Source organism: Hermetia illucens, chromosome 4 (assembly GCF_905115235.1).
Source record: "Hermetia illucens chromosome 4, iHerIll2.2.curated.20191125, whole genome shotgun sequence".
Taxonomy (NCBI): Eukaryota; Metazoa; Arthropoda; class Insecta; order Diptera; family Stratiomyidae; genus Hermetia; species Hermetia illucens.
In genome coordinates this window covers 18,592,629-18,736,807 of record NC_051852.1, presented here as the reverse complement: position 1 = coordinate 18,736,807, position 144,179 = coordinate 18,592,629, and the positions used below count along the sequence as shown (strand labels likewise).

The following is a 144,179-nucleotide window of genomic DNA, read 5'->3' as shown; positions in this document are numbered from 1 at the left end:
GGGTCGTTTTCTTTGAACCCTGTGTATTAAGGGCGATGTTGTCTTTCATCTGATTTTTTCTTGAGCGCGATGTGTACTGACAGTGTTTAATCCTTAAAGTCACCTGTTGTACGTAGTGAAAATGTGAACCATTAATAAGATAATTTAATATTGCAGTCATTAAATAAGCATATATTGGATCTGAAACCCATGACAGTGTGCTTAAGTCTGTGCTCTTTTACTAATTATATTACTTGTGAAATAGCGGAAAACCATATCGTGATGCGATGGTTGACGTGATGTGCTCCTTAAAATTTGATACACCTACTACAACAGGCCTGGTCCCGACATCGAAAACATCAAGCATTGGTGCTCGTTTGAGGTTTAGATGGCTCCATCGGCATCGTCTACAATTGCATACTGTACTACCAGAGCCAAAATGAGGAAAACAGCCAAAGCTCTATCCCGATTTTTGTCGTTTAAACTGCTCCGATTGGTGGTAAACACCTCATACTCGTCGATCCCTCATTGTTCCAGTGTAGTCTTGAAAGTTGATGCCAAACCGTCGGCCCCAACCACTCCGTTTTTATCTGAACTTCGTGTCCCATTAGAAGGAATTATACAGCTTCGTCGGTCAACCGTTTTGCCAGGACATCGGTTTCTTACGTTGTACCATCGTAGATCATCCCTGCCCTAACTTCAGGTATTCCTGATTGCTGTAGTGTTTGGTTGACTGTGTATAATATCGCAGGCTACTCTTGGTCTCAATTCAGATATTGCTCCGGTGCACTCCAGTGGCCCTTGGTTCAAAGTGGTCTTCCTGTCAAAATCATTCCGCGTCCTCAGACATGGAAGAAGTTCTGGAAAATCTCACGGGTAGAGGCACCTTCGCCCGTTTCTTGGGTGAACTTAGTTAAGATTGTAACCCAAAGCTCGTGACAGTTTTCTTTAAAGTGCCGCACCTCAACGAGTTAAATGCGTTCGACAATCTTTCCTGATTGCCGTAAGGTTTATTCACCAAGCCTTAAAAAAACCCTAATTCAAGGATATACAGTAGTTCAGAGCATCCCACCTCCACCATTGAAAAATGTAGCTAGTTCTCTTTACACTGTAAGAATTATTCGATCAAGATGTTAGGGACTTAAGAGTCAAGCTGTCGGTCTTTATCTTATCTGTTATGCCAAGGCGCTTCAGGTCGCCATTTCGAACAATTTTTTGGGATCTTGGCATACACAGAGACCTGACTGCATTATGTAAGTTCACTGACGGAGGGAACCCATATTTTTTTTTCTCTCTATCTATTTAGGACTGCATTCCTTTCTATGTTTCCTCGTCCAGCGCGTCATTCCTCTTAGTCTCTTATACTGACTCCTCTTATACCTATCCATTTCATCGGTCCGATGATAGTTTAATTGGAACGCCCACCTTCCCTTCTTCCTCTGAGGATAAATGCTAGCTCACCACAAGTTTGTACTTATTGTTCTTTCCCTCCTTTAGTTTGTAACAACTTGAAAAGATACTGATGGATCATTAGATACCCTACATGGCTGCATTTAGAAAAACGTCGCCTATTCTATTTAATCGCCTCCATCCCTGTCTGTATAAAGACTCCCCCCCCCCTAAATTCAACATCAAATTATGCCATTATGGTTTGTGTAGGATTTGCGCCCTGTGAGTTGGGACTTAAGAGTATACTCAAAGTCTGTCCTGTTTGGCTTAAGGGGCGAGTAACCGGGATAGAAATTTCTGAGCTAGCAACCTGCAAATTTTGAAATTTTATTGCTACCGAAACGTCGGATAGGGACTGACCTCACAGTTGCGATCTTTGTCTAGCGAAAGCAGATTATGATTGGTTTCTGGAATGTGTGTACACTAATAGACAACGGGAGCAAGGGTTCTCGGAATGCCCGTTTTCTCCAACTCGAAGGGGTATTCCGACGATATAAGTTAGACCTTTTGGACCTAGGCGAAGTAAGTTGGAGAGTACTCCCCTCCCTCTTGCGGCAAGGTGCTTTTGTATTCTAGAAAGCTGAGTAGTAGCAGACGCGAATCCGCTGTCGTGTTTTTTTCTTGCTGTGGATGGTGGGAGTTTTGTGAATTTCTGCCGCTTCCACCGCCTCGTAATTGGTGGTATATTGTTCGGGCACAGAGCCCGTCATAAGGCCAGTTGGGCTTCAATTGACCAATATCCCCTTTGTGGTCAGTATTAAATTTAGTAGTTGTCTCATGGATGTGCATAACAGAATCGGCACTGACATCGGCCTCGAAAAGGATCAACATTTGACGGTCGCTTATGTTCACTTGTGTGCTGCGTTTGCCACTTTTCGCGGGTTAGAGAGCTGCGACCCACCAAGTTCAACATCGACCGCTTGAATGATTCAGCTATCGCTCGACAATGAAGAGCTTGAACGGCAAATACACTGAGTAACTCGCTGAAAATATCGATGAGCATTGGGTCACCATTGAAAAAGCTCTTTTCTGGGGACCACGCAGGTCGTCGGACACGTCTCGAAGGGGTGTCATAAGATCTGGATGACTGTGGAATCGTCGAAGTGGAACGCGGAATGAAAGGGTTTGGAAACTTTATTGATCGCTTCGAGTGATGGTGGGCATGATGCGCTCGAACTTCGATACCGAGTGAAATTTCGGGAAGATCAATGTAGTGTTTGCGGGAAGCGGAAGATGCCGCAGAACGAAATGATTGCAGAAATGCATACGGCATCACGAAAGAGCTTGCATGTGATCGGAAATTTTTCGATGGTCCTGCGAAGGACGCTATCCATCCACGAGAACGAGCAACTGAAGAGATAGAAAACATACTTCACCACGGTTCTTAATCGTACCACTTTCGGTGAGGTTCTTCCTTTTGTGGATGAAATGGCCAATGATCGTAATATGCGGATACGGACTGTTCCATCAAGCAGAAGAAAATTCACTTCGCCCATCAATGCACTCAAACGCAGTAAATCTGTTATCCTTGATGGTCTCCCTGTCTCCCTGGAACACATCAAAGAATATCTCGAAAGCTTGATCGGCAGACAGGAGATTGGTTTCCACTTCGGATCCTTTCATATTGACCACGTTAACATCCTACGCATCATTTTAGAGCAATGCGCGGAGTTTAGATCTTCGCTTCACCGGCTCTTCATCGCTTTCGAGAAAGTTTTCGATAGTGCAAACAGGGAGTGTATCTGGTGTGCTCTACGCAGGAGGGGCATTCCGGAGAAACTAATAGCTATTATCAGAATGACATGACGGCGCAACATATTATATGTTGCAGTGAGATAAAATTTCAAAGGAATTCGAGGTTTAAACCGGGGTCCGCCAGGGTTGCATCATGTCACCGACGTTATTACTTTCTGCTATCGACGACGTTCTTCATGCAGCCTGGTCACTGGAAAGAGTTCAATGGATCATGACATCTATCCTCAAAGATCCCGACTGCGCTGATAATATCTTGACTAAATGGCTTTGGATTTGGAAAGCGAGGCAAGTAGAAGATATCCACCAACAAAACAATGGTTTTCAGTCTGACGGCTCATTGCACTCTCCTCATCTGCGTTAATGTGCAGAGCATCGGAGGCGTCGATTAATTTGTATATCTAGGAGGCGTAGTTCCGCTTTCTCTGCCCTGTTTAAAATCTGGGTATACAGTTATCTCAACATCAGGATCAATTAGAGGCTGATCTGTGCTAGTGTTGTTTTAGTGCTGCTATATCCCCAAGCCTTCATCAACGCCTGTGTGTGTTGTATTATCGGATTATGCTGGTCTGATACTATCACAAACGAAAAACTTCGCCGTCGTACAGGCCTGTCACCCGTGGGTGGAAGTGCTTGGAAAGCGGAAGAGGCAGGCAGTGAGTAAGCGGCAATTGCGTTGCAATTCACTTTCCCAAGATGGCCGACGAGCGGGTCGCTCCATAGGCACTTCACGCCGAACAGTAGAGAAGGAGTGCATGGATCGCTGGAAATCGTAAAGAAGGGGGAGGGTTGCCAAAGTGTATGTCAGTTAAGTTCCAATGAAAGGTTAATAGATGATCTTAAGCTGATAGGTCGAAGGGCTCTGACAGCATAATTAACAGATCATCGGTAATGAAGTATGCCGGCCTTAAGACGTTGCAGCAGTTGCACGGTTAGAGTTTATGGATGGTAAGGTCACTAGTGTAGTAGTGTTTTGTCGAAAATAATTGGTGCATTGGCCTTTTTTTAAGATTCAAAAGTGGTTCAGACGTCCGCATATGTGTATCAAGTCCATGCGTGGCAACGAATGGGGAGAGTCGCTGAGAAGCGTTGACTGTTTGCAACCTATAACGAACTGAGGTTTAATAAAGCAACTTTTTTTCGTCTGAGTTCGCCGAACACTATGAATTGCCAAGTTTTTTGGAAAGCATCAATGTTCATCTGATATCCAAATCGAAAATAAAATCTCTGTATTGTTCATAGGAGATGGTAATGCCAATTTTATTATGAATCACACTCTGAGAAACCAAGTCTCCCGGCAGTGATTCAAGTTCAGCTATATCAACTTCATTTACGCCTTGTTGAAGTCGATTGTGGAGTTACCACCAGTCCTTGGCAATATGGTCTTCACCCCTGCTTTCTGGTACAGTTCCTCGCAAAAAATAATCAAAAATAGCTCCTTGGCGACATCTGTTCTCGCATTCAATAGCTGACCCAGTTGACGTTTTTTGCAAGGGTTATCGTCACAGTCTCTGTACTACCGTATGCATTCCATGGACTTATCTCAGTTGACTTATGCACCAATTATAATCCAATTCGTGGTTTCCTCCTCCTCTATCATCTTCGCGTTGTAGAGGTTCCATCTAAGCCTTTGCATTCAGTCACCATTCATCACTGCTATTTTATCTAGCGTTGATTCGATCCTTTTATGAAGGTCTAAACTCAATCAATAGGAAGCCTTTTAATGTGACTCCATTTTCTCCTAGTTCCAACAAGGAGCCAATACCAAACAACCTTCTGAACGATCTCTGGACATGTGAGTCCTCCTTTTGCTGTAATAATCAGTATATTTGATGAGGATCTCTTTTGCTGGCTTTTCTTTTTTTCGACTCTAGCATAGAAGGAATCTTCAGTGCATTCACCGTGCTTCTCTGGATGGACTGCTCAACATCCTATCCTTATTGCTGCTGGTGGTGTCTTTAGGGTCCATTGTCAGTTCAGATTTTCTGTCTTTTCGCTACTATCATAGTAATTACGGACTGATATTAGTTTTTCGCGTCATTGGTTGACTTGGCCGAAGAAAACGTTGGTGTTCGGCGAAAGAAGGAGACGAGAAGCTTTGGAAAATAAATGTCAACAATAGCATGGTTTCCTGTATAGCGGGTGGCCACGCCCTCGCGATCTATATTAATGCACAGAGCTTCAAAGGTGTTTAACAATTTGCGTTGTTGATGCCAACGACAGTGGCAAAGAGCTGGAAGTTGCATTAACCACTCTAGGCTCGTTTATGCTGCTTTGTATAAAATGTCAACATCAACATCAATTTGAGGTCGTCCTCTCTGCACTCTACAGCCATCACCTAGCCTGCCTCTGTTGTGCTATGAGCGAACTCCTTTCCGACTTAGTCTCAAAGGATGGACTATATTGCAGATACATTGATTAGAGAATGGACTTGGCAGTGAATAGGTCACATATTAAGGAAGAGCGACAACTCTAGTGCTGGCTATTCGATGCAATGCAGGAATGGAATCTCAGGACATCCAAAGAGGGGTTGACTCCAGAAACTCATGGGACAAAACAGTGGAGAAAGAGTGTAGGCTTCCCGGGAAATTTTGAAGGGATTCAAAACAGGGAAGGCGTTTTACCCCCACATGCAGTGCAATGGTGGAATATACCAGGGATTTTCCGAAAAGAATTCGCGATAAAAATAATTGTGATGAAATTTAAATTTCAAAACTTTCTCCCCTTATGTCTTTAAATATACTCATTATTCTGGTCACAAATAACATCCTACTTACATTCTATTTCCACCGAAAGCTTTGCAAATTCAGATGTCCTTAAACTTCCTTGCCAAAGTGTATTGAATTCTATTTTTGTTTACTATTGAAAGTTTACAGAAAAGTTTTAATAGATGCAAGTAAATAGTCTGCACATAATAGAGTACTTTCAACCCCCTTTCTTGCTTTCATAGAAGTGTGAGAACCCTTCACGTATGATATATAAAGCGAGTCACTCCGGCAGGAACCTCATTCGAAAAGTTGACAGTGAAGTGATTTTCAGAGTGAAATAAGTCCAAGAGCAAGAACAAAAGTTCAATCTGGAAAATGCAAACTTCGGAAAGGATGCATTCATATGATGCATTTCGCAGTTTGTGGATTGCATGGACGCTCCAAGGAGTTTACGCCGTGGATACCTACCGATTCCATCAAACCATCCATACGGCCACGATTATTATCACCATCAATATTACAACCTCTATAATGTTTCTTGGGCAGCTATTCTACGTGGAGAGCTTTAAAGAATTGCTCAGCAATCTAACCATGGGATTATGCCTGATCATTTGTGGATACAAATATGTCATCATTTTGTTGATGCGTCGTCATTTGGTTAGGATCCGTGACGTCTTGGAGAAGTTGGATGTGCGTCCAACCACTGAGTCTCAACGGGATTACATGGAAAGAATCTGTAAAAGATGTAATACTCTCGCCTGGATAGTTTTCATATGCTATATCGTGGTGAATACTCTGTTTGAGCTAAATGCGGCCTTATCTCATCGTCAGAATTTGGTTTTCCCAGTATGGGTGCCTTATGATTGGACGAAGAGTGCAACTCTTTACTGGATAACTTGGTTGTACCAGGTGATCGCCCAGTTTGTCTTCTGTGTTCAGCAAGCTGCGAATGATTCGACTGGACCGGTCTATTTGTATATCCTGAACACACATCTTCGTATTATCATGGGAAGAATTGAGAATCTCAAGCCTGATCCGAACAAATCTGATTTAGAGAACTGCAAGGAATTCACCGACTGTGTTGAGGATCATCGTCTTATTATGAAGTAAATTCTTAATATTTTATAAGATAGGAGGTCATTCTATTCTAATAAGTTGATCCTTACTGGGTTGCTAGAGCCCAGACTTCCGGAATAACTTAACTATAAAATTCTTTCATATTACAGTATATTTGACATTCTCCAAGGGACGGTATCCTACACAATATTCCTTCAATTCATCGGGACGGCTCTTGTATTTTGCATGAATATTTTACTATACTTTCTTTATTCATTGTCTCTGACAGAGGTTTTAACAATTATGTTATTCCTCGTTGCGGAAATACTTCAGATATTACCCTGTTGTTATTTTTCCAACAAATTCATGTCGTCAACAGACGATTTTGTGAATGCTATTTATTCATCTGATTGGACGGGTCAAGGACCAAAATTTAAAAGCCTTCTGATCACCTTTATGGAGATGACGCAACAAACTAAGGTGATTGTCGCTGGAAAAATTATACCAGTTACATTGGCTACGTTTGTTTCGGTGAGTAGGATAGTTGTGGACTTGTTCCATTTCAAAATAGCTCGCTTTAAGGACTTAAGAACTAATGATACATTTTTTGGAAAACCCACTTGCTTAGTGGACCTACCATTAGATTTGATTAGCAGGATTTAGAAAAGTAGTATTTTGTGTTTTTTGTTGGCTGTACTTTGCTTTCTTCAAGCCAGGTATGTGCCAGGTAGTGACACTTTTAATGCAATAGACGCCGCACAGTTTCTCATAGAGAATTCTCGTCCTCTCGGCATTGGTTTCCACGACCTAGCGAAACGCCTGCCATGCACTATGACACATTTCATACTAAAGGTTTTCATTCATTGAATTTATCTGTTCTACTGAGATTTAAGGAGCCTAGTTCGAAGTATGACAGGTACATCAAAACCTCTCTCTTTCTTTGTCGGTGTTCACTAAAGAAGTCAGTTGCGATGCAATCCTCACTGTGGTCAGACCGATTCACTGCCCTATAATCACCACGGGCAAAAACGGATAGTGGGACATCAGTGTTCTTGATAATTACGTGCTCTCAATATATAATTTAACCTATAGATTTCAAAATAACGACCTTTGGCCCTAAGTATCGCTAAAATCGTTCTCAGTTGGCGTCTTGTCACACTTGGGTGACGGACGAGTAACACAAGCGCTTGTTCAACGCAAGGAGTTGTCGTTTATAGAACAAATACGCTGGTCATTGGTCCAGCTGGGGTCTTGTCAGACCTAAGGGAACAAGGAGAGCAAGGTGAGCGAAGTACTGTTCGGTAACTGGCGTTCTTTACAATCGAAAATCTTCGGGAGAGTCGTTCATCTTGGTGCTCTCTATAGTTCCCAAAGTTGAAAAGATACCAAAGGCAACGAACGCCGTTCTGTTGGTGGCATAACTCGGTATTATCATGTCGAAAATGAGGCGCTTTGTAGGATCACGTCATCGATATTGAGGTTAAATCGCTAGCGAATATCAAGTCAAAAATTCAAGAGGAAAATGACCCAAAGGCTGTTTGAAACTGCTATCGCTTGACATTTTAGAGGATGATCTCCAAACATCTTCACTTTGTGTAGTCCAAGCTTACGACCTGACTACGTGAAGAATCCAGTTCAGACGAGGTGACTCAGCTACGAAACAGGACAGAGACCAAAGAGAAGGAGAGAATTATTTTTAACCAAAAGTGCAAGAGTCCAGATCTCGGAGAATCACCCCAATCAAATTGACCATAAGTGAGATGAGGTGTCTAAAGACCTCTACTTCTTGTGAATATTAAAATGTGTAGAATTAAAAAAAATGTATACGGTGTCGAAGAAGCGAAATCCCGCTGAAAATCCATGGTCAAAAAAAGATGTAACCCAAATTCAGAAAGTGCAAGAATTTCGATAATAACGCGAAAAATAGTGAAATTTACAAATTTTTCCTACGTCCATAGAAAAGTTGAATTTGTTACTTTTGTTTTAATGAAAAGTCAAGTGCATCCGTGCTAATAAAAGGTCCAAGTTGTCACATCTTCCGCTGAATTACGAAGGATTATCAGTTTTGTCATGCTAGTAAAGGATTACCATTTCATCAGCCTTCATCAGCCATTATAAAGTTATCCCCTCTTCAAGAAATTGTTGAAATTTTTCGTAGGTGTCATCTCTGTCTGACACAATAATGGCGAAGTTGGGAACAAAATGTTAACAACGGTCAACGTCTTTTTTTTTAAAGATTCGGTCTTTGACCGTATAAAAGTGATAAATCGGTGAATCCGATGGATCTGAGAAAAACTAACAAATCCCACAAAATAGAGTCCTTGGCCGGTTTTAAGTGAAACATCTATGAATCCTCCAATAAAGCTTCTTTTCGTCAATTTTCACAACCTTTCGACCGTCTCGACACCTATATCATTTTATGGTGCGTTTTTTCCCTAAAACGAATGACCACAAATTTAGTTCCATTTGTTCGTATCCTGCGAATCAACAGAGACGTAAGAGTTGAAGGTTAGTGATTGAAAATTACTTTAGTTTTGAAATTTCCTTGAAAACTCCGCATAAGTTCGTTCTGGAAGTACCATAGTTTTACAACAGCATAAACCATAATGTACTTATCGAAAGTTTGGTGAAAATCGCACCATAATTAGCAACATTATAATTAGTTCAAAATAGGGGTTTTCAGGTGAGTTTTTGACACTATAGGATATAGAATGTAGTACGCAAAAATGGTGCACAAATGAACTTCGAGTTAAGTACAAATAGAGCAGATATAACACTCAGATTTTCGTACATGAAAGATACCTGAAGCGTTCGGCGTCCGGTTTTTAGCTAGTTTCGATTTCACTCGACCTCTACTTTTGTTATGTCTTTCTTCACGTTCATTTTCGAAGGCCTAAAACAAGAAAGCAACAACTGATTCCCGAAATACGGTATTTATTACTTGGTGCATTGAATGTTAGCTATTGGAATGGAAGATCCTGGCGGCAGAGGGATCGTTGACTGGATGTCCGTCACCAGCCGGCTCAGCTATGAACGACTATCTGATCTGCGTTGAGCGCAATGCAAGTTAAAATTAGTAGTGAGGGAAAATATTTCGCGCAAAGTATCTGGGTATTCCTGCAGTGTTTTTATAGATTCAAGTCACTCAGAGAGCTGTTGGCACTTCTTTAGTTAAATCGCAGCCGATTGAAAACATTTAACCTGTGGTTTCACTTGCTCCCGCCATCTGGGAGTTAAAAACTCGATTGACGTCATAGTAAGATAGTCGACTATTTGTTGATTGTAGTAAACCTACCCTCTGTCGCGTTCATTATCTTATAACTCCTGTTGAGTCTTCAGTTCAATAGGCTTTGCAGGGAGAGCAGTCTATGGACGGTTTCATCCATAGGTTCGTGCAAGAGAGTGATATGACATTTTCTGTTTAAATCAGTTGACTCTGTGCCATCGAATCGCTCAACTTTACAGGAAGATTTATCGATAGATATCACTCCATCTTTGTGACTACGGCATTTCGTTAAATACCTCCATCAATGAGATTTTGAGGTACGGCAAAAGAAGACAAGTATTTGGAATCTCCTCTTGTTTATATAAATCTGACCAAGTATAATAGTCCTGGCCAAATTATAGCCTCGTTCAAAACCACATGACTTCAAATGTCGGAATCTTCCGTTGTTTCTGATCACCTGGCACCACCATTAAACATTCTAATCGTCTTATTTGCTTCGAAATTTTTCGACAGGATCCCAACTCTTGGCGACGCATTTGTAGCCGTTCATCTTATTTAATCAAAATCTTAGGTATCTCAGGACTAAACCAACACAGAAAGCAGTCTTTTCTTTTGGAAAACCACCCCTACTTGCTCGCCCATATCCCCGCGCGATCAACGTGAAGTATTATGTTGCGAAGAGGCCTTTGCTCTGTATCACCACCATTAAATCCCGCTTTCCAGAGATCGATCCAGTTCCTGGAGCTTTTCTTCTATCACGGTTATAGTTGTCTTTATAGCGCTCCAATTTGTTTTCAAATTTAACATTTCATGAACGTTGAAGGCATCACTTAACCTCCCCTTTTTACCCACAAATTTCAGACAATGGAACATAACATGATCCTCCGATATAGCGACGTATTTAGGACAATCGGGAGACTCGTCCAGTCCAAAGCGATGCAAAAACTTCATATAACCACCTTATTCTGTAAGGAACTCTATTAGGTGGTAATTCAATTCTCCGTGTTTTCGCTAGACCCACTTCTCATTGCACGTGGTAAGTGTATAGGTTCAGCGGTTTTTCCGGAACTACTCGGCCGATGCTGCTATCTCTTTTCTAGTGTCCTTTCGGAAGTAAGCAGTCACCTCTGGTGGTCCCCTTGTCTAGAGACAATGCCAGTGATTTGCTAAAAGATCCAACGGAATTATTTCACCGCGATGGCATATAGTGCCTTACCCGATGCTGTTCTATACGCCCTGCACAATCTCAACGTGCTTATGCAGTATGGTAAACGCGTCTTCTAATATTAGCCCTCATCCTTGCTAGGGACTGACTGACTTTTGTTATCTGTTCCCGCACATAGTCCAAATACTCCTTCAGACTCAACATTCTCTCCAGGTATCTAATGATCGATTTTGAAATGAGCTCGTAATTTTCAACTCGGATTTGGACTGTATGATTCTTTCTTTAATTGGTGATAAGGGCCATCTTTTCGTCCACTAAGTCGTGATGGTCGCCCCAATTCATACTGCCACTTCGATAGACCACCAACTAGCCATAGCAATTGTTGTATAAGAGACGGGAAACACTCTGTTCACCATGCCCAATTCAAAGATGTTTTTGGGCTTTAGGGCTTTGTTCAGAATCCTGTCCAGTCCCGGAGCCATATTATTTCCAATTGGTTCAGGCATTGCTCGTAGGTTCTCCTCGTTAGCGTCGGCGATCAAGGAGACATCCAAGCTGAAGATAACTGAAATCCACTTTTTCATTCATTCCCGGAAAAAGAATTGCAATTATTTTGAGCAGGGGTTGTGTCACTTCAGGTGATTTCTGCCCATGAACAGTGGAGGGCAGTGGCTCACTTCTCCCCTGCCCTTTAATAAAGTTTCCTGGCTCGGTTCCACCAATAATTTGGTTTGCTGCTGTGGTGGAAACGCTATCGTATCATTGTAATGTCACACCCCTCAAACGCTGATATAAATGACTCACCTTTTCCAACGCCTTTCCCTTCAGATAGTAATTTCCTTCTAGAGCCACCAGGAATGTCTCCTCTTCGAATGCCGCAGTGGACCAGTCAGTTATCCCAGTTTCTTTATTTCTGTTCTGTTTTCGACTATCCTCCTCCATTTCCAAAGTTGGGGGAAGATGGTGGTGGCTATAGCGAACATCCCCACTGGAGTAAGTCAGATTGACAAGCGAGCCTAAGTTTCTATCTCGGAAGGTGGGGACACATCCAACGTTGGAAAGTACACTGTTAAGCATAGCAAAAGGTCGTGGAATTTAGTCCCTTGTAAATTGCTCAGGGCCAGATTCGGAGAATGTTGGATTACGTTGAACAAGATGATTGAGGTGTCAGTTTTGAGATCTTACCATCGTGCCGCGGATCCGAATACCAACTACTAATTGGAACATTCTTCCTACCCTCCTTTTCCGAGTCGATGTGATTGATAAACAGGAACAAATAGAGCGTTGCCCTCTTCGTACCGAAATTGGGCGCACTTACCCAAGGAAGACAAGAAAATTCCATCTCATTCCCCCGCGTGATGATGAAACTGGATTTGATCCACCGATTCTGTTGCTCAGCATACTCAGCGCATCCCTAACAATGTGTGTCTCCTCTCTAGTTGGTCGAAGGGGGTGTAAGTTTAAGTCCCTTAGAAAGCAACTTAAATTTATTTATTTATTTAACGGACAGCAAACAGAATAAAATCCAATTACTTATTGTCCTCAGGAGGAGGAGGAAGCGATAATCTTATCCTGTGCTTAAAACAACTTAAAGAAGAGAAGTTAAAAGGACCAAGTTGTTGTGGCGTTGTAACTTCGTCAAAGCCTAGAAATCGGGGAATGAAAGTAGACTCCGAGCTCTGCGAAGGGGACGTTGAAAATGTCTGCGTTACGTGTGTTATAAGACGCAGGACGGCAGGTGATGTCTTTAGTGGCGGAGAAGTCCATCAGACCAGAGGAACGTTAAGAAAATGTGCATGAATCCTGTTAGGATCTACGCTGTTCAGGAAGAGCAGTTTCAAAAAACGGAGGCAGGAGGGGTAGTCCACACAATGGAAGCATTTCTTAAAGAAGAGGGAATGGGTGAATTTACATTACACATTTTCAAGGGTAAGATAATCACAGTTACGGGAAGGTAACCAAATTACGGAGCTATACTCGAAGGTATTCCTCACTAGGGAGTGCTAAGGAAGGTTGGCTGGAGTCAAAATCAGAGGAGGAGCGAAGTATAAAACCTAACAATTTTGCTGCTCGCTTCATGACCTCGAGGCAATGGGTGTCAAAGCCGAGCTTATTGTCGAGAGTGACTCCTAGGTCTTGAGTGGAATTTAGGTATGACAAGGAATGTCCCTAAAGAGAGCAGGAGAAGGAAGTGAGTGATGATTTAAGCGAGTCACATATAGAGTGCCACTTTCTGACGTTTAGCGCGAAACCATTAGCCGAGCACCAACGAACCAGAGTATCTAGATTACGTTGATTACGTTGAAGGGAAACACAGTCGATAGGCGACTATATAGCGGAAAGTAGCTTAAGGTCGTCAGCATAGAGCAAACAGGGACAAGTCAGGAGGGAGGAAGGTTGTTGATAAAAAATAAAAATAATAAAGTACCCAGAATAGATCCTTGTGGAACGCCCGAGGAGGGGAGAAGGGGGATGTGCAGCCACCAAAAGAGACGCGGCAAGATCGATTGGAAAGGCAAGAGGCAAGCCATAAAACAGTTGGTATTTGAACGCTTAGAGCCGAAAGTTTGGATAGAAGTATCTTGTGATTTACGGTATCGAAGGCCTTAGCGAAGTCAGTGTAAATGGTATGCACTTCTTGCCGTGAATTTAGACACTTGGCGACAAAGTTGGTAAAGTCGAGCAAGTTGGAGGCAGTAGACCTACGCTTAACAAAGCCGCGTTGCTTTTTCACTACGTGGTGGCCAAAGTGGGCGGATAACCAGTTGCTGACATATCTTTCCAAGATTTTGGAACAGAAGGAGAGGAGGGAAAGGGGACGGAAATTCTCGGCACTTTTGTAAATGGGGATGATTATAGCCTCTTTCCGCAAGTCGGAAAAGGATTTTGTTGAAGACCATCGTAGCCAGAGCCGACATTGGCATCAAGTTTGCTAATGAGGTACTCAATAATGAGAGGGGTAAGAAGGGGAATGGTAGGCGATGCGGGGTAGACTATATCCATTAGTGGGTGGGATGAGGACGAAGGAGCGGGAACATAGACTGCAGAAAAGTAGCGGCAGAGTACATCACAAAAAAATTTTGGGGAGTTAGCTGAGGAGGCAGAGAATTTAATGGACGGAGGGGATAGCTAGACAGAACAACGGGGGTTGCGAATGTGGGACTACAAGAAGGTTTGAGATTTCTGCGCTTTAGTGAGTCACTGTTGACCGAGGAACGCAGAGTTTTGAAAAAAAGTAAGTCAGCATAGGTTCTAGAAGACTGAAATTTCTTCCCGCAGTGCGTTTTTGACGAAGTTCTTTGTGGACTTCAGTGGTGAACCAGACGGGGTAAGAGCGTAAATACTTAGGAAATGAGGAAATGTAACAGGGAAGCAGATCAAATTAAATGATATAGAAGGTGTTGAGTGCTTGATCATACATTAATGGAAAGAGGAGGGGAACCCAGTTGATTGCTGTCGGGACTGAGTTCAGACGTTCGAAGTTCGCTTTACGAAAGTTGAATTTGGTACGTTTGCGCGCGACAGGAGGGTGGAGACGGGATATCTGAGCACTGAACTCAAAGCAGGATAATGGGCGTCAAGGGCAACGTAAGGCAGGTTATGAGGGGATTGGGAAAGGTAACGCAAAGGAAAGTTAGAGAGGATAAGGTCAAGAGTGCGATCTCAATGGTTTCTAGAAAGTTTAAATAGGAGGGTGGCGCAGGTGCACACGAAAGTGGATAAAGGAAGGGAAGGCTGGGTGGGGTTATTGGGGGGGAGGGAAAGCCAGGAGAACATAGGAAGATTAAAGTCGCCACAGGGGATGAAAGGAAGCGAGGGGAACAAAACGAATAGGATAATTTGTCGAAGAAATGGGAGATTAATAGCTCAGAGACGAAATAAGGTTCGGCAATTCGTAGAGATTACGTAGGATTTCATAGATTATGTCCTACATCGAGTTCAAAAGTTGGTTATAATGATTAGGAATGGTGAACGGCATAACACTATTTTTGTAGAGAAAATAAACGGTGCCCAGGATGGAATTATTCGGGTTTTCGAAAAAATGTCAGTCCCATTCCCAAAGCTGTAAAAATTACACATTTTCACGCCCTATGTCATCTGCTGATTGACAGGTACGTTGATTAACGTTACAATGAAGCATAGCTGTCAATATAATTAATTTACAATGCCGTTTAGTAGTAAATCAGCTTCTCATATCAATGGCGCCCTCCGCTCTGTGGCGGAGCGAGCAATTTGCGTATTGTCCTAATATCCTAATAAAATTAAAATTAAAAAAAAAAAAAATTTAAAAAGCTTGTAGTATCTTGTATCCTACTTTCAGTCTCTATTACAAACAAAAGTTAAATGAATTTACACTTCCTTGGCAAACTGTAATAATTTCTATTTTTGTTTGCGGTTGAAATTGAATAAGAAAGTTGCATTTTATGTAACTCAATGGGCTGCACATATGGCATTATTGCAATTCCACCCCCTTTTCTGCTTTGATAGAAGTGTGAGCCTCCTTCATCTATGTTATATAAAGCGAGCCATTGCGGCATGAGCCTCATTCGAAGAGTTGCAAGTGAAGTGATTCTCAGAGCGAAATTGAGCCAAGACTTGGAAGACAAACCAACAAAGTCCAATCTGGAAAATGGAATCTTGGAAAAGGATGAACTCATATGACGCATTCAGCAGTTTGTGGGTTGCATGGAAGTTTCAAGGACTTTATACTGTGGAAAGCTACCGATTTTATCATACTATCCACATGGCCATGATTTTTATCGTTATCAATATTACCAGCTCAGTCATGTTTATTGGGCAATTATTCTTCGTTGAGAGCTTGAAGGATTTGCTCAGCAATCTAATCATGGGAATATGCGTGATCATTTGTGGATACAAGTACTTCGTGATTTTGATGATGCGTCCTCATCTGATTAGGATCCGGGGTGTCTTGGAGCAATTGGATGCACGTCCAACAACCGAGACACAGCGAAGTTACATGAAAATAATTTGTAAAAGATGCAACAATATGACCTGGATTGTGCTCTTATGCTATCTGGCTGTGAATGCCCTATTTGAGATCAGCGCGGCTTTGTCTCATCGTGAATATTTGGCTTTCCCGGTTTGGGTGCCTTATGATTGGACCAAGAGTGCAACTCTTTACTGGATGACTTGGTTGTACCAAGTAATCGCTCAGTTCACCCTTTGCGTTCAGCAAGCTGCGAATGACATAACTGGGCCCGCTTATTTGTACGTCTTGAATACACATCTTCGAATTACCATGGAACGAATTGAGAGTATCAAGCCTGATCCCAAGAAATCTGATTCGGAAAACTGTAAAGAACTCATTGATTGTATTGAGGATCATCGCCTTATTATGAAGTAAGTTCTGAATATTTCCTTCACCAACTATTCCCCATAGGGTTGCTACAGCCTAGATTACTTGAATAACTTAAATATAAAATCCTTTGACTTTTACAGTGTATTCGACATTCTCCAAGGAACGGTATCCTATACAATATTCCTCCAATTCATCGGAACGGCTCTTGTGTTTTGCATGAATACCTTACTATACTTTCTTTACCCATTGTCCCTTACAGAGGTTCTAACAGTTATGTTATTCCTTGTTGCGGAAATACTTCAGATATTACCGTGTTGCTATTTTTCCAACAAATTCATGTCGTCAACAGATGAATTCGTGAATGGTATCTATTCAACCGATTGGACAGGCCAAAGCCCTAAATTCAAAAAAATGATGATCATCTTCATGCAGATGACTCAACAAACTAAGGTGATTATCGCTGGAAAAATCATACCAGTTACACTGGCTACTTTTGTTTCGGTGAGTAGGATAGTTTTTTGATTTGATTCATCTCAAAATAGGTAGTTTTAAGGACATCACTACTAATGACGTGATTTTAAGCTATGAGTTTGGTGATACCTAGTAATTCAATGGACTCTACTGTTGGATCTAATCTGCAGGATTCAGAAAATTTCGATTACCTTTTGTTAGGTATGGTCCATTTTCTTTAAACCTAGGTTATTCCGAACTGTGTCATTACTAACGTGGCAATCGTCGTTTGGTTGCTCATCTTGAAATATTGTGAGAGGCAGCTCCTTATTGCCTTTATCCTCTCTATACTGGTTTCCTTGATTTCGAGAAGATGTTTGACGGGATGCAACAAAAGCTCACCCGGATGGCACTGCAACAACATCTAATGGCAAAGGATTTCATCCGATAAGTTTAACTGGTCTATGGTGACCAAAACATTGGAGCTCTGAGTGAGCATTGTTCGCGAAGTAAGCATCGTTTGGCCTATCTCAATCGTTTTCTTCGTCTATGCTGTCAAGCTGGATATTCAACACTTAGCGCCATACACTTTACTCTTTATAGACGTTGTTTTGCTAGCCCCTCACAACAGAGTTCATATCGAGCAACTATTCTAGGTTTGGAATGATCACCTCAAGGCCGCCTAAGGATTAATCGGAAGAAAGCAGAGCTTTCGATAGTCGAACTAATGCGATTAGCGATTATGGAAAGGAAGCTGTTCTGTCAGATTAGTTGCATATCACGTCCGAAATGAGACCAATCAGGATCGATTAGGCGTTGGCATGCCACTCGACTCAAAAGTCACTTGGAACAGTGTTCTCTTCAAGTACTAGACAATGACTTCAAGGTCTATTGATTCGGACCAGACCAAGCTTACTACTAAGAAAATTGATGAATCGGACCAAGACTAAACAAGATTATCAGATTTAGATGACATTTGCATGCTCGCGATTGATGATGATTATTCTTTGGCTGCAATATTGGAAGACATTTTCCCAGTTTCATATTACGAAATTTTCAAAACATTCCAATGCGCATTGCAGCCTCCAATAAGCTTGAATGGTTTTTGAGCAAAAAAAAAGGAACACCATCTCCTTCGCAATTAAAATTTTAGCTCTGCGCAAACACGTTCGTCATTTCCTTTGTGCCGGGCGGAATAGGTTGTTGCTTGAATTCAACTAAAACATAGTCATCTCATCTAATATATTAGACGTCTTCATCGTTATCTTCTGATCAATAAACGTCCCTTCTCCTTGGAAAATGCAACCGGCCTTTTCTGTTCCGCAATGGCTTTCACCTTTGGAGTGTTCGTAGCTATCATACTCTTGCCTTTCTTCCTCGACTTTCAATCAGTTTTTCGTCCTTCCTGCTCTTGAGTAACCACGAACAATTTCAGGAAAGAGGAAAGCTTGATTTGGACCAGCTCCTGGATGAAGGGTATTGATTTCTGTATGATTTGAAGTTGGTCCTTGTTTTACTTTAGGGAGGGGACCACTGGGCGACTCACTTGGCACAGTTTAACCATGTATCCTGGGTGGTTGACCATCAGACAGTCACGAAGGATGCTGAATCATACATTGATACATTTTTCTAGGATTTTGCATTATCCAATAGTCAAGTGTTGTATCCAACTGGTATGCAGTTGTGGCTTAGCCAAGTAAGCCTGGGAATTGTTGGCGTTTTCGTACAGTTCATGTGGCCAGATTCCATCTAAATTAAAAACTCTTGCCCCATCACCAAATTCTGGATGCTATTTGTACACTATTTCCTAATTATTGATGTACAGGTCTATATTCCATTTGGCGAAGTAAGCGTGAGACAATCTGCAAATTTCTGGACATCCGACCAGATGCGATTCATTATCGTTTGAGTCATTTCAAAGGTCCGGACAAGGGATAGATTCCTGAGCTGCCACCGATTTGACCTTCATTCTGCGCTATCTTTCCAGATCGCGTAGAGTAGGGCATGGCCTTTAAATAGTCCCTGAATATCTTCGAAAGGTAACCTAGAATATGGAAACAATTTTCCAGTGCCTTGATCATGTCGCATTATCACGCAGAATAGAAGACTCGACGCTTGGACTACTCCCTCAAACCCATTAATTGTGGATGGCGCCGCTCTAAAACCATATTGTTTTGGCGAATAGTATTACCTAGACCAGATTGCGTCAGCCAGTCTTTGCATGATCAGCTTCATAAGCAGTTCCCCCGTTTTGTCCAACATACTTGGAGGAAGGTATAATGACGGCGCTTCGGGGTCGCCTTTGCCCTGGATTATTGGTACGAACCTCACAACTTTCTAGCTGGAGGAAAAAACACTTGCTTTCAAACATGTTCTGAACAACAAATCGTGCTTATACTGGTACATAAGTTTCAACACTTCGCTAGGAATACCATCCGATCCTGGTGCTTTTTTGTCCTTCATGGATAAGGCCCCTTCTTCCAGTTCCTTTACAGTATAGAACTTTGTTAGGGATATTTCTCAGCACTTCGTCTCTCATTGGCAGCGTCAGTTCAGATGGGGTGGATAGGAAAAAGTGCCGGCACGATTTCTTTCAACTCCATTGCTTCTGTAGAACATGGTGATTGCTGGGCACCGACTTTTATGGTAACCAACATATACCCGAGGTACCATGGGTTAACGACGCTGATTAACTTCTACTAGCAGCGTACTTTTTGCCAGTTGATTTCATGAAGAAGTTTCTTTTTTGCTCATTTATGTTCTACAGATCCAAGGGCTCTTTCGCCTTTTGAGAATTCTGCTGCAGCTTAAGGTAGTTCATTTATAAACTTGCAATTTCTACCATCGACTAATACGCAGGTGACTTTAATAGAGTCTTCTTTTGGACGTCGATGGTTCCCAAGCTGCAGTGATGAGGCGCATTGATCTGTCTGCGTTCTGTCCGCCTTCGGGTCTTGTGGCTCATTTATTCCGCTTCGGCAAATTTGCGGAAGTCGATTTTCCCGATGAGCTGGATGTCAGAACATCGGGAGGAGCCGTATGTCACTTATACGTCCTTATACCTCCTCGTTAACACTAATATTGAAATCATCCAGTATCCTCGATTGTTGTATAGCTGACATCACGGGCCCCGTAGCAAAAGTCAAGTCGGGATAGTGCCCTCGAAATCGGGGCGCCGGAATCTCGGAATACTACGAATATTTAGGACAATAAGTTCTGTGCTAGGGGATATCTGCAAAATCGGGTTAAGGCATGTCTCCTTCAAGGGCTCTGGCATTAAAGTCTCCTTCAACTAGAACCCTCCCTTTCAAATCTCGTTATCTAAAGCGCCGAGCTAATTCTGAAAAGCGGATATAGATTCGTTTGGTGTGCGGTAAACGCTGGGAAAAGTTACTTCCGGACAACAAAACCAAACGAAGCATCTTCTCCATCGTGGGCCCGCACCCACATGTTGACCGTATCTTTTGCAGTAATGCCCGCTATGTTACTATGGTGAGCTTCTACATATCTCGGTACTGCTCGCTGAGGACCAACAAATCAGCTTTTCTTCCCTGCACCATTTGCCCCATTAGGTCATGAGCAGCTTCACATGAAGGATGTGGATTATGACGCTTGACTTTTGACGCTTGACTCTCTCAACCGGGAACGTGTACTACATCTTTATTCTGCAGACCGAGGTCGTTTTAAAGAACACTGTATTTTTCCGACTCGCAAGTCTTCAGGTTCAGATCTGTAACAAAAGTGCTTCTGCCCTGTCCTTTATGGTAGTTCGGATGGGTCGAATAAATTTAACATCTAACCTAGGATCTTCTGGTTCGGCGTTGTTGCGTTTTGACGAGACAGACCTCTAACTATGGTGTGTTCCCTCCCGTTTTCTTTGACGCTAATGCTGTCGCCATAGTAGTCAATCATTTCGTTACAAAGGTTCTAGTTTGGTCGTTGATGTCGACTACATTACTGAGGGGAGAACTTGATTCTTGCAATTTGTGTTGCATACAGTTTGCATTTTTTACTAGATATGAATATGAATTTGCTGCGTTTTGGTTAATGGTTAAATTGTCCACTCTTTGGTTTTCAAAATATCCTAAATATGGAATTCCAGAGAATTTGCATCAGAATAATTCCAGAGCACTTCGATCCCTCACATGTCATTATATAAAAATTCAAGTGTCCCCCTTGTGGGTCCGCACCGGATCCTAAAATATCATCAAATATAGGGATTCGGTCGAGCCTAGCGACAGATCACCACGCGAACCAAAACGGAATGATGAAAATAAAAAGAAAAAATAACTGTTTGACGGTGCGCGTGGAGTCGTAAAACTTCGGACCGGGCTGCGACCCAAAGGAAAGATTCACGACGGATTAAATTTTCAATTGATGCCGCGCAGCTTCTAATGAGCGATGAGGGGTAGCCTTTAAAGTTCCCTCTCTGCTTTATTATCTTTAGGTCATCATTGAAAGATGCCCTTATAAGTGGCCGGAGACGACCAAGAGTGGAGAGCTATCCCAAAAACTTGAAAAGATGGCGAAACGACACGTGAAGGATAGACATGTTCAAAGGATCCCCCTCCCCCACCATATTCCTTAGCCTAGCAGAGAAGCATGCAGCCACGTGTCGACAGGACACTTCGATGGAGCTTCACTGTTTCTGGGCGGTCACTTTCGCCATCTTTTTAAGTTTTTACCCCACTTGGTCATCTCCGGCTACTTAGAAGGGTGCTTCACCATTGCAAATTCTATTTATGGTTGGTTTAAGAGGGTTCTTAATGACTTTTATTAAGGTTAATATGATGGCTTTTCCGCTAATTGTCGGTAGTTTCTCTTCTTACTATATGCTCATCATTTGGAGAAGTAAGGTGTGAATGCGAGGAGGTCAATAGTGGCCCACCTTTTTTCGGAAGCTCTACTGGTATGCCGTCAATTCCGGGGACTTTTCGTGAGTGTTGTTGCGCTCAAGGTCTGGCTACTTCCACCATTGGGGATGCATGCTTTTTCAAGAGCTAATACGCGAGCGGTAAGCAGTTCGAACGGACTCTTTTCGATCATTTAAGACTTCATTCAGAAAGTTTTGCACGTCCTCACATCCAAGATACTAGAGCGACTTAAACGTCAAGCCTGCTGAGCGCAATCCGTCGTTGACATCACCATATAGTCAGTGAATAAGGGAAGGTCGCTGAAACGTTATTCACTCATCCACGATAGTAGCGACGTTCAGCATCCCGGTGACGATCCACTTACTAACGGACCAAGAATTTCTAGTTAAATTTGCTAATTTAATTAGTTTAATTTTGAATTATTTAAAACTTTTGTTAGCGTATTTAAAAACAAACATAAATGAAAGTAATACACGTTAGGCCCCAAGGGCCGGCGCGAAGTTTCTAAGAGTAAAGTTAGGCAGGCTGTGGCCTGTGGCGCTTCGTTGGTTCTCGTGGTTTCTCCTCTTGCTATTGACATTGGTGTGGTTCCGTACACGGTTCAAAGCGCGCTACATTTTCGGTTAAGTTCGCTCAATGTCATACAAAGACCACAAAAACGCTGCAGGCGCCTTCCACACCTCCGCACCCCGTGTGCCACCGTTTTGGCGACCTAACCCGGAGGCCTGGTTCCGCTAGTTGGAGGCGGAGTTCGCCCTCGCGGCCACCGCTACAGGCGCCACGCTATTTAATCACGCACTCGCCGGTTTGGACCGACTCCGTGAACTCGTCCCCGACGTGCTCGAAAAGTGTTCCTACACGAAGTTAAAGGGCACCCTCATCAAGCTGCTATTCGTAAGTGAGTCACAAAAGCTGAATCAGCTCACTTTAGGTGACCGCTCTCCGAGCCAACTGCTGAGTGAGATGCAGCAGTTGGGGGGGGGGGGGGGGGGGGGACACGGTCGGGTTGAACTTCTGAGGTTGGTGTGATTGCAGCTACTCCCAGAGAGCACTCAGGCTATCTTGGCCTGTGCGGACTCCTGGTCTTTGGAAGTGAAAGCGAACACCGCTGATAAGATCCACGAGTTACACGCGCGCCCCGTGGTCAGTGAAGTGTCGTGGGAGGCCAACGGCCAGATTACCGAACTTCAGTAGATGGTGATAACCCTCTCGGCTACCGTCTCCATGTCGAGAGTGTTATAGACCCTGTTCTTAACAACTTCATTCTTTTTTCGGTTAAGACGTGGTAGCGCATCACACAGATTCTGTTATTAACTGGTTACATGAGATGTCAAATGCTTCCCCTTCATTTTCTGGTAGAGAAAGATATGTCTGCTTCCATTTGGATTCCTTGGATTGCCAAGGTATAGATTTAATATTTTCAAACTTCTCGAATAAGCTCGTTTTCGTTTTCTTGTTCTTTTGATCCACCATTCATCGTCGGAAGCTGAGTTTGATTTACAATTGTGAGTTGTCAGTAGATCGCCCAACCCATAATTTGGGTAGCCAGAGTCTGCTCTATTGAGTTGGATTTATAGTGTGTTCAGTAAGAAAGTGTACAGCAGAATTTGGGTTAAAAAAGGAATTAAGTTTTAAGTTTTACATTTTATTAAAGTACTATATAAAGGCTTTTTCGCCATTACAACAAAATGGTGTCCAGTCTCCCTCGTTACGAATAGTGGTTTCACACCTTTTCTCTATTATTTGTACTAAATTGTCTTCATAGTCGTGACTAAACTGCTTCTATGTTCGTTTCAACTTTACTTCCAGATGTCAAGTGCTTTTTACGACAGTACGAAGTGTATTGAATCCTTGCTGTGAGAAATATTCGTAAACATGGACTTTTGCTGGCTGTTTAAACGTCCGCTGCAAAATCGTTTCTCCTTTTTTTGATCGAGTTCGCTTCCAGCAATTACTAATTGTAAAAGTCGATTCGTCTGCAAATATTACATTTAATCATACAATCCAATCACGGTTGATGTTTTCCTTGGCCCAATTTAGACGTTTTTCGATATGCTTCGCTGACAACGCAGGCTTTCTCGTCGTAGTCTTGTGAAAAATATTGGAGTTTCGACGTCTTTGCTTGATTGTGTTTGATTTTTTCCGTAATTTTTCCTTGCACAAAGATAATTTTGGAAAGTTCGTGAACAAAGCGATGATGGCCTTGCTCTGTGCTTTAGTGATAGCCATATTTGACTCCCTCTCAGGTTGATAATCGACATTGCCATCAGTTTTGAAGTCTTCTGACCCATTTCGCTGTGAATGTCCTCGAATCTTTTAGGTATTCAGCTACCTAGACAAGGCTCACTTCTTGGCCCTTTTTATGACCGACTAGAAATACCGCTTCGCAGTGTTTCTTGTACTTGGCACTCATTTTCTCTAAAGAGATGACCACTTCTGAATTTAGCAAGAACTGAAATGGAAATGCAATTGCGGCCTTGCTTTTTTATTGGAGGACTTAAATTTTGATTACCTACTCTCTATCTTTATGATATAAGGAGATTATTGTGTAAACGTTCTTAATGAAGACGCTGTAATATCTGCCCCGATAATTGAGTGGTTAGAGCACTAGGCTGTCGTATGGAAGGTCACGGTTCATATCTCATTGGTTGCACATCCATATCTTGAATGTAGCATGCCGTTTGCTGTACAATTATCTGCTATCTGTCCTTCGTCTTTTTCGGAAAACGCTACCTCACCTCGCGGAGAACTGTCAAAATTGGTTATGTCAGGGGTGCCATAGTTTATACTTTAGTGTTACCAACTGTGTGCCATGGAAGCTGCAGACGAAGGATCGATTTGATCTGTCAAGCCATTAATAAAGAAAATACTATGCAGTATTTTGTGATACTGAACTCATACTATGTAAGGAGAATCCGTCGCGATGAAAAGTATGCTCGTCAGTGGTATGTCCTGTCAGTTGGCAACTTATACTGTAGGTCACAGTGCAGAATAGTCGAGGAAATGTGGAACCTCTTGAGGCAACCTTGACAAAAGGTTGAATATAGTCAAGGACTAATAGCGACGGTGCTATTATTACCACTTCACTATGTTCCCTTTTTTCCAATAGCGGGTTAGAATATTCGAAAAATCTTCTGGTCACCGATAAGTCTGAACTTCTTATTATAAATTTACGTATATATATATATATGACTATTCTATTCATTCAATTAATAAATTAAATTTTCTGCTAGATATATATCTTCTCCTTTGTATCTTTTCTTTCTTCCAGATCATGAAGATATCTTATTCAATGTTTACAGTTGCTAGTCAGTTCCAGTAAATTGATTCAAAGTTATACAATAAATGGAGCTCGTTCTACTTAGCGACATCTAGTTGTCGATTTTCAAACTTCACAGTTTAAACACAGTTAATTGCACAGAATAAATCAATATTTGTTATGTTCAACGGCACTCGCAATAAAATCATTGCTACGAGCTATGGAAGTATGTTGTATTGATCCGTAACAGGTTTTAAAAATTCAAATGTGTTGCAAATTAGTTTTCTGTAGTTGATGACACAGGACAGAAATGTTGGCAATGGATATCAATAAATAATATTTTCATTGTTCCATGAATCTTTTATTGTGTGGAAATAGCGAAGGCGGTAAACACTTTATTTGTAGACATTGAATTTTATCGTATCTGTTGGAGTCACGAATAAATTGGTTTCATTAAATTTGATCCGGGAAAATGCACCATACGTTGCTGGTAGGAAGGTCAATCACTTGATTAGAAGACTTTCTACATTGGAATAGGTCATCCTTAGACATTATAATGCACTTGCTCTCTTGTAGTTTGATACACAATCATCTCAGGATTGATAGAGATGAGAGAGAGGAAGTTCAAATTTTTAGGCATTGGTGGATCAGAATATCTCAAAATGCTAACTTTCGTCAATCCGTGGAGGATTTAGTCCTACTGGAAACAGTTCGGACGTTGGGGTTTATAGTTATTAGGTGACGCACAATTATAGTAGGAGACTCACTCAACAGTCTACGTCGAACGTTCTACTTGGCCGGCGTTGCGTCATACTAAATCGGTCCATAAAGGGGTATCACCAGACTGTGGACTTCTTGAAATATATTGCATGCTTACCTCTTTTGTATTCTCAGAAGAAAAGTCAAAAGTTGTAGGCATTCCAAATTAAAGGACAGTGATTGAAAGGACATAGGTTTGAGCAATAGTCGGAAGTCGTCCCAGTGGGTTCAAGGTAGTAAGGTCTTTCTCTCGGAATAGAAACTATCTAGCTATCAGAGGGGTCTGTTCTAGGTATGAATAATCGCCTAAACCCAACTTGTTTGGTTGGTAATAGACTCCTCTTTCATAATAGGTAGTCGTCGTTGTGATGATTGCCAAGTGCCTATCGAATTGAGGCAGATGGCTGTTGCCGAGTGTTTCTGGATTCGAGCTCCCCCAATTCTCGTGAAGATGTAGGCGTTTATCGCCACTATATTCTGAATGAAAGGAGTACCTGCAGTGGAGAGTAATCACTCACGACATAGAGGAAACAGTAGATCGTTGAAAGAAGAATACTGACCGCTATAAAAAGACTGATCATATTGTGATAGTTGGATGTTTCGGATATTAGTCGTTTTGTGGTCCTTTTATGTGAAGAACTTTAGCTGCATATTTGTTCCACTTCTGTTCATCTAAAAATTAAATTGTAAACTAGTTGTCAAGGCCCAAGTTCATTTTGGAAAGTACTGTATCGGAAGTAGTCCACTGTAATTATGTCAGATCAAAATTATCACATGCAACAGATGAAGATGGAAACAAAGAATTGTATAATAACACTCCAAGTGGTAAGAAGTCACCGATTTCGAATCAGCCAAAAAGGATAGTACAGCAACTCCCTTAATGAGAGGAATTGAAAACCTGACTACAGCCGGCCTAACGGTGACATTGTTGCCTAATTCTTATAAAATACGGGAGATGAAGGGTCGGCGGAAGGAAACTCTAGCCACAAAGGAGAAGGAACTACAGGCTCGCCTGTCAGAATCTTCTCCTCCACTTGGACCAGGGAAAACGGAAGAAAGGGAAGCTGGTAATGTGGACGCAACTGGTCTAACTCCGGCATGTGAAAGCAGATCCATGCAGTCCGGACACCGTGAACCTGGGAGGGCTCCCAGCAGACGACAACGGAAGGCAATGCAAAAGAAGGCAAAGTGTTGCGATATCCAGAGAAATCAGACGCAAGAAAGCGGAACTTCAGAAGATGAGGGCAAGTTGGTACCCCGGTTAGATCCACACTGAACGCAGAAGATTTTTCAGTTAGCGGCGGTTTTCATATTAGACTGCACTTATGGATACAAATATAAGAGTAACTCAAATTAACTTGCAGCATGCCAAAGCTTCTTCCTATCTGCTGGCGGCAAAGCTGCAGGACTGTCCTTGTATATTTCTGGTTCAAGAACCATGGGTTCGTTTTAACAGAATCTATGGTATTGGATCAGTCGATGGGACTAGGATGTTCTTCGATGAAGGATCTTCTAGACCGAGGGCTTGCGTTCTGATGTCAAAATTGTTAGAGGCAACCATGCTGATTCGCCCTCAATCTTATAGAACCAATATCCTAATCTTTGCTTCATGCTCCACTCTTAGCACTTTGGCGCCTGTTTGTGACTTTCGACTCTCCGTTCGGATTTGAGTCTTCCTCACGTTCCTCCCCTTAAGCTCAAAGCGAAACTACTAAGTTTTATTACCCGGTGAAGGCAAAGTCTCGACTTATACTCACGTACAAGTTTCTGCAAAACTGCTTAGATGAAATCGAGCAATCTCAATTTCGATCAATCGACCAGCATGCGGTATACCAAACCAGAATTTGGTCACAATTTTTTTCACTCTACAGTGCCGAGTCCAGCTGCTCACTAGCACTCCTTGTTCAGCTGGTCCAAGCCCCTTTAATTTTCCTTTCGTTGTTGCCCTGGTTGGAAAGTTAACAGCAAAGTTTCTCGTGAAGTTCAGCTTGCGTGTGGCATAGTCGTACTTCGTCGAGGACGTTGCTGTGGCTGTAGGACTTCGCTGTCCAGCATCCGGTCTCACGTAGTCTAACGACACTGCACGCTGCAACATATTTAATGTGGAGGACTAGGGGGAGGACGTTAGGATTGCATATAATAATATGCAGCATGGGCAAGCAAAAGGTCAACGTTCATTTTGGAGTATTAGGAAACCACTACCTTGAAATTTAAAGTGGAAATAGGTTTTGAAAATTTCGGGAAAGGTACAAGGTGGTCGAGTTTTATAAACAAAATTATAAAAATAAAATGTTGCACATGCCCAAAAACCGCGGAAACTAAGATAGTTTCTTATTCTTTGCTCCTGGGGTATAATAAAAGTTATGAGGAAATTGGTTTGAACATCTTAAGTGGAGCTTGTTAGATGTGCCCCGAAAAACCGGCCTTGGCCTCTAGGTGCGGGAAGAATAGCTGTCAGGAATTGTGATTTTTTATAGGCATGCCTCGTCCTTGTTGGGAGGAAGAGGGCGGTTCCCTGTTAGAATTATGTTGAGAATAGAGGAGGTTGATGAGTGAGCAGTATTCAATCAAACATAGGAAATCTCAGCTTGAGACTATGTGCGATCGTTTTCAAAAGTTTCTTTCAGATTATCTTTTGGAATCCAGACAGGGAAAGTTAGATTTAGGGGGACTTTGTTTTGTTTGTTATTATCCCCCGCTTCCTTGTAGCGAAGAAGGAGTAGATCAGCCTGCAACATTTGATTGGATAACGAAGGTAGGTTATGGATTTGGCCATTCCCAATGTTTTATCCTCATCGTGTGACCATTAACGCACGAATCTAAGTAATGCTTGAAGAATTTGTGAGTAGCCCATTATTTATTGCTATAATGTTCCTTTATACATCAAATTTTGTTTGCTTTGCACGGGATGGTTTCGATAGGGCCCTACTAACGTCAGGTTCTTTGGTATTTCTCCGTGAAACCAACGAAATAATATCCCTTTTTCTTTGTGGTTTGTAGCGTTGAACTTTTTGGTTGTCCTCAGTGTTTCAATGATCCGAAAAAATGTTTTTTGACTAGAGACAACTCAATTGTATTTATTTGCAGATATCGATATTTCGGGAGACTATTGCTCCCTTATTCAGTACAATTCAGTGCAATTTGTCCCTAATCAAAAACAATCTTTTTGGTTCATCCCTTTTTCTTTTAGCAGGTGAATGGTTACATTCTTAGTTACACTTCCTATTTCAATATTTGCCTTCCTCCTCGATCATCTTCATCAACAATAACGCAGCAAATGGTATCCGGTCTAGACCTGCCTTAATAAGGAACTCAAGACCCCCGTTTTGCGCCGAAGTCCACGAATTCGATATCCCTAAAAGCTGTCTGGCGTGCTGACCTACGCCATCAAATCTCAGGCAGGGTCTGCCTCGTTTTCTTTCTCAACCGTAGATATTATTGACTTTCCGGAGTGGATCATCCTCATCCATACAGATTAAGTGGCCCGCCCACCGCAACCTTTTGGGCCGGATTTTACCACAACCAGACGATCGTGGAATCGCTCATAGATTTCGTCCTTATATAAGCTACGGAATCGTCGTTTTTTCCCTTATGCATCTGCTAATTCCGTAGAGGACCACAATTTTTCTCCCACATCTTTTGGTTGGTGGCAGATCAATGGCAATAGGTTAGGTGTCAGTTGGGTTGGCTGTGATACTCTTCAGACGGTAGGTGTCGGTTTTTCGTTGAGAGCTCTTTCCTCCTGCTGCGACCTGTTATAAAGAACTCTAATAGTTTTCACCATATTTTTAATAGGTTAGTGCACATTGTGCTTGCCTTTAATAAGCTAGAACATTTTTTGCTCCAAGCTGCACGAAAAGTAGTTTCTCCGTGTCAGGCCTCTGTTCTTTCGGAACCTTGGCCAGAATACTCCTTTTAAACATCCCTTCACCTTTATCGTTTAATGTGCTTCCCTGCGTTTTATTTTTGCCACCTTTAGGGTTGGTAGAGATGGAAGGATTGTAGAACTTCTCCTAAATTGGTCAATTTCTTATTCTCCGATCCTGCCGGTTGCACAAATGAAGTGTATGTCGAAAACTCCTTATTCCGCCGAGACCTCTTTCAATCCATCATTTTTCACCTTGGTTATTGGTCTTCTTGGTAAGGTCTTGCTCTTTTTAAACACTTCCTTCTTTCTCAATAATTTATAGATGCCAGGGTTTCGAAGTTATCTACCACCGAGGAACTGCGACCGAGGGATATTGACAGCCTACTTCCCCACTTCCAAAAGTCGCCGGTACTGGGGTTTCCAGTTCCTGCACCGTTCTTTCATCTTCCATTGTGGTATCCTACCCATAATCGCTTTGGTCCACGCACCAGAGATGAACAAACACGTGCCGACGCACAGTCTCAAAAGAAGGTGCACATCAATAGGTATGCCTCTATCCGCCAACAGGGGTGATCCACTTGACAGGTCTGTCTGTGTGTCTATATATCTGTCACACGCACTTTTCTAGATTGACAATTTTCCGATTGACACGGAATTCGGTGAAAAGGTCGCGGACATAAGTTCAAGGGGGGTCTCCAAGCTTGCAAAAGATGAGCAGGTTTATATTTTTTTTTTACAGAAGATAGTCATGTGGGGCATCAAATGAAAGATATTGATTGGTAATTGGTAAATACACTAGTATGTTTCAGGTGGAAATATATGCCGTAGATAGATGTGTCTCCTTCAACCTCCAAAAAAACTATACAGGGCAGAATATTGTCATTCTGACCACAGCCAGTCGGCTATTGAGGTACTTAGGTCCAATCAGATGAACTTTAAATTGGTATGGGAATGCCTTAATAAATTGAATACAGTTTCGTGGAATCCGAAAGAGATTCATGACTATAACCCTGAGGAACCAACGGGAATGGTTGAGGGAACAGTTCTATGCGAACTTCCCAGGAATGGAACAGTCAAAGGTATTCATGGGGGATTAGAGTCCAGCGGGCGTAGGGCTGTTTAGCCTTAGAATCATAGTAGGGAGCTTGAAACAAGAAGCCCAATAGTTCTTCTAGGATGCTGTCAAACTTCCTTGGGCCCCCCTTGTCGAACCTGTCGATGAATTCGCTCCTCTTTCTTAATGCACGTTTTCTTTTTTAGACCCAACATCTTACTTCTTCCAGAGGAGACTACGTAATTTTGTCAGTTAGTGAATTTGTTTCCGGGTGAGGATTTTGAGGAGACAAGTATTGATCATTTTGCATTCAAAGGCTTTCGTAATAATTGGTTTTTATTAGACGAAATCCTTTTTCGCTAGATTAACCGAGTTCGGAAGAAAAGCGTTTCTTATTCCTTATCCACTCCAGTTTCCATTATGATATCTTCGTTAGAGGAAGTTGGATGTTTGATGGCTTAGTTTAGTTCCTTGTTGAGTAGTGATAGTCGTTCCTGGATAAAGTGTTCATCATAATTAACAAATTAAAAATTCTCCTCAACGTGTTTAATTTGTTTGAACATGTTAGGGCAAGCTTCGTACGTTCACTAAAACACAATCCAAAGCTGAACCCAATCGCCTTGCTCTGATCCTACGCTCAAAATCTCATAATAATTTGTGTTAACCGATAAGTAACCTTCCAATTCACGTAGATAATAATGGGGATCATCTAGGTCAACTACATATTATACACAGGCTTGTGTAGAGAAAGTAACTCTACATCAGCCATCGCTTTTTGCAACTAAGGGAACGTTCGGCGGAAAGGTTCCCGGACGTTGATATCCAACGGTGTCCCGGAAGTAGGAAACTGGACTACTGTGGTATCTAATGCTACAAGAGATAATAGTGGTCTTCAGTTCCAGCCCTCAGCAATGCGACGACCAAGAGGAGGATAAAAAGTTAGCAACCGGCTAGGACGGTAGGAGCTGTGTCTGGTTTAGGAGCACACCATCCATCCTCATGTAGGGGGCCGAAAATTCTTCGGAGAATTTTTCTCTTGAACGCGACCAAAAGTTCGCAATTTATTAATATTTACACAAAATTAAACTAGAAACTTTTATATTGTGAGTCATAAATTAATGCATTTATCATAAATTGGATTGAAATGGTTCTTAGCAATTATGTTTGATGGAAATTCTAGTAGAAACCATTTAAAAGATTCAAACAAACTTTATGCACTTTTTTGAATAAATAATAAACGAAAGTGAGGCGTGCGTGAACTAATTAGCAAGTGTAAAGTCTTATGACTATTCTACAAAGTCCAATAAATTTGGTATCTGACTTTAAAAGATACATTGGTATGGTTTCTCCAATTCGTGATTTTCATAGTCCAAGTTGGGGCTGGCTGTTGCGAAGGAATAGTTTTTATTTTTTGCTGAAATTGCTGGCAACCGTAAATAACGAATATGAAATCTTCATAATCTGCAATAAAATATTCAAATATTTAGTTTAAACCTTAATAGGCTTGTGAGTAAATTAATTAAAATCAATAATATGAGGGAAATTAGCGACTTAAGAAACTTACTTATCTAAGGACTATGGACTCCCTTTTTGGCAAAATCAAGGAGAGAACCACATCCGTCTACCGTTTGCTTTGAAAATATAAGCAAGTTTCAGTCCTATATTCAGAAGCATCCTTACTGTTCGCTGCTAAAGCCTCCCTGAATTTCCCAATTCATTTTGGAAGAGGAATATTGTCGGATCCGCCATACTATTAACATAGTATGCTGGTCCCAAGCCCAGGTAAAGGAGGAGGGTTTGAGGCAACGTACTCTGTACTATCCTCAGTAAAACAAAAATAAAATGCTGAGATCAGGGAAAGAGATAAATAGAGTATAGTTGGAGTTATTCTACTATGCTAAATCCTACCTGATCTCTCTTGGTGACAGGCCCCGCGACAGGTCGACCAAGAAAATGCATAGAATGTCGTTACAAACATGATCGGATTGAGTCACAAGCCTCGGAGAAATGCTAGGGCGTCCACCTCAGTCGACGCGGCAGGACGGGCCCCGGTCCTGTCGAGAAATGGGCAAGGGTTCTTGACGCATGGACGGCGTCAGGACGTAAGCAAGTTAGTCCGCACACAACGAACAAAACAAATACGTGTCTAACCTAACCTATGAGACCATCGCACCTCAACATCGGCCGTTGATTGCCGTCCTGCGAATTAAGCCACCGATAAAACAGCGTGAGGAATGCACTGGCCCGCCGCGCATTAAATGGTGGCGATTTGGTGAGAAGAAAGAAGAAACGGTCTCACTGATACGATTGCCAACCATTACGAATGTGGAAGAATCCTGGAACCAAATGAAAGACACGATCCACAAAGCGGCCTCTGCAACCCTCGGGGTCACCAAGCCGGGTAAGCGGTACATCAACCGAGATACTTGACTTTGGAATGATGATGTTGAAATGAAGGTCCGTGAAAAGAAACGCCTCTACCACAAATTTCTCGACGATAAAACACCTGCTAATTGGCAAATTTATAAGAATGCCAACCGGGAAGCAAAGAAAGCGGTCGCTGTCACCCGAGCGAACCATTTCAAAAATCTTTACGATAAACTGGACACTCGGGATGGCGAGAGAGATCTTTATCGACTTGCTAAAAGCCGTGATGAACGCACACAGGATATCGAAAATTTCTGTTGTGTTAATGACAAGAACGGTACTTTGCTTACCAACCGTCGAGCCGCAACGGATAGATGGCGAGAATACTTCGAGCAGATTTCAACTGAAGAATTTGCTCATCCTCCACTTCCGCAATCATTGCCGACATTTGGAGCAGTTCCATCAGTCAGCGCAACAGGACCTGATGACATCGCATCTGAGCTCTGGAAAGCGAAGAGCTGGGACCCAACACTGTGGCTCAGTGAATTCTTTAACCGGGTTATTCAGGAAGGAAGAACACCATCTGACTCGCAAGAAAGTACCACAGTTTCAATATGGAAAAAGAAAGGCAGTCCAGCAGAATGTTCAAATTACCGTCCGGTCCGGTTACTTTCCCATACCATGAAGATTTTTGAACGCATTCTTAACAACCGTATTCGCGAAATCGTTGAAATAACCGTGAATCAAGCCGGATTTGACAAGAACTGCGGAACTACTGACGCAATACACGCTGCACGGTTACTCATGGAAAAACCGTGAGAAGCATCGCCCTCTTTACATTGCCTTTCTGGATCTAGAGAAAGCGTTTGACCGTGTACCACACGAACTCATCTGGTATGCTTTACGACAACACTTCGTGCCAGAAGAACTCGTGCGCTGGGTTCAATTGCTCTACCACGATCCGAAAAGTAAAGTTCGAAGTGTGGCGGGTGTATCAAAACCGCTTCGTGTCTCTGTTGGTGTTCATCAAGGAAGTGCCCTCTCACCACTCCTCTTTGTCCTTGTTATGGTCACCGTCACACGGGATATCCAACGTCCAGCGCCCTACACACTGCTTTATGCAGATGATGTCTTCTAGCATCTAATAGCAAAAATGGTCTCGAGAAATTTGTCCAAAAATGGAATGATCGCCTCATGCAACACGGCCTCAGATTAAATTTAAACAAAACTGAATTTTTGACGACCGATCCCCATGAAACAGGCACAATCACTGTCAGTGGCAGTGATCTGCCCAGAACTGAGCGATTTAAATACCTCGGGTCAACGCTATCAGCCAATGGAGAACTGCGTTATGAAATTGCTTCACGCATTAACGCAACCTGGATGAAGTGGCGTTCCACAACTGGTGTCCTTTGTGATCGACGTATCAACGAACGTCTCAAATCTAAAATTTTCCGCAATGTCGTCCGTCCAGTCGCTCTCTATGGCTCTGAGTGTTGGCCGACCATAAAAGACAATGAACGGCGTCTTGCGGTAATGGAGACGAAGATGCTACGTTGGACTAGTGGCGTCACACGTTTAGATCACATCCGAAATGAGGATATCCGCGATCGTTATGGGGTTGCACCGATCGTGGAAAAGTTGCGAGAGAGGCGTCTTCGATGGTATGGTCACGCAGTTCGTGCAAACGAGAATTCACTTGCCAAGATTGGTCTGAACATCGAAGTCGATGGTAAACGACCAAAAGGCAGACCTAAGCAACGGTGGCTTGATACGCTGGATGGGGATTTGAAAGCCTCGAGATTGCACCCAGATCAGGCATTCGATAGAGCCAAATGGCGAAGCCGATCACGACGAGCCGACCCCGCTTGTGAACGGGACAAAGGCTGAAGAAAAAGAAGAAGAAGAAGAATATTGTCGGATCCAAGGGCCTCGCTCCCTTCGTTATTAGCTTCCAGTAAACATGCAATTCCAACTATGGAACTCACAGGACTTCCATAAATGGTAGTTATGGTAAATGAGAATAATTTCCAAACTGTGAGAGTTGGCGGCTTCATGTTGATTCATGGTCAGGATAAAAGGTTATATATGTGGTTATGTGTTTCTATGTAGGACAAATTTCTGCCTTTAAGGCTGCCATTGCTGAATGTTACTGTTGGATTCCCGGGGGTTGAAAACGCCAGAGATGTGTTGAAGGTTGGTTTTATTAAGGTGATTGATTTATTTACCTAAACTACCTCCTGTTTCGGCTGGAGCCATGGAAATGTTGTTTTAAACACTTACCTAGGAACGATATATATGACAAGAGGAGTTTTCGTAAAAGAAGGTACGACAGCAGTGAATTTTAGCCTTTTCGTTGGCGATACTGATTTTAGGACATAGGCAGGGTATTCCCAACACCCGATGAAGCGGATACGGGCAGCAGATAGTGTAGAAGCAGGTAGGATGGAAAAGAAGTACATGTACTTGCAAGGACGCTACTAAACTGTTCTCGTTCATCAGAATAAATGTAGGAGCTCCCCACCAACCTTAATGAGCCACTGGGGGATCAACCGAAACGGGAGATAAAGCTTTACGCAAAGATGTTCCTAACAATCTTATTAAGCTCTGTTTAGAGTTGTTTATTCCTACTTTTGCACCTTTCCAGAAGTTTAACGCATTCTTCAAGTTGCACCTAGTATTTACCCAATCTTGGTAATTTGTGCTTCTTTGTATAAAGATTGTGTTTGACCACCACCGTGGTTGACAGATTTGAGGTGTTGGATACCTGAGCGGATTCGTCATGGAACATTCTATGGTTGGTAGCTACTTTTTCTCCTCCTTGAGCCTTTCTCCCGTTCACAAGCGAGGTCGGCTCATCGTGATTTGTTATGCCATTTGGTTCTATCAAATGCCTGATCTGGATGCAATCGCGAGCCTTTTAAATTCATATCCAGCGTATCAAGCCACCGTGTTTCGGCCGACCTTTTAGTCAACCCTAGCTACTGGAGAGGGGCCACCAACGTTTCTGTTTCCATTCAAACCCATGCTGCCAAATATTTGTCCGATGCAATGAGAGCAGTTGTTGGGTTGGTGCCGCGAATTTTGGCCTCCATGCACGTCCAAAAACTGACGAAGAAGTCTCACTAGGAAAACACCATTTTTCTGCTTGCTCTGAAAAAGAAGCTTAGGGAAAGTAGTTGGTCGCAAGTGGCCAAAATTGTTAGTTAATATAGTGTTAAACTTTTTTTTTCATTCACGTATTTTGTTAGATAGTATTGTTACTTTCATTTTGACTCTAAAAAAGTTGATTAACATCGGGGTGCGCAGTCGCATGCACTTAGTAAATTTTTGTGCAAACTTTGGTTGGAAGCTGGGGCACGAAAATGCAGTGTAAATGCAACATCCAGTTCGGCGCCAACGACGGCAGAAACCACGTTTCCTAGCTATATAAGTTCACCAAAGCTTTCGATTCTCAGCCCATTAATGCAGATACCGAGAATAGTGGCCGGTCAGATCGAGAACCTCGGTTTTCTTGGTGTTTACCATCACTGGATTCTACCTGCCTCTCTTTCTAAATGCAGGGGCATTTTTTCGTAAAGTCCCATGACTCGGTGAGAGGGCAAACAGATGCTGTCAGCGTAGTCGATGTATTTGAAGACATTTCTCATAGTTCATTGAACTCGTCCACATCCTGTTGACAAGGCAACATGAAGAACGTAGCCAATAACAAGAAGAAATAATATCGATGACAAGATGCTGCCCTGGCGGACGCCACTTCGGACCTCAAATTCCTCTGAGATTTTACTTCAGCACAGCCTCCCACCCCCATTTTATGTCACTCTGAAAATAGCTGTTAATTTCTTCGGAATTCTCTTCTCTCATTTGTAATCGATGAAGAGCAGGTACAGCGAATATCTAACCTCTGCGTACTGTTCCAAAATGATCTGTAGGGTGTTGGTGTAGTCAATGCAGGAGGATCCAGAGCTGGAGTTAGCCTGCGTTCTGTTGGTCAAGCTTTCGAGAAATTCTCTGATGCTTTCCAGGATTATTTAAACTATTATCTTTGGGATGGAACGGGTGCCTTTTTTGAAATCTTCACGATCATCTTCTTCTTTCACTCTCTGGGAAACGTCTCGGATTCGTAAGATTTCTGCAGAAACTGCAGGTACAGCGATAAGTAACTCTGCGAGGAGGCCTAGTAGTTTTATTTTATTTGAGGGTATTGAAGCCCAAAGTGATATCTTTTCTGTTTGAGGGAGTGTGCCATACCTGTATGTCACATATTACATCCACAAGAGGTGGAGATTACATGTTTCATCTACAACAGCAGAAGTTCCATCGGAACCGTGGTGAAGTGTTCTTTCCATTTCTTTAGTTGCGCGTCAACGTGGATGAGAAGTCGATCGTTAACCCCTTCCACATGACCATTGAAATATTTGCGACCACATGCAAGCTCTTTCGTGATGCGGTATACACTTTTGAAATCATTGTGTTCTGCGGCATCTTCCACTTCTCTGACTAGCTCAATATCAGATTCGTTGAACTTTCTGAGATTTCATTCGGTATCGCTGTTTGAGTGCTTTACACTCATTATCATAGGCAGTGCTCAAAAGGGTCGTCAAGCCCTTCCATTCATCCATCTGCTTGCACGGTTACGCAGTTAATCAGATCGATACCATGTCCCATCGAGACGTGGCCGATGATCTGTGTAGCACCCGAGAAAAGAGCTTTTTTTATGTTGGCCCAATTCTCATCGATATTTTCAGGCGGGTTAACCAGTGTATCTGCGTCCGATCAGCAAGATAGCTCTTCCAAAAGCGAGAGGCTGACGCGTCACACAACAAGCAGTCAATGTTGAACATACCCTCGTCCTGATTGGGGGTGGGGTTGAGCAACCATACTTTTTTTTTTTGGGAGTAGGGTAGGTGAATGCGTTTACGCACAGAGTGTGCGACTCCCGCAACAGCACGCTGGCGGACTACCAACTAAACACCTACCTGCCATCAGAGAACTAGCCTGGAACCGTTTGACACATTACTTCGGGCTAGCCCTCCCGCTCTCCCGGCTTTGGGAGCCTTCAAGTCAGGGAATTCCTTTCACCAACGGGAGAGGAGGGGAGGAAGGGAGTTGTTAGTTCAGGGAACCCCTTACCGTCCGATCCCTCTGCCAGTTGAGTTCAATCTTCTTCGTAGTAAGAAGAGCCCGAACATAATGCGCAATACGATTCCAGCTGCCAGCGCTCTTCAGCATCTCTCTGACAATGTTGTCTGGAGAGAGTTCCCTGTGTCTGCATAAAGCTGCTGGTGGAGGCCGCCCCTCTCGCAAGAGAAAAAGGTGTGTTCAGCGTCATCCGCCACTCTATTGCAGAACACACAATCAGGAGATCGCGCCTTCCCAACCTTGTGCAGGTAAGACTGAAAACCCCCATGCCCACTTAGAAATTGGGTAAGGAAGTAATCAATCTCACCGTGCTTTCTGTTCAACCATGGGTCTAATTTGTCGATGAGCCGCGCAGTTCACTTGCCCCTTGCCAAGAAAGTTGCCACTCGTTAAGGGTGCGTTGATGTTCTTCACGGGCAACCACCTCTCTTAAGTTTTCGCCCTTACGGCGATAGATAGCTTTGCGCTCCTTGGCAAGGAGGACAACGGGGATCACTCCCGCAATCACCATCACAGCCGGTTCGGAGACGGTGCGATAAGCAGACGCCACTCGCAAAGCTCCCCGCCTCTGCACTTGAGCGAGGCGTTTACGATGCACCTCCTTGTCAAGGGCGTCAGCCCATACCTCCGCACTATAGAGAAGGACGGACTGCGTTGCTCCCATGAGGAGACGTCTCCTAGTTGATATAGGGCCGCCGACATTCGCCATTAGCTGACTCAAGGCCGCGACTCCTGCTGTAGCCCTGTCCGCGGCTGTTTTGATTTGCTCGAAGAAGCTCATCTTCGAGTCGAGCATTAAACCAAGGTATTTAATCGCTGGTTTTGACTCTATAGTCAACTCGCCGATCGATTTGGGACGCAAGGTCGGGATTCTCCTTCTGGTCAGGATGACTACTTCGGTTTTTTCCAGCGCAAGATTGAAACTGTGAGCAGTCATCCATCCGCTTACCCGTCGCATCAATATGCCAAGTCTGCTTTGCGCCTGTTCAACAGTGCGTCCGGCAACAAGTGCCGCAACGTCGTCTGCATAACCGACCAGGCGCGACTCTTCGGGCATATCGAGTCTCAGCAGACTATCGTAGGAAGCGTTCCAGAGGTTCGGCCCTAGGAAGAATCCCTGCGCTACTCCCGACGTGATTTCCATCCTCCTCTGGCCCTCTAGCGTCTCATAGAAAAGGGAGCGGTCTTTCAGATAATCCCTCAATATCCGCAAGAGCTAGCTTGGCATGTGAAAGGAGTTCTCTAGTGTGCCTAGCATATCTGTCCATCTTACGGAGTTGAAGGCATTTCTGACATCAAGCGTTATGAGGAGCACTATCCGTCGAGATCGGCGGCTCTGTGCCCCGGCTCGATTAAACGCATCTACGACCTCCATAACAGCATCCACTGTAGATTTGCCTGTTCTAAACCCGAAGTGCCTTGCGGATAAGTCCCCGGCAGCACGGATCGCTTCAGCGAGTCTATCCTTGATGAGCTCCGATTTTCCGAGTAACAAGCGTATAGCCAAGTCCCCACGAGTCCTCATTCACCTCATTAACAAGATTTTGCCAGCCGCGAGCTTTGCTTTTATTTATAGCGAGACTCCTTTTTGCTGATCTATATTGTGCCTTTATGGCACATGCTTCCTCGTTGGCGTACAAGCGTTGTGCCAAACGACGGAGCTTATGACACTCCTTCCGTAGGTCGGCAATTTCTGCCGCCCACCAGTACATAGAAGGCTTGTCGCGCCTGGGGCCTCTCCAGGGCATGGAAGCCTCACACGCCGTCGGTATCAGATTCATCACTGAATTTACGACGGTGTCAGCTGCGACACCACCACCCCCCGGAGTGCCCCCCAGCGCAGCCCTACCTGCTCCAAGAGCTTCGACGAACCTTCCGATGTTCACCCTCGCGACATTCCACACGCAAGGGGAACGTCGTGTTGGTGCTCGCCGGCAAGTAGCGTCAAACACTTCGAACGCAATGTACTGATGATCACTTGCCGAGAAGTCTTCTAGGACTCGCCACCCGTCCACCGGTGATGCCAGAGATTCCGAGGCAAAAGTGATGTCTGGAATGCTTCCTTCACAACCTGGGCGCCGAAACGTTGGCTTGGATCCGGTGTTTAAAATTACGAGCCCGGTTCTCGCCGCCATTTTCAGAATCCGTTTCCCTCTGGAGTCTGATTGAGGCATACCCCATTCAAGAGCCGTGGCATTAAAATCACCGCCAACCAGGATTCGTCCCTCCGTGCTCGAAACGGCGTCCTCCAGAGCATCAAGCCGGCGCTGAAAGTCCGGAATCGACTCATTCGGCGTCAGGTAAACGCTAAAAAACGTTATCCCTAAACATCGGATCCAGACAAATCCGTCTCCCCGGCCTTCGGCAAGAACACGAAGTCGAACGTCGTCCCGAACCCAGATGGCAGCGGTGCCTGATAAGTCGAGATACCATGAGGACGGGTCCTTGTTTCGGTATTGCTCGCTAATCAGCACTAGATCAGCATTTACTTCCACAGCGAACTGTGCTAGCAACTGGTGAGCGGTTGCACTCCGGTGCGTGTTAATTTGCAAAATGCGGATCATGGCGTTCGCACCCTAGCCCTCTCCAATTCCGCCCTGAAGATCGGACACCGTCCCGAGTCCGCAGTGTGTGCCACGCTTTCGCCAGACGAGCCACGATCCCTGCAGAGAACACAACTCTCGCTTTCCTTGCAAGTCTTGGCCGCATCTCCGGCATACTGTCCTCCTGACCGGACCCTTGCAAGCTGCTGACGTGTGTCCATAGTCCAGACACCTGTAGCACTTGGTGGGGACTATCCGCATTCGTACCCTGCATACTACCCATCCGATTTTGATTCTCCCGCTGTTAAGGAGTTTCCTCGCATATTGCTCGGGGACTTCCACCACGGCGAGCTTTTGGCCTTGAGCATTTACAGAGGTAATACCTACCCGGGCATTGGTCACCTCTGGACATTCACGCTTTAGCGCCTCCTCTACTTCGGCCTTTTCTGTGAGGCAGTCAAGATCCCGTATTTCTAGAGAGCACATGGGTTCTAGGCTGGAAACAAGAGCCTTCTCCCCCAATAGCCCCTTGATCGCTTCGCAGAACGTGCTCTTGTTGGTCGTCTTTGGGTACAGTTCGACGAGAACTCCACCACTCCTCGTTTTCCGTAGCGAAGACACCTCTGCTCCGTTCTCTTCGGGTTTCATCCTGTAGCGGATTTCACTAAGGACTTCCGCAAATGTCTTGCCTTCCGTCAGCTTAATAAGCAGAGCCGACGGTCTAGTCCTTCTTCGTTTCGTCGTTTTTTCCGCTACTGGCTTTGGGTTGGCAGCCTCCTTGTTTTTGGACAGACGTGTCTCTGGCGACGGAGTCCGTTGTTTCTTTTTATCCTTTTTCGCCTTCTTTTTTAGGGCCTTGGAGACTACTTCGATAAAGTCTCCTTCAGGCACGTCGTCCTCTTTTCGCTTTTTCCCCAGTTCACTTTGCAGAGGGCTATCTGCGGTCCGTTTGACGCAAGCAGCATTCTCAGCGGGGAGTGCGACTGTTTCTGCTCTACAATCGTCTTCCGCTGCTTTCCACGTTCGTCTATAAAAGGAAATGCAGTCCAGTAGTTCCTCCAGTTCCATCAGCCCGTTTTTGACGCCTTTGCAGACGTTCCTCTGAAGGAACGTTGCCGACCGCATACGTTTCACCACTGCTGCGCACTTTCTGATGAGCCTTTCCTCTTCGGCTCTAGCGAGGACGGTCCAATGCACTTCCACTCGATTTGTGTCCAAATCCATCTGCTCAGGACTAGCGTTTCTCACTGAGCTTACTTCCAAAACAGGAGCACTGCAAGGTAATGGAGTTGCCATCTCCTCACGGTCAGTCACGCCACTTGATGAGGCTTCCTCTTTATTTTGGGCGCCCCGGTGTCTCATCGGGTATATCAGCCCTCGTTGCCTTTTTCACTGATCGCTGCGGTGAACGACGCATTTTTGTGCTCCGCCCAAACGCACCCAGCTCTTCCGCTTTGTCTGTTGCTTCGTCGTTTTTTTTATAATTTTCTGAATATTCTCCATGAAAAAGGTACCAGCGCATCGTGTGCAAGGGAGCGGGCCGCAAAAGTCAAGAACGGGTATACCCTCGGGGACACAGCCCCTACCCCAGTTCCCTAAGGCCTGACCTACGCTTAGCTGATCCCGGAATTCACGGACGGATCAACGCTCGCTCGGGGCAACGCGGTCTACTAACACCGGTTCAGTGCACACTTCCCGACCAGGGTCCCGAAGGGGCTGGCTCCTGATACACGTCGCAACTACCACCTTGGCAGAGCTACGCTCACATCACCCCGTCGACGCCGACAGAGAGTTGTCGACGCCTCATATCATGGTAAGTGTGGTCCCAGCAACCATACTTACCATGATATGAAAATACCCGTCGTTTGAACCACCGTAACTTTTCAAGCGTGCTGACTTCCGCGATTTTTCAACGAGTTTTGAGAGAGAGAAAGGCTCTCGTCTCTCCCTCTCTTTGTACTTTGCTTTACCCCTGCGGGGATAGGGTTCAAAATTAGACCTTAACGGTTTGACATGTAAATGGCTTTGCATTGAGAAGCCATGACTTTTTTGAGGTGAACCGGGGGAGGGGGTTACCGCCGCAACGGAAATTCGATTCAAAATTTAGGTGGGTGCAGTCGATTTTCATCAAAGCTAATAAAATATGTATTCTTGTTGAATTCGTTGCCGGTTACTTGGAAACCCTACGTACTACCCTGGGCGGTTCCCTCTCTTTGGGTTCTAACGCTGTAACTGTGGACCGTTTTTAGATGACGCACAACCGTTTAATCGTTCGGGCATAAGTGAGTACCCCCCACCTTAGAGGACCGACACGTACAACGTTCAGGAAGAGCAAGGACTGCTATCGCAGAAAACACCGCATGATTGTAGTACTCGTGCGGTTCGGCTCACTGTTCCAGGCCCTTTTATAAGTAAAGTTGGTTAAGCTAAACTGTTCGGTCAACTAACTGACGGTTGATTTCACTAAGCAGCAGTAGACATCAGCTGCTGCACCAGTTTCGTTGCAGAACAATCTTCTCTGTGGACCGGTTAGCAAATTCCAATTGACTTGGCAACTGGATTCCTGTTGAATAGTTCCTATTTAAAGTAGATGTGCTTGTCCGCATCATTCTGTACTCTGTCTAGGACTCTGTGGAGGGTAACCTTATGTTATACCTTGTTTGCTGCGAAATGGTACTGGCTGTTTTTCGTACCACGAGAACCCGGGACCACATATGTAATATCGATTTGAAGGACCTGATACCCCTGGGTGTCTAGGGTTCCTTCAATGCTTTTGCAGAAGTTTATGACAATATTCAACAAGTAACAAGAGAACGTTCCTTAAGAGATTTTTGCATTTCCTAAATCTGGGCCATCTCTTCATTCGAATGTGGTAGCGCATCTGAACATTTTGTATTTTTGGCAATTTTTCTGTATCTTGGACAGATTCTCGGAAGTGGGAGAATTTCTTGAATGTGAGGCACTTCTCTTTTCGAGCGAGGTGTGGCTCTAACAATTTTGCATTTTCGGCCTTTTTTGAGACCCGCTGTTTTGGATTTCGGTCAGTCCCTCCGACAGATTTTCAGTGATATCTCGTATTTCCCGTGCTTTTCCGACGGAGACTGTCTGTTTCAAACGAGTTATCGTCAGCAGGGTTTTAACGATTTTATCTTCTTGACCATGTTTGCTACCCTGACCTTGTGCAAATCGTCAATTTTACTGGATTTTGGCCAGGCTCTTGGCCGGTGGATATCTCGAGTTCTCAGTTGTGGTAGTGTAGTAAACGTTTTTTCATATCCTGAATTTGGGTCTCCAACTTTTTCAAGCGTGTGCGCGTCTAGCACCGAAAGTGTCAGACACATTATTCCATACATTTATTATGAGAGTAGCACATCGCAGAACCACATGGCGCAGAATTTTCTTTCAACATTTTCATATCACTGAAAAGAGAACTGTCAAATCGACAGCAATGACCACGGCCAATCAACTACAGACATGGGTCCTCATGAGCTTAGTCCAGTCGTCTCTTGGAACGCGCCTGATGAATACTTTCGTCTGTGCTGTGCTGGAGTAGGTGGAGTGGAGTAGGATTATTGGCTAGTCTTGTCGAGTAAACATACCATAGTTTTCGAGATACTGTCAGAAATCTTACTAAGGTACCTTAGATGCTATGCAAACAGAAAATGAATGGTCTTCAATGAGTTCTTATTTTCCACATGTTCTTAAAAAGGATTCGTCTTAAAGAACTGGTAGCGATTCGTTTCAATGACCATACTATCGATTGATTTTAAGCTGGACTGCCGGACTTTGTAAAATGTTAAATTTTTTTTAGTGGAATCCCCTAGGCCTAAATAGAAGTTCTGATACTCACCGATGCAAAAGTGGCCAATGTCACGGGTACCACCTTTCCAGCAATAATTACTTTACTTTTCTGTGTCAAGATCATGAAAATGATCATGAGTTTCTTGAACTTGATCGACTCAGTTGTCCAATCGGCGGAGTAGATTGAATTCACAAACTCATCCGTTGATGACATAAATTCATTTGAGTAGTAGCAACAAGGAGCAATCTCGATCATTTCCGCCACTATGAAGAACAGTCCAGTAAATATCTCAGTTAGTGTTAAATTGTAGAGAAAGTAATCCAAGATGATCATGCAGATTACAAGACAAGATCCGACAAATTGGAGCAATATTGTGTACGATACAGTTCCTTGAAGGATGTCGAAGATCCTGTTAAGATAAATGAGATATTTTTCTGTTAATGTTTTCTATGTTTAAAGATATTAAAAAGAGGTTCGTGCGCTGGTAGTTCAAAAGAAATATTGAGATAGATTAAGATACCAAAAGCTAGCTAATTCTATCCAGGTCAGGTTGGCCAGTATCGGATGTGAGAGTCAATCAGACGGAAGCAAGCTATACGATTGTTGAACGCGGTACCTTACTCCTGTGCTATCGGTTTTTTTTAAAAACCTTATTGAAATCGAATCCATGACTTTATTTCCGGGGATGGAAATCTTCAAAGGAGATTGATACATATGTTCTAGTGTGTGGTATTTGCACTAGAACTATCCCCTAAATTTTGTCTTCTTCCTCGGGGAACCGCAGCGAAGTGTTACGTCGTGGACATGGCTATAGTCTCTCCTTTCGCCCTTAATCTGCCTCTCTCAACTTGCATTGAGTCCACCCCACCATGTGCATAAATGCAGTTCTCCTGGTACGCAAGCATTTTTTTAATTATACTTTCCGCTGCTAATGGTTTTTTCAATGGCTTCTCTAAGGTCCTCTTTCCCCAGGGATATCTAGGGCACTTTAAAGGCAAATGCTCAGGGTCCAGATTAAACCTATATAGGTATTTATACCTATTATTGATGTTGAGAATCAATCCATGGGGACATCAATCTTTTTCCGTCCGTTCCTCTTGGTTGTTGTCACCTGCTCAATAATGGCCGATCAGAGGAAGAACTGGGCCTATCTAAGATGCGATTCATAGATTACCAAAATGTCAATAGGAATCGTCCCGGCTGCCGCGTAGGGGACGGTTCTAAAACCACAGCACGCTCTTAAGTTGGTCATTCTATAAATCGATCTCATTTGAGCAATGTATATGGTATGTAATGTAGGCCTCCAGACTGCCACTGCATTGAAAAGTATAGAGTCCACCACTCTAGCTACAAGCAGTCTACGAGTGCATTGCATCATCCTTGCCAGGGTTATGTTGATATTGGGTCCACTAACAAATCTGCAGGCCATCCAACCCTTCCTGTCATTTTTAAATGACTCCTGCCATATCAGCCTTTGGTATTCTGTATTCTTTTCAGGTAGATTCATATGCCAGGACATTCATCGGGGCCCATTTCAGCAATAGCATATGCTGCCTCGCTTGAGGTTGTCCTGAAAACGCTGGACCACTAGCATCACCAAGCGGTAAGTCATGTTTTAGCATTTTATTTATTTAATTGCAAAAGATATTTGAGAATTCAGTCTGCTGAGGACCGTCAAAGTAGAGCCCAGAATTTGGAAGATCTAAGTTCAAGGCATACTTCCATGAAAAACATCAACGGGGCAACGAATGGTATAGACCTGCCGTAGTAGGAAACTCCACACCACTCGGTTTTGTGGGGAGGTTCAATACCTCCAACTGTTGTCTGGTGTCCTGGCATTTGACACAGCTTCTCTTCGGGGGATTTTTCTCTCGAACGGGGCTAACCGTTTGCAATTTTTCTTGCTAAGAACCCAACGTCTCCGAGGAATACATCAGAATTGTCAAAATGGGAGGCGAGTTGTTTGATTCCTGGTAACCAGTGTTATTTGATGTTGTTGTTACTTTCGTTACTGGTCCCGATGTGGCCATTGCTGCCTGCTCAAGACCACCTGCCGTCTGGTCGACCTGGATGAAGCCACTTTGTATATCTTGCGTTTTTATTGCCATGTTAATATAATCAGCATAACCAGCAGTTCGGTGGGCCTGAAGTGTCTTTCTTATTTATATTGGTGTCGCGGATCACTTTTTCCGAGCGCAGGTTAAAAAGGATGCATGACCGAGCATCCACTTCTCTTAGACCGTTGTGGACAGTGCAAAGTCAGGAGGGTGAACCTGCTGCCTTTATGCCTTTATCTGGCTTCACACTTTGGTCGGGGTCAGCCTTTTTGATTGGGTCCGATCCATTCAAATCGATTCAATGTTTGTCCGTCTGTCTGGGTGTAACAACACCTGATTTACTCGAAAACGGCTGAACTGATTACCACAAAATTTGGTGAGAACATGTGGTCTGTAGAGTGGCGCAACTGTGTGTTGAGTTTCAAGGGGGGCTCCCCATTCAAAAGTGGGGTGTTGAAAGGGGTTATTTTTTTAGTCCATGCATGGTTGGAAATTATTTGGATGGTTCGCTGCGTATGGGGGGTTCTTCCGTAGATGTTAAACTCCACCTTCCCATCCTGGTTCATTGTGTTAACGGTCAAGAAATGGAGGCTGTGATCCATTTCCGTCTCCATTGTGAAGGCCATTTTCTTGTAATGATTGTTAAGATCTGCCATTTAGTTCTGTTTATTAGCCAGCCTGTTGCGGCGATTATTACTCGCATTTCGTTTCCAGGTTTATGGATTTTTGGGAGGCATCCGGTTTTTGGAAGGGTTGGATTAGGAATTCTCACCATTGATAGGTTTTCAATGATATCTTCGCATTCCTTGATTGTTTTTTTAAACCACTTTAAGGACTCCGAGAGGGAAGTTTTCGTCAATTTATGGAAGTTTCCGTTGTTCAACTTGTCTATGATTACCTGGTCGTACTCTTCCCTGACCCTGATGACAATCGCATGGCCCTTATCCGTATTTACGTAACTAACCGGTTCGCAATCCAGTACACATTTCCACAGTTGGTGCGCTCTTGCGATCAGCTCTTGCTATAGTCATTTCAAATCTTCCTTGACTTGGCACAGGTGTTAAGTCTTCGCCATGTGCAGCGACTGTCCACCCTTGACAGCTGCTAAAGGAACCACCAAGGAACTGGCAAGAACAGAGCCTTTCTTAGCCATTACGTTGACCCGCTTATTCCCCTCAAGGTTCCTATGACCGGGACTCTTGAGAAGGGTGGCTTTGAACGTGTAGGCCTGACTGTTCCGATCATCTCCCCTCTGCCCCAGTAGCCTGAGGGATGTCACCGCTACAACACCTTAATGGCCAGCTGGCTGTCGATCTGACGCGCTGGGGCTGGGGTTCGGATCATGCCTTAACCATCTACAAACTTCCAATATTGCCTGCACCTCCGGCTGGAATACACTGGTGAATCCTGGAAGGCACCTTGGGTTGAAGCAGTCCGTTAAGAATGCCCAGAGTTTTTGAAATACTTTGTCTAGGATGTTGCTATGGCTTTGCTGTCATATGTAGTCTAAGAACACTGTATGCTATTTTATATTTAATGTGGAGGTTCAGGGGGAGTAGGTGTAACAGTTGCATTGAGGCTACTTCCCGGCTCCATTTTATTTTACTTCTCGCTCAGCGCCTCAGACAATAGAACGGTACATTGGTATGGGAAGAACCAGAACTATGTACTTCCAGAGAACCATTCTCGGCCAAAGGATCGACCTGAAGACAAACGAAGTTGTTTATATTCTCGACCTTGTTGCCCCTCTTCTTTGTGTTGTACTTATTGATCAGGTTTATTGCTTGTGGTTTCTTTGTGATACAGTTTTCTTCCTTTTCTTCTCGCATTGGATGGCTCTGTTTACCTTGGCTCTGCTTTCCTCAGCGGCGCCTTTTCGCCTTCCTGTAGCGTAGACTGGAGCACAGTTTCATCAGAGGTTGTATGGATGCCAGGGGTGAGTTGGAAACATTAAAGTCTGCCGAGGGCATGGTAGATCAACTCAGGTTGGTCTGATCTTCCTTCAACGATGTCTGGGAGAGAACGTGACTAACTTTGAACTGGGTGACTGTGCTACTATTGCTCAATAAGTGTGTTTTCTAGCTGGAGGAGGGGACATGATGGCGTTGAGACTCTGGAACAGTTTGGTGTTTAGAACCACCTCCACAACTACTCCACTCGCTAATTCTTTGGTGATGCGACATATGGTAGTGAAATAAATATTTCGGCTTCTTTGACCTCTTTTTCGATGGGCATGTTACCTTTGTACTTGCACGATTTTGCACGAGATCAAAGCTTCACTCGCACCAGTAATAAGTGGCTTCATTTGTGTTCGCTCTTCGTTTTGCTTCCAGTTTTCCAAGTCAACAGTGTGACGTTTCGAGACGTGGAAGATACACTGGAGAAGTTTACCCTATTTTACTTCTTGAAATATCTAAGGTGTCACTTAGCCGTTCAAACGGTACTAACTCTTTCCTCTGCTTATTTCGAACGTTGTTGTAACCGTCTGTGATAGGATGTGTGAAATGGATGATGACATCTTTATTCAAACACCTCGAGTAGCTGATGGCATCTGCTTGCTCTCGCACCGGGGCATGGACCTAGGCTAAATGGCTCTGGATTTGGAAAGACAGGCAAGTAGAGTTGTACAGAAGATAAACACCAACAAAACCATGGTTCGCAGTCTGACAGATCATCGCACCATCAAACCCTGTCTGCTTTATTAGGCTAGTGTTTTTTCTATGTTGCTATATGGGAGTAGTACAGGAAAGTCAATTCTACTGTCATCCACACGCTCCAAGTTATCGTCAATACCTGTTTGCGTCGTATCATTGGAGTACGTTGGGCTGACACTATCTCCAAAGGGGAACTTGGTCGGCGTACAGGCCTGCCGATTGTGCGCACTGTGATTGGAGGGCGGAAATGGCAGTGGATAGGTCACCCATCAAGGTGGAGCAACAATTGCATTGCTGGTTACGCCGTGCAAGATGGTCGACGAGTGGGTCGCCCCCGTCGTTTTACGCGGAACAGTGGGGGATGAGTGTGTGCACTTCGGGAAGTCGTGGGGGGAGCTGAGGGGTATTCCAGACAACGGGACGGGAGCGATTGCGCGTAGGTGTGGTTGTCGCGCTATTCCCCAGGAAGAGGTAAAAGGTAACCATATATATTATTCACATTATATTTGAATGGCATCTCACAATTGGACTTACTTCGTAATTAGTCGATGATCCTCAATAGCTTCAATCAACTCCTTTTGTTTTTGTAAATCAGATTTCTCCGGATCATTGCACAAACTTTCAATACGATACATGAGAATTCGTAAATGAGTGTTCAAAATATTTAGATAAACCGGTCCGGTGGCATCATTTGCTGCTTGCTGAACACAGAAAAAAAACTGGGCTACATTCTGGTATAACCAAGTGATCCAAAATCGAAAAGCGCTGACACGCCAATCATACGGTAGCCAAACTGGGAAAACTAAATGTTGACGTCCTGAGAGCGCAGCCATCAATCCAAACAATCCGTTAACGAGCAAATAGGAAAAGCAAATGATCAAGGTCAAGCGATTGCAAGTTGTGCAAACATTAGCCATTTCAGAACGTTGGGCTTCCGTTGACGGGCGAATATCCAGTTGGTCCAAAATTGGCCGAATCTGGATTATCTGAAGACGAGTCCTTAAAATAATGATAGTTTTATAGCCGCAGATAAGCAGGCACAAACTCATGCTCAGGTTATCAAGCAACTCCTTGAAACTGTGAACGATGAACAGCTCTCCGACGAATAATATCGAACAAATCCCATTGATGCTGGAAAGGACGATAGCTGCATGAATATATTGATAAAAACGATACTTTTCCACTGAATAAACTCCTTGAAGTTTCCAGAATGACCATAGAACTTCCAGGGCTTTATATGACTGTAAATTGGGGATAGCTCCCATTTTCTTTAACGAGTATTGCTGACCTTCTCCGAGGAAAACTTGAAGACAGACTAAATGATTTTCAATTGTTGAAGTCCTGAAGTCCTTGTCATGTGACAACTGCAGATGTTAACTATTTAAATCCTTAACAAATAAGGCTAAGAATGCGCTGACCTCGAGATTTTTTTCTACATATTTTTGGGTACCATTAATAAGAAACTTTTACATAATGTTCGTCATTGGTGAACCCACATTAGCAGTTAAGTAATTAGAAGTCAAATTATAACGAATTTTTATGAATAATTAAAGAGCCAAGTTAAATACTTTTCAATCTACTCGATTTTAAAGTTTGGGGAATCCTACCCGGTGCTGAGAAAAAGTTAGAAGATTAGGGCGGAAAGGAGCGCTGGATTTTTTTCAGGAGTTTTCGAAATAAAATATGCAAGACGGCACTTATCTTCGATGTTGAAATTTAACTTCCGAATATTATGAACGCACGTTTTGAGTGCATCCTTAATCTAAGATGGTGTTTAGTCAATGTGGGAAGAGGTACAGATATTAATATAGAGAAATCATCATATTTTCGTTGTAGATTTTCCGGTTAGGTAGGTTTTGAAGGTGAGTCCTATTTAACTTGACCTTTTGACTCCCTTCCCTACTTCGAAGTCAATGCAAAAAAGGGGCTCTATTCAGAGAAAAAAATGTTGATAGCTCCAACCTAACTTGTCCGCACCCTGCACCCTTTTTGAAAAAGACGCCCCAGTTTCAGCTTAAATCACCATAGATTACCCTTGGGCTAAAGAGTGTGTAAAGCAAGACTCACAGCCTCGAGAAGGATCTCCTTTTTTGACCTTTTTTCATGGACATTATTGTCAGAAGTTAAGACGTGGACTGCAGAATAGACTAACGTGAAATATAGCCCCCTGGAAAGCAAACTTGTCTCCTCTTAGGGTGATATGTGGCTGGTAACTAACCTCTCTTCAACCGTGGAATGTGGCTCTGTAGGAGCCAAGCCTCTTGTCTACAAAGAACGTTGGTGACTGGTGATGGCCGCACCCTGTAGGAGGTGGTCCTACTAGTAACAAATCTAGACTGGGTAGTCTACAAACACTTCCCCCAATCCAGGGTGTCATACGAATCGTGGCCATTTGATAGTTTGCAGTATCAGGGAGGAGACAGTGGAGCAAGCGCTAAATAGTACCTGTGTTATCTGAAGGAAGGCCTAAAACCAAAAGAGACCCTTGGGAAGGCTGATGACAGACGTAATCCTTCACTATTGGAGCCAAAAAAGCAGGGAGCAGCGGAGATTAGCCCACATGAGGGGAATGCTTCCAAGAACCTAAACCCGGACTCAAGACGGGGGGAATCTCGGGTAGGCCAGGAATAATGACAGGAGTTAGGAGCCTCACTATTAGCTATGCTATTGCGGTCAATGGTTTTCGACGGGTCATACTTCCGGAAAAGCTTCTGGAGCAAATACTCAGTCCTTAGATGCAGTAAATTATCGTAGTTCTTGTCGTTAGGCAGATGTGCAAGCGATGGACTGCGGACCTCGTATTTGCCGGCATACGCGTTTTACCAGGTCATATACAGGTAGACGGCGCCGCGGAGCACACTGCGGAATGGCTTAGGACTATACTCCCTCAATGTGCTGCGATAAGATACCAGTGGCACACATGATGACAGTGTATTTTCCTAAAGCCGTAACGGTGAAGACGGAAAATTAATGGGACTCCTAATTACTCAGAACAATGATCTCCATACACGATTATGGAGAGTCTTCAGAAGCATGGTGGAGCGCAAAGACAAAATCTCTGGAAGCAATCAAACCATAAAGTGCCCATACCAACTGTAGATTTGAGAACGAGTCTGTGGCGGACCCGATTTTACCGCATGAGGCACTGTGAAAGCTGAAATGAAAGTTCCCCGCCGATTCCGCAGTTTAACTTGCTGTCCCTTCCCATAGCAAAGCGCTCCATAGCTTTGCATGTATGCAGAGAGAACCCGAGGAAAGATGCTTCGGAGGAGACATCGTGTGGTAAACCTACTAGAGTTTCTAAAGGAATCACGGAGACCATAGAGACTGAAAGGGCAGGGGTAAGTTAGAAAGAAGAACTGCTGCTCACTGAAGAGGAGAAGCTGGACGAGCTAGGCCTAGATCTTCCTGGGGCTCAGGGTGCACAGCGACATGCATGAAAATGCCATATCCATGTATGAAGGTGATACGCGGGGGGGGGGGGTGATACGTAGCAAATAGCGAGCTCTAAGATAACTCAGGCAAACCTCCACCATACAAGAGCTGCATCTGCAAGGACAACATTCGTATTGTACTAGCTCGAGAGCCCTGGGCGTACCGGGGAGAGGACTACTCTTGCGAACCAATAAGAGCGTAATTTAAAATATAGACGAACTCTGAAAGTTCTTGACTAGAGACATTGTGGCTGTCCACTCTTTCACTGGGAGAACTCAGGAGACATTTGTGGCATCGGGCTACATCCCAGAAGAGACATCCGGATGCTGCCAGAGCAAGCTCCTAGACTGGTGAAGTTCTCCTAAGCTGCGATATCAGCGCCTATAGCGAAGTCTGAATTTATTCTTAATAAGTTAGAAATATATAACATAGCGAACTCTCCAAAATTCGTAACCAGACAAGAGGTACTAAGCATAATTCTAGGGAAGACTCTGATGAACGGGCTGGTCATGAATTGAAGGATGTCGGATGAGCCATCTATGTAGGATCACAGAGTAATCAGATTAGACATTGAGGGCAACTCCAAAATAAAATTTTATTTCATTATGTATATTTTCTAAGTGTATGAAAAAGAGTAAGCTAACATGTTCCTCCTAAATTGAAAATTATATTTTTCTTTGAACTACAGTTGCTTCCATTCGAGTCTCATTGCTTTCCTTTAAAAGAAGTCCTTATTAAGCATTACTGTGATGGGTTCAAAAGCATTAACATTGTGTACATAGCCTTCATTACCTGTGGAATAATAAAAAAATATATTAAAGATATATTAGCTGAATCTAAAAAAATCATTAGGGAAAGGGTATCGATGGTCCTGTGCAGAACATTAACGTTCCACTCCTCCCCATCCACGATAAAGAGCACCGGAAGACGTCGAAAGAACACTCAAATGCGCGGTGTAGTCGGAAGGCGGAAGTGGCAGTGTGTGTATGGTGGGGAGAAGCTACAGCTTCCGAGCACTCAGGCCGTGTTGGCCCATTGTACTCGAGGTGGCAGTGAATAATTCACATATTAAGGAAGGATGACAACTGCATTACTGGCTATGCGGTGCAGTAGTTTCACCTCTTTCAAGATGCTCGGCGAGTGGGTCGCCACAAAGGATACACGCAGAACAGTCGAAAAGAAGTGCTGGCGTCTCGGGAATTCCTGGAGGAACTGGAGCGTATTTCGGGTAGCCCCGAGTGATTGCGCGTAGATGTGATTGCTATGCGCTACACCCCACTAGGGACAAAAAAGATAAATGGCCTTGCAAACCACTTCTTTCAACCACATCACTGCAGCCTCAGTTTCCACATTTTTAACAACGAGGTAAACGGAAAATCCCCACACATCTTTCGCTCCCTTTGTTCCACATCTCCCAGCCTACCCAAAATCCCTTCAGTCAAACAATGGCCGACCCAAGTCAGGGTGAAAGTACCTTCCCTATCTGTGGACTCGACAAAATTTCGCTCCTAGCATTGCTCTCATCAAGTCTGCTATGAACAAACACTGCCCAATCAATGCTGATTTCCCAGCAGATTGAAAGAGTGCTCGGATAATTCCCATCCCAAAAAAAAAACCCCATTCCCTGAATCCTGATAGCTACAGGTTTATCTCGATCCTATCATCCTCCGCCAAGATGTTCAAGCGGATCATAAAAGCAATCATTTACGAGCACTCCCCGACTTTCAATTCGCCAACTGATCCAAACACTCGGTTGAGCATGCACTGCTCGTGCTCAAATCGACGTTCTCCTGGGCCTCAACCGGAAGGCGCCGACCATAGCCTGTCTCCTCGACATAAAGAAGGCTTCCGATTCCGTATGGCAATACGGACGCGTTTATAAGTTTTCCAAAGTCCTCTATTTCCATTCGAACCTCTGCAGCTAATTCTTAGCTTTCTTGACCCAACTTCAACTCCAACAATACGTTTCTTCTCCTGAGTCAAGTTCGGCTGGCATCTCACAAGGATCAGTCCTCTTTGCTACCTCCTTTTCCTTGTTCACGGCAAACTTGCCCAAAACCAACCCTACACCCAAACCCAATCCGAATCTGCGAATACGCGGATGACCCCATCCTTTGCACCTTTACCAAAAACATCCCGGTCGGTGAGGCCTATCTGATTTTATATTTGGACGAGTTTTACCCGTACTTGACTCGTTGGAAACTTTCCCTAAATCCACAGAAATGCGAAACTATTGTATTCTGCGGTAGCACAAGGCTGACGACGAAAATAAGGAGTGACATATCAACCCCAAAATTCACCATGCCACAATAATAATAATAATCGTTGGCGCAACAATCCATATTGGATCAGAGCCTTGAAGTGTGTTAGAGCACTTCATTCAAGACCGTAACGGTACACTACAGGATTATAGTACCCTATAGGAGGCAATGTGGTCAGCATTGTGCTCAGCCGGGATTATTACCCTGATTTGACTCAGGTACTTATTCACAGCTGAGTCGGCTGGTATCCAACGGCAAGCCTCGATACAAATCCTACTGCCACCAGTGAGATTTGTACCGCGACCTTCCGTGCGACAGCCTTCTGCTCTCACCACTCAGCTATTCAGACACCACGCTCCAATCCCAACCGTAAATAAAGTCACCTACTTTGGGGTGACTATGAATTTCCGCCTATCCCACCTCCCACATATCACGAAGGCACTAAGTAGTGCAACTGATGCTTTCAAATTCCTTTATCCAATCCTGAAACACAACATCCCAACACCTCTGAAAGTCAAGCTATTTTAATACAAATAGCTTACCCGTCTCCTTCTCATTTTTGGCTTCATTTTCTGGTCTCGTAGTTCCCCTACCCAAATCGAACGATTCCGACTCAAAGAGCACAGAATCCTATGCCACTGATCCAACACCTACAAAAACGAAGACCACTCCAAATACATCTTTAAGCGGATCCTTTACGACATCTGCCAAACGTCCCGCATCGATGCCGTCGTAGCCTGTCATGCCCTCAACTTCCTCACTAAATCTCAAACCCATTCTAATCCCCTTATCTCTCAGGGCATGCACATCGAGATCGTCGAAGAGAATGTTCTACGAACTCATCTGTTCCCTCAAATCCTTTTATCTCTCCAGACCCGAAACTTCCTTTTTGACCCCGACGGCAGAGTAGTCTAGATGACTACTATTGGTAACTACTCATCATCACAATTTTCAAAACCCACCCATCCCCCGTGCCAATCATTTCCCAAACCTCTCCCGCGTGCACCCCATCCCAACCTACATCCTAGTTCTTCCACTCTCTCTGCGATTATCAGAGAGCAGCACATAGAAAGTATAACTACCGTCACCTAAAGGGTCTAAGCCCCCGTCAGTATTGGTCTACATCGTGGCATCAGGGTACTCTGGTCGGATACAACTTTGAACGAGAAACTCTTTCAGCGTAAGGACCAGATACCCATGGACCTACTCACCAGAAGTCGGTGGTAGATGTGAATAAAAAATGTCAAGCGATGACGACTTTACGGTTTCTTATCAGGGCAGAGGCAAATCGTTAGACGCTGCCTCACCTCTGCCCTGGGAGCATCTGTGAGCCGCTACGGCCACGCTGCTCCCAGGGCAGAGGTGAGGCAGCGTCTGACGATTTGCCTCTGCCTTGGTAAGAAACCGTAAAGCCGTCATCGCTTGACATTTTTGAAAAGTTTGGGTGCAAGCCCTAAGCGAGGGGTTTGTGGATCAGGAAAGAGGGAGTAAGTTGCTCCCCATTTGGTCCGGTCCAGCATTAAGTTGATGCGGACTTAGGAACCCATCATTCTCAAAAAAATATAGATGTGAATAAGTCCCAAGAAGGAGCGACGATTTCATTACTGGCTACGGCATGCAATGGAATCCACTATATTAGGATGGTTGACCAGTAGATCCTACCAGAAGCATATTGCGCAGAACTGTTTAAGAAGGTCGCAAACTTCTTGGGAAGTTTGAACCCTTAGGGCTGCACGAATTCTGGGAAACTAGTCCGGACATAGTTTGGTTAATTTGATTTGTCTGCGGAGAACGCGGTATACCACGATACTCTTACGATTTAAACTAATTTGGAAATGTCAAAATTTGTGGGGCTGATTATAGAATTTCAACTCTATCTAAAATGTTACATACCGACATGAAAGTAGTCAATGTTATCGGTATCTGTTTTCCAGCCAATATAATTTTCTTCTCCTGTGTCATTTGCATGAATATAATGAGATGTTTCCGGAATCTTGGTGATAAGTCCATCCAGTTTGACGAGTAGAGCATGAAGACCATCTTGTCCGTTTTCTCCATAAACTTATCTGAATAATAGCACGATGGAAAGATTTCTGTTATCTCCGCTCCCATGGATATAAATACCGCCGTAGTCTCGGTGAACGTTGGAGAGAATTCGAAATATATTAGACCCGACAACGAGAATACGATAATTGATGAGAATAATTGGAAGAAAATTATAACAGAAAGACTGTTTTGAATTATTTCGAAGATACTGTCAGGAGAAATGGAGGAAAATCGCTATATACAGTCTCAGTACAGTCTCGGTTAGAGCCAACTTACTCCATTATGATCCGGTGATCTTCCAAACACTCTATGAAGTCCTGGAAGCTTTCCGGCTCCGTTTTCTTAGGATCATGATGAATATTCGCGAATCGCTCCATAACTATCTGCAAATGCGCACTCAGTATACAAAGATACAAAGCCACAAGAACATCATTTGCTACTTCTTCCAGTGACAATTGGAGCTGAAACATGGTCTGTATGAACAAGGAAACCCAAAATCGAAATGCGTTGTCCTTCCAATCATAGGGGAACCACGAATCGAATCCAAGTTTGGTGCCATGCGAAAGAGCCCCTGCGAGAGCATAAGTTAAGTTCACTCCCATGTAAAACACGCTAACACATAGGGAAATGAACCTGCAGAAGTTGATTACATTTCTCAGTTGATCCTTTTGTTTGTCTGTCATGGGTTGACTGTCTAGACGTTCCAGCTTCTTATTGATTTGGATGAAGCTGGGTCTCAGTTTCAGGATTACCAAGAATTTGATACCGCAAGTTGCCAGACAAATGTTCATGGGAATATTTTCAAGTAATTGCCTCAAATTGTTCACATAAAATAGTTCGATGCTGTACGACGAATAGTAACAGATATTAGTAAGGATATAATTCAGGATAGCGTGTATTTTATGTCTCAGGTGATAGTCCTCTGTTATATACATTCCTTGCAGCTTTAACGTAGAATAAATGAATTCGAACGCGCGGATAGTGTTAATCTTCTTTTCCGAAGGATTTTTTGAAGGAAATACTTTTAGAGTTTTTAAGGACATTTCGATTTATATTATACTTCGGAGCTTTCACTAATAAGCAAATATACACCGGCAAGGATTCACCTTAACTGTTCAAGGCACAATAACTGCCTTTTACATGTAAAACTAAAAAGTAGTTCTTAAGCTTAGTGACAGGATAAATATCAGTTTCCTTCGTTACAAAAATGACAGCGTGGAAAATATACATTTATGATATCAGTGGTATTGTCATATCCTTTTTCTTACATTTTTTTTTATGAGGTCAAATATAATTTCATATCTGATATGACATTTTTGAAGTGACCTGTTTTATACTCAAGGATAACTCGCCAGATCCTTCCATTTATTGATTGTTTTTTCCATGCGTTATTCATTGAATATATCTGGAGTCCTACCTACGTTAGGTTGGGCTTAGGAAGCGGAGGGAACTGCAGTTACATGTACTGTGATAATATATTTGCCCGAAAAGATAGGTCGAAGTTGTCGCTTCAGTGCAAACTCTAAGAATTAAAATGTCAAAAACGCGTGGATATTCTATGCGGAATATATCTCTCCTATCGTATTCGTCTCACTCCTTCTTGCTCCATTTATAATGAACCACCTCCGAATTTTATAGTTGCTGGAGTTGAGGACTAACTTCCTCAAACGTCGTTGTCCAATTCATTACGATACTCCGAGGAAGTTCGATTATATTAAATGCGAATATGACCAGGATGCAGAAGACAAATTCTCCATAGTAACAGGGAACTGAGCATTGTTGCACACTACGGAGACCCTCTAGGACTAACACTTAAAAACAACCCCAGATAAGTTTTAATCCGGACCACATAAGCCTCCTCAAATGGCACCAGTTCGCGGATTTTCCATGCCTTTTGCAAATCCTGCACAAGCTGGTGCAGAGCGGGTAGGATCTCGATAGCATCTTCGTTTAAGAAGGACTTATCCTTCCCAAGGCTGAAGAATCTTCCTCAAAAAGGTACGCTTGTTCCCAAGTCTCAGATGAAATTCCTCGAAACTGGAATGGTGGTCATCATGACATGGGATCGGTCAAAGGGTAGTATAGGTCCGAGGGCGAAATGTGGATCGGTACTCACGATGGAGCATAAAACCTGGGAAACGCCTGCTGAACCAACACCAGCAGCTCTACTACCAAACCCTATCTCCACCTCCATGTGGTGATCGCTGGGAGTTCTTTCTTCATGAAAAACTGCAGACAGAGAAGGATGAAGGCGAATCTCCTACGCCTAAAAACGGGACAAAATGTACCAAATGGTCCTCTTGGTTGTGGATTGGGTAGGGCTGACAACCCTACACGGAAAACAACTTGTTACGAAGCCACAACAGGAGCCTCGGACAGGATGGATTTTACATCGATGAACCCGGCAACAACAAAGGATTAACGATTTGCGCATTTTTCCATGGAACGTGCGCTCCCTGTACAGACCAAATGCTGCTGAGCAGCTAGCCGATAGCCTGTCCCAATATAAGGCTGATGAAGCAGCGCTGCAAGAGATGCGGTCTGCAGGGGCCGGTTTCCTGAAGAAGATCCACTACACCTTATATTATAGTGGCCATCTAGTAAACCATGTGTTCGGAGTAGGTTTCTTAGCCAAAAAATGAAACCTGCTGTTATCGGCTTTGGAAATATAAGCGAAAGGCTATGCGTAAACACAAAACCTTATTAAAATCGGTTTACCGTCTGTCTGTCTGTCTGTCTGTCTGTCTGTCTGTCCGTCACACGCATTTTTCTCAGAGACGGTTATAGCGATTGACACCAAATTTGGTAGAAAGGTGGGAACTGTGAACGCTCACGCATACAGTGAATTACATCCTTTTACGTTGAATTTAAGGGGGGGTCCCCATACATGCAAAAGGGGGGTGTAAAATTCTTTTTCATAAAATATAGTCATGTGGGGTATCAAATTAAAGGTCTCGATTAGTACTTTTCGAAGCCGGTCTTAGTTTTGACATTTCTTGGAAACGTGGGGAGTGCGGGGGGTTGAAAGTGATCATTTCTTTAAGGGGGCTATTCTCAGAAACTACCAAACCGAAAAATCTGAAAAAAATCAGGAGGCTGCCACTATATGGTGCCTTGGCTCCGAAATACCTTTCATACCGATATCTGTTCAAAGAAAGTTAATAATAGTATATTACTATATTTTTTTGTAATTGGCTGGAAATCTCCCTTAAATTTATCCTAGCGGCACGAAATTCTGCAGTGATATAGGCTATAATATAGAGCATGATCGTACCAAGTTTGATGGAAATCTCACTATTACTAACAAATTTATAATACGTCGAAGTTGTTGCTTCTTTGAAAATTGAAGACTATCAAAGTCAATATCACCCGAAAGTGGATATTCTCACATAATATATGGATATATTACGTACTACGTACTAAGAAATACACAAAACCTTTCGTACCTGAAGCGTCCAGCTTCCGGTTTCCCGACTTGTTTCAAATTTATTATGGCAACTTCCTCACCGATTTATGGTACTCTGTGTGCCATTTGTAAGGAGCCGGAATCTATTCGCTCCAAATTTTTAGACTGCGATGGGTACTGTGGTGCGACCTTCCACGCCAAGTGCTTGGGTATTCCCTCTGCGTTTATTGATATTCGGGCTAAATTTTCCCCTAACGTTACGTATCGTTGTAACGCCTGCTGCGGTACCACGCTATCGGATGCAATTCAGCTGCTGCATCAACACACGGCGACTTTGGCATCGATTCAACTTGCAGTTTCAAAATCGCCGACAATTCTGCCCCCGCAAGTTGCTGCTTTATCGAGCACCAGCGTAGTCTCAGCTCCTGAGATGCCGCTGACTGGCTCTGTTTATACCTCGCCGGCGACTGCAGCCAACAAAACTGGCGCCATACCTAAGTCGCTCCGGTCGACTAATTCTAATTCTCTGCCTCTATCTGCCTCGCTTAATTCCAGTGTGTCCATAAAAGATGGTATCAACCCGATGATGTCCGCTAGCCTACTGAAAAATCCTCCATTCGAGGGACAAGTTCCCTACGTAACATCGGATGCGCAACGAAGTTCTGGCGTTTATCCTACAGTCGCTACATTAGCACCACCGCACGCTTCCTCCTGTGTATCATCGACGCCCGCCACCGCTGAACCGCAGGCCCTTCCGACTTCATGTCGTCCGAGCGGCCCCCAATTGAACGTCGCCTCGCCACCGAAACAGCTGTTCGTGTCAAGGCTAGCGTACTCCACTACGCCCGACGAAATTCTGGCCTATATCAGAAGCAAAAGCAACTCAACTTTGTCACCTCTTTCCTGTGTGAAGCTGACGAAGGATGGCTCTCCTGACCGAGTGATAGCTTCCTTCAAAGCCACATATCCCCATGACTTCGATGCTATCGTTCAGTCCTCCTTTTGGCCACAGGGGGTCTTCGTTAAGCCTTATCAGAGGTCTAAGATTCGTGAAAATTTCCGGCCCGCCCGCCTGCCTCGCCGAACTTGAATGATACCAATAACTATACGCTGTTTTATCAAAATGTAAGGGGTCTAAGGACCAAGCTGTCGGATTTCAAACTGTCTGCCTTAGCATTCCAACATCATGTCATCTGCATTTCTGAAACCTGGCTGGATGACAGGATTTTAGATTCTGAGCTCCTCGAAGGTTACTCTGTGTTTCGTTGTGACAGAGACTGCGTTGCGCTTGGCAAGACAACTGGCGGAGGTGCCCTAGTAGCTGTTAAGTCCCCTCTCCGTGCCGAAATCATCTTTTCCTCCTCCTCCTCCTCCTACGATTCTGTTACCATACGTGTCCTTCCGCTAAACGTATGTCCCTTTATCATATCGTGTGTTTATTTTGCCTGCCTAAGCCCGCCTTCTCTGTACGAGGATTTCTTCGACAGATTATCAGAGGCCCTAACCGTTTTGTTTCCCTCACTTCCTTTCATCCTCTGTGGTGACTTTAATCTTCCTATGCTCTCCTGGCCCGTTACACCTGGCCTCCCCTCGCTCCCTAATAACTCGACCCACCCTTCCCTTCCTCTATCCACTTTCATGTACACCTGTGGGGCCCTCCAATTTAACCTTTCTAGAAACCAATTAGATCGCACTCTTGACCTTGTCCTCTCTAACCTTCCTGTACGTTATCTTTCCCAATCCCTTCATGCTCCGTCTTACGTTGCCCTTGACGCCCATCATCCTGCTCTCGAGTTCGATGTTCAGATATCCCGACTCCACTCTCCTGTCGCTCGCAAGCCTACCAAGTTCAACTTTCGTAAGGCGAACTTCGAAGGTCTGAACTCAGCCCTGGCGTCAATCAACTGGGTCCCCATGCTCTCTCCATTTACATGTGATCAAGCACTCAACACTTTCTATACCATTTTATCTGATCTTCTTCCTTGTTACGTTCCCTCCTCTCCTAAGTGCTTACGCTCTTACTCCGTCTGGTTCACCACTGAAATTCACAAAAAACTACGTCAAAAACAGACTGCCAGAAAGAAGTTCCTGTCTTCTAGAAACGTTGCTGACTTAGTTTTTTTTCAAATCCCTTCGTTCCTCGGTCAAATCTTTAATACGTAAGTCCAGACACGAATATTTGTCCAGCGTGGAGGACTCACTAAAGCGCGGAAATCTGAAACCTTTCTGGTCTCACATTCGCAACTCCCGCTGCCCCGCCCAGTTATCCCCTCCGTCCATTAAATTCTCTGGCTTCTCTGCTAACTCCCCCCAACGATCTTGTGATTTACTCTGCCGCTACTTTTCGTCAGTCTATGTTCCTCCTCCTTCCTCCGAATCCCTCCCGATAGTAGATGTAGCCTGCCCCGCATCGCCTACCATTCCCCTTCTTACTCCTATCCTTGTCGAATACCTCATTGGCGAACTTGATGCCAAGGTCGGACCTGGCCACGATGGTCTTCCAAACCTCTTTTTGATCAAAACTGGTAAGTCCATCTCCCTTCCCCTATCTCTTATTTTCAACAAAAGCCTTGAAGAGAATCATTTTCCCAACTTGTGGAAAGAGGCTCTCATTATCCCCATTCACAAAAGTGGCGATCGTTCGCTTGCCGAGAATTACCGTCCCATTTCCCTCCTCTCCTCCTGTTCCAAAATACTGGAAAGATATGTCAGCGACTGGTTGTCCGCCCACTTTGGCCAACACATAGTGAAAGAACAACACGGCTTCGTTAAACGTAGGTCCACTGCCTCCAACCTGCTTGACTTTACCAACTTTGTCGCCAAATGTCTAAATTCACGGCAAGAAGTGCATACCATTTACACTGACTTCGGGAAAGCTTCGACACTGTAAATCACAAGATACTTCTATCCAAACTCTCGTCCCTAAACGTTCGCATACCACTTGTTTTATGGCTTGCCTCTTACCTTTCCAACCGATCCTGCCGCGTTTCTTTTGACGGCTCTTCTTCCCGCTCCTTCTCCCCCTCTTCTGGCGTCCCACAGGGGTCTATTCTGGGTCCTTTGCTATTTTCATTTTTTATTAACGACCTTCCTCCCCTCCTTACTTGTTACTGTTTGCTCTATGCAGACGACCTTAAGCTGTTTTCCGCTATATCGTCGCCTATGGACTGTGTTTCCCTTCAGAATAACCTGGACACTCTGGTTCGTTGGTGCTCGACTAATGGTTTAGCGCTAAACGTCAGAAAGTGTCACTCTATGTGCTACTCCCTAAAATCCTCACCCACTTCTTTCTCCTACTCGCTTAACGGACATTCCTTATCCTGCTTAAATTCCACTCAAGACCTCGGAGTCACTTTCGACAATAAGCTCCGCTTTGACACCCATTGCCGCGATGTCATCAATCGAGCAGCAAAATTGTCAGGCTTTATTCTTCGCTCCTCCTCTGATTTTGAGTCCATCCAACCCTCCTTAGCTCTCTTCAATTCCCTTGTGAGGACTACCCTCGAATATTGCTCCGTGATCTGGTCACCCACTCGTAACTGTGATTGTCTTGCCCTTCAAAATGTACAACGTAAATTCACCCGTTCTCTCTTCTTTAAGAAAAGCTTCCCTCATGTGGATTACCCCTCCCGCCTCCGCTTTCTAAACCTTCCCTTCCTACAACAGCGTAGATCCTATCTGGATCTATGCACATTCTTTAAACTTTCCTTGGGCCTGATGGACTGCTCCGCCGCTGACGAGATCACCTGCCGTCCTGCGTCTTATAACACACGTAACGCAGATATTTTCAACGTGCCTTTCGCGGAGCTCGAAGTCTATTTTCATTCCCCGATTCCCAGGCTTTGCCGAAATTATAATGCAAAACAGCTTGGTCCATTTAACTTCCCTACTTTAAATAGTTTTAAACGTAGGATAAGTTTTTTGCTTTCTCCTCCTCCTGAGGACAATAATTAATTGGAATTCTTTCTGTTTGTTGTCCGTTAATTAAATAAATAAATAAATAAAGACCATTCAACATTAACAACGGTCTACAATAAGGGGATGCTTTATCTAGCGTCGTCTTTAAGGTGGCCCTCCAGAAAGTGATCTGTGATGCTGACGTAAATGCAAGAGGTTCGATCCCCTTTAAGTCCACCCAATTACTGGCCTATGCTGATGATATCGACATCATGGGAAAAACGACCCGAGACGTACAAACTGCCTTTATCCAGATCGAGCAGGCGGCACGAGATCTTGGGTTGCACATCAATGAAGGCAAGACAAAGTGTATGGTGGCAACGTCACAACCAAAAACCAACCAACCAATAACATCAAACTGCACTGGTCAAACGGCAAGAATGAAGATAGGAGACTACACCTTGAGACCGTTGATAATTTCTCCTATCTAGGGTCGAAAATCACAACCGATAACAGCTACGATGATGAAATCCGCGCACGATTGTTGGCAGCCAACAGAGTGTATTTCAGGCTCAATAGGTTACGGTGGGCGGGTCGCTTAATCCGTATGGATGAGGATGATTCAGCCCGGAAAGTCTATAAGGACAATATCTATGGTAGAAAAAGAGGACGAGGCAGACCCTGCTTGACATGTAACGATGGCGTACGCCAGGACGCTAGACAGCTTTTAGGGATAGCGAACTGGTGGACCTCGGCGCAAAACCGGGATGTCTGGGATTCCTTATTAATGCAGGCCTAAACCGGATACCGGTTGTTGCGCCGTTGATGATGGTGTTCCATTTTTCACCACTTCGCTCTTTCCAAATTCTTCCTCCCTCCGTCGCATACTTTCCTCCTCTCGAGCTTTTAACTCGGACTCTATTTTCCGTAGGAAAAGATCCTTTTTTGGCTGAGTGTCAACAGTTCTTGATAATAAGTCTCTACACCTTCCTTGCCTCTACGTTAACCGACCAACCAAAACTCCTTTAGACGGACCGGTTACCTTCTAAAGTTTCAAGAAATTAACCGGAATTATGTTTACATCTCTCCATTGATGATGATGAAAATAAAAGCCGTGAATGTTGGTCATCGGAACTTATTTTATTTACTGAACGGCATATCATCATAAAAGTGCACGAAAAGTATAATAGAAAGATTAATTGCAGCTATGTAGTGCCTTTTCAAACTAGAGATTTTGATCTGAGTCTATGTTAAATTGTTTCAACTTTACTTGTGTCATTTCATGTGCAATCTTATCCTTTCTGGTCGCTAATCGGATGGGTTCAAGATCATTAACATTGTGTACATGGCCTTCATTACCTGCATGAGAAAGGAAAGTAGGTTAAAGATACACTTAATTCTCAGAATACTAACAAAACTATGAGTGGTACTCTTCATCTGAAATAGAATATTAGTTATTAAAATCGGTTTATTGTTTGGCTGTCTGTCTGTCTGTCCGTCACACGCATTTTTCTCGGAGGCGGTTATAGCGATTGGCACCAAATTTGGTAGAAAGGTGGAAACTGTGAACGCTCACGCATATAGTTACATTCTTTTTCGTCCAATTTAAGGGGGGGGGGGGGTCCCCATGCATGTAAAAAGGGCGTGTCCATTTTCTTTTCATCAAATATAGTCATGTGCAATATCAAATTAAAGGTCTCAGTTAGTACTTTTCGAAGCCGGTCTTAGTTTTGACATTTGTTGAAAAGGTGGGGAGTGCGGGGGGTTGAAAATGATCATTTTTTTAACGAACCCGTTCTCAGAAACTGCCCAACTGAAGAATCTGAAATCAGGGGGCTGCCACTATATAGTGCCTAGGCTCCGAAATACTCTCCATACCGATTCCTGTTCAAATAAAGTTAATAATAGTACATTACTATAATTTGTAGTAATTGACAGGAAACCCCCCTTAAGTTCACCCTAGAATCACAAAATCACGGTCAAGTTGCATTCAATTTTCTCCTATTTTATGATGAGGTTAGTGTCCCTTTAACGCTTTTCATGTAGCGCAAAAGGGATGTTGACTTTTCTCCCCAGAATATGGACACTTGGGGTATCAAGTGAAAGGGTGCAATTAGAATTTTTCGAAATTCGAAAAGACGGAGGCAGAGGTCCAAGCTGAAAGGGAATGACACTTCGAAAACACTAAGATTACCTACATTGTAAGATGTGCCATCATATTCTATTTTGGAGGCTACAGATCTGCCTGTGAAGTGGTTACAAAATTTGAATCTCAATTCTGATAAGGGCAACATGTGATGAAAGCATATTATCAAGTTGGGCCGAGGAAAAGATATCCGTAATCTTCAAGAACGAGTGAAAAAGCCAACGAAAGCAAAGCTAAACATTTAAGAAGTTCGTGTGAGGAGAAAGTTATAATAAAGATTATGCCAATTTATCCCTAGCGAATGTCAGAGATAGTGTAACGAGCTTTGATTGGAGGCAATTTTGTTCAGCAGGGAGTAAACAACAGAATATAATTTTAGATCTTCTGCTCATACTTTATACTAACGTAAATAATTTAGCGAGAACGAAAAGTGATTCGAGGTTCACGAATTCAATAGTTCAATAGTCCACTGAAGTGTCCAATCGAAACACGGGGGTCCTTTTTGATATGTCAGTCCATGTCGAGTCTTTTACTAAAATTTGACACTCGAGGCCCAAATGTTACAATAGAGAGCAAAGATTCACTGTGGATCACATTTTGAATCAATGATTCTCCTGATGGCATATTTCCATCCTTCCTTGGAATCCTCATGCTTCAAAAATGGATGATGCCCCTTTTAATAGTGTAAATTCTCGGTAGCTAGGGAGGAAGGGGAGAAGATGTCATCAAATCAGAAACTTAGCCCTGCGTCAATATATTAAAAACAAGCCGGGAAACCGGAAGCTTGACGCTTCAGGTATAAAAGGTTTTGTGTTTCCCTATGTGAGGAGCATAACGTAGTTCTTGATTGGCTTATAGCATTGACCCGAGATATTAAAATCGTTCAGTTCTGGGCAGGTTACTGCCATTGCCAGAATTGATCGATTTAAGTATCTCGAAGGGCAGGTTACTGCCATTATCAGAACTCAGCGATTTAAAAATCTCGAGTTAACGCTATCAGCTAATGGAGAACTGCGTAATGAAATTGTTTCACGCATTAATGCAACCTGGATAAAGTGGCATTCTCCAACTGGTGTTCTTTGTGATCGACGTATCAGCGCACGTTTCAAATCTAAAATTTACTGCATGTCATCCGTCTGCCACTCTCTATAGTTCTGAGTGTTGGCCGACTATAAAGGACAATGAACGGCATCTTGCGGTAATGGGGACGAAGATGTTGCATTGCACTGGTGGCGTGACACGTTTTGATTACGTCTGAAATGAGAATATCCGCGATCGATATGGGTTTGCATCGATCGTGGAAAAACTGCAAGAGAGGCGTTTTCGATGGTGTGGTCACGTAATTTAAGCTAACGAGAATTCAACAACCAGTATTGATCAGAACATCGAAAGCAATGGTAAGCAACCAAAAAGCCGGCCAAAACAATGGTGACTTGATACGCTGGATAGGGATTTAAAGGTCTCGCGATTACATCCTAATCAGGCATTTGATAAAATAAAATGACGAAACCGATCACCACGAGCCGACCCCGCTTGTGAACTGAAGGCTGAAGAAAAAGAAGAAGATGTGAGGAGCAACGAGTGTACGACAGCTCCGTGTAATATAGCTAAAAACTCTATTGCCCTCTATTTTCTAGAAAGCGATTTAAATAAATCACTTGATGGAAAGCCCTGTGTTGATAATGGTCAACCTCATACGCTTCACGCCCTCAGGTTAATATTATTAGCGAATGAAAACAATTTAACCAACATCAAATATAAAAAAGGGCTAGGGACAATTAGATTCTTCTTGAATGGAATTTTAATATTTCACTGGAATTTCAATTATTCTCGTTAATTATGACGTCAGCATCTTATTTGTATGGCTTAGGATGCTGTTAATTAGCACGAAATTGATAAGTTTGAACTTCTATAACTTTCCCACTAATAGTTGGATTTTCATGAAACCTGGCATATGTATGCACGAGGCTGTCCTCTATGTCGGTGCAAAATTTAGTACACTTAGGATGAACTTAAGGGGAGTTTTTTAGCCTATTTCTAAAAGTTGATAATATACTATTAGTAAATTTGTTGAGCAAATACCGGAATGGGACATCTCTCGAAGATTAGATTTTACATACGTGTTTTACACAAAGCCTTAAAAAGGGCTGCAGATAAATAGATTCTTCATAAATGTGACTTTAATATTCCACGCGAATGTCAATTATTCCGGGTAATTATGACGTCAGCATCCGATTTGCATGGCTTTGGGAACAGTAAACTCGGCGAAATTGCTAAGTTTGAACTGCTATAACTTTGGCGTTAATTGCCTGATTTCTATGAAATTTAGCGCATATACACGAAATATTGTCCTCTATGCTGGTACAGAATACGGAAGTCCTAGGATGAATTTAAGAGGGGTTTTTCAGTAAATTTCTAAAAAGTAGGAATATACTATTAGTAAGTTTATTTGAGCAGATATCGGAATGGGACATATTTTGAGGTCTAGATTTCATCTAGGCGCACCACCCTGATTTTTTTCGGATTTTTGGGTTGGGTAGTTTCCGAAAATGAGTCCTATCTCACTTCAAATGCGTACATTTTGACTCCTTACTCACGCACTTTGCAATTTATAACTAATATCAGTTTTGGAAAGTACAAATCGAGACCTTTCATTTGATACCCTACACAACTATATCCGGTGAAAAAATTTTTGGAATCCCCCCTTTGCATGTATGGGGAGCCCCCCTTTAAACTCCACCTAAATTTATGCCACTCGCTGTATGCGTGGGGTTTCATAGTTCCCATCTGTCCACCAAATTTCGTTTAGATCGGTTTAGCCGTTTTGGAGAAAAATGCGTGTGACAGACAGACAGACAGACAGGCATTGAATCGATTTTAATAAGGTTTTGTTTTACACAAAACCTTAATTAGATAATAAACTTACACAGTGAAGAAACCTAAAAAAATAAAAAGGATGAAAAATACAAAAATTAAGAAAGAATGAACGCCGCCGTAGCCCGTCCCAAGCCCGGTTGAGAAAGAAGGAGGGATGGATAGCTTCAGTCTGAATGGCTGTACGCCACCGCAGCGTCTTAGGAAGTAGGAACGTGAGGCAAATGCAAGAACATTATAGTACGGATAACTAGCGGGAGTTGTCTGACTTGGTGACTGGGTCGAGTTTCCGTAATGGACAACACGGCGTCGAAACCACTATTTGTGGGGCGGTTCGACATCTAGACGCCACGATGATCAAGATCGTTGCTCCGCCTGCTGCAGCTGTTTCGCTATTTCACAATGTGAGCATCCACTTCAGCTGGTTCGCGCAGGCAACGGATAAAGTGGACTGAGGAAATGAACCATTTTATCATTCGCTTCTTCCACGAAATAACTGTGGGGGTTGGTACAGCATCTTACCACCGCTTGTTGCACCAGAGATTTGTGAAGTGCTTCCCGCAATACGCGCACTGCGCAGCGAGTCGCAGGACCTCTACTCCTTTATAACTCGTAGCGATACACACAGGAAGCGTGTTCGACTTGAGGCTTTCACGACTTTTGAGGCAGATTGCGGGATGACTCCACTTAACTTCAAGGATGGATCTTTCAATCCTTTGAGTTGGGTGAAATCTGACCAAGAGCAGATCGATGAATGGAAGTCAAAGGCAGAGCACGGGAAACACATCAATTGTCTCTGCCTCTGTCGATTTGCATCTATCGAACAGATGGCTGTGTGCTGAGACGGAGGCATCCGTGTGTACCATTCAGGGGTGGTCGCCACCCGAGCTTATAAAAAGCTCATAACAAAAAAATGGGTGAAGAAGGACCAGTGCTGAATGTGTGATTTGGCGTTTGAGAGTCCATCTCATTCCTGGTTGTACTATAATGGTACCGGTGCAATACACGAACAAGCATAATACCGTATGATAAACGATCCACCAAAATCTTGTATAAAAACATGGGCTGATCACGGGAACCGGTAAGATACGCAAGCAGTACTTTACAATTCCGTTTACAGCATGTATCGGGACTGGGCAGTTCTAATTGATCACAATATACCGCACAACATGCCTGAAGTGCTGTTAGTCAACAAGACAGGTCGCTCCGCGTATATTATTGATGTTGTTATCCCCTATAATAGCAAAATTGAACGGAAATACGTGGATAGGAAGGTAAATATTAGCCTCTGTCCGGGAAATGATTGAAATTTGACATCTTGTGAGGGTAGTTGTAGTTTTCATAATATTGTCAGCTACAGGTTTTGTACCTAAATCCCTCACGGCTTACTTTGATGTCCTGTGAATATCGAACAGTCTGATTCAAACCATGGAGCGATACAAACGTGCAAACGTGTTCGGTATTTCGGGGAGTTCTCGTTGGATTCTTTCACTAACTTACCATTGGCCACCTACCACTACCAGCACCCCTTAATCTAATATGTAGGTAAGTAAGATTAATTGATGGGTTACTATCCTTGTCCACGGACTATACACCAAGTTTCTAGTTGACCAGATCTGAACTAAAAATAGTGTTTCATCGACGTTGCGGTCAACAAGCAGGTCATTGGCGCTGACCAGACGTAGCTTCTTACCTGGTGACGAAACAATGATGACCAGATCGTGAAATGGTATGTCGGTCTCTTCAATCAAAACACAACGCTTGACTAGGCTTCAGGCAGTTTCATGTTCAATTTGCCTAGCTCGCACTGTTTACGTGGAGTATGATTTGTACCAAATGTGTGAAGTATCTATCGATAATGGATGCAATCACTTCACTGCCGATCTTGCGGAACTCGTGCGGCCATCCCGAGAATGAAATAAAAGAAGAATTGCAAACCATATGCACGCTTTGCGAGTTGTGTCCGCCTATCGTACCGTCTTTTACCCAGCAGCAATGGTGATAGCCGGAGTTGTTCAGATCGCTATCCATGCTGCTGAGAGGAGGTTTATATACCTCAGAAAAGGCGAAGCAGATAGGGAAGTCATCGCATGGGAGCAAGAGAAAGAGAATCGAGGAGAAGATGGTCCCTGCATTTCATCAAAGATCTCAGCTGCATTTATTGCAAGAATGTGGTAGATAATGCCCGCCACACTTTACTCTTCAGCAGAAGGTGAGATAGCTATCGCCACCCCTTTTGATGGAAAAGTGGGAAGGGTCTCCGGACTCCATAATTGAGGTTATGCTGCAGAGCGAGGGTAAGTGGGGTCGGATGGTACGTTACCCTCAAGGTGTTCTTAAGGCGAAGAAAAGGGAGATGGACAGAAGAGATACCAGGGTAGCCGAGGCTTCTTGAACCTCGGGTTTTCCTTACACAATAAATTGGCTTGGCCTGAGTTGTTGTGTCAAACGGTTTTAGATTAGAGTCCTAGACTCCCCAGGGGTGTATTTTAGCCGGTATTCTGTCTGAATTTAAGGAAGAGCATGCAAGGGGGAGGGCCGCAACATTTTCTTTTCACTGAATATACTAATGTGGGGTATCAAATAGGGTCTCGATTATTACTTTTCAAAGCTGATCCCAATTATGATATCTAATGCATAAGTGGGGAGGGTGGGAGCAGAAAAATGGTAATTTCTCTTACGGACTCATTCTCAGAAAAAATAACGAAGCTACCAACACACCGTGCCTACGCTCAGGAATACCCTGTATGCCGAGGTCTCTTCAAATAAAGTTAATACAGTAACTGCCCGAAAATTATAACTCGTTGAAGTTAGAAAAGCTTGGGAATTAGAGCCAGCAATTTATTTGTATATGACGCTTTGAAATTAGAGTAAGTGGTTCTAATTTCAAGGTTTTGTCTTATGTTTTACTTCCCAATTTCCCATACTCTTGTTTTTTGGTAGGATCGATGAATATGTTTACCTGTTGTGTTGGACTCCCGTAAAGATATGTCGTCGAACTAATCATTAAATACCTCCACGTCACCACAGAGCTAGCCCGCATCGTTTGGCAAATTACTTTGGGCTAGTTACAATTCAGGCAATTCCTTTCACCAAAGGGAGGGGAAAGGAGCAAATGAATTGTCACTGGTGAAGACCAATCTTCTCCGCAACAAGATCTTGCACTTAATGCGCAAAACGGGTCCATCTATCAGCGCTCGTCAGCATCTTCCTGACAGCTGTTATGCAGAGAAAAATACCCTGTAGCTGAGGAATCCCATCCTATCTTTCACAAGAAAAAAGGTGTGGTCGGCGTCGTTTACCACCTCATTGGGGGAAACACAGTCAGAGAAATGTGCCTCCCCAATCTTGCGCAAATAACATTGAAAGACTTCATGCCTGCTTAGAAGCGCGGCAAAGAAATAATTAATTTCACCATACTTTCGGTTCAGCCACAGATCTAAGTTGCCAATGAGTCGCGTAGTTCATCAGCTCTTGTTTTATTTTGCTAAGGCATTGAAGACGTTTTCACGTTTCTTGGTAAAGTGCGAAACAAAAACTATCCCGCGATCACCATTTCAGACGGTTTCGAGACAGCGTTCTAGGCAGACACCCCTAAAGCTACCCGTCTCTGTCCTTGCGCTTTTGAGCATCAATCCAAACCTCTGGACATAAAGCAGAGCGGGTAGGACTTCCAATGCTTGACATTGTTCGATTTAAAATCGAAACTCCAGCTGAGGATTTATTCCAAAACGTTCATTTTCTAGTCGAGTGTCAATGGTCGATTGACACTGGACGATTCAGTTTTTAGTTAAAACGACTACTTCGCCTTTCTCCAGCGCAAGGCTGAAACAATGAGCCATCATAATTTCAAAAAATACAGGGTGCGGCAGCATAACTTCCTTTTTTAAAATGCGCGCCACTCAGTTAGTTGATGTCATAGCGGAGCGCTAGTGGTCTCGTTCAAGAGGAGATACTGTAAAGTTTTATCCCGACACGGTTCAGTCGCCATCATGAGTTGGGATAGTGAGGAGCGTGCCTTTGCCGTTGAGGTTTACTTTTCAAGCGGATGTTCGGTTATTGCAACACAGCGTGCATTTCGGAATCGCTTTAATTTAGCCCCGTTGGCTCCCGTCCCAGACCGCAAATCAATTGTTACATGGGTCACTACATTCAGACAAACTGCAAGTGCGACAAAAGGAAGAACTGGAGTCCCTCGGCCCGTTAGATCACCTGAGAACATTGAAGCAGTGAGAGCGTCAATGTTGCGATCGCCACGGCATTCTGCGCGCAAACACGCATCTGCCCTTGGACTATCCGATCGTTCTATGAGAAGAATTCTTCGTGATGATCTTCATTTTCATCCCTATAAGATGGCGATAGTGCAGGAACTTTCCAGAGCGCCTTATCTCAATTAGAGGCGATTTGGAATGGCCGGCACGCTCTCCCGATCTGTCCTCTTGTGATTTTTTTCTATGGGGTTTTTTTGAAATCCCGTGTTTATGTGAACCGTCCAAGAACCCTACAAGATTTGAAGACCAACATCCAAGAAGAAATTGCCAACATAACACCTGCTATACTAACAAGAGTCATGACAAACGCCAGAAATCGGTGTACGCAATGTATGGAGAATGGGGGACGTCACCTAACAGATTTGATCTTCAAAACAATGTAAATAAAAACTTTAGACATGTACCTACATTATAAAAAATAAATAAATATTTTCCGATGCATACAATAGTTTTTATTGAGTTTTGAAAAAAGGAAGTTATGCTGCTGCACCCTGTAAAAAGCGAAGACGGCTTTATGGTTTCTTACCACGGCAGAAGCAACTCGTCAGATACCGCCTCACCTCTGCTCTGGGAGCAGGGTGATCGAAGCGGTTCGCAGATGTTAAACGATTCATTATATCATTCGCAGAACATGACATGACTACGAGTTATATTGCCGGAACATCACTTGCATAACTGACCAGGCACCTCTTCTCCGGCATGTCGAGCCTTATCAAACTTTCGGAGGAAGCTTTCCAGAAATGCGGTCCTGTGATGAACCGTGTGCTACCTCCGACGTCATCTCCAACTTCCCCTGGCCTTCCATTGACCCACAGAGCAGGGAATGGTCTCCCCTTAATACCCGCGAAAAGTAGCCCAGCACACGGAATGAATATCTGCCCATTCTACGGAATCGAAGGCATTTCTGATATCAAGCGTTACGAATTGCATTACTATTCGACATAAACGGCTATGCAGCTCATTTCGATGAACAGCATTCCTAACCTTGATGCTGACATCCACTGTGGATTTCCCAGCTTTAAAATCGAACTATTTTCGAGACACGCATCGTTTCAGTGAGTCTACTCTTCATGAGCTTTTCGAGAATTTTCGCGGTTGCATCAAACGTGCAGAGTCGTCGGTATGTAGACGGCAGTTTAGCACCCTAAACAGGACAAAGGACACCTCCTTTCATCATCATCATCATCATCATCATCAACGGCATATCAACCGGTATCCTGTCTAGGCCTGCATTAATAAGGGACTCCAGACATCCCGGTTTTGCGCCGAGGTCCACCAATTCGATATCCCTAAAAGCTGTCTGGCGTCCTGGCCTACGTTATCGTTCCATCTCAGGCAGGGTCTGCCTCGTCTTCTTTTTCTACTATGGATATTTCCCTTATAGACTTTCCGAGCTAGATCATCCTCATCCATACGGATTAAGTGACCCGCCCATCGCAACCTATTGAGCCGGATTTTATCCATAACCGGACGGTCATGGTATCGCTAAAAGACTTCGTTGTTACGTAGGCTACGGATTCGTCCATCCTCATGTAGGGGGCCCAAAATTCTTTGGAGGATTCTTCTCTCGAAAGCGGCCAAGAGTGCGCAATTTTTCTTGCTAAAAACCCAAGTCTCCGAGGAATACATGAGGACTGGCAAGATCACTGTCTTGTACAGTAAGAGCTTTGACCCTATGGTGAGACGTTTCGAACGGAACAGTCTTTGTAAGCTTTGTAAGCTGAAATAGGCTCTGTTGGCTGACAACAACCGTGCGGGGATTTCATCATCGTAGTTGTTATCGGTTGTGATTTTCGACCCTAGATAGGAGAAATTATCAATGGTCTCAAAGTTGTATTCTCCTATCCTTTTCCTTCCCGTTTGACTAGTGCGGTTCGATGATGTTGATTGGTGGGTTTTCGGTGCTGACGTTGCCACCATATACTTTGTCTTGCCTTCATGTATGTGCAGCCTAAGATCTCGCGCCAGTTGCCGCCTGCTCGATCTGGAAGAAGGCAGTTTGTACGTCTCGGGTGGTTCTTCCCATGATATCGATATCGTCAGCATAGGCCAGTAGTTGGGTGGACTTAAAGAGGATCGTACCTCTTGCATTTACCTCAGCATCACGGACCACTTTCTCGAGGGCCAGGTTAAAGACGACGCATGATAGGGCATCTCCTTGTCGTATACCGTTGTTGATGTCGAACGGTCTTGAGAGTGATCCTGCTGCTTTTATCTGACCTCACACATTCATCGGGGTCAGCCTAGTCAGTCTTATTAATTCCGTCGGGATACCGAATTCTCTTATGGCCGTATTCAGTTTTACCTTGGCTATGCTATCATAGGCGGCTTTAAAGTCGATGAAGAGATGGTGCAACTGTTGTCCATATTCCAACAGTTTTTCATCGCTTGTCGCAGAGAGAAAATCTGCTCTGTTGCTGATTTGCCTGGAGTGAAGCCTCTTTGGTATGGGCCAATTATGTTCTGATCTTATGGAGCTATCCGGCCTGGCAAGATAGCGGAGAATATCTTATATCTTTCTTTCTATCTTTATATCTTATCTTTCTATGTACGAGACAGGTAATCGTCAGGCATTGATTCGCTGCCCCATACCTTGAGCATTTGGTGTAATTGGTCGCCTCCATATTTAATTAATTTGGCTGTAATTCCATCACCTCCTGCGAATTATGATTTTTTAGCCGATGAATTGCACGGACTGTTTCTCCTATACTTGGTGGTGGGAGTATTTGACCGTCGTCTTCAGTTGGCGGGACCTCCAACTCGCCGATGCTCTGGTTGTTCAGTACCTTATCGAAGTATTCAACCCATCGCTCCAATATGCCCATTCTGTCGGAAATCAGATTTCCCTCTTTGTCTCGGCATGGTGAGCATCGAGGTGTATAAGGCTTCATCCTGCTGACTTGTTAAAACCTCCGCCCCTGGTGCGGTTGTTCCCTGTACCTTTCGAGTTCACAGACTTGTTGGTTCCCCCAGGTTTCCTTTTTCCGTCTGTGAAGTCGCTTCTCCGCTCGGTGGAGTTCGTGATAAGTCTCTGCGCGTGCCCGCGTTCTTTGAGAATGCAACATTACTCGGTATGCGGCATTCTTCCGTTCCGTTGCTAGCTTACATTCATCGTCAAACCAGCCGTTCCGACTCCTTTTGCGACTGAGGCCAAGTATGTTTGTGGCCATATCAATAGTAACGTTCTTCAGGTGGTTGTGAAGATCATTTGTTGATGCTTCATCTCCAGGTCCTCTATTGACTGCGGTTATTGCGGCATCCATTTACCTCTTATAGGTGTCGCGGAGGGTTGTATTGTGGATGGCTTCAATGTTCACTCTCACCTGATTGTCAGAGGGGATTCTAGGTGGTATTGTTATTCGAGGTCGGAGCACCATGCCAACGAGATAGTGATGCGAGTCTATATTGGCCCCCCTATATGTTCTAACATTCATCAAGGCTGAGAGGTGGCGGCGTTCGATCAACACGTGGTCAATTTGGTTGAAAGTGGTCCCGTCTGGAGAGGCCCACGTATGTTTGTGGATTGCTTTCCGCACAAACCAGGTATTTCCAACAACCATTTCCTGTGACACTGCTAATTGGATCATCCGCAGTCCGTTGTCATTTGTATTTAGGTGTAAGCTATGGGAGCCAACGTATCGCCTGAATACGGGCACCTTCCCTACTTGGCTGTTAAAATCCCCAAGTATGATTCTGATATTGTATCTGAGACAGGTTTCGAGGGTTCGTTCTACTGCCTCGTAAAAGGTATCCTTCTCCGACTCTGCAGTCTCCTTCTCCTTTAGGTCATCCATAGTGAAAAGTGGGTAATCCTCGACGCTTTCTAAACTGTTGCCATTAACCGGAGTGTTACCTATTGGGATAAATCTCTGCACAATCCGGTCCATCCTTTTTAGTATTAGTTGAAGAGAATTTTGGCAGAGCCTCCATCTTTCTTATGATATGTTTATAACAGAGTCTTCACGCATCTCCTCCTCGACTAGCTCCTACCAGCAATGAGAATTGACTTTGCTTATCACGCTGTTGAGTCTCTGCTCTGCTTGTTTTGAGAACACGAAGGGCAAATCTGTGGGGTCTAGATGGGGCATGCTCTTTCAAATACGGTAACTTTGAAGTCAACCCTTTCCATGCTCAAGATAGCGTCCTCTAGAGCATCAAGCCTATTTCGAAAATCCGGCATCGTCTTGTTTTTGGAAGCCCCACCGAGAGTTTTAAAAAACAACTAGTCGATTCCTGTACGAAAAAACGCATGGCTATTGAGGAGTGTATAAGCATCAATTTTGTTTCATGAGTAAGGCGGTCCTGAGGTAGAATGCAGTTGATGAATGACCAACAAAACAGTGGCAGAGGGAGAGGGATCTGGGTAGCATGCTACTTATCACGACAGATATCATGAACTGACAACACCTATCCTGGTCGAAATTTGAAAATCATCATCGGCAGGTCCTATGGAGCCCATTACACCCAATCCCCCAAAATTAACAACTAAAAGCTACGGTCTAGTATGGATGCCTTAGAGTTGGTGACAATCCAAAATCCTTACTTACGGACATGAAAGTTGCCAGAGTTATTGGTATCTGTTTTCCAGCCAATATAATTTTTTTCTTCTGCGTCATCTGCATAAATATAATAAGATGCTTCCGGAACTTTGGTGACAAGTCCATCCAGTTTGATGAGTAGAGCATGAAGACCATCTGGTCCGTTTTTTCCATAAATTTGTCTGAATAGTAGCAGGATGGAAAAATTTCTGCAATTTCGGCCAAAATAAGTATGAATATTGCCGTAGTCTCGGTCAATGTTGGCGAGAATTTAAGAAATAGCAGACCAGAGGTTGAAACTGCGAGAATTGACGTGATGAATTGAAAGAAAATTGTAAAGGACAGAGTGTTCTGTATTATCTCGAAGATACTGCGAAGAGGAAAAAAAAAGTTTTTAATTGGTGGGCAATTAAAATGCTCTTTAAACGTAAAAGAACCCACTTACTCCATTATAGTCCGGTGATCCTCCAAACAGTGTTTAAAATCTTGGAAACTTTCTTCCTCCGTTTTCTCTGGATCATAATGAATATTCGCAAACCGTTCCATAATTATCTGTAGATGTGCGCTCAGTATACAAAGATACAACGCCCCAAGGAAATCATTTGCAACTTCTTCCAGTGACAATTGAAATTGAAACATGGTCTGGATGAACAACGAAATCCAAAATCGAAAAGCTGACTTCCTCCAATCATAGGGGAACCAAGTTTCGAAGCCAAGTTTGGTACCATCCGAAACCGCTCCAGTAAGGGCATACATAAAATTCACCACCAGATACAACACGGTAACACTCACTGAAATCAACCTGCAAAAGTTGATTACTCTCCTCAATTTATCCTTTTGTATTTCCGTCATAGGTCCACTGTCGAGGTGCTCCAGCTTCTTGTTCATTTCGATGAGGCTGGGTCTTAGTCTCAGAATTACAAAAAATTTGATGGTGCAGGCTGTAAGGCAAATGTTCATGGGAACATTTTCCAGTAACTGTCTTAAATTATTCACGTAAAATAGTTGAATTATGAACGAAGAATAGTAGCAAATATTGGTAAGGATATAATTGAGAACAACATGTATCTTGTGACGAAGGTGGTAGTCTTCCGTTACCACCATTCCTTGGAGCTTCAACGAAAGATAAATAACTCCGAAAGCGCGGATACTTTCAGTTTTGCTTTCCAAACAATTGTTCGAATTGCCTTTTTTTGAGGACATCTCAATTTTATGCTATGTCGTTGAATACTTCCGATTTTTTGCTAGTACGCGACTGTCTACCGAAAAGGACTCACTTGAACTGTTCTGCAATAGCCACGTTTTACGTGGCAAACTCTGGAATCTCCAAGCACAGTGACAGGATAAATATCAGTTTCTTTTGTTATCAAGCTGACAGCGTGGAAAACATACACTTCTATACGATAGGATAGGGAGTGCATATTCAGATCCACCGTGGAATCTTGCACCCATTCCTTGGCCTTTTTTTTCAGGACAGGTGTACTGCTTCATATTTAATATGACATTTTTGAAGTGACGTGGTTTATTCTCAAGGATGACCTCAGATCATTCCATTTATTGATTGTTTAAGTTGTTTTCGCCTGTGGTATTCATTAAATATTTCTGGAAGAATAGGCTGAAGCAGTGGAGGTAACTGCATGAATCATGCACAGAAGTAATACATCAGCCTTCCTATGATATCCTTTGCAGGTCAATTTAGAAGGTAATTTGCCTGAATCGCTTGCAGGTTTTTTGCCAACCTAATAGTTGAGGAAGTCCAACTATTAACTTTTGTCTGTAAGGCTGAACAAACAGGATTACTCTACATGAGATGATTCATCACCGCCTATTCTTCCTCTACATTTTGGCTCCAGATAGCCGAGTCTAATACTCTGAAGTTTCTAGGGTGATAGTTTAGGAAGTAGTGGTTTATTAGAAACTTAACTAGAGCTCTCATATGACCTTCCTTAATAGGCAATAAGAGTGCTGCTCTCACCTCATTCAACTGCGTGAAACCTTATGATTTCGCCCTCCACCATATCACCTTGAAGTATGATCACACATTACCATCCCTTAGGGCGATCCAAGCATCAAATTCATAATCAGTTGACTCTCTTCGTGGGAGTAAAAGAACGTTTGGATAAATTATGGGTGTTTATATGCACGAATTTGGAGATGTGGATTCATGAACATACTTCCGCGCAAACCGGGTAGGTAGAAGAAACGCCCATTCATAAATAAAACTTCGCTATTGAAAATATACCCAGAAATAAAAACAAACATGAAGGAGAAGAGCAGAAATAAAGTTACCATGTAGGGCTTCCGAAATTCGGTACCGGCATTTTCTGAGAATGGGCAAGAGAGTTCCCGCCGTCGATATCCTTCGACCTTAGTACCTCAGTAGTGGAAACATTGGCTAGTGAGGCATCAAGTGTTGCGAACGCAGGGAAGGGAGCAGAATAAGTTGCATTAATGGACTTGTTCAGAAAAAGTTCGATCCTTTGTGGATCTTCAACCTTAGGTGCTACTCCCAAGCAACAGAGTGTAACAGATTACGGAAACTAGGAGACTATGGCGCCTAACCATTTCCGATGTAAGATGTTGTGATCCACTTGTCCCTTCATGATTACTTACCTTTTCGTGGTGAGTGATCACAGTAAGCAAGATCCTCTATGGAACCAGAGGCGACACCTGAAACTAAATGGTAATCAAAACCCCAAGCCCAAGTGCGACTACCATGCCGAGGGCTGAATGGTCACAGGGATTAAGATGGCCGTGAATGGTAAAATCTGGGTCCAGGAGACCCCCAGATGATTCGACAAAAAGAGCTCTGCGCTTGACTTCCCCCGGTAACACTAAAGCCATGGAATCCAATTATAAAAAACCGAAAAAAAATCTTTAAAAAAACTAAAATTAATCCTCGACCATGACGGTCCAACCTTGAGTTAAGAGGCAACCCTAAACACATCGATTGAGAACCTGAGTCAACACTCAGATTCTCTTCTTACTCAAGCGGGAATCAATATGATTGGACCGAGTCCTTAGCGGACGAGCCGAAGCAGGCCCCTTCTGTCCGCACTCCTGATCCTGGGATCCAATCCGCGCCACCTGTTGAGGCTAAAGCCTTGCCCACGATTAGGGATCTGCCTACGGATAGTAAAAAGCCTTCGGGCAAACCGCACTCGAACAAACCGCCTTCGGCAAACCGCCTCTAAACAAACCACCTGTGGGAAAACCAATTTCCGGCAAACCGTCTCCGGGCAAATTTCGACCCAAAAGTTGAGCCGAGGGTGAGGAGAAATGAGCGTCCGGGGTAACTGCAGCTAAGGGCAAATTTTAGACGATCCCAACTCTTCGACAGAGACGGCTTGGCTGGCAGCGGCTAAGCCTTCATTTGCAACCAAGGCTATTGAAAACGATGGATGAGTCTTATATGATGATATCAATCCATTCGGTTTTGATACAGAGCAGTGTGAAAAGCTCAGAAGGAAGCTCGTCCTAGCTGTAAGGACTGCATCCTCGCAAGGCATTAAGCATTACTTTGAGTCGGTAGGTGTATTTCATAAAATGCCAAGGCTGAACTTTGCCGACCAAAACACGATCCTTTAACGATGTGTGACGGGGAGTGCGCGACTAACCCTGAACAGGTTGTGTGCTTCCTTTGGCTTCAGGACAGGAGGTGCTGAATTTTTATAACAACCTCGAGACTTCTACCTGGATGTTGTTAGGCAGCAGAGCAGGGGGAGAGAGTCGATAAGCCGGGAACTTTCCGCACTATCGGCGTTCCAGTTTGGGACCATCACCTTATAACTGTCAGTTCGCGAAAGCAGTGAAGTGGAGGTGCAGCCTACGGCATCTTCATCTGAAGCATAGATGAGGTGCATATTTCTCAAATAAATTTTCAGAATCGTGAAGCGGCGACCGCACTTATCAGTCGCCGGTCAATATCATTATCAACGGCGCAACAACCGGTATCCGCTCTAGGCTTGCCTTAATAAGGAACTCCAGACATCCCGGCTTTACGCCGAGGTCCACCAATTCGAAATCCCTATAAGCTGTCTGGCGTCCTGATCTACGACATCGCTCCATCTCAGGCAGGGTCTGCCTCGTCTTCTTTTTCTACCATAGATATTGCCTTTATAGACTTTCGGGGCCCACCGCAACCTATTGAGCCGGATTTTATCCACAACCTGACGGTCATGGTATCGCTCATACATTTCGTCGTTATGTCGGCCGAATCAATAGCTGCAAGAAATTCATATACCTCAAACAAGAACCAGATTGTTGGTGAGATAGTCAGGACCGTAAACTTCCAACATGCTGACCGCATAAACTTCCAACATACTGACCGCATATACAATCAATGGAAGTGATAAACGCTGCCAAAATTAAAGGCATTGGGGCAACAGCAGATGTGATGTCACCACCCACCTCATACGCTGGGGAACTTTAAACATCTTTTTTGTCCCTTAAGAAGTGAGACATAAAACCATAGTAGGGCTTTTAATGGGACACTGCTCCATAAACTACCATCCGAAAAAACGGAGCTGGTGGTTTCGGCAATATGTAGCTAATGTAAGAAGGAGGAGGAGACGGCCTCCCCACATCTTAGACGAAGACACCTAGGTAAGGTTTTCTTCAACCAAGAATCTGCGCACTCGTTGCCTCAAGAGTATGTTCTCATAATCGCAAAAGCCTGCTACATCGTAGGCGGTTGTCATTAAATAGGCGATTTATGGTAACAGTACAATAGGACTGACAGAAGCCTGAGTGCTCAGAGCTGCGGGTCCTCTATTAAACTAAACTAAAATTAAACTGCAGTGGCCAATTTTGCCTTGCCTCACTAAGTTGGCATAGGGCATGACCCTGGATGAAAGGGCAGTGAAGACGTCGAGCGAAATAGGAAATTAAGCAACATAATTGACACCCACTCACGAGAGAAGGGAAACCGGGGAAGAGTCTACGCGGACGGTTGAACAAATAAATTGATCCAGGGCTCAACTCTCAAGAAAGTGAAGTAGGTGAGGAGAGCGGAGGAGGAGGAGAAAGTGCCGGTAAAACTGATGCAACCGCAATTCCACATAAAGAGAATGGACCCCGCCAAGAAGATATAAGACGCAATTCCATATAAAGAGAATGGACCCCGCAAGGAAGATGAGGAAGTCTGGCAAAAAATGAAATCTGGAAACAAGAGAAATCAGAAGAGGATATAAGTGGAGGTTATTATAATCTTCAGGCGAAATGAAGAGTCATACGCTAACCAAGGGGATGAGGGCAGACCTCTAACTTCCCAATTTGGGAATAATCGTTAGCAGCAGTAAACGATTCCGACCAAGAGACCTTATGCTGGAACTCAAGAAAACCAAGGATATAACGGCGGACAAATTTTTGGAAATGGACAGTACATAAGCAGGAAACCGTCTGTAAGGATACAGATGAGGTGACAGGAGGACAGAGTATCGTGAGGCCTTAGAAAAGCAATTCGACTTTATTGTATTTCAAGGGTCAGCGTTGAAAATACTGTGGAAATTCTACGGTGGACATAAATTGGCTTCATCAGCCTGTCAGTGAAGGCAGCACTCAAGCAAGCAAGAATAGTTTGGGTTGGGTTGTCTGGTCTAAGGAAGCATATGATACTGAAAGGGGGTCTTAGTGCCCCCACTCCGGTCACACGGATGTTTTTCACATACCAAGATAGTACCTTAGATTGGGCTCTCTGCAGCAACTCGATATTAGATTCACACGACGAAGTTCAGCGCTACATTCCGTAAGTCTTTATTGGATGCAATCAGCGTTTGCTCCTTCCCACCTCTTGCGAATCATTATATGTAATTTGTAAAACCTTCCAAGCCTTGGGGAATAGGTGAGGGGTGGAATAGCCTTCAATGTTTGAGTCAGGTGGGTGATTGCCATCCCCGCAAGTTTCCTTAAAATTTTCCCCGCGATGAAGTCATATCCTGGAACTTTCCCACTTGCTCGTTGGGAATAGGAGCAACTTGTTTGACTCAAAATGAAAAGGTTCCCTTTGGCGTAATCACAGATAATTTTAAAAGTCTTAAATCTATCTCCGGTAGCTGAAAGAGGAATCCAGGTGTTCCGCAAATACAGCAGAAAAGGTTATGAAAGTGAGAGAGGTCTAGGAGTGTCCTAGACGAAAGAAGAGGAGTGTTCTGCCGGTATTCTGTCTGAGGCAGGAGTTTGGCGTTTTCTACGTAAATGCATTGCATCTCTCTACCCATAAAAAGTTGTCCTCCATTGAAAATCCTTCTTCCCATCCTGACATCTAGTTACACCCCTAAAACATTCACGTATTTTAAAATATTAAATGTGGATGAAAATTTTAATTATCTTTTAAAATTTAATTCACAAGATCCTCTCAATTTTTAAATTCCCTTAAACTCAAAAACCCATTTGAATACATACATACATATTTCCAATTTTCAAATTTTCGAATATTTCAAAATGATCATTAACCATTTGTTTCTGTTGTGACATAGCAGAGAATGAGCTCTTGGAATTAGTTCTAAATTTGAAAATTTCTCCTCCCACCTTAGCGGGATTGAACTGTCCACAACCATTTCTCTCTCGCATTTTCGAGGGTGCGTATCAACGGAACACTTCAGGGGGGCTCTCTTATTTGTAGTGTATCTTCATTGTTAATTTCGCCATTTCTTGGGCATAACTGCACGATCCTAGTTGACTTCGGCTGCTAACAACCAAATTTTGAATGTGGGTCGCCGATACGTTTCGACCCGTAGGGAGCTCCATTGAAACTCTATACTTAATATAATTTCCTTAAAGTTTATCTATCCTGGCCCCTTGAGAAAGCTCCAGGTAAGGAATGAATCCTCTTTTTCCTTTACCACTTCTATCAGCGCCCTTGTTGGGAATTATGTTTACTTACCTGCATTTCCATGAAAATAAAAGCCTTGGGTGATGCCAATTGGAACTTATTTTATTTACTGAATAATATCATACATAATGCAATAAAAGTGCACAACAAGTATAAAGGACTAATTGCAGCTATATAGTTCCCTTTCAAACTATAATGTTTGCTTTGATTCTATATTAAATTATTCCAACTTCACTCGCGTTGGTGTATGTGAAACCTTCCCCTAATCCCCACTAATCGGTTGGATTCAATATCATTAGCATTGTGTACATGGCCTTCATTACCTAGATAAGTAAGAAAAGTATGTTAACGATTGTTGATTCTTGAAATTTCTAGAGAACTATGAGTGATATTCTCTACAGGAAATAACATCTTAGGTTGAGTCCAATGTTCTTGAATCTTGTTGAACCCCCCTCATTCCCGATACCGATACAAAGAACATCCAACCCATAATCGCACATCCGCATCAATGATTCCTTTCCCAACCCCTAGAGTTCTCCTGTAGACATGCCGTAATGGTCGGCCTTGAGAGCTCACATTTTACCAACAACCCTCACGCTGTTATACCTCCTGCCAAAGCATCCAAGTTGCAAACCTGACTGAATGAAACCATTTAATCCATAAAGGCCTGGAAATTATCCCCGAATTCCATCAAGTGCGAAACCAGGCCAAGTTTACCAGGAAGATTCTGTCTGACACCCTCAATCTCAACATCACGATCCTCACAGTCTATGCCTGTTAACTATGTAAACACCATCATAAGTCTTAAGTCTTAAAATGCTATGGCTGATACTCAAAAAGGCTCCGCAGTCCGTTCCGAGATAATATTCTACTGCTACAAGCAGCTCATTCAGCCTCTGATCCGTCCAAGTGGAACGTCTGCGAATATTAAATTAAGTATCTAGGGTCGCGGAGTCTCATTGGGTGTTGGCGGGGTAGGGACAAGCTGGCTAACTGGACCGTGACCCTTGTGGTTCGAGTGTCGATGGCGCCTAGATTCTTCTCCATGAATCATGAACAATTGTGAATGTCTCATGTTCGCAGCCATGCGCTGCCAACCCTGGGCCGCACACCAATGCAGGGTATTATATACACGATACCAACACCAGAGCTGTTGCACAGATTTTTCCTCGCGCAAGTACCGAAGAAGGTCGAACATGTGCAATGACTTTTTTCCACTATTTTTTTTCAAGCAATGGAAAGACAGAGTCTTCTTACCTTATCTCCATCCCATTTGCGCTCCAATCAGGATATCTACCACATAGTAGACGGGATCCGTGGGGACATATGCCTCATCAAAGTCCTTATAAAATTCCTGACCCAATCTCAGATCCACAGCTTCTTATTCTTCTTTTTCTTCAGCCTTTGTCCCGTTCACAAGTGGGGTCGGCTCGGTTTCGCCATTTGGCTCTATCGAATGCCTGATCTGGGTGCAATCTCGGGGCTTTTAAATCCCCATCCAGCGTTTCAAGTCACCGTTGTTTCGGCTTGCCTTTTGGTTGTTTACCATCGACTTCGATGTTCAGACCAATCTTGGCAAGTGAATTCTCACTCTCTCTAGCGCGAATTGTGTGACCATACCTCTCTCGCAACTTTTCCACGATCGGTACAACCCCACAACAATCGCGGATATCCTCATTTCGGATGTGATCAAAACGTGTGACGCCACTAGTCCAACGTAACATCTTCGTCTCCATTACCGCAAGACGCCGTTCATTGTCTTTTATAGTTGGTCAACACTCAGAACCATAGAGGGTGACAGGACGGATGAGATTGCGGTAAATTTTAGATTTGATACGTTCGTTGATACGTCGATCACAAAGAACACCAGTTGTGGAACGTCACTTCATCCAGGCTGCTTTGATGCGTGAAGCAATTTCAGAACTCAGTTCTCCATTGACTGATAGCGTTGACCCGAGATATTTAAGTCGCTCAGTTCTGGCAGATCACTGCCGCTGACAGTGATTGTGCCTGTTTCATGGGAATCGGTCGTCAAAAATTCAGTTTTGTTTAGATTCAATCTGAGACCGTGTTTCATGAGGTGATCATTCCATTTTTGGACAAATCGCTCGAGATCAGTTTTGCTATCAGATCCACAGCAATGACCCTATTTGAATTTAAAGACCCCCCACATAATTATTCAATGAATGGCTCCTACTGATACTTCGACGAGCATGCAACTCCTACCCATCAACGATTTCCCAATGTATTCTACTATATCTACCGCTCTAAACAGGGTTGGTTGCCTTGGGGAGGTTTCAAATCAGGGAATTCCTTTCACCAACGGGACAAGAAAGGCTCCTCTACCAGTCGAGCTCTATCTTCTTTGCAGTAGGCAGAACCTGAAAACAACAAGGCTCCACCTGTCAGTGCTCCTCAGGGTTACCTTGGTAATGTTATATGGAGAGAGCTCCCTGTGTTTAAAAATGTCTGGCAAATCGCATTCCACCTTCCACAAGAAAAAAAGTTGTGATGGGAGGACCATTTACAATCCTATTGCAAAACTCACAATCATGAGATCGTGCTTTCTCAATCTTATTTTTCCAAGAAAATTGCGTTCATTTAGGGTACGTTGCCTGTTCTTCGCAAGCAATCACCTCCCTTGAGTTTTCTCCCTTGCATTTGTATATGACTTTACGGTCTAACGGCAACGGGACAGCCGATGCTGGACTCATAAGAAGACGTCGCCTGCTAGATGTATTACCCTCAATGTTCACCATTAGCCAACTCGATTCCATTACGCTACCTAGAGCCTTGTCCGCTGATATTTTCATTTGACTGAAAAAGTTCACCAAGTCGGCGTCAATCCAAAGTACTTCACTATTCGTTTTCTCGATTATTGACTCGTCGATCCATACTGGATACACAGCCGGGATTCTCTTGCTAGTGAAGATGACTACTTTTGTTTTTCCCAACACAAGGCTGAAACCATTAACCGCCATCCATTTGCTTACCCATCGCATCAATATGCCAAGTCTGCTTTGCGTCCGGGAATAAGTACCGCAACATCAGCTGTATAACTAGTCAGACACGACTCTCTTGACATGTCGAGTCTTAGCAAACTATCATAAGAAACGCTCCAAATGTTCGACTCTACAGTGGATCCCTACGTTACCCCCGGTGGGACCTGAATCCACCCCGGGCCCGAAGTTTTCTGAAATTTAATTGGAAAAGGGAATAATAGCGGACCCACATAAATTTTATTTCAGAATCGTATCACTTTTACTCCGGGTCCGGATTTTAAACTCACGGCCCTGCTTTCGGCATTAGATAAACACAGAAAAACGTTACCCCTAAAACTCAATTCTAACAAAGCCACCTCCTGGAAGATTCCAGGCTTGAAATCACTAGTCCGTCTGCTGCCTCGCTCCGGAGGTTCCTGCGATTGGTTCCAGCACAGCGATGCTACGGCTGACACCGACTGTATTGCTCTCGACGGCTACTGTCTCTTGGCTGGATGCCATCAGCTCGTCCTCCGATCATGCGCCTGGCATCACCTCCTCTTCTTCTAAAGTCTAAAGGTTTATTCATTTTTAAAATTGAGTCCATCTCTTGGCCCCACGAGTAGTCCGGGAAGAATGTCTACCCTGACTAGCCCGGCCACCAGGGTAAGGGTCTTATTTGAAACTGAACGTGCCCAAGGTATTCAGAGTTCACATACTAAAGACCAAGCTCCCTTTGGCCACGCAGCCCTCGGCGTATGCTGTTCCACCTTGGCTTGGGGTCCTATTAGCACCTTCTTCAGTGCAGGGAGGACGATGGCCGAGCTGTTGCTTCGGCTCATCCCACCGCCAGATTTATTTGCCCCTAACACATGACCAGTAGACAAGCAGATCCTCGTCAGTTGGAAAAGCCTACTCCCAGCCCGGCCCTACACACTGTTGGCCCGTCCGAAGACGGTTTCCAGCAGCTACCGCGAGTAGGCCGTGTAAGAACTTGCCGAATTATGAAACTTTAACCTGAAGCATAATCAGACCAGGCCGGCAAGTTAAAATGACTCCAGACTCCTTTCCTCCTCCGAATAACCGTGGCTGTTCACACTATTTTTCCGAGAATTGCACTTTCATCCCTACCAGCAGTAAAAAATTGGTATAGAATTTTATAAAATTTAAATGCTAAAAAAATATTGAATTTGGGTTGGTAAATTCCGAAATTGGGGAGCAAAACTATTGACAATTTATAATATAAAATCCTTACTTACGGACATGAAAGTTGCCAGAGTTATTGGTATCTGTTTTCCAACCAATATAACTTTTTTCTTCTGCGTCATCTGCATAAATATAATAAGATTTTTCCGGAATCTTGGTGATAGGTCCATCCAGTTTGACGAGTAGATCATAAACACCATCTGGTCCGTTTTTTCCATAAATTTATCTGAATAGTAACAAGATGGTAATATTTCTGTTATAACCGCTAACATAAGTATAAACACTGCCACAGTTTCAGCCAACGAAAGCGAGAATCTAAAATATATCACACCCGAGGTTGAGAATACCAGAATTGATGTGATGAATTGAAAGAATATTGTGAAGGAGAGAGTATTTTGTATTATTTCGAAGATACTGCAAGGACAAATCAAGAAACAAAAAAAAATGTTTTAAATTGTTTGGTTTCTACAACGCTCCTTAAAAAGGAAGAACCTACTTACTCCATTATGCTTCGGTGATCCTCCAGACACTGTATAAAGTCCTGGAAACTTTCTTCCTCCATTTTGTCAGGATCATAATGAATATTTGCGAACCGTTCCATAACAATCTGCAGATGCGCACTCAGCACACTCAGATACCAGGGCGCAAGGAAATCATTTGCTACATTTTGCATGGACAATAGTATTTGGAACGAGGACTGTATGAACAACGAAATCCAAAATCGAAAAGCTGACTTCCTCTAATCATAAGGGAACCAAGTTTCGAAGCCAAGTTTTGTACCATGCGAAACCGCTCCCGTAAGGGCATACATTAAATTCACCACCAAATATAACACGATAACAATCTGTGAAATGAACCTGCAAAAGTTGATTACTCTCCTCAATTCATCCTTTTGTGTTTCCGTCATAGGTCGACTGTCAAGGCCCTCCAGCTTCTTGTTGACCTCGATGAGGCTGCGTCTTAGTTTCAGAATTACGGAGCATTTGATGGTGCAAGCTGTCACACAAAGGTTCATAGGGATGTTTTCCAATAACTGCTTCAGATTATTCACGTAAAATAGTTGAATGATGAACGTGGAGTAGTAACAAATATTGACAAGGATATAATTAGTGACAACGTGTATTTTTTGCCGTAGGGGATACTCCTCCATTATAACCATTCCTTGAAGTTTCAACGTCAAATAAACGAATTCAAAAGCGCGGATGCTTTCAATTTTTCTTTCAGAATTTCTGTTTGAATAGGAAAATACCTTGGGGTTTTGTGAGGACATCTCAATTTTATCCTCTGCCATTTTATACTTTTGACTTATTATTAGTAAGTTAATATTCACCGGAATGGACTCGGATGAACTGTTCGAGGCACAGTAACTATCCTTTACGTTGCGAATTCTATATTAGTCCTCGAGCAAAGTGACAGGATAAATATCAGTTTCTTTTGTTACAAAACTGACAGCGTGGAAAGTACACGTTTCTATACAATAAGGAATGCATGTTCAGATCCAACGTTGAATATTATACCCATTGCTTGGAGGGAGAGAGGACTCATGTAATACTTCATATTTAATATTTTAATACTTAATTTTTGAAGTGACGTGGTTTATTCTCAACGATGACCTCTCAGATCATTCCATTTATTGATTGTTTTAAGTTGTTTCCTCATGCGTTATTCACTAAATATTTGCAGAAGGCCTACTATGGGTTTGGCTGAAAAGGTGGGAGGAACTAACAGGAAAGTTCCACGTACAAAGCTAATATACAAGACTAGACACTATGCATCGCTCTCAGATTTTTGTGAATTAAAGGACGTCTTGTAAAATCAGACAGAATTTAGATTCCTCATTAAGAACTCTGACGAATAATTTTCACCATTAAGTTCGAGCATCCAGGACAACTGCACATGAAATGTATGGCCGTCCTCTCTCTCCCTCTATGTTGGCGAAGGGTCTGTAAAAGCCCCCACTAGAGTTTTTGTATTGCACTTGTTGATAGACAATAAGAGTACCACTCTAGCAATGTAAGGATTCTTTATAAGGTTTCCCAATTGTCGACAAGGATTCAAATTACCTTATTCGACTGCTTAAAACCTTGTAGTTCCGTCATTCATTACAGACTGAGCAGTCAATGGTATGACATCAAAGGGAGCAATGCTTAGTCTTCAAAATATGGAACGCTATTTTGTTTTTCTTAGATATGGTTACCATTCATCCCTAAATGCTGCAAAGTAATGCAATGACATCTATGTACTTCTTCCATTATTCTGCGCCAACATACTGGCTGCCTATTTTGGGATCTCTTTCTTAATGTGCAATCCCTCCCCTCTCACTCTTCTAATCGACACGTCTACATCTGTCTGGTACGTGCGTTGGCGAAACCCCTGAATCGTAATCAATCAGGCCAGGACATCCCGATTACGACGACCTGGTCTGATTATGCTTCAGGTTCACCATCATCATCAACGGCGCAACAACCGGTATCCGGTCTAGGCCTGCCTTAATAAGGAACTCCAGACATCCAGGTTTTGCGCCGAGGTCCACCAATTCGATATCCCTAAAAGCTGTCTGGCGTCCTGACCTACGCCATCGCTTCATCTTAGGCAGGGTCTGCCTCGCCTTCTTTTTCTACCATAGATGTTGCCCTTATAGACTTTCCGGGTGGGATCATCCTCATCCATACGGATTAAGTGACCCACCCACCGTAACCTATTGAGCCGGATTTTATCCATAACCGGACGATCATGGCATCGCTCATAGATTTCGTCGTTATGTAGGCTACGGAATCGTCCATCCTCATGTAGGGGGCCTAAAATTCTTCGGAGGATTCTTCTCTCGAACGCGGTCTAGAGTTCGCAATTCTTCTTGTTAAGAACCCAAGTCTCCGAGGAATAAATGAGGACTGGCAAGATCATTGTCTTGTACAGTAAGAGCTTTGACCCTATGGTAAGACGTTTCGTGCGGAACAGTTTTTCCAAGCTGAAATAGGCTCTGTTGGCTGACAACAACCGTGCGTGGCTTTCATCATCCTAACTGTTATCGGTTGTGATTTTCGACCCTAGATAGGAGAAATTATCAACGGTCTCAAAGTTGTATTCTCCTATCCTTATTCTTCCCGTTTGACCAGTGCGATTCGATGTTGTTGATTGGTTGGCTTTCGGTGCTCACGTTCCCATCATATATTTTGTCTTGCCTTCATTGATGTGCAGCCCAAGATCTCGCGCCAATAGTCGCCTGCTCGATCTGGATGAAGGCAGTTTGTACGTCTCGAGTATTTCGTCCCATGATGCCGATATCGTCAGCATAGGCCAGTAGTTGGGTGGACTTGAAGAGGATCGTATCTCTTGCATTTACCTCAGCATCACGGATCACTTTCTCGAGGGCCAGGTTAAAGAGGACCCATGATAGAGCATCCCCTTGTCGTAGACCGTTGTTCATGTCGAATGGTCTTGGGAGTAATCCTGCTGCTTTTATCTGGCCTCACACATTGGTCAGGGTCAGCCTAGTCAGTCTTATTAATTTCATCGGGAGACTGAATTCTCTCATGGCCGTGTACAGTTTTACCCTGGCCATGCTATCATAGGCGGCTTTAAAGTCGATGAACAGATGGTGCAACTGTTGTCCATATTCCAACAGTTTTTCCATCGCTTGCCGCAGAGAGAAAATCTGATCTGTTGCTGATTGGAGTGAAGCCTCTTTGGTATGGGCTAATGATGTTCTGGGCCTATGGGGCTATCCGGCCTAGCAAGATAGTGGAGAATATCTTATAGATGGTACTCAGCAACGTGATACCTCTATAATTGCTGCACTATGTGATATCTCCCTTTTTATGTATGAGACAGATAATGCCTCGCTGCCAATCGTCAGGCATTGATTCGCTGTCCTATACCTTGAACACAAGTTGATGAACCACTTGGTGTAACTGGTCGCCTCCATATTTAACCAATTCGGCTGTAATTCCATCGGCTCCTGGCGACTTATGATTTTTTAGCCGATGAATTGCACGGAATGTCTTCAGTTGGCGGGACCTCCAACTCGCCGATGTTCTGGTTGTTCAGTAGCTCATCAAAGTACTCAACCCATCGCTCTAATATGCCCATTCTGTCGGAAATCAGATTTCCCTCTTTGTCTCGGTAGGATGAGCATAGAGGTGTGTAATACTTCATCCTGCTGACTTGTTGGTAAAATTTGCGCGCCTGGTGTGGTTGCTCCCTGTACTTTTCGAGTTCACATACTTGTTGGGTTTCCCAGGCTTCCTTTTTCCGTCTGTGAAGTCGCTTCTCCGCTCGACTGAGTTCGTGATATGACTCTGCGCGTGCCCGCGTTCTTTGAGAATGTAACATTACTCGGTATGCGGCATTCTTCCGTTCCATTGCTAGCTTACATTCATCGTCAAACCAGCCGTTCCGACTACGTTTGCGGCTGGGGCCAGGTATGTTTGTGACCGTATCCATGATAACGTTCTTCAGGTGATTGTGAAGATCATTTGTTGATGCTTCATCTCCAGGTCCTCTGTTGACTGCGGTTATTGCGGCATCCATTTCCCTCTTATAGGTGTTGCGGAGGGTTGTTTTGTGGATGGCTTCAGTGTTAACTATCACCTGATTGTCAGAGGGGATTTTAGGTGGTATTGTTATTCGAGCTCGGAGCACCATGCCAACGAGATAGGGATACGAGTCTATATTGGCCCCCCTATATGTTCTGACATTCATCAAGGCTGAGACGTGGCGCTGTTCGATCAACACGTGGTCAATTTGGGTGAAAGTGGCCCCGTCTGGAGAGGCCCACGTATGTTTGTGGACCGCTTTCAGCACAAACCAGGTACTTTCAACAACCATTTTGTGTGACCCTGCTAATTGAATAATCCGCAGTCCGTTATCATTTGTTTTTTCGTGTAAGCTATGGGAGCCAACGTATCGCCTGAATACGGGCTCCTTCCCTACTTGGCTATTAAAATCCCCAAGTATGATTTTGAAATCATATCTGGGACAGGCTTCGAGGGTTCGTTCTACTGCCTCGTAGAAGGTATCCTTCTCCGAATCTGCAGTCTCCTCTCTAGGCGCGTGAACGTTAATGGGGCTTATATTTCTAAACTTGCCTCGCAAGCGCAGAGTGCATAGCCGTTCGCTTATGTTTTGAAAGCCGGTAACAGCAGGTTTCATTTTATGGCTGACTAAGAAACCTACTCCGAGCACATGGTTTACTGTATGACCGCTATAATATATGGTGTAGTGGCTCTTCTCCAGGAAACCGGTCCCTGTCCATCGCATCTCTTGTAACGCTGTTATATCAGCCCTATATTGGGACAGGGTATCGGCTAGCTGCTCATCAGCTTCATCTCTGTACAGGGAGCGCACGTTTCATGAGAAAATGCGCAAATCGTTATTCCGTTGTCGTTGCCGGGTCCGTCGTCCATCCTTTCCGAGGCTCCTTTCGTGGCTCCGTAACATCGGTTTTCCGTGTAGGGTTGTCAGCCCTACCCAACCCCCAACCTGGAGGACCAGTTGGTACAGTTTGTCCCGTTTGTAGGCGCGGGAGACTCGCCTTCGTCCTTCACCGTTTGCAGCTTTTCGTTAAGAAAGAGCTCCCAGCGGTCACCACGTGGTGGTGGAGATAGGATTTGGTAGTAGAGCTGTTGGTGTTGTTTCATCAGGCATTTCCCAGGTTTTATGCTCCATCGTGGGTACCAGTCCACGTTTCGCCCTGGGACCTATACTACTCTTTGACCACCAGGTTAAGGTTGCATAATTCAGCAAATCCTCCTATGACCTCTTCGTGATGGTCCCGAAAACCGCGTTTGGACGGGCTAAGAGTCTGTAGAGCCGGGCTGGAAGTAAATTCTTCTTACTGACGAAGAGGGGGTGACAGATGTACTAGCGGTTTCTAGCTTGGAAATCACTGTAGCCGAACAAGGTATAGCAAGAACCAACTATGGTACTCCGAATCCAAAACCGTCGACGTCGATGTGACCGTACATCGGAGGCGGTAACCTAGGCGCCATTGTGGATTCGCCTCCGCCGCTGTATTTTCAACAGATGGCCTGGCATCGGCTGGAGGACAAATGTCAGGAATGACAAGGGAGCAACACACAATTTCCAGGCAACTTTATTACGTTTTATTGATTTCATTTTCACTGTTCATTTATTTATTTTTTTTGGATTTCTTCTGATTTGTCTTTTGATTTGTCACGATCTTGGCAGATGCCGGATTTTACTTAATACTAGCACTAAGTACCAAGTAATTAGGATCGGATGACCAAACCTACTTAAATTATAAAGAGGTGCTGGTGGTAGGTCAATGGGAGAGTCCGCCGGGAACTGCCCGCAACATCGATCACGTATGCAGAATGGTGTACTGTAAGGATTAAGGTAAGATACTTGTAGCTGACAATATTATGGGAAATGCAATCACCCGCTCAAGACGCCAAATTTCTTTGATTTCCCGAAGCAATGGCTCATAGCTCATATTTTTCTCCTTCCGTCTCAGCAAAGAGCTCCCCAACACACAGCCACCCCACTCAGAGGATTGAAAGATCGGTCCTTCAAGTTAAGTGGAGTCAGTCCACAGCTTGCCTTACAGACAGCCGCATGCAAGGGACTTACCTGCTCTTTCCTGTAAAAATAAGCGCGTATCGAGTCGACTTGGCGATTATGTAGTGTCACTACGTCAACCACGCCCTTACCTCTGATGTCACGAGGCAGGTTCATCCGCTCCATGCCAGAGATTTGGATTATGCATTCGAAATTTGGAGATAGTACCCCGTATCCGCCGCTGGACGTTTTCCAGATCGGTCTTCGTCCACGGCAATATTCCGAATGCATAGGCCAGTGAAGGGATAGCGAATACATTCAACGCGCTTATTTTATTCTTCCCCGAGAGATGCGATTTCAGCACCAGCACGTCACAGGAATTCCGGACAGCAGAGCTAAGGTTCCTTGCAGAATTCCTAGGTACTTGTAGAAGTCTGTCTCGGTCATAGCTTTATGTGGAGGTCAGCAATGCTATGCCCGGCATGCGGCTCGTTATGACCTTTGCGGATGGCTTGGATTTGACACTTGTCTAATTTGAACATGTCTACTATTTGCGACTGACTTTTAAGGTGATCGTCAGTACCAGCATTCAACTTGATGTCATCTAAGCACATCAAGTGTGTCAGTTCGCACTTAGCACGCTGGCCATACTTGATTGCAAAAGTATGCTCTCTAGCATCATTCAGAAGCCATGAAATGGGGTTCAGTGCCATGCAAAACCAAAGGGAACTCAACGAATCCCTTTGGAAGATCTCCGTATATGGATGGGCTCTCAGGTATTACCACCCAAAGATGTACGCACTGATAAGGTGGTATGCCGCCCTTCCATGACTGTCGCCAAAAACTTCATCATTTCGGCATCAATGCGATACAGATGTAGGACATCGATTAGCCAGGTATGCGGCACGCTCTCGAAAGTCTTGGAATAATCGATATAGCAACTAAAGAGGTTTCTTTGGCCTCTAGATGCTTGTCCTACAACTACCGAGTCGATAATAAGTTGCTCTTTGCAACCCTTTGACCCAACTCGGCAGCCCTTCTGTTCCTCGGACAGAATGTTGTTGGTCTCGAGGTACGCATTGACCCTCCCACTAATAATGGAGGCTATGAGCTTATAGCTGTTTCGTAAGCAAATAGTCGGTCTCGTGTCTGCGGGGTCCTGCACCGTGTTCTTCATAGGGTTAAGGTAGGTAATCCCCGCAGTGAGGAAGAGTGAAATTCTCCCAGGCAACTAACGACCTGATTTATGCTGTGTGCCAATCTATACTGGTGTACCAGAAGTTCTGTACTCGATCCAGGCCTGCGCCCCTCCAGTTTTTCGAGCTGTTTATGGCTCGCCGAACTTCTTTTACGGTAACATTCCCAAAATTCATTCCAGGCGTAGTGACATGGCGGATGCCTTCGGCGGTGATTCACTTAGAATAGTCAGCATGATGGGCGGGCAAGCCCCGAAGTCCACCCCAGTATTCTTTAGCTTCAGTTACCGAAAATTGCACTGACTGGACGCTTTGTTGGGATTCGTTGAGAAATCTGAAAAAGCTTCGCTGGTTCCTCGAGTATATTGCATTCTGGATACGTTTGGAATGACTTTCGCTATACCGTCGTAAGCGATCGCACACGGCAGGAAGTTTCTGTTTTAGTGTGTCCGGAATTTCAACAACGGGTGTTTCACTGGGGATGGCATAGTTCTTGTAAATCCTCTGCACTTTATTCTACACCCGTTTGCTGGGATTGCTAGAGCTGAATTCAGTCAGTCTAGCAATGTCCTGCCTTCGTGAGTCACGTCGATGTTCCAGACGAATTTTCCATGGTGGATCTCTTCGATCACTAAAACCAATAACGCGAAAGCATACTTGCAGGAGCGACATATTAGCACTCAGTCGAGATGCAATCTAATCACTGATTTGAGATAGAATTCTCAGAGTTGTTGATGCATAGAGCGTGGGAATAGATCCATTTCCATTCCAGTGGAGAAGAGTCCTTCGGCGAGTACTGAAACTGTTGCCTGCAATGCGCCGTGGTGTTGTTGATGCTGCTGCCTCTGCCCCATCGACTCTTGGCTACTAGTTTCTGCGATAGCCTCAAGTTGAACACGCTCCCGGATGATGGCCTGGATTGTAATGCCAGTTATAAAACGGTACTGGTCTGCGACTCGCTGCACAGTCACGTATGTGATTCGCGAGAAATGCTCGACGAATCTCTGGTGCAAGAAGGGGCGGTAAGATGTTGTACCTGCCCCCGTCGTTATTGCGTAGTAGGTACGGATGATGCAGAGGTTCATTTCCTCAGTCCATTTCATCCGCTTGCTGAAGTGGTCACCACAGATAGTGGTGAAACGGCTGCAGCAGGCGAAGTAATTGTCCAGGTCGTCGTGGCACCTAGACGTCAAACCGCCTCACGACTAGCGGTTTCGACGCCGTACTGTCCATTACGGTAGCCGCACCCAGTCACCAAGTCAGATGATCCCCGCCGGTTACCCGTACAGGACCTCAAGTTTCTCCTCCTTCTTATTAGATAAATGTGCATTTTATGCCTAACTGCCAGGTGTGGTGATAGCTTCCTCAGTGAGTAATCTGCAAGACTACAAAGTTCCTGCACTTTCCTCACTTACCCCCTGAGACGCTGCGGTGGCGTACAGCCATTTAGACTCAAGCTATCCATCCCTCCTCCTTTCACAATCGGGCTTGGGACCGGCTACGGCGGAGTTATTATTTGGATGTACTTATTATTGCCTATTTTATTTACGTTTTAAATTCAAATTCAAATTTAAATTTTGTTTTAAATTTCGGGTCAGCGGCAATTTTGTTATTTGATATTTGCTCCCTCCGGGCTCCTCTGGACCGTTTTTCGTATGGCTGCGGAGATTTCTGCGTCGGCGAACGCGGATTCATTAAGAGCCGCAGCCGTTTTTGCTCAGGTGTTACGTCAATTGGATGCGTCATTTGCACTGGCGGGCATTACAACGGATGCCACCCGGTTTAACTACGCCTTCATCGGTCTCGACGAGGAGACCATAGAGAATATTTCGGACGTGCTTGAGGAGTGTTTGTACATCTGCCTGGAGAAGCAGTTAATAAGTCGCCTTTCGATAACTGATGAGGCAAGGCTCAACCACTTAGTGAATGAATTGTCGATAAGTGACCCTTATCCCCAGCCAGTTGCTTCGTGAAATGAGACAATTGGGTGGGATAAGGTTGGCTCGGAGTTGTTGAAGTCTCTCTGGCTTCAACGACTCCTGGAGAGCACCCGCGTCATATTGGCCTACACGGACTCGGGATCGTTAAAGGTGTTCTTCATCTCAGCCGACAAAGTACACGAGGTGTACGCGCGCCCTGTGGTCGCGGAAGTTTCCCGAAACACAACTTGGGAAGTCGACGAGCTTAAGCTGATGGTGACAACCCTAGCCGACGCGGTCGCAAAGTTCGTAGCGACGGTTGATACTTTACGTTCGAGAGGTAGATCTCGATCGCAATGACGGTCGAGGTCTGCTATCCCGAAGGGGGCGTTCGGGTATTCGAACGAATCCTCTTTCTCCTTCGCCCCTCCTCTTCTTGTTGCTCTCTACGAGTTCCAGAAACTAATCGAAATTATATTTACTTACCTGCATTTACATGAAAATAAAACCCTTAGGTGGTGTCTATTGAAACCTATTTTATTTATTGAATGACATAATAAGATAAAAGTGCACGAAAAATATCAAGGATTAATTGTAGCTATGTAGTTCCTTTTCAAACTAGAAATTCTATTTTGATTTTATATTAAATTATTCCAACTTCACTGGCGTTGGTGTATGTGAAACCTTTCCTTAGTCCTCACTAATCGGTTGGATTCAAGATCATTAGCATTGTGTACATGGCCTTCATTACCTATATAAGAAAGAAAAGTACGTTCAAGTATGTATATGATTTTCAAAATTTTTAGAAATAACATCCTAGGACTAAACCAATGCTTTTGAACCTTGCTGAACCGCTTTCTCCTGTAACTTCCCGATACAAGAAGCTACAGTATAAGGATCGGTTTTAACAGCAACCCTCGCCTCTTTATACACAGCGGAAGTTTCATTCCAACATCCATTGATCCAACCACTTGCCGAAGCATCTAACCTGCAAACCTGACTAAATGAAACCATCCAATCGCTAAAAGTCTGGAAATTACTCCCAAATTTCATGGAGTGCGAAACTTTCGAAGTAGAGCCAAATTTACCCGCAAGATTCTGGCAGGGCAGGGCAGTCACAATCTTCCAACCTATTCCACGAAGTACCTAGTTATCTATCTTAACTCTCGACCATCCTGCTCATGTCCTTAAAACGCTATGGCCAATACTACAAAAGGACTCCACAACCTGTTCCTAAATAATATTCTACTGCTACATAAAACTCCTGTCCAAACCCAACCTCACAACGCGCGTGAATGCATTTACGGACTCATGAAACGTCATTCCGTGGAATACCAACTAAACACCTCCTCGTTGTCAGACTGTTTGTCATATTACTTTGGGTTAGGCCTCCCGCTCTTCCCTTTTGAAAAGCCCCCAAGTTTGATAATTCCTTTCAACAACAGCACGGAAGAGGAGGAAAGAAACTGTTAGTTCAAGGACCTTCTTGACATCCGGACCCTTCGCCGGTCTAGCTTGATCTTCTTTGCAACCATGACACAATGTTATCTGGAAAGAGCTCCTCTGTGTTTAAATAAAGTTGCTGACGAATCTCTTCTCACCTTCCACAAGAAAAAAAAAAGTGATCGGCATTGCTCATAACCCCGTTCATCAGGCCTGATGAGAGGTGGATGGAAAGAGGGGGAGGCGATTTCTCCGGATCCGAGTTGTCTGAAATTTCAATGGAAAAGTGAGTAATAAGGGGCCCACATAATTTTCACCTCAGATCATTTTCTTTTGCCGTCCCGACCCTAGAAGGAAGCGTTGCCTGATCAATGCTAGAGCAGCTTTTATCTCCGCATGAGCAGTTGCACTCCGGTGAATATTGATCTGTAGGGGTGATTCGAGCTTCGTGACACCTTTTACTTCGATCTTTTCTGTGAAGCAGCGAAGACCTCGGCTTTCTAGAGAGCATGTGGGTTCTAGACTCGTAACCAGAGTTTTCTCTCCCAATAGTCCCTTGACCGCTTCACAGACCATACCTTTGGTTGTCGTCTTCTGACCTAGTTCGACGAGGACTTCTTGCCTACCGTCGGTGTAATGGCGGTCTAGCCCTCTTTCGTCTCCCTACGTTTTCTGTTGGTGTTCTGCCATTCATATCCGGTTTAACTTTAAAAGAGGGTTTTCTAACTTTGCTTCGTAGGATCAGTGCCCGCTCGGCGCAACGCGGTTTTCCAATATCGGTTCATTGCGCACTGCCGATTCCTGAAATAACTGACTTCTGATGAACTCCCGAACTACTACATTGGCACAGCTGTGGCTCACATCACCTCATCGACATTGTCAAAGAGTTGTCGACGGCTCTGTGAGCCCCCGGTGCATCCCGGCACTGAGAAACTTTCTCGAGGCTATTAACTAGGACGCAGATATAATGCCAGCTAGAGGTCTGAACTGCTTGCTGGGGCACCTCAGAGATGTCACTTCCCGTATTGTAAGCGACCCGTTAAGGATTTCAGACGACCACTGACGTTTGTTATGAAGGGGGACTGTAGGAGGCCAAAACTAACCATTTATTTCGCGATCTTATTATGCCCCGTGAATTGGCGTTCCAGAAAACCACGAAAGCTTTCCCTGCTTGTCATAAAAGACGACTAAAAACGATACAACCCACAAATTTGGAAACTTTACTGCTAATGAAACTTCATCAACGCCTCCGATAGGTACCGATCTCATGATGAGACTTTGGTTATCGAAAACGGACTGTCATTGGTTTCTGAAATGTGAGCACGCTCCTCGACAACGGTAGCAAGGGTCTCCAGAAAGCTTCTTGAACTTTACAAAGCCAAGTGCCAGCAAAGCTAAATCCGCTGTCGGGTTGTTTTTGACCGCTGGCCCAAGGCGCGCTCTCTTAACTCGAAGGCTGATTTCTGACAGATTTCTCATTGCAAGATTCCTCTTTAGGTTAAGGAGCGTGCTATGCAATAATGTAGTGGCGAAGGATGCTTTGTATGAATAATTACACACAGTTCAGGGGAAGCGTCTTAAAGAGTTCATGTTCGTAGCACATTGTTTGAGCACAGAGACTGCCATAAGGTCAGTCGGGTGTCAACTGACCGAGAGCAGACAAGTAATTAGATTGACCACTTTGCAGTCAGCGGTAGATTTAGGAGTCTCCATCTGATGGTCGCTTATGTTCGCTCGCGTATTGCGTTCGCCATTTCTCCCATTGTTGGAGAGTTGCAACCCCCTTACTTCAACATCGACCGTTTGCATGATCCAGATTTCGCTCGATAATGAGGTAGTTATCTTACGAATCTGACAGCACCTACACTGAGTAACCCGTTTGGGAATATCGGCAAGTGATTAAAAAAGCCCTTTTCTCAGGTGCTATCCAGGCCATCGGTTACGTCCCGAAAGCTCGTCATAAGATCTGGCTGACTGCGGAAACGTGAAAGCCAGTCGCCGCACGCAAGGCGTTGAGGACTCTATTGGCTGCTGCGAGTGATATGCGGTCGTGACGCACTGATAGTCTGATACCGAGCGAAATTTGGTGGCAGAAAGGAATCTGCTGTTGTGCTCGTCAGAGAAGCAGAAGGCGGCGCAGAACGCAATGATGTCAATAGTGTATACCGCATTACAAAAGAATTTGCATGTGGTCGCAAATCTTTTGATGGTTGTGTGAAGGACGAACAACTGAACTTACAGCGTGAAAATCAGAGGCTCGTAAAACGTTGGAGGCGAGACTCCTTTAGAGCATACTGTGAGGAACTGGAAAATGAACGGGAGACTTCCAGGTTATGCAGAGTCCTTAATAAGGATGAGTCGACCAAGTTGGAGTCTCTTAGAAAACCGGATAGTACTTTCATGAATTCCAGAATTGAGTCTATACAGACTATTTCGGAAGTACACCACCCGGGAGAGCAGGTCCCAGAAGTGGGAAGAAGAGAATTGGCGGTTTCTGCAAACCCTTCAACACGAAAGTGTTGCGAGGGGAATCGGGACAGTGCGAGAGCGGTTGTTGCCAATGAAAAGGCGAGAGCTGCTACATTTTCATTTGAATACTTCAAAACACCTAGCGTGGATGGCATCTACCCAGCGATGCTAAAGGAGGCTATGGAGGATTCTTCTAAGAAATATTTTTCGAGGATGTCTTGCTCTGGACTACGTACCTTCCTCTTAGCAGAAGGTGAAGGTAGTTTTCATACCAAAGCCTGGGAAAGATGACTATTCCAATCCAAAGAACTTCAGACAAATTAGCCTAACATCATTTTCGCTGAAATGTCTGGAGAGGCTGGTTGAGCGTCACTTTCGCGAGAAGGCGCTAAAGTCACAGCCCTTAAATGAAAACCAACATGCTTACCAACGTGGAAAATCCTGTGAGTCTGCTCTTCATTCTTTGGTTTTAAAGATAGAGGATGCAATTCTGAAGGGTGAGTGCGCGATGGGGGTGTTCGTGGACATTGAAGGGGTTTTAGACTGTGCGCCCTTCCAAAAGTTCTATGATGCCGCCAAAGAACATGGTGTTGACGAAACTCTAATAAAGTGGATCTACGCTATGCTAACTCAGAGATTGTTGTGTGCTGAAGTGGGTGTTGATCGCTACCTAACAACCGAAGCGACGAAAGGTTGCCCTCAAGGAGGTGTGCTATCGCCACTTCTGTGGAGTATGCTGATCAACTCACTACTATGCGAACTGCAAAATGTGCCAATGTACGTTCAAGCTTATGCAGATAATGTGGCTGTACTGGCGAGATCTGGGAATAGTGTGTAGAAATATACAACACGCTGTTGATTTGATTGACAGTTAGTGTCTCAGGCATGGAGTTTCAGTAAATCCAATTAAAACCACGATGGTATTATTTACAAAAAGGAGGCAACTGAATGGGCTTTGCCTTCCTTCCGAACAAGTGAATTATTTGGGAGTTATTCTAGACAAGAAGCTTCTTTGGAACAAACATGTAGAGGTAAAGATGAAACGAGCTCTCACAGCTTATGGGTTATGTAGGCGGACCTTCGCCTCGACATGGGGACTTAGGCCTCAGGTAGTAATGTGGATATATGCTGCTATTATTAGGCCGATGTTCACTTATGCATCCGTAGTGTGGTGGGTTAAGGTGAAGCAGAAGGGTTTTCGCTGTAAACTAGCTACACTACAAATAACTGTGTATCTGGGTATTACCGGCGCCATGAGCACGACATCCGGCGCAGCTCTGAATGCGTTACTCAATTTGCTGCCCTTGAATTTGTTTATTCAGAGCACTGCAATGAGAGCGACTCATAGACAATTAGATTCGATTAGATCTATGGGAAAACAATGGACGTGGGGGGCACAAAGCACTGAAAGATTCATTGGGAGAACTGAATCTAGTTTTCGCGATGCCTTCTCAAATCCCTTTACATTTGTTTGGTAGAAGATATGATGTTATCTTGAAACGGTGAGAAAACTGGGACGAACCAGAAGAATGCGTGTCAGGATATACTGACGTCTTCTACACCGATGGCTCAAAGGCAGAAAATGGTTCTGAAGCAGGAGTCTACCTCTCGAATAAAAACGAGAAGTGGGTTTTTCCTTTTGGACAATACACAACGGTCTTTCAGGCTGAGGTGTATGCGATCCTAAGGGCGGCAACCTGGATGATTGACGAGCAGTTGAAAGGCAGGCGCATCGCAATCTATAGCGATAGTCAAGCTGCATTGAGGGCGTTGAGTAGTACTTTGATCACTTCAAAAATCGTTCAGGAATGTATTATAGAAACGGATTGAATTCTGTTTCCAGATTCAATATGGTGGATTTACTCTGGGTACCTGGTCATTGTGGAGTAGAGGGAAATGATTAGCAAAAGAGGCTTCAACTTGCCACATGTCCGGACCGCAACCAGCAATTGGGGTGTCGGTACCATTGGCTGATGCTGCTATCAAAAACTGGGAACAAACTTCCCATAATGACAGGTGGCGAAGCCTTAATGCTGCTGGACAGACCAAACTCTTCCTGTCAGAACCAAACAAACATACTGCAAAGTTTATCCTGTCGAAAAGCAGGAGGACTTGCAGAAGTATTGTGGGCATTCTGACTGGCCATAATTTACTAGCTGGGCATATGTTCAGAATAGAAATTATCCAAGATGATACGTGTCCATCCTGTAATGAGGAAGCGGAATCCACGGAACATTTTCTATGTGAGTGCCCCGCTTACGGACGCATCAGACGTGAGATTTTTGGTGCTGATGTGCTCCAACTACAGCGATCTGAATGCTCTCCCCCACCTCAAACTCACACACACAAGAAATGAAATCTTCCATAGAATATATATACACATTTTGCAACGGAAATCACTTTGGGAGAATTATGTGTGACGTCAATGTAATTCGTAATAATGACAATCAGTCAGGACACCAAAATTAAAGTAGGGCGAATATTTAGTTAGGATATGGTGACTCTAATGCCAGTAATTACATCGTGTCAAAGACGCAAAGCAGTTTTCGGGTAAAATGTTTGCCTTTCTGGAATGCTGCGCGGGGTATAAAAAGGCCGGAGGTTAGCCCACGGAGTCAGTTTAGTTCTAGAGTTAGAATGGATCGCATCGATTGTAAATATGTCTCGAATTGCACCAGTTGAAGGAATTGTTCTATAAGTAATTATGCAGTATGGTTGTATAATTTAGTGTAAAATAAGCGCTTATATTAAAGGAGGGGAGGGTTTTGTCAAGTAATACGAATTACGTAAAGCAAGAATTTCAATATCACATAAAATTCTTCACAATATTTGAGTGACAAATAAACTATAAATCTAAATTGCGGTGCATATGAAGGTGTAAAGCTTTTTTATTTTCATTTTATAGTCATTCAACCATTTAAAAAATTATGAGAAAATTGTTATTCCGGCTGCAGTGATACAATGAACTGCTCCTCATGATTTCCATATTTAAAGTTGGCTCCAGTTGCTGCAAAGGTTATTTCTTACTGAAATTGCTGGCGACAGTAAATAACGAATATGAAATCTTCATAATCTGTAATAAAATATTTAAAACTTGTTAAATGGTTTAGAAATTCAATTTAAAATTAAGAAAGATACTTAAAAGAAGTGAGAGGCATGGCAAGCTTTTTTTTTGTGTGTAAAACAAAAACTTGTTATCATCGATTTGCAGTCTGTCTGTATGTCGTTTTTTAATGGTAGGCGGAAAGCTTCAAATGCTACCGCTGACTTCTGTCATATGGTTATGTGGGACTTTTACTCACTAAAACAACCTTCTTTCCATCCACTCTCCCCGCGAGACTGCCAAGGTATAACGTCGCGGGACTGGATCAGTATTTAACTGTTGTTCGTGATGGTGATCCTCTCCCTCTCTTTCTTCCTTCTAAACTCCTCCCGGTGTAGTATTCCGTAGATATTCTTTATTGCTTGTTCCACCGCTTTCCGCACCTCAATCGAACTCAACATATTTTTCGCGATGTTTTCCGCTGATAAGTGGATATTGGTTACCGCTTCCATTCCCGTTCTGTATGATGGGAACCTCGGCTTCGCATCCTCCATCACATACTTGCACTTCGGGCAGTTTGGAGAATCATTATGTCATTGCCCACGTTACCATGCCTCCGTTTAGTCCAGCTTTCGATGTTCGGTATCAATCCATGAGAGGCGTTAGGTTCACCACTTTCGTGAATCCGTAGGGCTTCAATCGCCAAGATATCGATATACATGATCCCAGCTATTATACATATTGCGCTGTCAGATTTCGCGCAGGAGGATACTAAGTCGATAAGCCGCTGCTACTTTTCTTCTACAATTGATATTATCTAATGCGATTGCCCATTCGGGTGCAGCGTACAATAACACCGAAGTAACCACTTTTGAAATGAAATGGCTTTGTCTTGGGCCCCGTATATGCGGTATCATTCTAACGATCAACAAGCTGATGTTATACGGCTTTGTAAGTGCACATTCCAGATTCCCCAATCCCTAAAAAGGTTACCTAGCTCCGGCTAAGCTTTGGTCTGAACTATAGGCAGGTTTAGGTTAATTATAATTCAGACCCTTGTCCCTTGTCCATCTGTGAGCCGCTACGGTCACGCTGCTCCCAGGGCAGAGGTTAGGCAGCGTTTGAAGAGTTGCCTCTGCCCTGGTAAGAAACCGTAGCCGTCTTCGTCCCTCTTTTAATTTTGGAAACTTGGTTGTTAAACTCAAAAAGAGGAGTCCCTGGACCATCAAGAGTGGGAGCAAGTTGCCCTCTATTTGGTCCAGTTCGGCATCAAGTGGATACTGACTTAGGACTTCCCAATCCCTAAAAAAATATGTATAAGGTACGACGGGGCACCCAGCCTGGCAAGTACCTTAATGATTTCTTTCCACCTCGTCGAATTGAAGGCGTCTTCAACGTCGAGTTTTGCCATTGAAAAACATTTGCTTCCTTCAATAGCCGATTTCGCTTTCCGGAATCCAAACTGCCTCCCTGAAAGATTACAAGCTCGAAAAGCTTGTCGATGGTATTTAAGGGCAGATTGGCCTTTATGCCGAAGGTTCACTTTGTAGCTTGTTTGGCTTCGGGATGAGTATCAATTTTTATTTCTTCCACTGTGCATCGAAGATACCCCATTTCAAACACTCCTTAATTGCGTCGTTCAGCGACTTGGGGCACGTAATCGGTGGGCAACGCTTTCCCTTGATTGATACCATAACTGTCTTGTCGGTCACCCAAGGGTCAGAGTGAATTTCCCTGCAGAGCTGCTTGGAATGCATCTTTTTTTTTCTTCAGCCTTTGTCCCGTTCACAGCGGGCTTGGTGCAGCGCAGCATCTATAGATATGCTCGTATGTATATTCCCGCTTTCTTAGTTCGAGTAAATCAATTTTCCGCGTCTCCATTTTCCCTCTGTAGGACGATTTCCATAAACCCAAATTGCAGCTTTTCGACTCTTGTCGCTTGTCTATAATTCGAATTGTAGGTTCTTATATTGTCCACAAATAATCGCTCTGGCTAAGCAAATCCTGTGCCACTTGGCAATGGTTAAGGTTAAGTTTTATGAAGTTCATTCGTGCATTGCATATGACGCCTTCTTAAACACTGGACATTTGAGCTTCTACAGAGGGTACAGCTGGGCTTATCTTCCCAATCTTTGGCAAAATGTCCTACCCCTCCGGAGTTTCGATATAACATAGGTCAGATCTGTCATGTAGGCTGGTGCAATTTTTCGTTACGTGTCTGCTCGCTTAATCGACAGAAAATCCAACCGAATCATACTTTACCTATGGAGATGGCTTTTTCGCTGCTTCGGATGGTAAGTGTATCGTTGCAAGTATCTCCATAAGGTTTTCAAATCCTTATAATATTTGCCTCGTTCACAGATTGCAAACCTAATTGCAACCGTAGAGCTTCGCATAACTCAGCCTTGGTGGTGATCTCGCCCAGGAACTTATTCATTTTTCATCTGCCTTTTCGCCCAACATTGCTCCGATTGGTGGTAATAATGGGAGCATTGGGTCAGTTTCTCCCTTCAAGCCTTTTCTTGTTTTCAACCCTCGGGAAAGTCTGTTCCTAAAATTGCCTGTCAACTTTCGCTACGGCGACGCCTGGTCCTTTTTGAGAAGGCTTCTCTGAGAGTTTTTGAAGCATTTTGCTCTGCTTTCTCTTCGAAGCTTCTTTAGTGACCTCCCTATTGGATTTGCGGAAGCTTATCATTCTGAGGCTTTTCTGCTACCTCCTTGATATTATTGAAGAGTTACTTTTTTGTTTGGACTGCGGATTCTACCGTATCACCCTTGCGCGCTTCGTGCACATTATGACGAGGATTTTCAAATTCCATGAATTCATGGATCTTCGTTCCTAGCTCTGTGAATCCATCTGTTCTGGTATTCACAACCACTCTATCACTTATAAAAGCGTCGTCCACATCAGCATTTCGTAAAGGCGATTCTCCAGGGTGAGATTACAGTAAATCTGCACTAGAGCGACAAATTTGACATATGTATTATAATCTTTGTTAATAATAGTGTGATTTCAACCAAACTTGGCAGTATCATGCTTTATGTCATAGTCCACATTATTGCAGCATTTTAGGGTGAACTTAAGGGAGTTTTCCACTCAATTTCCTACGTAGGGATCAGTGGTAGCTTCATGACTTTGTTCAGAATTTTCGGTTGGGTAGTTTCGAAGAATGGTGCCTTTAAATAAATGCTCACTAACCAGCCCCCGCACTACAACCCTTTCCCTTCTCTTTTTCAACTGATGTCAAAACTATTACCGGTTTTAGAAAGCACTAACCGAGACAATTCTTTTGATACCTCACACGATTATATGCCAAGTAAAGCAAATTTACACTTTCTTTTCCACCAAGGCGTCCAATGTTAGCATGCCCCTGGCAAGGATGCGAAATGTTGGGGGCCCGCGATGTACCCGTAGTCTACTTATAGCTAGAGCTCCATACTGCTCTACGCAGTGCCAATTTGGTCAACTGCATTGCATACCGCATGCAATGCTCAAAGAATGAGCGCAGTTTATATAATATAAAGACCGCCATAAGGGTGTGTTGTGGTTATAGAACCATCTCAGACCAAGCGGCCTACGTGGTGGTCGGATGCCAATCCACTTTTTGGACAATGAGGCGACACCCATCTATGGTGGACCCGATTCTCCCCCCGATCAGCACGCGAAAAACGCCGAAAGGGAGAATCGTTAAGTAGGCAACTTCCCAACAGTAACCGGGGGAGAAAATGATGGATGCGATGGAGGCGGGTACAAAGTCTTTAAGACCAAGTGAGAAGGGGAGACAGATCGATTAATAACGGCTAACGCCACTGGAGTCATCGTTCCACCGTTGATAATTTTTAAATATTAGATAAAACCCGTTGACATTGCGAGTAGCATTCCTTCTTTTTGAGGGGTAGGGAAATCAGAAAGTAGATGGATGATTTCGGCGCTCTTTTACGAATACATTGAAAGTGTATTCCACCCCCGACTTGTCGAACAAAACAAAAAAGAACTTCCAGTTGTATTCTTCGTTGATGAAGTGAGTTCTGTAACAAAAACGGAATTATCCTTTCCAACAAACTTCGCCTTTTTCCCAGTACCTTCCGTTGTCGTCGACTGAGGACCCTCCCAAGTTCACAGTGTCCCGGCTGCATGGATCTATTTCCAGATATCGGAATTAGACCAGTTGCGCCGACATCACCAGCTTCCGTTTCTTTTTCTTGTCCTGGTAGAAGCGGAAGGGAAGGTTCTGACAGGCAAGCTTGTAGTCCTCTCTACTTTCGGACTGAAATTTCCTTCTGCCAAGCCTTTCTCTCCAATTTTCTGCAAGAGTTAGGCAACAGTGTCACAGACAGGCCAGCCGTAGTCAGGTTTCCAGTTCATCTCATGAAGGGAGTTGTTGTACTATCCTTTCTGGCTGATCATAGACACCGGGTGCAGATTTTCCATTGCAGTGGAGAGCCAGTTTGCCTCGGCTATGACCTGATTTCACAAAGTCGCGGGTGGATTTCAAGTCTGCGAGTTTTTACCACTTGGGGAATTACAATCCATTGCTTCTGTCTTCATATGTTTTTGGTCACCCTTGGTGAAGTAGTAACCTATCGCTGGCTGCCTCACTACGACAAATGGTGTCCGTGGTGAAGTGCGGGCTGGGTAGCACAAAGCAAGACCATTGAAAAATTCAAGATTCTATCCCGACTGAATAGTTCCCTTTTAAAGTACAGACGCTTGCTCGCACTATTCTGTGGGTCTCTGTTTAGGACTGGTGGACTGCAACGCTTATATGTTTTCTGGGTATAAAGCGTAATGGCTTTCTTTTCGTGACGCGGAAAACCTAGGCCTAAATATGTAATATTTATTTATGGGACCTCGGCAGGAGTAGCGCGTCTGCAATGCTTTAGAGGAATTCTAGGATAATATTGAGCAAATTGTAAAGCGACCCGGAAACTCTCTCTGAGAGACTTTACAGAAGAGATGCAGCGTAAAAATTTTTGGTTTTTTCTTATTCTGGACCACCTGTCCGTTCACATGTCGTAGCGCCCACAGGAATCGGAAAATTTAAAATTTTTGCCAGGCACCTCGGCGTTCAAAAATTCTTGCATTTTGTCCCTCCTTCCGAACGAGGTGTGGCTCACATGATTCCGACAATTTCGTATTTTTGCTTTTTTGCGAACCCGAGATTATGGAAATTCTCAATTTGACCAGATTTGAATTAGGTCTTCCGACCGACTTTCGATGATATTTTGCATCCCTGCAGTCTTCCTTCGGTGGATATCCTATAATAATTCGCATTCCAGGGGTCGTAAAATGAATTTTTTTCTGTTTTCGGAATCTGGGCCGCCTTCTTGTTCGAACGATGTCTTGACGGCAGGGTTCTAACAATATTACCTTTTTGACCCCTTTTGCGACCAGGGGGGTCGGGTAAATTTTCATTTTTTGTTTGATTTCTTTCACAATGTCCTTGGAACCATGTAGGTTGGTCAAGTAGACATCTCCTTTCCGATAACAATTGTTCTTTTCAACCACTTGGTTTTCAACATACTATCGGAAATGTTACTCCGTGAGACATGGGGGTCATCCTTAGATACCACACACATAAGAGGAAATGAATGGATATCGGTGAGGTCTTATTTTCCACATGTTCTTAAAGAGGATTCCTCTTGAAGAATCGGGATGAATCTGGCTCAATGACCATAATATTGACTTTGATTTTATCCAAGACTTTGTAAAAAGTTAAAATTTTCTCAGTGGAATCTTCTGAGCTTAAATACAAGATTTGATACTTACCGATGTAAAAGTGGACAATGTCACGGTTACCACCTTTCCAGCAATAATTACTTTACTCTTTTGTGTGAAGATCATGAAAATGATCATAAGTTTCTTGAACTTTATCGATTGACCAGTCCAATTTGTTGAGTAGATCGAATTCACGAATTCATCCGTTGACGACATAAATTCATTGGAATAGTAGCAACAAGGAGCAATCTCCAGCATTTCGGCCACTAAAAAGGACAGTCCAGTGCATATCTCAGTTACTGTTAAATTGTAGAGAAAGTATTCTAAGATGATCATGCAAATCACAAGGCAAGAACCGACAAATTGGAGTAATATTGTGTAAGATACAGTTCCTTGAAGAATGTCGAAAACCCTGTAAATAGAAGATGATGTGTTTGTTATTAACGCACTCTATGTCTAAAGATACACTTTATAATGGTGTGCATTGTACGCCCAGACATAAATCAAATCACTAGTCCTGGTCCTGGATTTTCTCCCCCCGGTCCTGCTGATGCAAAGCTATCTCGTGGGACTCTGGAGAGTACTCCTCTCCCTCTTGCGGCAATATGCTTTTGTAACCGGTGTCAGATTGCTTTTGACGCTACCACAACGCGCTCTTTTCACCTGGGCTAACAGGGTTCTAACTGCAAGATTCCAGTGCAGGTTAAAGAGCATCACAATTCTATAATGCTATGCACCAATGAAGATTTCCGATAGCGTGGAGAAGGATGCACTTCGGGGGAACCCACCTTTAGGAATCCTTAGGAAGCTGGTAACCTTAACGGGCAAGTCCGTAGATTTCTGCAACTACCACCACCTTGACCCCGCAGCATTCCTTAATGGGTCACGTATGATACAGGGCGTGGCGTCCCCGAGGTCTCCGAATAAGTAATTCTGCCTCCTAGCTGGTATAATACGTGCGTCTTACATAGTAGCCCCGAGAAAGTTTTTCGAAGAAGAACAAACTCCTAATGAACGATACACGCCGGGACACACCGGTAATCGGGTTGGTATCACCTCTGCGAACTCCCGGGACCAAAAAACTTTTGGTGGAATTCCGAAATTGAAGAATGCCGCAAGGCTTGCCTCAAGGTCAGAAGGCGCAGTCAGCGCAACAAAAACCGATCTGGATACGAGCAATTACATGAAGAATATAAAAACGCTCGGAAGAAATTACATGTGGCCATCATGAAAAGTAAAAGCGAACACTTTAAGCGACTGTGTAATGAAGCTGACATGAAGCCCTGGGGTGGCGCCTATAAAACCATAATATCAAAAGCTAAAGGCAAACGCTCCCCACCGATCTCTTCCCCTACTCTGCTTGATGAAATAGTAACGGATCTTTTCCCACAGAATGTGAGTACCGCTGACCTTCCCACTGTCGAGAGAGACACCGCCGAAGTTCCAATGGTAAGCGAAAAGGAGGTCCTCGAAGCACCTGGCTTGGATAGCATCCCCAATAAAGCTCTGAATTCAGCAATAAAAATAGCTCCAAATATGTTTGCCGAGACGTTCACCACATGCCTTAAAGAAGGAGAATTTCCAACACAATTGAAGAAGCAGAAATTAATTCGAGTCCCCAAGCCAAACAAACCGTTGGGTGAAGCTTCGTCCTCCAGGCCGATATGCCTTCTAAATAATACTGGCAAACTATTCGAAGGAGTAATCTATAACAGATTAATTCGAATTGCCGAAAAGGATGGTGGTCTCTCCGAAAATCAGTTCGGTTTTCGTAAGGGGAGGTCTACAACGAATGCACTTGTTCTAGTAGCTAACACAGCTAAGACCGCACTTGACGAGGGTAAATGTTGTGCAGTGATTACACTTGATGTGAAGAATGCCTTCAATTCCGCTAGATGGAGCAAGATACTTGAGTCCCTAATTAACTTAGGCGTGGCCGACTTCCTAATCGATAGGATTCTGTGCTGCGAATCAGATGGAGGAATGAAATCATACCAAACGACATGTGGAGTTCCACAAGGGTCTGTCCTAGGGCCCCTCTTGTGGATTATTATCTATAACGGGGTACTGACGTTCCTACTGGTGTAGTCTCCATTGGTTTCGCAGACGATGTTGCTGTGAGGGTTGTTGCACGCCTTCTCGAAGAAGACGAGCTTTATGCAAATGAAGCAGGCTATGAGATTAAATCCTGGTTAGAGAATGCTGGTCTACAGCTCGCAGAGCTTAAGACGGAAGTAGCACTTATTACCAAACGGAGAAAGTGCACTTCCATGAAGATTAAAGTTGGAACGCAAACAATTCATTCCAAGCCTGCACTTAAGTACTTAGGTGTAATGATTGACCAGAGGTTGAATTTCAGATTGCATGTGGAGGGTGCAGCAACCAAGGCATATAACATCGGAGCGCTGGTTGCGAGAATGCTACCAAATATAGGTGGCCCAAAGCCGAGCTGTCGACTCCTTATTTCGAAGGTGGTCAGTTCGATCCTACTGTATGCAGCTCCAGTATGGGCAGATGCACTGGAAAATATAGTAAATAAGAGAAAGATTGGAGCTGCGTATCGCATAAGTGTATTCCGAACATGTTGCGCTTACAGAACAATTTCCAATGAAGCAACTTGCGTGATAGCAGGAATGGTCCCGGTTGAAATTCTGGCGAAAGAAATGCGACGACTTTACGATCGAACGTACCTCACCGAAGAATCTCCTGCCCGTCGGCGACAGTTCGCACGAGCTGAAACTGTCACGGAATAGCAAGAGAAGTGGGACGAGTCAGAAAAAGGCCGTTGGACTCACAAAATCATATGGGATATCCAGAAATGGATCGAGCGACCTCACGGCGAAGTAGGTTTCGACCTAATTCAATTCTTGAGCGGACACGGAGGCTACCGAGCATATCTGTATCGATTTGGGCGGGATGATTCGCCATATTGCCCAAAATGTCCAAACATTCCAGAGGACGCAGAACACGTCTTTTTCACTGCCCCAGATTAGAAGCCCAAAGGGCTACATTAGAAGCTACAACCAGGGAGCACTTTACACCCGAAAATATCATGGAACTTATGGTGGAAGCCAAGGGGATATTGGACCGAAGTCGAAAAAGTGATTGCAGCCATCGGAATGAAGCTTAGGCTGGAAGAAGTCATCCGAAAGAATGAACGCGAGAGGAACATGAGCGCAGAATAAATTCTGATCCATCCCCTCGACGTAATACCAAATGAAAGTCCCGCGGGGAGAGTGGAAGGAGAAGGAGGTGGTTTTAGTGGGTAAGAGTCCCACATAACCGTGTGGCAGGAGCCTGCGGTAACTTTTGAAGCTTTTCGCCTTCCATCGGAAAAAAAAGACTCTCGACGCAGGCTTGATGCTCTGCAGGCCACTACCTTGGGCACAGAGGGGCGCATCCTATCAATGCCAGGGCGCTTAAGTGGGGCATGCCCCACCAAGACTCCAGAGGCAAACGAATACTCGAAATGGTGGTGAGTCTTAAACACCGTATTCACCCCCAGCGGCGGTTCCGGTGTCAAGGCTGCGGGAAAAGCATTCCCGATGTAATATTCGTATCGGGATCATTGTTGTCGCTGGTGGACGGGTGGACAGTTCTAGAAGACTTGAAACAAATTTTCGATGTGCGCCACCCCGGCGTTCCTTCTATGCGTGGAACATCGCGAAGGTGAACACCGGGAGATTTCTCGAAATTTTTAGAGCAAGTGGGGTTGCGTTGGAGGGAACTTCGGGCGGAGTAGGTATGTATCATATTGACAGAGTACAGATCGGGCAAAAGGAGACTCAGTAGCGCAAACAGGAGCAAAGTTCATTGCGGTGAATGGGGAACCATAGGGACTCGGTTACAAACTGGTAACCTGAAAAATTGGAACTCTTCGAAATCCTGTCTATTCGAGCAGATCGACCGCATTACACGGGCACTATTCCCTGCGCAACATGTACGGCCTCAGCCAAGGACTGCCCCCTTTTCTTTTTAAAAGAGTTGGAAGTGGCAGCCCTCCCGGTGGAAAACAATAAAGCGCCAGCACTCGATAATATTCCAGTAGAGGTATACAAACTGGTGCGTCATCATCGGCCAGACACATCGCTCTGCGAATTCAACGCTTCTCGTTGGAAAATAGCGAGCTTGCGTTAATTAGGAAAGCAAAAGGCGACCCCAAGCTGTCCTATTCATACCGACCTCTTTGTATGCTTGACACGGTGAGGAAAGTTTTCGAAAAGCTCATCAGAAGTAGACTCATTGAAACAATATGTACTGACCGAGACTTATTCCATGAATGCCATTCATCGAGCGGAGTCGTCGAAGGGTGGTGCCCGTCGTAACACTTGATGTCAGAAATGAATTTAATTCCGTAAGATGAAAAGATATTCTGGAGACACTAGACAATATTTTCCACGCGTCAAGCTTAAGGATACTGAGAGCTTATCTGAGGAACCGCTCCTTGCTCTACCTAAAGGGTCAGAGGAGGATGCAGGTCACGTCGGGAATAGCACGGTTCGGACCTCTGGAGCGCTTCCTTTGATAGTCTGCCTAGTCTCGATATGCCACAAAAGTCGCATCTGACTAGTTATGTAGATGATGTCGCGGCCATTGTTGCTGAAAGCACTGTCGAACAGGCGCAAAGCAAGCTTGGCGCACTGTAGCGACGGATAAACGGATGGATGACTGATTTGGTTTCAACCTTGCTCTGTCCAAAACCGAAGTAGTCATCGTGACTAAAAGAAAATTGCGACCGTGTATCCCATACGGATCGGCGTGTCGATGATCGAGTTAAAGCTAAGATAAGGCTGCAGCTGGAGTTTCGGCCTTAAGTTGACTAATGGCAAATATTGGGGGCCCTAAGTCTAGCAGGCAACGTCTTTTGATGAGTTAAAGGGTAGTCTGTCCTGCTCTACAGCCCAGAAGTATAGGTTGACGATTTTGGAAAGGAGGTATATCGTAATCGTCTCGCTTTGTGGTTGGCGTCTACGTACCGCGCTATCTCTGTCTTCTTGCTAAGAAGCGTAAACTCATATACAAGCGCAAGGGAGAAGAACTAAGAAAGGTGGTGAAGAACGGCAACGTTAATTAGATGAGTGGCAACTCTCTGGGCAAAATGACATTATGGGCAGCTTGACTGCGAGACTCATTGGCAACTTGGTGCGTGGCTGAATCGGGAGCATGGTGAAACTGACAATTTCCTGGAAGTTTTCAGATTTACCCGCACAAGCTTGGAAAGGCACAATCTCCAGATTGTGTGTTTTGCGAAGGAGTTGTGGACCACGCCCATTACATATTTTTTTCTTGTGGAAGGTGGGATGGAATTCGTTAGAAGCTCGATTTAAGCACAGGGGATCTCTCTCCAGACAACATTGTCGAGGAAATGCTGAGGAGTGCTGACAGGAGGAGCCATGTTACGCATTACCTTCGGGTTCTTCTCATTACAAAGAAGGTAAAGCTCGACTGGCGGAGTGGCCGGATGGCAACGGGGTCCTTGAAGTAGCAGATCCTTTTTTTCTCTCCCTTCCCGTTCGTGAAATGAATTGCCTGGTTTGCAAGCATCGAAAGGTGGGAGAGCTCGGAGGCTAGCCCGAAGTAATGTGACAAATGGTTCCAGACTAGCTCTCTGACGATGAGGAGATGTTTAGTTGGTAGTCCGACGACGTACCCTTGCGATACGTGTCTTGAAAGTTTGGGGTTATTCAAAACCCAGATGTTCACGCGGATCCATCAGTAAGGAAGATATCAGATAATAGAAGCACACATAATAATTGGAGAAGATCTACTAGAAATTTGTTATTATACATTTGTATCTTTGCTATTGATCCCTTTATGGTGTATGACGCCTGAACCACGTCTACGTGCCATTGTACACGGTGCCATAGGACTTTTTTCGGGGCTGCTCGACGACGCTGTCCTCCTTCACTCTTCCGCGTTAAGCACTTCTGGAATGACTCACTCGTCAGCTACCTTGGAAGAGTGTGTCCGATAGCAAGGTTATGTTGCTAGCTATGCAATTGTCGTCCCTCCGACTTCCAATCACGTTGCGTACAGGTTCCACACCTGTGCGGCGAACAAGTTCTTTGTTCGAAATAGTATCAGGCCAGCCTAACTGATGATACGACGCAAACAAGTGTTGACGAGGGCTCGGAGCTTTTGAGTAAAAGTGAGGATCACTTTTCTTGTGTTGTTCCTATATAGCCCCACACAAAGAAAACAACACAGAACAGTCTCAACTTCATTTTGATGTTGAGGTAACTGCATTTCCATATTTTAGACAAGTCAGCGTGCCATCGTCGGCAAAAACCACGCTTCCTAGATATACAAATTACTCAACGCCATGCCCATAAATGCAGATAGGGAGAGTTCGATGACCCGTCAGACTGAGAACCTTGTTTTATTGATGTTTGTCTTCAGTTTAACCGTATTTGCCTCCTTTTCCAAATGCAGAGCGATTTGGCCAAACTCCATGGTCCGGTGAGAGAGCAAATAGATGTCAACAGCGCAATCGAGGAGTTTGTGAAAAAATGGCTGACCTCCTTCACGTCGTCCGGATAAGGCAGCATGAAGAACGCCAGAGATAGCAAGATGAAATAATATAGGTGACAAGATGTAACCCCGGTGGACTCCGTTTTGGAGCTATAAATCCTCTGAGATTTTACCCTGTTGCAGAATGTGGCATTTTGCTCCATCATATGTCGCTCTGATAATAGCACAATCGATCTCAAGACGACGTCGAACGAAAACACAAGCTGAGCATAGTGTGAAAGGGCTCGGACGCTAAGCAACCTCTGCAGACGAGCCTCTAACTGCGAAACCCTTCATGACGTGGCCAGGAGTCACTTACTTGGAATTGGAATTGCCATCCGCTAGCAGCAACCTAGCACCGCAAGTGTGGAGAAGTGTTGAGTCCAATTGAAATTGTCATCGAGCTCTACTTGATGCCAAAGACAACCACGAATCTTCCCGAGTTGTCTGTGGGTTCCATGTTATAATTTGCAAGCAACAATTCTGCAGAGACTTTCTCGGTTCGTGCGCCTCTAAGATCAGCGATGCTTCGGAAGGCGTAAAGCTGAAAATCATCTCCTTCGACGAGATTTCCTGGAGACCGATTGCTCGCATCTGATTGCCAAAGATCCGCATGAATAAGGACCAGTATCCTCTAATCCCAGTATTTTCAAAACCCTAGGATTCCCATGGGCGGCTGGCTAGCTATCAAGGGGGCGAAGCCCCAGCCATACAGTCAACCTTTTCGGCTCTGAATAGACGGAGAGTGCCTGGAGGCACTGGAATAGATAGACTACCAATTGTTGCTCGGAGTCGGGAACGCAAAAGTGAAAGTGGTCCGTTACGCAAAACCGAACGACTAGTTGGATCCAGTCGACGTCGCCAACGTGCTTTTGGGGGAGATGAGGATCGATGGTCCGACGAAGACTAAAGAACTCTCACATACAAGTAGGTCATGCTGAAAGTAGCTCAGATAGGTCTGCAGCACTTAAAGTGCACCCTGACTACTCTGCTTGTCTTCCTCCTAGAGGAAGAAACCGACATCACACTAGCACAGAAGCCCTGGATCGGAGGCGACTGAACTATCGAGGGGCTCCATAGCAAATATTACAATTTATTCCACAGCACAAAAGACGTTGATCAGGAGACATCTGGAGCATGTATCCTTTGAGAACGTGTGTTATGGCTTACAAGTCTCACAACCGATCAGCTCCTTCAGAAGAACTGCAACATTTGACGCCCATCATAGCAGCAAAGAAGGCCAACCTGTTGATAGGTTGCGCAAATTGGTAAGATTGGCACGATAGACGAACTGGAATGAAAATTCGGGGCTCCCGAGAAAGCATTCGATACCGCCTTTAAAGTCTCCTGCCCTTCTAAATACAGCAAGAAGACACTGCCACCGCTGTGGAATGAAGATCTGCCCGGCCTCAGGAAGGTGAAAAGGGAGATCTGCAACATCTGCTCCAGGCACAAAGATTAGCAGCCACACAAGGACTGCCTGAGGCGATCCTGGTTGGACTATTATTGGAACATGGGTCTGACAAGGACTTTCGACCAACCAACTTGACCTCTTTCGTATTGAAGACCCCAGAGTACGTCTTCGGCATCCACTTGAAGAAAATTATGGAGAGAACCCCTACCCTAACCGAAAGTTTAATGCACAGAAACCGCTCTCCACGGTTGAGCGGTCTCTGCAGTACAAACGGTATACTCTAACTGCCTTCCTGGATATAGAGGGAGAATTCAATGCCTTGGCCAGTATTGGATTGAAGGGACGCACTGGATAATATCCATAATAAGAACCGGGATAATCCACTCGGATCTGGGAGGTGGCCACATAATCGGAGCTGGGAACAGAAGCACGCCCCAGGGTGGCACCATATCTCCGGTGCTTTGGTGATAGTGATGGACGCAATTTTATGGATATTGGCCAGAAGAGGGGTGATGGTGGTGACATTATTCCATTATGACTGACATTATGGAAGGGCGTTGAGAAGGTGTACCCGTGGGCCGTAAGATGCGGATCCGGCATAAATCAAACAAAACGGAACTGATGCTATTCATTACCAAGACAAGGGTACCCGAATTCCACTTCCCACGCCTGAATGAACAAAGATTGGTTCTTCCCTCCAATGTAAAGTGTCTGGATTCAAAGCTAAGCTGGAGATTGAAAATAGAATTGCGGGTTAAGAAGGCCTGTGTAGCCTTCTACGCCTTTAAGAAAACCTTTGCAAAAAAATGGGATTTTTGGCCGAGTATGGTTCTTTGTACACAACTGTATTGCGTCCCATCCTATCGTAAGCAAAAAGTATAATAGAGCGAAGCTTAATAGGATTCAAAGAACCGCGTATGCAGGCTTTGCAGTCCTGCCCGACAGATGCTCTGAATGTACTTCTACAACTTCTCCCGCTAGATCTCCACATTAAAGATGTTGTAGCGTGCAGTACCGTCAGACTACGTAAGTCTGAGTAATGAGGCTATAGTAACCCCCAAGACGAAGTATCTCTGGAAATCTGGACCTTCCTCACGGAATATGCCACACGCAATCTGAACTTGACGAGACCAGCGGGCAAGGCTATGATACAGTATTCCTTTCCGACGGATCAAAGATTGTCTGTGGAGTCGGTGCGGGAGTTTTCTCGAATACACAGAATATATCCAAGTTTTATGGTCTCCCAGGTTTCGCCAGTCTATTCTAAACAGAAGCCCCAAGCGTAACATAGCCATTCTGACTGACAAACAAGCGGCCATTAAGGCCTAGTAGTACTCAGCGGCGACATTCTTCAGGCTAGTGGGCAGTGCAAAAACACACTGAATAGTCTGGGGGGCATGCTCAAAGTCACTTTCTTCTAGGTTCTGGTGGACTGCTCAGGTGGAGTTCTGCTCTTGGAAGTCCTGTCTGTGTCCCGTTAGCGATCGCCAAGGGTGGAATTTACAGTGGACCTCAGATGGCGAAGACCGCTTATAACAAAACCCGATCACGGAAGCTTCGCATTGCCGAAACTGGAAGAAGAGGGGGAAACCCCGAGTCACTTTCTTTGCGATTACCCGGCTCTAGCTAGAGTCAGGCTACGGACATTAGGTAAACAATTCTTTGAGGACTTCAGAGAAATTTCTGGTTGCAAGGTGGGAGAGCTGCTCTCCTTCGTTAATGCTCTGGAGATCTGAGCCGGTTGGATCCTGTCTCTTTGCTTTCATAACAGCAGTCATGATCTTTGGGGGAAAGTAGGTATTTAGGGGACCTTCGATATTTTTGGCGAGTAGCGTGCATATTTCAGAAGCCAACCAACAATAGGACATGGGCAAGCAAAGCTAATAAGGCGTTGAAAGACGTTTGGCAGAATGTACTTATGTGGAGACAAAAACTTGCGAAACAGTAACTGAAGGTCGTATTCATCAGTATAAAGTGTATGATATGTCGGCGGTCAAATTCAAGCTGCTTCTAAAGTAGGTCCGTTACAAAACTTGCAGCGATAGTATGCTCCAGTTAACGACCTATGTGATGGCGACACCACATCGGCTAAGGTAACCATAAAAAGTCAAAAGTGAGATAAAGAGATACTATGGTACTCTACATATTTTCGCTACGACGCAGAAGATATATCCAGTGGAATATTCATTAGAGCTATCCAATATGCCAAAAATAAAAGCATGGGGGTAATAGCAGGATGTGATGTCAACGCTCACCACATATGCTGGGGAAGTTCGAAAATCAATGCAAGAGGATTGAGTCTACTGGAGTATCTAGTAGGAACCGACTTGCAGATCCTAAATATGGATAATGAACCCACTTTCTTCAACGTGAGGTCATCGATATCATGGTGGCATCTCCTGACATCGCGGTTCTGATCGGAGAGTGGAGGGTATCAAACAATATCACACTCTCGGATCACAGACGCATTGATTTCGTTATGGGCATGGATCCACCTCCACCCACTCGATTTCGGAATCCGAGGAAGACAGATTGGGTGATGTATAAAACAGAATTGAGCGCCCGAGTCACGATTCCTGGGAAGCGCATCAAATCCATTGCTGAAATTGAGAAGACAATCCAGATGATCACAACTAGCATGAGAGAAGCTTTCGAAAAAAGCTGTCCACTCAAGATGCCGGAGAAGGGTAAAACACCATCGTGGAATTCGATTTGGCAAAACAGAGGAGAACGACAAGGATGCTCCTCAATCGTGCTCTGAAGGATGAATCAAGCACTAGCTGGACTCGCTATAAAGAGGCAAAGAAAGCTCTAAAGAAGAGCATAAGATCGATTAAACGATCATCTTGGAGACGCTTTTGCGAAGAGACTAACTCTCTTGAGGCAACCTCAAAGCTGAAGCGGATTCTGGTCACAGAACGTAACCAGAAACTGGGTTATTTACGTTTACAGAATGGGAAGTACACAGCAAGCGATGGAGAAACGGCAAACCATTTGCTTGAAATGCACTTCCCAGGCAGCATCCAAAATCTAATCTCGGTGCCAGCAGGTGCATACAGCCCTCAATCGAGAGACTGGAATCTGGCATGCAAAGTAGTATCACTGGAGCGAGTGAAATGAGCATTTAACTCGTTCCATAGATACAAGTCTGCAGGTCCGGATGGCATCATCCCTGCGCTAGTAATAGAAGGAATGGATGCCGTGGGTCTACACATTCGGAATATATATAGCATACGCTTATATTCCAATTGAATGGCGGGATGTGGAGGTGTTATTCATTCCCAAACCAGGAAAACCCACCTACACAGACGCAAAAAGCTTCCAACCGATCAGTCTAACATCTTTTCTGCTAAAAGGACTAGAAAGAATAGTAGATCGGTTCATAAGGGATACACATATTCCTAAGTGGCGACTTCACCATAGGCAACACGTCTACCAGAAAGGCAAATCCACGAAGACAGCACTCCATGAACTTACGGCAAAAATTGAAAAGGCAATGTTCGAAAAAGAATACGCCTTAGGCGCAGTCATGGACATCCAAGGGACCTTCAATTATGCCTCATTCGTGGCAATTTATAATGGGACAAGACAGCATGGAATCGAACCGCTGCTAATCAGTTGGCTCCTTCACATGCTAGAGTGGAGAAAAATTCACATATCGGTCGGCTAGAAGTCTATTGAAGCAGGATGTCTCAGGGGCTCCCCACAGGGAGGGGTTCTCTCTCGACTGTTATGGCGCTTGGATGGATACCCTGTTGTGGCTCCTGGAGGACAAAAAAGTCTTCGCGCAAGCATTTGCGGACGTTCTAGCCGTAATAATTACCGGCAAGTTTGCGGACACAGTATGTGACCGCCTGAATGCAACTCTGCAACGCTAGGAAGACTGGACTAGTTATGTTCACTAGGAACGTCAGGTGGGGCAGCTATACGCTACCCACCTTGGCAGGGGCGGAAATTCAGCTAGCACAAACAGTCAAGTACTTAGGAGTACCTTTCGACTCCTAGTTAACGTGGAAGCATCATATCCAGGAACAATATCAGAAATCCTGCAGATTGCTCTGGTGCTGTAGGAATGGGATAGGTAAGACTTGGGGACTTTCACCCAAACGGATGTACTGGATGTATACATCCATAATAAAACCCATTTTTATGTATGCATGCATTGTGCAACGGTCTACGACAAGGGGATGCTCCATCATGCGTCCTTTTTAACCTGGCCCTTGAAAAAGTGATCCGTGATGCCGAGGTAAATGCAAAAGGTACGATCCTCTTCAAGTCCACCCAACTACTGGCCTATGCTGACGATATCGACATCATGGGAAGAACCACCCGAGACGTACAAACTACCTTCATCCAGATCAAGCAGGCGGCGCGAGATCTTGGGCTGCACATCAATGAAGGCAACACAAAATATATGGTGGCAACGTCAGCACCGAAAATAAACCAACCAACAACATCAAACCGCACTGGTCAAACAGGAAGAATAAGGATAGGGGAATACAACTTTGAGACCGTTGATAATTTCTCCTATCTAGGGTCGAAAATCACCACCGATAACAGCTACTATGATGAAATCCGCGCGCGGTTGTTGTCAGCCAACAGAGCCTATTTCAGCTTACAAGAACTGTTCCACTCGAAACGTCTCACCATAGGGTCAAAGCTCTTACTTACAAGACTATGATCTCGCCAGTCCTTATGTATTCCTCGGAGACTTGCGTTCTTAGCAAGAAGAATTACGAACTCTTGGCCGCGTTCGAGAGAAGAATCCTCCGAAGAATTTTTGGCCCCCTACATGAGGATGGACGATTCCGTAGCCTACATAACGACGAAATCTATGAGCGATGCCATGACCGTCCGGTTATGGATAAAATCCGGCTCAATAGGTTACGGTGGGTGGGTCACTTAATCCGTATGGATGAGGATGATCCCACCCGGAAAGTCTATAAGGGCAACATCTATGGCAGAAAAAGAGGCAGACCCTGCCTGAGATGGAACGATAACGTAGGCCAGGACGCCAGACAGCTTTTAGGGATATCGAATTGGTAGACCTCGGCGCAAAACCGGGATGTCTGCAGTTCCTTATTAAGGCAGGCCTAGACCGGATACCAGTTGTCGCGCCGTTGATGATGATGCATCCTCTGGTGGCCAAGACTGAACTTTGCTAACAGCAGGTTGCCTAAGTATTACTGGAGCAATGAGTACTAGGCCGACTGCAGCACTTGAAGCTATCCTAAATGGTGTGGAGTTGTCATCAGGTGCTGCTGATGTAGGTGCCGGGGCACTCCAACATCGTCGGTAATGAGGAGGCTGACAGACTGACTTGCGAGGGTCTCGATCCATAATGGTGGGGCCAGAACCAGCTCTTGGAATCCAACCATCTATTGTCAAGTCTACTCTGAAGGGTGAAATTGCAAGGATTCACGCAACCGAGTGGAGACATTTGGACTCTTGCCAGCAAGCGCAAATCCTTGTGAAAGAGTCTAGGGCCACGGGAGCGGCATTTTTGTTGTCCCTTAAGAAGTGGGACATGAAAACCCTAATAGCGCTTTTAACGGAACACTGCTCCTTAAACTACCATATGGAAAAGATTGGGGTAGTGGTTTCGGCTATGTGCAGCCAATGCGAGGAGGAAAAGGAGACGGCCCTGCACTTTTTATGCAGCTGCCCAGCATCCTCAGATCTCAGACGAAGACACCTTGGCAAGGTTTTCTTCAATGAAGAATCTGCACACTCTCTGCCTATGGAGAATGTTCTCAGATTCGCTAAAGCCTGCGAACATCGTAGGCGGGAAGCCGTTGAATAGGCGATTTACGGGGATAGTGCAATGGGCCTAACAATGGCCTGAGTGCTGGGAGCTGCGGCTCCCCCCAGTAAACTAAACTAACTAACTGTGCTCCAGGCGAGGTTGACGTCAAACGTAGCAGGTATGCGGTATAATTGTAGATTGCTTGTGCTGGAGGAGAGGAGAAGCAACATGATTTCCCTGGGGGCCACAAGAACAATAAAATACGAAGGCTGAAGGGATAAAAGAACCACCTCGGTCTGAATTTTCTCTCAATGTGTCTGATTCTGGGAGTATAACATTTTTCTTTCATTATTCGCTTACCTGAATGAATTCACACTCTCTATATGACTTACTTCATAATTAGTCGGTGATCCTCAATAGCTTCGATAAACTCTTTCTGCTTGTCCAAATCAGATTTCTCGGTATCATTGCATATATGTTCAATGCGGTACATGATAATCCGTAGATGGGTGTTGAGGACATTTAAATAAATCGGCCCTGTGGCATCATTTGCTGCTTGCTGGACGCAGAAAAAGAACTGGGATATATTCTGGTACATCCAAGTCATCCAAAAACGAAAAGCACTGACACGCCAATCGTAAGGTAGCCAAACTGGAAAAACTAAATGCTGACGTCCTGAGAGCGCAGCCATCACTCCAAACAACGCGTTAACGATCAAATAAGAAAAGCAAATGGTCAAGGCCAACCAATTGCAGGTTGTGCAAACTCTAGCCATTTCAGCACGTTGAACTTCCGTCGACGGACGAACATCCAGTTGGTCTAAAATATACCGAATCTGAATTATTTGATGACGATTCCTTAAAATAATGACAGTTTTATAGCCGCAGATGAGCAGGCAGCAACTCATGGTCAGGTTAGCAAGCAGCTCCTTGAAACTATTAACGATGAACAGCTCCCCGACGAACAATATCGAACAAATCCCATTAATGGTGGAAAGGACGAAAGCTGCATGAAGGTATTGATAAAAACGATACTTTTCCACTGAGTAAACTCCCTGGAGTTTCCAGAATGACCATAAAACCTCCAGCGCTTTATGTGACTGTAAATTGGGGATACCTTCCATTTTCTTTATTGAGAAAAGTTGATCTTCACTAAGCAAAACTTCAGGGCAGACTAAGCGCTTTTCAATTGCTGAAATCCCGAGGTGGCTATTCCTATTCATGTGACAACTGCAGGTGACAACTATTTAAATCTCTTACCAGAAAGGCTGGGAATATGTTAACTTGCAAGTTTTCTGATTAGTACTTCAGGAAACTTTTATATAATGTTGGATATTGGTAAACCTACATTAACAGTTAAGTAAGTAAAAGTCAGACCATAATGAATCCTTATAAATAATTAAAGGCGGTCGACTTTGAAGTTTGGGGAGTTCTAGACAGTGTTGTGAAAAAGTTTTAAGAGAGTCCCTGGAGGAGAGACGAAATTTATTTTTCAGAAGTCTCAGAAATGTAGAAGGCACTTATCCTTGAAATATAGATATCGAAATTTACAGTTCGAATATTATGAAGGAACGTTTAGAGAGCCTGCGTTTGGGAAGATTTTTTTCGCTAATTCAATGCCATGGGGTAGGTAGGTATCAGTGGCCGCTCCGAGGAGCCCAATTAGCACTTTGGTGCCCCGTTTTGATGCCACAAACTCCTAAGACTGTGACTGTTGTTATCGGAACAGGGAAGCAGAGTCCAGCTGGCTCGGATCTTCAGAGCCAGCCCGTAGCATTCACGAAGGAAAGCAGCTCTCCGACCCTGCAGCTAGAAATCTCACTGAGGTCCCCAAAGAATGGTTTACCCAGTGTCCGCAGCCTGACTCGAGCCAGAGCTGGGCAATCGCAGAGAAAGTGCATGAGGGTTTCCCTTCCTTCTCCGCAGCTTCGGCAATGCGAGTTGTAGGGTAAGCCGAGCCTAGCGGCATGGTCCCCTATGGGCCAGTGCCCCGTGCAGACCGCCGTAATCTTGAATGCATTTGCACGCGTCTGGCACAGGAGCTTTCGTGATCGGGCTATGTTATAAGCGGGCCAAATTCTCCTTGATTTGGCACAGCTTGTAAGCCTTCGCCATCTCAGGCCCGCGGCATTCAATGCCATATGTCCTGAGGATTTGTAAGCTAAGATGCTCGCGATTGCACGAGTTTCATCTCACATATTGGCGCTACGCTATTGCGGGAGTGTAGAGAGTTAAATTCGTAGTTAGGCTAGGTCGGGTACATAGGACGAATTCCACCCTACGAAAAGGAGCCCATATTTGATCCTTTCCCGATTTCCATTTAGGCATTATTTTGTCAAGACGGGATTACAATTAGGCCCTCATTATTGGAGCCTTCCTCTTTAAGACGTCATGTAGCTTTCATCTTACAACCTGAGTCTTTTTTTCATTTGGTGTACTTCCGTGCCTAGGAGAACTCATGGCCGCAAAGCTGTATCTGTGGTATTTCGCCTCCCTGTCCTGGTATAAGATTAATGTGTTCTTTCGTAACTATGATTTACTCCCTAATATTAAGAGGGAGTTCGCGCGTCCATCCTTTGGGGACTCGTCACATTCGCGTTGCCAGCGATTGCGCATTTTCGCATTTTGTTTCGCTTCTTCTAAGTTGATCGTGTACCCCTCGGACTTTGTCGTGGCCTGTAGTAGTTTGACAAAGGAATAACAATTTGGGCATTTTCTCATGGAACGTGCGCTCCCTGTACAGAGATGAAGCTGATGAGCAGCTAGCCGATACCCTGTCCCAATATAGGGCTGATGTGACAGCGTTACAGGAGATGCGTTGGACAGGGACCGGTTTCCTGGAGAAGAGTCGCTACACCATATATTATAGTGGTCATCCAGTAAAGCATGTGCTCGGAGTAGGTTTCTTAGTCAGTCAAAAAATGAAACCTGCTGTTATCGGCTTTTAAAACATAAGCAAACGGTTATGCATTCTGCGCTTGCGAGGCAAATTTAAAAATATACGCCTCATTAATGTTCACGCCCCTACAGAGGAGACTGCAGAGTCGAAGAAGGATACCTTCTACGAGGCAGTAGAACGAACCCTCGAAGCCTGTCCCAGATTTTAATAGCCAAGTGGGGACGGAGCCCGTATTCAGGCAATAAGTTGGCTCCCATAGCTTACATAAAAATACTAATGATAACGGACTACGGATTATTCAATTAGCAATGTCACACGAAATGGTTGTTAGAAATATCTAGTTTGCGCGGAAAGCGGTCCAGAAACAAACATGGGTCTCTTCAGACGGGATCACTTTCAACCAAATTGACCACGTGTTGATCGAACGCCGCCATCTTCCAACCTAGTTGAATGTCAGAACATATAGGAGGGCCAATATAGAATCGGATTACTATCCCGTTGGCATGGTGCTCCGAGCTCGAATAACCACACCACTCAGAATCCCCTCTGACAATCAGGTGAGAGTTAACACTGAAACTATCCACAACACAGTCCTCTGCAACGCCTATTAGAGGGAAATGGATTCCGCAATAACCGCAGTCAAGAGAGATCCTGGAGATGAAGCATCAACAAATGATCTTGACAATAACCTGAAGAACGTTATTATAAACACGGTCACAGACACACTTAGCCCCAACTACAGAAAAAGTTGAAACAGCTGATTCTCAAACAAGCCTATAACCGTAAGGAACTTTAGTATGTTCCCTACTTCCAGATCTTTCAACTTTGCATCTGGTATTAAGTGTTCTCGCAGATGCCTTGACCTACTTTGCACAAGTGCCGGATTCTGTCCCAGGACGTGCATAGAGGTTTCGTCACACTCTGCGCAAAACCTGTAGGCAGTGGCCGTAGATATCCCTAGCTTCCCTTGGTGATAGTTTAGCCGACAGTGACCAGTGAGAATTCCCACCATGATTCGGAGGTTTTTTTTTGTTGAGGTTTAAGCAATCCTTTGTGTGCATGGGTTCGTATCTCCCAATAAGCACCCTGAACTGCCTGGTAGGCCCGCCCAATATAGTTTCCTCAACCGTTCCTCTTAATTTTTTAGTGTCATACCCATGAAACCGTTTCCGATTCCACAGAAGGGTTCTGGCCCGTGTAAAGGCGTCCCTAGGTGCCTTGATCGATGCTTGGCTATCGGTGAAAATAACAATGTTCTGCCCCTGTAGTTCCTTTGGAGATTAAAGAGGCACATCTGTCTGTGGCGTATATTTCCGCCTGGAATATGCTGGTGTACCTGCCCATAGGCTTGAAGTACATTTTCCTTGGCCTAATGACACCGGCACCCGTTCCCTCTGTTATGAGTGATTCGTGTACCAAGTAATCAGTTGGTGGTTTAAGCCGTATGTCGCAGGCACGCTCTCAAAGTTTACCTCGTTATTCCAACGTGTTTCAAACTTCTTATCGAAGTGAAAGCTCGTTGTTATGTTATCCGTTGGTATCAGTAATTCGGGATACGATGAATGTAAGCCAGCAACGGAACGGAAGTATGCTGCATACCGGGTAATGTTGCATTCGCAAAGGACGCGGACACACGCGGAGACTCCTCAAGAACTCCGGCGAGCGAAGAAGAGACTTCACAGATGGAAGAAGGAAGCCTGGGAAAACCAACAGGTCTGTGAACTGCAAAAACACAGGGAGCAACCGCACCAGGCGCGGAAGTTTTACCAACAAGTCAGCAGGATGAAGCTTTATACACCTCGATGCTCATCCTGCCGAGACAAAGAGGGAAATCTGATTTCCGGCAGAATGGGCATATTGGAGCGATAGGTTGAGTACTTTGGTGAACTGCTTAATAAAAAAAGTATCGGCGAGCTGGAGGTCCCGCCAACTGAAGACGACGAGCGAATGCTGCTACCAGCAAACATGGCAGAAATAGTCCGTGCAATTCATCGGCTTAAAACCCATAAGTTGCTAAGGGCCGAATTGGTTAAACATGGAGGTGACCAACTTCACCAAGCCGGTTCATAAAATGGGAGATATCACCCAGTGCAGCAATTCTAGAGGTATCACGTTGATGATTATTTTCTATAAGATATTCTCCTAGGTCGGATAGCCCGTTATGGTCAAAACATCAATCGATAGCAAAGAGGTTTCTCTCCAGGCCAATCAGCAACAGATCAGATTTTCGCCCTGCGGTAGCGATGGAAAAACTGTTGCACCATCTTTTCATCGAGTTCAAGGCCGATTATGACAGCATAGCCAGGGAAAACTGTACAGGGCTATGAGGGGATTGGATATCCCGATAAAATTGATAAGATTGGTTTGGTTGACCCTGACTGATGTGCGAGGCCGGATAAAAGCATCAGGATCACTCGTCTAAGACAAAGTGATACCCTTTCATGCGTCCTGTTTAACCTGGCCCTGGAGAAAGTGATTCGTGATGAAGATGTCAATGCAAGAGGCATCATCCTCTTCAAGTTCACCCAACTATTGGCCCACGCTGACGATATTGATATTATGGAAAGAACAACCCGAGATGAACAGTCTATCTTCATTCAGATTGACCAGGAGGCGATCGGTGCGAAATTACAACTTTGAAACCGTTGAAAATTTCTCCTATCCAGGGTCGAAAATGACAACCGGTAACGGCTATAACCTTGCAGACCTGGGTTTTAGCAAGAAAAATTACGAACGCGTTGAAGAGAAGAATTCTCCGAAGAATATTTGTCCCCCTACATGAGGATGGACGATCCCGTAGCCTCTATAGCGATGAATTCTATGAGCGATACCACGGTGGTCAAAGGGTAGTATAGGTCCCGGGGCGAAACGTGGATTGGTACCCACGATGGAGCATAAAACCTGGGAAATGCCTGCTGAACCAACACCAACAGCTCTACTACCAAACCCTATCTCCACCTCCACGTGGTGACCGCTGGGAGCTCTTTCTTGACGAAAAGCTGCAGACGGAGAAGGATGAAGGCGAGTCTCCCGCGCCTAAAAACGGGACAAACTGTACCAACTGGTCCTCCAGGTTGGGGGTTGGGTAGCGCTGACAACCCTACACGGAAAACAACTCGTTACGAAGCCACAACAGGAGCCTCGGACAGGACGGATTTTAAAACGACGGACCCGGCAATGACAAAGGAACAACGATTTGCGTATTTTCTCATGGAACGTGCGCTCCCTGTACAGAGATGAAGCTGATGAGCAGCTAGCCGATACCCTGTCCCAATATAGGGCTGATATAACAGCGTTACAAGAGATGCGATGGACAGGGACCGGTTTCCTGGAGAAGAGCCACTACACCATATATTATAGCGGTCATCCAGTAAACCATGTGCTCGGAGTAGGTTTCTTAGTCAGCCAAAAAATGAAACCTGCTGTTATCGGCTTTGAAAACATAAGCGAACGGCTATGCACTCTGCGCTTGCGAGGCAAGTTTAGAAATATAAGCCTCATAAACGTCCACGCCCCTACAGAGGAGACTGCAGAGTCGGAGAAGGATACCTTCTGCGAGGCAGTAGAACGAACCCTCGAAGCCTGTCCCAGATATGATATCAAAATCATACTTGGGGATTTTAACAGCCAAGTAGGGAAGGAGCCCGTATTCAGGCGATACGTTGGCTCCCATAGCTTACACGAAAACACAAATGATAACGGACTGCGGACTATTCAATTAGCAGGGTCACACGAAATGGTTGTTGGAAGTACCTGGTTTGCGCGGAAAGCGGTCCACAAACATACGTGGGCCTCTCCAGACGGGACCACTTTCAACCAAATTGACCACGTGTTGATCGAACGCCGCCACCTCTCTCCCTTGATGAATGTCAGAACATATAAGGGGGCCAATATAGACTCGGACCACTTTCTCGTTGGCATGGTGCTCCGAGCCCGAATAACAATACCACCTAGAATCCCCTCTGACAATCAGGTGAGAGTGAACACTGAAGCCATCCACAACACAACCCTCCGCGACACCTATAAGAGGGAAATGGACGCCGCAATAACCGCAGTCAACAGAGGACCTGGAGATGAAGCATCAACAAATGATTTTCACAATCACCTGAAGAACGTTATCATGGATACGGCCACAAATATACTTGGCCCCAGCCGTAAAAGGAGTCGGAACGACTGGTTTGACGATGAATGTAAGCTAGCAACGGAACGGAAGAATGCCGCATACCGAGTAATGTTGCATTCTCAAAGAACGCGCGCACGCGCAGAGTCATATCACGAACTCAGTCGAGCAGAGAAGCCACTTCACAGACGGAAAAAGGAAGCCTGGGAGAACCAACAAGTCTGTGAACTAGAAAAGTACAGGGAGCAACCGCACAAGGCGCGGAAGTTTTACCAACAAGTCAGCAGGATGAAGCTTTATACACCTCGATGCTCATCCTGCCGAGACAAAGAGGGAAATCTGATTTCCGACAGAATGGGCATATTAGAGCGATGGGTTGAGTACTTTGATGAGCTACTGAACAACCAGAACATCGGCGAGTTGGAGGTCCCGCCAACTGAAGACGACGGACAAATACTGCCACCACCAAGTTTAGGAGAAACAGTCCGTGCAATTCATCGGCTAAAAAATCATAAGTCGCCAGGAACCGATGGAATTACAGCCGAATTGGTTAAATATGGAGGCGACCAGTTACACCAAGTGGTTCATCAACTTGTGCTCAAGGTATGGGACAGCGAATCAATGCCTGACGATTGGCAACGAGGCATTATCTGTCTCATACATAAAAAGGGAGATATCACACAGTGCAGCGATTATAGAGGTATCACGTTGCTGAGAACCATCTATAAGATATTCTCCACTATCTTGCTAGGCGGGATAGCCCCATACGCCCAGAACATCATTGGCCCATACCAAAGAGGCTTCACTCCAGGCAAATCAGCAACAGATCAGATTTTCTCTCTGCGGCAGGCGATGGAAAAACTGTTGGAATATGGACAACAGTTGCACCATCTGTTCATCGACTTTAAAGCCGCCTATGATAGCATAGCCAGGGTAAAACTGTACACGGCCATGAGAGAATTCGGTATCCCCACGAAATTAATAAGACTGACTAGGCTGACCCTGACCAATGTGCGAGGCCAGATAAAAGCAGCAGGATCACTCTCAAGACCATTCGCCATCAACAACGGTCTACGACAAGGGGATGCGCTATCATGCGTCCTCTTTAACCTGGCCCTCGAAAAAGTGATCCGTGATGCTGAGGTAAATGCAAGAGGCACAATCCTCTTTAAGTCCACCCGACTACTGGCCTATGCTGACGATATCGACATCATGGGAAGAACCACCCGAGACGTACAAACTGCCTTCATCCAGATCGAGCAGGCGTTGATTGGCGCGAGATCTTGGGCTGCACATCAATGAAGGCAACACAAAATATATGGTGGCAACCTCAGCACCGAAGACGAATCAACCAACAACATCAAACCGCACTGGTCAAACACAAGCACGAACAAGAATAAGGATAGGGGAATACAACTTTGAGACCGTTGACAATTTCTCCTATCTAGGGTCGAAAATCACAACCGATAACAACTACGATGATGAAATCCGCGCACGGTTGTTGTCAGCCAACAGAGCCTATTTCAGCTTACAAAGACTGTTCCGCTCGAAACGTCTCACCATAGGGTCAAAGCTCTTACTGTACAAGACTATGATCTTGTCAGTCCTCATGTATTCCTCGGAAACTTGGGTTCTTAGCAAGAAAAATTGCGAACTCTTGGCCGCGTTCGAGAGAAGAATCCTCCGAAGAATTTTTGGCCCCCTACATGAGGATGGACGATTCCGTAGCCTACACAATGACGAAATCTATGAGCGATACCATGACCGTCCGGTTGTGGATAAAATCCGGCTGAATAGGTTACGGTGGGCGGGTGACTTAATCCGTATGGATGAGGATGATCCCACCCGGAAAGTCTATAAGGGCAATATCTATGGTAGAAAAAGAAGAAGAGGCAGACCCTGCCTAGGATGGAGTGATGGCGTGGGCCAGGACGCCAGACAACTTTTAGGGATATCGAATTGGTGGACCTCGGCGCAAAACCGGGATGTCTGGAGTTCCTTATTAAGGCAGGCCTAGACCGGATACCGGTTGTTGCGCCGTTGATGATGATGATGATGATACCACGACCGTCTGGTTGTGGATAAAATCCGGCTCAACAGGTTGTGGTGGGCGGGGCACCTAATCCGGAAAGTCTATAAGGGCAATATTTATGGTAGAGAAAAAGGAGGCAAACGCTGACCCCGGGGGTGGAACGATATTGTAGGTCAGGACGCTATGCAGCTTTTAGGAATATCGAATTGGTGGACCTCGGCGCAAAACAGGGATATCGGGAGTTCTTTATTAAGGTAGGCCTAGACTGAATACCGGTTGTTGCGCCGTTAATGATGGTGTTCCATTCTTCATCATTTCACTCTAACCCCTTTCCAAATTTTTCCTCCCTGTGTCGGATAATTTCCTCCCTTTGAGCTTTTAACTTGGACTCTATTTTCGAAAAGACTTTTGTTTGTTAGATGAGTGACAGTACGTCCTGATAATAATTTTCTACACCTTCTTTGCCTCTACCTTAACCGACCAACCAAAACTCCTTTCGACAGACCGGTTACCTTCTAAAAGTTCCAGAAACTAACCGGAATTATGTTTACTTCCCTGCATTGATGATGATGAAAGTAAAAGCCTTGGATATTGGGCATAAGGAACTTATTTTATTTAAGGAACGACATATTATCATAAAAGTGCACGAAAACAATGAAGAACTATTTGCAGCTATATAGTCCCTTCCCAAACTATATTGCTCCAACTTTACTCGTGTTATTTCATGTGGAGCCTTCCTTTATCCTTAATCCTCGCTAATCGGATGGGTTCAAGATCATTAACACTGTGTACATGGCCTTCATTACCTGGATGAGAAAGGAGAGTAGATTAAAAATATTTTATAATTAATTATCAAAATAATAAGAAAACTACGAGCGACACTCTTCATCTGAAATAAAATATTAGTTTGGGACCAGTTTTTCGGAAAAAATAGAGTACTGAACCTTTTTTTAAAAAATTCCCTATGCCTATATTGTCAACCTGACATTTGTAGAGAACGGACGCGGCGAGCCGCCGACGGGTGGCGGACCAGACCGGCCCCCACCACAAGGCCTAGGGGCACTCGGATCGGTCGTGGAGCCCGCAACGAGGAGGATCCAGACTTGAAAAGAGTCAAAGTAAGGACAGCCAATCTTGAAAGAAGAAATGGCGAGCTGACGAAGACACTCGAAGATTTGAAAAATCAAAGGACAATATTGATCAAGAAAAATGGAAAGCTTACGGAGCAGCTAATGGCTGGGGAGGCGGGCCCGCCGTCTCGAAAGGTAGCCAGGAAAAAAGTGAAGCTTTCTTCGACTACTTCTGCAGCCATGGAGGAGCCGGGCTACCTTGAGGGCGAACAAGTTTTCGGCAGCGAATCTGCCCGTATGGAGGACATAGAAAACAATAAAGCTGACGATACGAGGACAGCGACAACGTTGGCGATGGAAATGTCCCAGAAGAGGGTGCTAACCAGGCAAGTTGTAGTAGTGAAGAGGGAAAACTGGGTGAGTTTTTGCTTTATGTTTCTAAAAAATTAAAAAAGAAAAACAAAATTGAAGAGAAAATATTAACTAATGTAAAAAATAATGCAAGTACCAGTGAAAATTTAAAAAATGGTCCGACCGGGGATGCAAGTGGCACCCGAAATAAAGAAAAGGGGGAAAGGGTGCCCCCCATTAATGTTTATGAATTAGGTGGTAGAGATTTAGCCACTTTGCTTAATGGGAGCGCGGGGCTCTCGAATTTTGTTATTGAAAAGACGGGGGCAGAGAGAGTCCAAGTCAAATGTAACAAAATAGCAGATTTCAAGAAAGCACGGGAGGTCCTCGAGCGAGTGATGGCTCCTCACTCCACCTACACTCCAACGGAAGAGAAGGTGCAAACCTTCCTTCTGAAAGGCTTGGATGCGGAGGAAGAGCCCGATGAGGTGCTCAAAGTGCTCCGGGAGACGGGAACTGAGGTCAAGTTCCTCTCAGTGTCACGCTTTAGTATGAGAAGATCCGTTTTGGAAAAACGAATCCTGCCGCACTTCCTCGTGCAGATAAGCCCGGAGAGGCGGGGAAACGATCTGATCGGCATCAGGTCGGCGTAAAGGTTGCGTCCGGAATGCTTCCTTCGCATACGGGGCTTTTTCTGGCTGCCATTTCGAAAATCTGTTTTCCTCGAGAGCCTAGGCGAGGTATTGAAGTCTCCTCCTAAATCAGCTTTTATCTCCGCATGAGCGATTGCACTCCGGTCAATATTGGTCTGTAGGATACAGGTCATGTTGATCGCGTCCTAGTTCCATGCAATTCTTCTCTGAAGACAGCCACGAGTCCACAGTTTGTGCAACGCTCTCATTAGACGCGCCACGATCCCTGCTCAGAACGCAATTCTCCTTTTCGTTGCGGGTATTCGTTTTATGGCCTACCTGGCCGCATCTTCGGCATGCTGTTCTCGTGTCAGCTTCTGAAGCACTTGTTGGGGACCGCCCGAATTCGTATCATTCACACTACCCACCCAATTCTCCAGCTGTTAAGAAGTTTTCAAGCATAATGCCCGGCAACTTCCACCAAGTTTCTGGCCTCGGGAATTTGCAGGGGTGATACCAATCCGGACATTCGAGCTTGGTGACACTTTTTAATTCGATCTTTTCTGTGAGGCAACGAAGATCTCGGATTTCCAGAGAGAACGCGGGTTCTAGGCTCGTAATCAGAGTTTTCTCTCCCAATAGCCCCTTGACCGTTTCCCAGACTGTACCTTTGTTTGTCGTCATCGGACCTACTTCGACGAGGACTTCACCGCCCTTATATTTTCGAAGGGAAGATACTTCATCATCGCGGAACGCAAGCTTAATCTCTTTTCATGGAATCTGCTGAGGAATTCTGCGGTTTAGTAGGCGGTCCTGGCAATCTAGCCCTCTTTCGTCTCCCTACGTTTTCTTTCGGTATTCTACGATTCATGTCCGGTTTAACTTTTACAGAGGGTTTTCTCACTTTGCTTCGTGTTGTTGTTTCTTGTGCGTCTTCGTCTTCTTCTTTCGGGCCCAAGAGTATACCTTAGTGAAATCACCTTTGGATTCACCTTTCCCATTTAGCTTTCTCCTAAGTTCCCTCTGCAACGGACTATCTGCAATCTGTTTAGCACTTACAGTGCTCTCAGGGAGGGTCGCTATTGCTACTGGTTTTAGGCGATCTTCTTTTGCTCTCCACGTCCGCTTAGAGGAGGAAATGCGATCAAAAAGTTTCTCTAGCTCCATAAGCCCGTTTTTCACGCCTAAGCTGACATGTTTCTGTAGAAACGTTGTAGACTGCATGAACTTTACAACTACAACGCACTTTCTGATTCGGCTTTTGCAAGGATAGTCGACTATGCTCGCACTCGGCCTATATTCGAAGCTATCTGGCTAGGTTCACCGGATTCCTCTGTGCTCCTTTTTGGAACAGTAGTACTATATGATACCGGGGTTGGCCCCGGTTTTACGCCGAGGTCCGCTAGTTCAATATTCCTAAAAATTATCTGGTGTCCTGGCCTACGCCATCGCTCGACATTGCCCTTAGGGTTAGCTTATCATTACCTATACGGATTAAGTCACCCGCCCACCGTAACCCATTGCGCCAGATTTTATCCTGTCGTGGTATCGCTCATAAATGTCATCGTTATATAGGCTCCAGCACTCGTGTTTGGATCAGCGCTCGCTCGGGGCAACGCGGTTTTTTAATACCGGTTTATTGCGCACTGCTAACCAGAGTCCTGAAAGAGCTGGCTTCTGATGTACTCGCCAACTACTACATTGGCAGAGCTATGCTTACATCACTCCATCAACGTCGTCAAAGAGTTGTCGACGGCTCTATGAGCTCCCGGTGCGTCCCGACGTGTATCGTTCATTAGCAGTTCGCTTTTCATTGAGAAACTTTCTCGAGGCTATTACCTAGGACGCAGATGCCAGCTAGGGGTCAAAACTACTTCCTCAGGCACCTTAGGGTTGTCACTTCCCGTTATATAAGCGACCCGTTAAGTATTTCTGACGACCACTGACCTTGGTTATGAAGGAGGGTGCGGGAGGTCAAAACTGACCATTTATTTCACGGTCTTTTTGTTCCCCGTGGCCTGGGGTTTAAAAAGACACTGAAAGTTTTTCCTTCTTTTCGTATAAGACGACTAAAAGGGATGAAAATTTGTGGGTTTGCAACTTACAAATTTTGAAACTTTACTGTTAATGAAACTTCAACCATGTCTCCGATAGATACCGATCTCATAGTGAAGACCTCTGGTTATCGAAAACGGGCTATCATTGGTTTCTGGAATGTGAGCACGCTCCTCGACAACGGTAGCGAGGGTCCCCCGAAAGCTTCTTGAACTTTGGAAAGCCAAGCGACAGCAAACGCAAATCCGTTGTCAGTTGTTTTTGACGGCTGCCCCAAGGCGCGCTCTCTTAACCTGGAAGCTGATTTCTAACAGATTTCTGATTGCAAGATTCCTCTTCAGGTTAAGGAGCGTGCTATGCAATAATGTAGATTTCCGATATAGTGGCGAAGGATGCTTTGTAGGAATAATTACACGCAGGGGAAGCTTCCTAGAGTGTTCATGTTCGTAGCACATTGTTCGAGCACAGAGACTGCCATAAGGTCAGTTGGGTGTCAACTGACCAAAAGCAGACTAGCAATCAGATTAACCACTTTGTAGTCAGCGGTAGATTTAGGAGTTGTCTCCTGGATATGCGCAACAAGATAGGGATTGACATCGGCCTCGATAGGGATCCCCATCTGATGGCCACTTATGTTCGCTTACGTGTTGCTTTCGCCATATCTCGCATTGTTGGGGAGTTGCAACCCCTTTACTTCAACATCGACCGTTTGTATGATCCAGATTTCGCACGACAGTGAGAGAGTTACAACGGAAATGTGGAAGCCAGTCGATGCACGGAAAGGGTTGAGGACTATTGTGCGCTGCGAGTGATATGCGGGCGTCACGCGCTGATGCTCCAATACCAAGCGAAATTTCGTGGGAGAAAGGAATCTGTTGTTGTGATTGTCAGAGAAGCAGAAGGCGGCGCAGAAAGCAATGATGTCAAGAGTGTATACCGCATCACGAAAGAGCTTGCATGTGGTCGCAAATCTTTTGATGGTTATGTGAAGGACGTTAACGGACAACTCCTCATCCACAATGACGAGCAGGTGGTAAGAACACTTCAGTGCGGTTTTTAAATGTATGACATCCGGTGAGGTCCCGTCTCCCGAGACGACCACCTGGGAGAACAGGTCTCAGAAGTGGGAAGAGAACTGGCGGTTTCTGCAAATGTCTGGAGAGACTGGTTGAGCGTCACATTCGCGAGAAGGTCCTAAGGTTGTACCCACTAAATGAAAATCGACATGCTTACCAGCGTGGAAAGCCCTGTGAGTCTGCTCTTCATTCTTTAGTTTCAAAGTTAGAGAAAGATAGAGGATTCTTGGACATTGACGAGGCTTTTGACTGTGCGCTCTTCCAAAAGCTCTATGATGCCGGCAGAGAGCATGGCGTTGACGAAACTCTAATAGAGTGGATCTATGCTATGCTAACGCAGAGATTGCTGTGTGTTGAAGTGGGTGTTGATCGCTACCTAATGGCGGAAGCGACAAAAAGCTGCCCTCAAGGAGGTGTGCTATCGCCACTTCTGTGGAGTATACTGATCAACTCACTACTATGCAAACTGCAAAATCTGCCGATACACGTTCAAGCTTATGCTGATGACGTGGCTGTGCTGGCTGTTGGTCGAGATCTCGGAATGGTATGTCCGTTGATTTGATTGACAGTTGGTGTGTCAGGCATGGACTTTCAGTAAATCCAAATAAAACCACAATGGTATTATTTACAAAAAGGAGGAAACTGAATGATCTTTGCTTTCCAAAGATGAGGGGTACAACCCTTCAACTCTCCGAAGAAGTGAAATATCTGTGAGTTATTCTAGACAAGAAGCTTCTTTGGAACAAACATGGAGAGATCAATATGAATCGAGCTCTCACCGCTTATGGGCTGTGTTGGCGGACCTTTGTCTCGACATGGAAATTCAGGCCTCAGGTAGTAATGTGGATATATATTGCTACCATTAGGCTTATGCATCCGTAATGCGGTGGGTGAAGGTGAAATAAAACAGTTTTCGCTGTAAAGTTGCCACACTGGAAAGAACTATGTGTCTGGACAACACCGCCGCCATGAGCACGACATCCGGCACAGCTCTGAATTATTCAGAGCACGTCAATGAGAGCAGCTCATAGACTTATTCGATATGGGAAAACAATGGACGGGGGGCGGGAGCATTGGAAGTCATTGGGAGAACTGGATCTAGTTTTCGCAATACATTCCGATTCTCGGATCCCCATACATCTGTTTGGTAGAAGATATGAAGTTATCTTGAAACGTAGAGAAGATTCTAAACGAACCAGAAAAATGCGTATCAGGATATACTGACGTCTTCTACACCGATGACTCAAAAACAGAAAATGGTTCTGGAGCAGGAGCTTACCTCTCGAATAAAAACGAGAAATGGGCTTTTCCCTTGGAACAATACACAACATTCTTTCAAGCTGAAGTGTATGAAATCTAAGGATCGCAACCTGGATGATTGACGAGCGGTTGAAGGGCAGACGCAATGCTATCTGTAGTGACAGTCAAACGTTCAGTAGTACTTTGATCACTTCAAAAATCGTTCAGGAATGTAGAAACCGATTGAACTCTGTTTCTAAATTCAATACGATGGAATTACCCTGGGTATCTGGTCATTGCGGTGCAGAGGGAAATTAAATCTCGGATGCCTTAACAAAAGAGGCCCGAACCGGAACCAGCAATTGAAGTGTCAGTGGCATTGGTTGATACTGTTATTAAAAACTGGGAACCAGCGTCCCCTAATAACGGGTGGCGAAGCCTTAATATTGCTAGACACATCAAACTTTTCCTGTCAAAACCAAACAAACATATTGCAAAGTATTGTCGCTACTCTGAATGGCCATAATTCACTAGCTGGGCATATTTTCAGAATAGGAATTATCCAAGATGATACGTGTCTATCCTGTAATGAGGGAGCGGAATCCACGGAACATGTTCTATGTGAGTGCTCCGCCTATGGACGCATCAAACATCAAAGTTTTAGTGCTAATGCTGCCATGCATAAACCAATCCGGGATATTTAGTTAGATGGAGGAATCGAGTACAATGGATCACTAAGGTCTGAGTGCTCGGAGGCTTTGCCTCTCCCCCACCTCAAACACACACACACAAACTTTTACATTATCTGGGTGCTGAACTGCCACAACTACAGCCAGATTATCCTCAAAACCGACAATCGTTGTATTTCCTTGGGCGGGAAGAACAGATAGATGAAGTACAGATACATTTGGACGCTCGTCTGCCTCGTACCAGAAAGCCCTATGTCAGCTAACATGCTTTTAATTCGGTTCCAGTTGGCGGAGTTAGATGAGTTTTTGACTTCCAATGCCAAAACGGTACAGTAGCCGCCACGACTCAATTGTATCTGACAAGTAGATCGGGCGGTATGATGCTGGATCTCCAGGTAGCTTATTCGGTTTGGGAAGCAACAACAACTTTTGCTTTTCCCGCCTTTCCCCCTCAGTCATTGGAAGTATTACGTACCAGCTGACCTGGACTACCTTTCTGGTGATGAAGAAACACAGTGGCAACAATCTCCTTCAGGATGCACGAGGAAAGCTCTGTTAGTGATGCATTAAAATTTTCCGCCAGTTCCTCCTCAGTTACTGGAGGTATCACGCACTCGTTGAACTGGACCACGGTTTACCTCCCGCTTTTTTGGTGATAAGGAGACAGAGTGGCAACAATCTCCTCCTTCAGCGGTAGGGTATAAAGTTGGTATAAAAATTTTACAACTAAATGTTAAAAAAATCGGAATTTGGATTGGAGAATTCCGAAATTGGGGAGCAAAAGTCTGAAATTGATTTGGGAAGTTCTAAATTTGAGGCACAAAACCTAGGCCTTAAAATTGGTGTTGGCTATTGACAATTTACAATCTAAAATCCTTACTTACGGACATGAAAGTTGCCAGAGTTATTGGTATCTGTTTTCCAGCCAATATAACTTTTTTTTTCTGCGTCATCTGCATAAATATTATAAGATGTTTCCGGAATTTTGGTGATAAGTCCATCCAGTTTCACGAGTAGATCATAAAGACCATCTTATCTGTTTTTTCCATAAATTTATCTGAATAGTAACAAGATGGTAAAATTTCTATTATAACCGTTAACATAAGTATAAACACTGCCACAGTTTCAGCCAACGAAGGCGAGAACCTAAAATATATCACACCCGAGGTTGAGAATACCAGAACTGATGTGATGAATTGAAAGAATATTGTGAAGGAGAGACTATTTTGAATTATTTCGAAGATGCTGCAAGGACAAATCGAGAAACAAATGTTTTAAATTGTTTCGTTTCTACAAAGGAAGAACCTACTTACTCCATTATGCTCCGGTGATCCGCCAGACACTGTATAAAGTCTTGGAAACTTTCTTCCTCCGTCTTCTCTGGATCATGATGAATTATAGCGAACCGGTCCATAACAATCTGCAGATGCGCGCTCACCACACTCAGATACCAGGGCACAAGGAAATCATTTGCTACATTTTGCATGGACAATAGTATCTGAAACGAGGACTGTATGGACAACGAAATCCAAAATCGCAAAGCTGACTTCCTCCAATCATAGGGGAACCAAGTTTCGAAGCCAAGTCTTGTACCATGAGAAAGGGCTCCCGTGAGGGCATACATTAAATTCACCACCAAATATAGCACGATAAGGATCTTTGAAGTAAACCTGCAAAAGTTGATTTCTTTATTCAGTTCATCCTTTTGTGTTTCCGTCATAGGTCGACTGTCGAGGTGCTCCAGCTTCCTGTTGACCTCGATGAAGCTGCGTCTTAGTTTCAGAATTACGGAGAATTTGATGGCGCAAGCTGTCACACAGAGGTTCATAGGGATGTTTTCCAATAACTGCTTCAGATTATTCACGTAAAATAGTTGAATGATGAACGTGGAGTAGTAACAAATATTGACGAGGATATAATTGGTGACAACGTGTACTTTTTGTCGTAGAGGATACTCCTCCATTATGACCATTCCTTGAAGTTTCAACGTAAAATAAACGAATTCAAAAGCGCGGATGCTATCAATTTTGTTTTCAGAATTTTCTTTGAACAGGAAAATATCTTCTGGTTTTTTGAGGACATCCTGGTATTATTCTCTGTCGTTTTATACTTTTCACTTTTTATTAGTAAGTGAATATTCACCGAAATGGACTCAACTGAACTGTTCGAGGCACAGTAACTATCCTTTACGTTGCGAATTCTATATTAGTCCTCGAGCAAAGTGACAGGATAAATATCAGTTTCTTTTGTTACAAAACTGACAGCGTGGAAAGTACACGTTTCTATACAATAAGGAATGCATGTTCAGATCCATCGTTGAATATTATACCCATTGCTTGGAGGGAGAGAGGACTCATGTAATACTTCATATTTAATATTTTAATACTTAATTTTTGAAGTGACGTGGTTTATTCTTAACGATGACCTCTCAGATCATTCCATTTATTGATTGTTTTAAGTTGTTTCCTCATGCGTTATTCACTGAATATTTGCAGAAGGCCTACTATGGGTTTGGCTGAAAAGGTGGGAGGAACTAACAGGAAAGTTCCACGTACAAAGGTAATATACAAGACTAAACACTATGCATCGCTCTCAGATTTTGGCGAATCAAAGGACGTCTTTTAAAACCAGAGAGGATTTAGATTCCTCGTTGAAAAAGTCT

At 44.3% G+C, this 144,179-nt stretch overlaps 5 protein-coding genes across 16 annotated transcripts in view; 1 reads left to right on the top strand and 4 right to left on the bottom strand.

The window, feature by feature from the left end:
* LOC119654752 (odorant receptor 33a-like) overlaps window positions 1–25,589 on the top strand; it is a 49,732-nt gene extending 24,143 nt beyond the window's left edge. For 3 of the 9 annotated variants that reach the window (XM_038060290.1, XM_038060292.1, XM_038060291.1), the window contains exon 4: window positions 25,251–25,382. In XM_038060290.1, the coding sequence (XP_037916218.1) occupies window positions 25,251–25,301 (51 nt within the window). In that variant the 3' untranslated portion in view covers window positions 25,302–25,382. Of the gene's footprint in view, window positions 1–6,177; window positions 6,995–7,114; window positions 7,476–14,088; window positions 16,697–16,795; window positions 17,157–25,250 lie in introns of those variants that run through there. The other 6 variants (XM_038060282.1, XM_038060285.1, XM_038060284.1 and 3 more) reach the window with 6 other exon arrangements.
* A 6,734-nt stretch (window positions 25,590–32,323) lies between these two features.
* Window positions 32,324–50,776, bottom strand: LOC119656309 (odorant receptor 33a-like). Its single transcript, XM_038062757.1, has 3 exons — window positions 50,019–50,776; window positions 44,822–45,182; window positions 32,324–32,380 (listed from the first exon to the last, which is right to left on the bottom strand). Exons 1-3 carry the CDS (start codon window positions 50,747–50,749, stop codon window positions 32,324–32,326), a joined length of 1,149 nt encoding a protein of 382 aa, XP_037918685.1. The 5' UTR covers window positions 50,750–50,776.
* A 2,736-nt stretch (window positions 50,777–53,512) lies between these two features.
* Window positions 53,513–58,327, bottom strand: LOC119655331 (odorant receptor 33a-like). Of its 2 annotated transcripts, XM_038061174.1 has the most exons (4): window positions 57,667–58,327; window positions 57,503–57,609; window positions 57,074–57,434; window positions 53,580–53,711 (listed from the first exon to the last, which is right to left on the bottom strand). In XM_038061174.1, the coding sequence occupies exons 1-4, from the start codon at window positions 58,267–58,269 to the stop codon at window positions 53,661–53,663; spliced, it is 1,122 nt and encodes a 373-aa protein (XP_037917102.1). In that variant the 5' UTR covers window positions 58,270–58,327; the 3' UTR covers window positions 53,580–53,660. The 2 variants fall into 2 exon arrangements, with proteins under 2 accessions (XP_037917100.1, XP_037917102.1); XM_038061172.1 differs by having other exon boundaries at window positions 53,513–53,711; window positions 57,503–58,327.
* Window positions 58,328–65,657: 7,330 nt separating this feature from the next.
* On the bottom strand, window positions 65,658–79,615 carry LOC119655347 (odorant receptor 33b-like). The gene is made up of 3 exons (XM_038061199.1): window positions 78,804–79,615; window positions 78,368–78,728; window positions 65,658–65,888 (listed from the first exon to the last, which is right to left on the bottom strand). Exons 1-3 carry the CDS (start codon window positions 79,559–79,561, stop codon window positions 65,838–65,840), a joined length of 1,170 nt encoding a protein of 389 aa, XP_037917127.1. The 5' UTR covers window positions 79,562–79,615; the 3' UTR covers window positions 65,658–65,837.
* Window positions 79,616–85,281: 5,666 nt separating this feature from the next.
* Window positions 85,282–143,673, bottom strand: LOC119654925 (odorant receptor 33b-like). 3 transcript variants are annotated; one of them, XM_038060575.1, is made up of 3 exons: window positions 142,831–143,673; window positions 89,431–89,791; window positions 85,282–85,513 (listed from the first exon to the last, which is right to left on the bottom strand). In XM_038060575.1, the coding sequence occupies exons 1-3, from the start codon at window positions 143,487–143,489 to the stop codon at window positions 85,463–85,465; spliced, it is 1,071 nt and encodes a 356-aa protein (XP_037916503.1). In that variant the 5' UTR covers window positions 143,490–143,673; the 3' UTR covers window positions 85,282–85,462. The 3 variants fall into 3 exon arrangements, 2 of the variants coding, with proteins under 2 accessions (XP_037916503.1, XP_037916504.1); XM_038060576.1 differs by lacking the exon at window positions 142,831–143,673 and adding an exon at window positions 89,878–90,734 and having other exon boundaries at window positions 85,375–85,513; XR_005249864.1 differs by lacking the exons at window positions 85,282–85,513; window positions 89,431–89,791 and adding exons at window positions 99,647–99,762; window positions 142,402–142,762 and having other exon boundaries at window positions 142,831–143,670.
* Between the last annotated feature and the right edge of the window lie 506 nt (window positions 143,674–144,179).

What these genes read in the sequence shown, in the direction of transcription:
- LOC119655331 (XM_038061172.1), bottom strand. Translation starts at nt 58,269, where the DNA reads ATGTCCTTAAAAACTCTAAAAGTATTTCCTTCAAAAAATCCTTCGGAA. An exon ending in GATCACCGGATCATAATGGA is followed by an intron (nt 57,435 to 57,502) that starts GTAAGTTGGCTC and finishes TTCTCCTGACAG; the next exon opens with TATCTTCGAAATAATTCAAA. An exon ending in CATTGACTACTTTCATGTCG is followed by an intron (nt 53,712 to 57,073) that starts GTATGTAACATT and finishes ATTATTCCACAG; the next exon opens with GTAATGAAGGCTATGTACAC.
- LOC119655347 (XM_038061199.1), bottom strand. Translation starts at nt 79,561, where the DNA reads ATGTCCTCAAAAAAAGGCAATTCGAACAATTGTTTGGAAAGCAAAACT. An exon ending in GATCACCGGACTATAATGGA is followed by an intron (nt 78,729 to 78,803) that starts GTAAGTGGGTTC and finishes TCCTCTTCGCAG; the next exon opens with TATCTTCGAGATAATACAGA. An exon ending in CTCTGGCAACTTTCATGTCC is followed by an intron (nt 65,889 to 78,367) that starts GTAAGTAAGGAT and finishes TTTCTCATGCAG; the next exon opens with GTAATGAAGGCCATGTACAC.
- LOC119656309 (XM_038062757.1), bottom strand. Translation starts at nt 50,749, where the DNA reads ATGGGAGCTATCCCCAATTTACAGTCATATAAAGCCCTGGAAGTTCTA. An exon ending in GATCATCGACTAATTACGAA is followed by an intron (nt 45,183 to 50,018) that starts GTAAGTCCAATT and finishes TTATCTTAACAG; the next exon opens with GATCTTCGACATCCTTCAAG. An exon ending in CATTGGCCACTTTTGCATCG is followed by an intron (nt 32,381 to 44,821) that starts GTGAGTATCAGA and finishes ATTTTATTGCAG; the next exon opens with ATTATGAAGATTTCATATTC.
- LOC119654925 (XM_038060575.1), bottom strand. Translation starts at nt 143,489, where the DNA reads ATGGTCATAATGGAGGAGTATCCTCTACGACAAAAAGTACACGTTGTC. An exon ending in GATCACCGGAGCATAATGGA is followed by an intron (nt 89,792 to 142,830) that starts GTAAGTAGGTTC and finishes TTGTCCTTGCAG; the next exon opens with TATCTTCGAAATAATACAAA. An exon ending in CTCTGGCAACTTTCATGTCC is followed by an intron (nt 85,514 to 89,430) that starts GTAAGTAAGGAT and finishes TTACTTATCTAG; the next exon opens with GTAATGAAGGCCATGTACAC.